Source organism: Centruroides sculpturatus, unplaced genomic scaffold, assembly GCF_000671375.1.
Source record: "Centruroides sculpturatus isolate CEXI.00-Female unplaced genomic scaffold, Cexi_2.0 scaffold683, whole genome shotgun sequence".
Classification (NCBI taxonomy): Eukaryota; Metazoa; Arthropoda; class Arachnida; order Scorpiones; family Buthidae; genus Centruroides; species Centruroides sculpturatus.
This window is the reverse complement of record NW_019384858.1, coordinates 149331-293509: the sequence shown is the minus strand read 5'-3', so window position 1 is coordinate 293509 and position 144179 is coordinate 149331. Positions and strand designations below refer to the sequence as shown.

At 42.2% G+C, this 144179-nt stretch overlaps 3 protein-coding genes across 16 annotated transcripts; all 3 read left to right on the top strand.

Annotated features, from left to right (window-relative positions):
- The first annotated feature begins 9450 nt into the window (after positions 1 to 9450).
- On the top strand, positions 9451 to 18866 carry LOC111630616. Of its 2 annotated transcripts, XM_023374748.1 has the most exons (6): positions 9451 to 9675; positions 12050 to 12095; positions 13596 to 13702; positions 18333 to 18418; positions 18491 to 18555; positions 18639 to 18866. In XM_023374748.1, exons 1-6 carry the CDS (start codon positions 9508 to 9510, stop codon positions 18791 to 18793), a joined length of 627 nt encoding a protein of 208 aa, XP_023230516.1. In that variant the 5' UTR covers positions 9451 to 9507; the 3' UTR covers positions 18794 to 18866. The 2 variants fall into 2 exon arrangements, with proteins under 2 accessions (XP_023230516.1, XP_023230515.1); XM_023374747.1 differs by lacking the exon at positions 12050 to 12095 and having other exon boundaries at positions 13484 to 13702; positions 18639 to 18862.
- Positions 18867 to 29850: 10984 nt separating this feature from the next.
- On the top strand, positions 29851 to 43488 carry LOC111630603. The gene is made up of 7 exons (XM_023374723.1): positions 29851 to 29873; positions 29994 to 30113; positions 30186 to 30250; positions 30334 to 30442; positions 37985 to 38040; positions 39082 to 39197; positions 41875 to 43488. The coding sequence occupies exons 1-7, from the start codon at positions 29851 to 29853 to the stop codon at positions 42058 to 42060; spliced, it is 675 nt and encodes a 224-aa protein (XP_023230491.1). The 3' UTR covers positions 42061 to 43488.
- Positions 43489 to 44097: 609 nt separating this feature from the next.
- LOC111630606 (RNA-binding protein Musashi homolog Rbp6-like) lies at positions 44098 to 132295 on the top strand. Of its 13 annotated transcripts, none has more exons than XM_023374729.1 (18): positions 78864 to 80061; positions 80157 to 80197; positions 80328 to 80409; positions 80728 to 80812; positions 80936 to 80977; positions 87713 to 87805; positions 98714 to 98762; positions 108086 to 108168; positions 108443 to 108527; positions 109765 to 109797; positions 109995 to 110066; positions 112791 to 112994; positions 113089 to 113151; positions 114567 to 114620; positions 115288 to 115460; positions 128118 to 128184; positions 128260 to 128317; positions 129252 to 132295. In XM_023374729.1, the coding sequence occupies exons 1-16, from the start codon at positions 80000 to 80002 to the stop codon at positions 128157 to 128159; spliced, it is 1263 nt and encodes a 420-aa protein (XP_023230497.1). In that variant the 5' UTR covers positions 78864 to 79999; the 3' UTR covers positions 128160 to 128184; positions 128260 to 128317; positions 129252 to 132295. The 13 variants fall into 13 exon arrangements, with proteins under 13 accessions (XP_023230506.1, XP_023230498.1, XP_023230501.1 ...); XM_023374726.1 differs by having other exon boundaries at positions 115288 to 115469; XM_023374730.1 differs by lacking the exons at positions 78864 to 80061; positions 128260 to 128317 and adding an exon at positions 44255 to 44348 and having other exon boundaries at positions 115288 to 115469.
- Positions 132296 to 144179: the final 11884 nt, after the last annotated feature.

Genomic DNA, 144179 nt, shown 5'->3' with positions numbered 1-144179 from the left:
CCTCGGTCTCCGTAAGCGGCAACTGTTTAGTCCAGTCTTTCCCAACGTGGGGCCCATGCCTCACAGGGGGCAATTCGATTGTTAAGGGGAGCAATTCGAAAATGGACTCGTCCAGGGTTTAAGTTAACCGTATAGCCTCTGTATATGTTAGGGGGGCATAAGAATTTTAGAAAGGCTTAGGTGGGGTATAGCACAAAAAAGATTGGGAAACACTGGTCTAGTCCCAAAAGATGCGATAAATTCCCAATTTCTGCCGTAAACGACTCCGTGTCTGGGTTTCCGTTTGGCACCAAACGGAGTAACCGTGATGCCACGGGACATTCTCATTAATATTAATAAACCTAGCGGGTATTCGGCTTTATTCGTTTATAATTCCGACGGAATAGCCCAAACCGGAAATTGTATAAAACGAATAAAGAATAATTATAAAATCGGATAAAAAATATCGAATTATATAATTAGGCAGGAGGTACGTAAGTGGCGGCAATAAAGGACGTAATTAACGGTATATTGGTTTCGATCCGGTTGGAAATTGTTTAAGGCTAACCCAATACAATTGGTTTTTCGAAGGGGAAACGGTACCGGACTCCGTCTTTCTGGCATAAAATTACCAAGGAAACGTCTCGGTAATCCTTCCGTTACCTACCCGGGTCTACGAGTGCCCGATGCTTTTATACCGCTACCGTACCGAGGTGGTGTGGTGCCGAGAATAGACTAGGTCTTCCGGGTTTACCAATCCTCCAAATCTTACACCACCATTACCGCCGACGATTTCGGGGACCCGTAAAGCCCGTTTGGAGGTAGGTAGAGGTAAGTGCCGTCCCTTTCGTCCGAATTTCGTCAAACCTTAAACTGGGCGGGACGGTCGGTCCCGGGCCAGAATTTGGCCGAAAGTTTGATTCGGTAAATACAAATGTGGAATTTCGTTTGGAAAACCCGGTCTGCCAGTCTTAATGCGTAAGTGACAAGTATGGGGAACTCCCGGATCGGCTAATTGTCCGTTTGCCTCCGAGATTTTCGAACGGGTTCGAACTTTTCGCTTTTCTTCTGTCGGAAGGAAACGGCGAAGCGGTCGTCCTTCCCATCTTAATTAAGTTAATTTTTTCGGATTTCCGGAAGGGAGCCATTAATTCGACGGGAAGCCGATTAACGGAGATTGGCGTTTAAGATGGTCTTCTCTGTTTATAACGGCCAAAACCCCAGCGCCACGTATTTATTATTCGACTCGGATTCGATAATCCAACGTTTGGCTTTTTAGGCCACTTTACTCGGGTGTCGGACTCGAGTAGCAAACGACAAACCGATAATATTCCGTTGTTTTATATTCGGAAACTTACGTGATTGTTTGGCCCGGCAATTAAATGTCACGGAAAAAGTAATAAGGTGCACTACCGAAGGGGACCGAATTATAAATTTGTAAATAGAAAATTGATTATTACCGTCGATTAAGGTCGCTTCCGTATAAATTTCGGTTTCGGCCGTCTTCCCCGATTCGTCGGGAACTTTTCGTTCGATCGGAAGCCGGAGCCGTTCAACGGCCGTGAGGAGCGCGGGTTCGGTTCCGGAGAGACAGGGAGAACCGGGGGGGAGGAAAGAGAGCAGGAACGGGGTCGACCGCGGCAGCCGTTGGGAAGGTTCCAGAAAGTCCCGCGGCGGGGGAAATTTCCGATATCGGGTTCCCTGTTGATCCGCGAGGTGAACGAACCCTGCCCGGGGCTTACCTGCATTCCCGCCCGGTCGATTTCTTCCTTCCCTCTTTCTTTCCTTCCGGTTTTCTCCGTCCTTTTCCCTCTTCCCTTCCGCCGGTCACCTCCGGAAGACTTCCGGTTTTCCACGCCGCTCTTTCCATACAAAAGTTCCTTTTCAAGTAGTCTTCACGCGTCGACGCCCTTCTTGTCTTCTTCGGAGTGCGCCAAACAAAAAACTCGGCTGGTGTCGGTGGAAAGTGGCAGACGTCCTCCGTTATATTTCTTCCAGTTTAAAAATTAATTAACTCGGAAATTTCAAAACTTTTTAACGATTTTGTCGACGAGACAAGTATTTCTGGTATTTTTTTTTTTATTTTGTGGCATTTGTTGGCGGTTAAAAATTTCGCTAATCGATTGCATTGGAGACAACTCGAGTCTTTTGATAATTTAGCAAAATTATATTTGAAAACGGTAAATGGGCAATTTAATGGCACCTCGGATAATTGATAAAGAGTTATGGCCGGGTTTAGCCCAGAAGACAAAGTCGCGGCGTGCCAATTGGAAAACGATTTCCGAAACACTTGGACTATTTTAAAACGTGTTAAATATCTCGGAAAGTATTTTTTTTTAATCGTTATAAATTTAATTTTAGAAATTTTACGCAAAAATTATAGATTTAACAATCTTTTTTTCTTCTGGCGGAGAAAGTTTGCTCGGCGTTGGCAAATAATTATTGTCTTAATGGAAAAATGGCAATTTTGTGGGAAAAATGGCCATCCGGAGGGGAGGGAAGAAAAGAAAGGACCCGGTTCATTTCGGTGTAAGAAACTTACTTAATTAAAGAAGGGAATAGATTTTTAAACGAATCAAAATTCGGTGGAAGGTCCGTTAGAAAACGGTAAGCGAATTGGTTCGCTAATTAACGCTAACGTCGCTCGTTCCTTAATCGAAACAATTTTCTTCATCTGTCGGCGCCGAGGACGAAGGAAAAAAAAAGCACAGAAATTACAAATTTCTGCCGACAATTGTGTTATTTAAGTCAAATTATAATTTTACCTCGACCGGAAAAAGTAAAAAATCATCCAACGGTTTACAAAGGAATGGAAAAAATCTGGGAAAAACTTGCCATTTGAATGCCGGTTATTTTACTAAAGAGTTTCGAATTGCCGAAATAATCGCCTCGTTAATACGTCGGAATTAAATACGCCATCCTTAACGATCCCCGACTTTAATATTGTTTCGGCCACCGAAAAAAGGATCCGGAACTCAAACCTAGGCGCTTCCGCCGTTAATTATCCGGACGGCGGCAAGGGGAGGGAAGAAAATCGCCTCGGATCCGACACACTATTGTAAATACGCCCACGTTCAAACCCTAAATATCGTTAAGTAGAATGGAGAAGATCCTCCGCGCCAATAAAAAATACGGTTATTTTTAATCTATCGACAGCGTTACACGAGTTTTCTCCGCGGCCCATAGTTCTTACCTCAGCGTTTTCTCGGGCGGGCAAGCGGCCAACTTCTTCTCCTCTCCTTTAATTGTGTGTAATGCCTACGAGTACGCACGCACGCACTCACGCATCGAATCTCCCGCCCACAAAAGGAGGTGGAACCGAGCGCTCTATAAGTTGGGGATTCTCTTTCCGGGCAAATATTTCCAGGTTAAGAAGAGGAGGAGGGGGACGAGAGCGCATTAGCTTTTGTAAGGGAACGGTCGTCGTTTGGGAAACAATGAGGAAAGAAATTAAGCTTATCTCGATTCGAACGGGGCATAATAACATTATCGGGTATATTAAGCGATAGGGACGAACCGAGTCAGGCCAATCGATGGTCGAGCGAAAAAAGAAAAAGTGGATCGGTACTCGTCACAAAAGAGACTAAACCATCAACGGGATGATATTTGATGTGCTTTAGCGATACCGGACCCCGGAATTCCATTCGCCTCTTTCCAGTTACTCCCTAATATTCCTCCTTTTCTCCTATTTATTAAATCGATTAAATCAATTCTCCGATGGCAAATACGACTCTTCCCACAAATCCCCTCCGTTCAAACCGGTGTATCGGCTCAGAAATTAACTAAACACTAACTTCGCCTCCATTTATTCCCGTTTCGTTCTCCGCGCGGGCGCCCAATTAAATAAAATTATATTTTATTCCGACATCGGGCCTGGTCGGGCCCGAATTTCAACAATGGAAACGACGTATGCACGCTATCGGCTTAAACGTGTCGCGGGGTTTGGGAAAAGAGAAAAACACGGAAGACATTTTGTATTTAAAGAGGGGAAAAAAATGATTAGGAACACGCGAAAATTTAATTGGGCGAAAAATATTAGGTAAAGCCGAAAGTGGTAAATAATTAAATAAAAATATAAATTTTGATTAGTTCTTTTTCGCACGGAAGATGTTCTCGTCGTTAAAACGAAATAAAAGAAGAAGAAGAAAAAAAAAAAGTAAAGTCGCATTCTTGTTATTTTATTTGTTTTTATTCGAAAATAAAGATAAATTTTTGTAGAGCGAAATAATTTTTCTTACTCATTCCATCGATTTTTCTCTCGGTTTGCTTTTATTATTGGCAAATTTTTAAAAGGTTAAACTTAATTTAAATGCGTTTATTAAATAAATTTATTGTTTAAAGGTAAAATTAATAGTAACGATCGAAGGGTTGCTAGCCGATTTGTTTTTCCGTAAAACGTTACTAATAATGGTTTATAATTAAATATATAAATTTTCGGTTTCTTTAGGGGAAAGTGACAATTGATTCCCTTTTATTTTTAAGAGTCTCCATTTATTTTTTGATCGCTTCTTTTTGTTTGTTTTGCCCTTCTATAAAACGCTAATACGACGTAAGCCCGAGTCTTTGGTAGTTTGAATTAGTTTAATAATTAGGATATTAAAGTAGCGAAGGTCCGAGTGTTGCGGGATTTATAACTTTAATTAAAAATCTGTTTAAGTCTTTTTAAGTTTAATTACGGTGTCGAAAAGATACCAGGAGATTTCCCTCAACGATCTTCCGTCAAGAGATTTTCCCTTCGGATTCTTCTTCTTTATTTCCGACTCTTTTTTTTTAAAGTCGAATCTTAAAATTTCGCCTATGAACTAAGATTCGATTCGTATCTTTTAAATCTTATCTTCGACTGGGAGAAAACAAGAAAAAAAAAATATTATTATTAATTTGGAATAATGAGACGAATTAATTTAATTTTTATTACGTTGGGTTTTGCCGACTCCAAAAATTATTATTGGGAATCTATTATTATTATTGTAATTTGACGGATAATTAATTAGTGGGGTGGAAAATTCATTTTTAGTGGGAAGCTAACGGATGAGAAATTAAGCAATAGGCCTGTCCAAAACAGAGAACAAAAGTAGGTAAGTTATAATTAAGCGTGATATATCGATACGCGAGGATTAAAAATCGCAGGATTTAAAAGTCTGTGGAGAAGACAGAGAAAACAATACGAATTCATTAGTTTGTTTGTTGGAAGTGGAAATTATTTCTATAAAATTCGACTGGATATTATTCGATAAACATTTCTGGAAATGTGATAAGGAGACGGGCAAAAGAACGAAGCGTAAAACAATTACTCGTAACTTTCCGGAGATTTTTTCTACACTCGTATTATTTAAAGAGAAAAAAATAAACGAATTTCCGGTCGGTATTTTATTCTTTTGATTTATTCTCGGAGATTTTAACGGGAATGTAAGATAATCGCTGGTACTTCAATGGTAGTCTTTGTAAATTAAGCGAGTTGTTGGATGAATCTCGTAAATTTTTGCCTACCAAAATTAAAGTGTAAAATTTACAAAGTGTATTGAATTTGACGGCGATGACGAGAAGATAAGAGGAATTAATTCGGCCGTATATCGATTAATGCGAGAGGAGAAACGAAAGGAAAATGTGACCGATCTTAAAATGTCCGGATTGCAATGAGTCTGTCCGAGAGCAAGAAGTCCTTTTCGGATCTTTATAAAAATAAAACGATAAAGCAAGAATATCGGCAAACATGAAATTGAATCCGTCGTAGTCCAAGAAAAAAAATTTTTTTTTTTAACTACGATCGTCAGAAATTCTGTAGAAGAAAATCAATTCCGTCTAAAATGGTTCCTAAAATATTGTTTCTGTCGAAATTGTTGTAGCCGAAACAATTCTAGTTGCTTTCTAAATTTAATGTTTTTCCTCGGAAAAATAAAACGTTTTAGTTTATAGAGATATTCAGAATCAAACAAGTCTCGAAAAATCCAAAATGTTTTTGCAAAATGAAAACCATAACAGTTTTGACCTTCGCCAGTTCAAAGAAAGAATTGCTTCTGTTTTAATCTAAAATTTTCTAGTTAGTTTGTTCGAGAAACAAACAATTCTTCTTATGTCGAGCATTCTTCTTCTTTCTTTTTTTCCTCTTTTTTTCCCCCTCTTTTCTTTCTGTTAAGCTATCCAATTTAAACAAACAATTAAAACTTGTTATCCTTTAACGTGTTTAACAACACTTAGCAAACACTCGTCATTCATTCATTTACATATTTATTTATTTACAGTAATAAGTGGCAATCTTCTTCCTTTCTATTTGTTTATCCGCCGAAAATTTTTAAAAACTACGTTAATAAAAGTTAGTTTTCGAATGTAAAATTATTTTTACCCATTATAATTACCGTTAAAAATATATTTTGATACGTTTATGTCGGTATAGAGATTACGTTTCGTGGCACCGAAGTGAATTTCGTCACGGTTATTAATTAATTTGGAGATTTTTCCAGCTTAAAATTTAAAAATACGAAAGAAACTTTTGCGGGAATCGCGGTATCAAATATTAAAATTCGAATTAAAACGGAAGAAGGGGGACTTAGACCAATTTCGATTTATAAATATCAATTGGTCACCGTGTCGGCGGAACGAGGATAGTCGTCGTTTCTTCCTTCGTTCCTCCACCAGATTTTTATTTCGGTTTAAATACGTCTTTTCCTAGCTTATTCGTCATCCAATCGAACGTGTGACGAAATCATTTCACGCCACAAAATTTACTTTCACGTGTAAAATTTTCATAACAGTTAATGTCGTATCGATCGATTTTACACTCCAAAGAAGAGCTCTTCTTTCGAGCCTTTTGCCAAATACATTTATTTATATTCGTGTATTTTCTTATCCAAAAATAACAATACGCTTATTAAACTCTATTAAAAGAATACAAGTAAATATTATTTATGCCTTTGCCTAATTATATTCCTATAAAAAAAAAAGGCGGTGGAAGACACATATCTAGAGTCGAAGGCTTTCTTACCTTTAAAATATTCTTTCTTATAGAAATCCATTTATCGATTTTATAGCAGAATGTTTCTTTTATCGATTACGTACATAGCGTATAAGTTACAAAAGACAACGATTTATAAACAAAAATAATTTCCACGCGATTACAGAGTAAATAATTTGGCCATTATTAGGCCCGAGTAAGGCGATAATATTAGGAAAGAAAGACAGAACTTTTGCATTATTACGAGCGACGAAGATGCCATCGGAGATTTATCGATTATTAGGTAAACCGCCGGAAAAGTCGAAAGAGAAACGAAAATAATATTTCAAAGTAGGAGGAGGTTTTTTTATATCTTAAAAATGTTAACAATCCGCTTATCGATTATTAATACGATCTGGTCCAAATGTTTTATTTATCATTAAAAGTCGATTCTTCACTACCGAGTCGGACAGAAAAATTAAATCATTTATAAATAAAAAGAGATGGCTTTTTCTCGACAAAACGAAGTGGAGAGAATCGAATAATTATAAATGATACAATTAAATGTCGCAATCGTGCAGACGGAACATCTCCTCGCCAACGTTTCGCGTTAAGTGGAAATAGGGACGATCGGTTATTAGGGAATATTAGGAAGGGCGTAGGGTGATAAAGACGTTTACATATTAATTCCACGTTAGAAACAATTATAAATCGGAAGGAAGAAAAGTATGTTAAGTGTACAATACTTACGTATTGCGTAGACGGGTCGAAGGAGATCGAGGGGGTTAAAAACGGATAATTTAGCAATTGGACTGCGGGAATTGTTACGAAACGAGGAAAAGGGGCGAGATTATTAAACAAAGACTAAGCAAATAAGTAATAAGATTAGGAGACAATTAACTGCCGTCTTACTAATTGAGTAGTCGGACGGCAGCGATTACCTGGCGCGTGCGGTGGCCGATAGTAATCGAGCCCAAGACTCGATTAAATCGCTCGAGTAATTACGTTGGACGTGAAATATTTGCCGGCCGCTCCTTGCCAACGCCACGAATTCGGATTCTTTTTTTCCCCTTTTTATTATTGTTTTGCTCTTTATTTTACCACGGCGAGAATTTTAAAAAATTGCAGAAACGGGGCGCTAATGACCCCGACACGCGCCTCCCGTCCCGGTTTAATTAATACCCGAGCGTAATGCGACTCTCTCTTTAAATTTATTATTAAAAAACCGGAATTTGTTGTTTTAATAAAGATCCTTTAAAATTTATTTCCTCTTCGACTTACTTATATTCGACACCGTGTAATATCCATTTTAACAATGTTTTATAGATGTTATAATTTATAAAGAATGGCCGAGTTGGGATTTTCGGAAAGCCGAGAGGCCATTATTTCGTCTCTATCTACGTATCGGCAAGATAAATGTTAAAGATGTGAATAATTCGAAATCGATACACCGTAATTTTTTCCTTTATATTTTATCGACGTTAACCTTGTTTAGTTTTTAAATTTATTTTATACTTTCTTATTGCGGGCGGCAACCGAATCTTCCGGAATTTACAAACTCCTTCGCCGCAGCCCGCCCTCTTAAAGTGTTATTATCTAAGGGGTCAATTGGCGAAAATTGTTCCCCGCCTGCGACCAGAAGCGATTCGGAACTTTCTTCGGTAAATATGCGCCGGTTAAAAGATATTAATTAAATGTAATCGGTGCTCGGACGGTAATTTAATGAAGAAAATAAGCTCTAGTGTCAAAATGTTTATTTTCGCCGACTGAATATGCTAATCTGTACCAATACCCGCGAGAGCTCGGCCAGAGAGTACCTTAATTATACGCCAAATCCGGATAAAAATTAAACCTATATTTTTTAATTTAATTTTATCCGATTTGTATAATTAGATTTGATTTATTTCTTTTATTTACACGCGCTCAGTTCCGATTTTAATAATGGACGGACTACCGAAAAAGTTCTGGCCGCCCATATCCGTTGGTTTTAAAAGAATTATCGATAACGCTATATTATTACGGGGAGGAAACCGGAGAATAAACCAAACCAAACCGATAAACTTTCCGGTAACTTTGACTTTGGTGAAAGTTATAAAATGGATTATAATAGAATTACAAAGTAGAATTCCATCGGTAACCGGCGAGAAAGATTAACCCAACGGGGGCCGTAATTTTGGCGAAATCGTCGGATTTAAAAAGACCCGATTGGAAATCTTTTTGGAGAATGTAAAAAGTAACATTTCCCAAATTTTATTTTAATTTTTATTGACAATTTACGTGTGGTAAAACGATAAATAAAGTGTCTTGAAATATTGTTCCTTTTTCGACCGAGGAGAAAAGACAGTTTTTACCGATACTTAAAAGTTTTTCTGGCGGTAGCTTCCGTTACGAATTCGGATATAAACGTCTAAACAAAATGTTTTCGTATTAATTATTATTTTTAATTATTTTCCGAAATTTGTAATTAATACGATTAATAACGCGAAATGGACTACGCACCAGATTACGGTCGATTAGAATATAGCCGTTTCGGATTAGAAGAGGGCGCCGTCATCGGCGAAGAGAAGAGAGACGTCTCGGCTCGAAATACAAAATAGGCCATGTGTCTTTTCGTTCCGAGTTTGACCGATATTTTCCGTTACGTACCGTATTTATGGTTAGCCTGTCTACCGTTGTGCGGTACAATATGGGGAATTCGGCAGGCAGCGGGGCAATCGATTTTAATGTTAGTCTTTGTCGTCGTCTCTAGTCTGATTCCCGGGAATTGGGTAGGCATCGGCCATTTTGACGTTTCGTCTCTACCGTAAACCGTTCTTTTATTTGTTAGTTGGGGATTAATATCGTCCACGACAAACTATCCGAAGGTGGTCGTTAACCGTCGGCGAGCGCAATCGAAACCCCCCCTCCCGCTCGTCGTCGGGGGTGTTTAATGGAAAGACGTGGTTTCATTTACGTAAATATGGCCGGAGCGCGGCAAAGTACACGTGTTGGGTTGGAGAAATTTTAATCGATTCACGTAGAAATTAAGAGCGGAAGGTGGCATTAAATAACCGAGAGTCGGAAAAGGTAAAGGTAAAAATTCCCTTCCGACCGGTTACCTTCGTCGATTCGCCTTATTTTGTTGGATCTTTGGCTGCTCCGAATTACAATTTTGTAAGGTCGTTGGAATAGATGAAACCCGCGATGGTTTCTTAATCGATGGCGAAATTTTTCGCCGCACTTTACCATAGAGCAAACGTAATATTTCCAAATGCCCTATCGATAATATACTAACGACGATTATAAATAATACACCGGGCAGATTATAATTATTTAAATAGATTCCGAATTTTTTCTCTCGTCGGGGTGATGCTAACGATCCCGTTTAAATATATCGTCGTTTCGATTTTACACCCTTAGCAGAAATTTATCCGATAAAAACGTGAAATAGTCATTTAAGTTAATTATTTCTGTTCAAAATATTTGATGGGCAAAGTTTTTACCGTCGATTCAATTAATTTCGCGTTTCCGACTAATAGACCGAAATGGCCGAATTAACCTGGCACGAAATTTTCTTCCGTATTTTACATTTAAGAAACCGATGAAAATATTTACGTAGGCCATTGACCAAATGCTATGTTTATTAAATAACGTTAAAAGCAATATATCTAATAATAATAATAATAAAAACCTTTTTCTATGTAATGTGTCCTTTCAAAAGTAACAGGCGATAAGTTTTCTATGGGAATAATTATGATCGATTCGATTGCCTACAGAGATTTTGCCATTAGACTTCTAATTTTGGAAATTAAAAGGAATGCATTATTTAAGTATGATTAAAATCAGAAAGACGTTTAATATTTTTCGACAATTAAACTTTACCATTTAATTTTCTTTTCATAATTGAATCGTTAGTTTAAAATATACTTTTTACCACATTAATTTTTTAACTCGTGAAACAAATCTTTGTAGAAAATATGCTGCCGTTGATATAAAATTTAAATTATTTTAAAAGAATATATTTATAACCTGTTACAAATTTACCATTTAGTTGATCTTTTTCTCTTCAAATTTATTTATCATTTTTTAAAGTAAATACAACAGATAAACATTGATATTGTCACTTTCCCTTCCCTAGAGTAACATTGCAAAAGAGACTCCTATTAAAATCCATATTTTTAAAATAATGGTTATCTTAATTTTCAAATAGTATTTTCTTTTTATTTCCAATGAAAAAAATCGGATGCGTATTAAAATCTCAGAAAATTCAAACTATTAAGGCCAGTTAAATATAACAAAGTATATATAGCACTTAAAATGATATGTAAAAACTTTTCTGGACTTGTACAAAATTTTTGTTTTTTAGATTTGTTGATATTAATTTAAAAAGAAATTAAAAAGATAGAATCTTATTAATATAACAATGCACATTGCAAAGATCATTTTGAATAATTGTCTAATACTGTATCTACCTGAAATTATCTGTATACTGTAGTTATATTTCTAAACTTCTTACTAGAGTCCTAGAATTGCTTAAGATGCCCGTCGACAAACCGCACGATTACGTCCGAGAAATACGGACGCGATTATTTTTCTGGTAGAACTAAATGAATACGAGCGTTATTAATTGTACCAAACTACCCTTATCTGTGTATAGTAGTTGACATTTACATCTGTAAATGTGTTTGCAAATGGCTAACTCTTGTAATTTCTTATTTTAGGCTTCTCGCCCTGCATCCAAAATCTTGCGTGTTGTCTCCCACTGGTGGATATGTAAATAACTGGCTTGTTGGTCTATATTTGGCACGTGTTGATAGTATTTTTTTATTTAGAATAGTCTTTCCAAAAGAAAATTTTCAGTAGATACATTTGATAAACAAAAATCTTATATATATATATGGTGTTTCCTTCATCATATTTTGGGAATATATCATATAATGCAATTTTACTTCTAAAATAACAATTTCCACAGTTTTACTTTTTAACTTAATAATTATTTAACATTAATATTTGGTAAACAAATGATAGAAAATAAATAACAATTGATTTCTTAAGACTTAATAGAATTTCACTTTGAAATGAAATCAATTAGACTTAAAATATTGTATTTGTATTGATACTGTCATTAATATAAATACAATATACTTTATACTTTTCTCTCAGAAATGTAACTGTTCAGAATCAATTTCATATCATTTATTATTTGAAAGTAAGTTTAAATGATGATTTTATAATATTTTCATTAAATTTGATTTAGTCAAAAGTAGAATATAGTGATTATGTTTGTTTCTGACTCATTTTTATATTGCTACAGAAGAATGTAGTATATATGTTCTTTCTTCTTCTTTTGTTTGATAACTATTTTCTTTATTTTTTTTCTTACGCTCACGGTTGATTATCTTCCAGACTTTTTGTTTTTATAAGTTTTTTATATGACCTTTTGCGGCAGTGTTTATTTTAATTTTCCAACAGAGATATATTTTCGTACTTAATGCTATATTAATACATTTGAACCATTGATTGATCTGTTTTATGATTTTCAAACAGGCAATTTTGTTTTTAAAACAATGGTTTTATGAAAATTGTTGATAAATTTTTAAATTGATGTGAATAAAATGCTTGTAATTTTTGTATTATGATGAATTTAATAACAATCATTTTTTCATATAAACTAATCTTTATTAATATAATAAATAAATTTCTCAGATTTTTATTTAGAATTATTCTTTTAAATTAAATCTGTATTCAAATTAAATTTAATATTGAGTGAAATAAAAAAAAAATATTTAAGAGATGATTATTAGAATGTATTTTATAATTATAACACAATATTTATTTAACCGAGGAAAGTTCATTGATTAGTTTGTCAGCAAACAAAAAATTTAACTTTAGATACCAGAAATTTTTTAATATTTATTGATTAATTTTAATTATTTATCGTGATACTTAATATATCTGATGGCACTGTTTTGCATTAAATATTCAGAATTGCAATTAAATAATAAATGAATGAAAAAGGTATTAATAATGTGTTAGAACAATAACTGCAATGGAGTGATTAGAAAGGTGGTGGATTTTGGATTAGGAGATGCGGAGCAGATCTTCAAAAGAATAGAAATATAGCTTTAATGGTGTGTAGAGAATTACTGTACTAAAAGGATATAAACCTTATTTTTCTGAACCATCTGAATGTTCACAAAATGGCAATTAATTTTAGTCTACTTTAAGACTTTTTTGGTCTTCAATAATATATCTTTGTTAATAATAAATATTTACCTATTCTTGAATAAAGTACTGTAGATGAGTTCGACTCGTCATATATTTTTCTAAACTTTTTAAAGGGAGACCTAAACTGATTTATAATCGAACATTTTCCATTCAGACTATTGTATGGAACAATTGTTAGAATTGAAGACTGTTATTTGGAGGTTCTTAAATTATAAAAACAATCTTTATATTGTAATAGATATATATTTATTATGTTACCTATAATAAGAATCTTTAATTATTTAATTTTATTACAAAAAGAAGTCCTGTAATTTANACATAGTTGTAATTTAATATATATATATATATATATTTTTTTTTTGTTTACAGAAAACCTGGATTTCATTTTTAGATTTTTTAATATTTCTTTGTTTATTGTCATTCCCTTATACCATTGTGCCTTCCATCTTAATATGGATTTATTATTATTCAATGATTGCAGTAGAACCTTTACTTCTTGCTATTGAATCCTACCAAGCTGTATATTTTATTACTGCTATTGGTCAAGAGTTAGCAAATTTGGTAGAAGAGAGGCCATTCCATGGAAAGGTAATTTATATTTTGTAAGTCCTTAACAATTATTTAAAGTTAAAAGGACTCCATTTAACTATTTTTTAAACAAGATATGTTTGTAATAAGATTTTCTTTTTTATTAATAATATAATTTAAGTAATTAACTATTAATAAGACTGTTTGACAATAATAATCACTACATTTATATATTTTAATATATACACTTAATATTTTTAATAAATTACATTGAAATTTCTTGTAATTAAAAGTATGAAAATTAGATATAACAGGAACATTGTTATGGGAAATATCTTAATTTCATAATGTGATATTGATCAGTGGAGACTGATTGCCAGTTCTTGGCAAAAGTCAATTATTACTGAAAATTATATGTCATTCAATATGTGATAAATATATCTTTCTAAATGTCACAATGATTTTCTAACAGTAAATTACAAATTCTAATCCCATGAACTATTACGGATGAATATAAACAAATTCTACCAATATTGATTGAGAAACTAAATAAATTAAAAGTTTGTGCATAATTTATATATGTATATATAATGTATATAATGAAATATATATAAATCACAAACAGAATTTTTAAGTTCTTTAAGACCTTAACAAACATTGTTGACATAAATATAAATTCCCACTGTCTGTCTGTCTTTCCTTAATCTCGAGAACGGAGTTAGACAGGTGAAAGACGAGACCAGATATGGAAAGATTAGGGGCGGGAGGTCCCAATTAACTATGTGTGAACTTCCAATATAAACTGGAAGTCGAGTTATTTCAATTCAAAAGTTTTTCCCCTGAAAGCAGTTAATAGATGACTGGCACGACTCTATTGTTAAAGGTAAAGTGTGATGTACAGGGGTAAGACACTACAGTACTAATTTGAGTTATGATTTTTAAATGAAATAAATTGAAAATATGATAAAAAAAAATTGCAGCCCGGCAGTGTGACGATGTCACAATAAATAATTGTTCGTATATATTTATAAATAAATAAATATATGTATATATTCTTTTTTCAGCTAGTTTCAATGTAGTTAGATGCATTTAATTGGATTGACATAGATGAAAAAAGACAGTTAAAATTAGCATTTGTCCAATCTGTCTTCATTAACTGTTTTTATGAAAACATTTCTGTGTTTTCTATTTAAATAATTTTTGTTTAAGATTTTATTGGTAATCAAGCTCATGATATAGTTTTCTAAATGTTTATATTACGTTCAATTGTTCTAAAACACTGTATATATATAATATACCCTATTTGTTGCCATTAAGTTTATAATATATCAAAACGAATTCAAATCAATTTGAATATCTCAAAAAGAAAATTATACTTTTATCAAATTGAAGCGATTCTTTTGTACAAAGACAATTTTACAGGACAGAAAGAAAAAAACATGAGAATAAAAAATAAGATTGTATAAATAATTATATGAGATGCAGTTTGAAAGTAGCAGTTTTAATCACTTGGAACTGAAGTTAGCGAGTGCACAGCTGGTCAAAGTCGATCTATTCCTTGTGAGATTGGGGGAAAATGTAATTGTGTTTGATCAGAAAGAGAAAGTTTTCGGGCTGGTATTTATATTGTCTCGCTCAGCCTAATTACAACCAGCAGAAGTTACCATATGGCAAGGTGTTTACATGTACCCCCTTTTCACTCTTACCGAGTCAGTTGGGAGTCATAAAAAGTCCACATCCGTTTTGCATATTTAACGTCTTTTCCTTCATATTATGCATACTTCTAGCTAAAACCACGTGGTTAGCCACGTGTTTTGTTTTAATAGCGCAGCAGATTGTTTTATGTTTCTCTACTCTTCCCTTCCATCTCCAATAATGACTTTGATTGAAAGCGTGGAAGGTTGTAAACTTTATTGTGGGTCATAACAGATTTGTTTACAGCTGTTGCGTAGCTTCCGTTTCTTAAAGCATCTCTGTCCAGTACGCTATTGGTGGCCTCATCATTTCAATTAATCTCCAAAAACAATTTCACCGATACTCATTATATTTCGTATCATGTAATACATGCGCGCGCTCACACACCTAAACACATCCCCCACACACATATATATAGGCCTATATATATATATATATATGCGCGCACGCGTCCGTGTGTACAGTACATACATAGATTATATGACACGAAATTAAAGAGCATATCTTTTTCTACTATAGAATTAAATAATGTACGATGTTGTATAATGTGTTACGATATAATATGACGAGATGGTAGGAAATCCTTCCTATTATATAAAATTAAAACGTAGACATAAATTTATGTTCTTCGAAGCTAATCAATCTATTAACTATAACCTGTAAAATGTATTTAAAATAAATATTTTAGTATTTTCTATAGGAAGAATATAACTCAAAAGATTTTAAAATGACTTATCATTCTTTAAACTCCTATTAAGAAATGATGTGTTTAGGATTTTTCATTTATTTTTCAGAAGTTCTATATTAATAGGTCTAAATATAGTTAATAGTTTATTAGAAAAGATAGATTCGTGCTTTCTGTATTTAGTTGTAGCCTACCTATACTAATACTAGAATTTTGCGTGTCGTTTATTCTGTTCAATAGATAATTGTATTGTTCAATTTTTATAATAAATATATCCATAATTACTAGGATTATTATAAAAATTGTAATAAGTTATTATACGTACTTGAATAATATTAAATAAACATTATTGTATTACCGAAATATGTACATTGTGTAGGTTAAAATAACCCTCACATAATACTGTTTACAATAGTAGTAACGAAGTAGGTCTTTACAATTAATATGTGAACTTAGATTTGTATTGTATGCTGAGTTAGAGATGAAAGAGATTGGTTTTAATTACTGTAAATTATGTTTGATCTGATTTCATTGGTTTTATTATTGTCACGTCGGTATTCTAAAGATATTAAGATTATCGCTATTACGTCATATTTCATTAGTAATTCCTGTATTGGTCACGGGTGGTTACCAGAATAGAGTAACACAGAGATTTCGTAATAACGAGGGAGTTGCAGGCCGAAAAATTCGATCCTTTAGTAATGAAAATTGGATAGTTTTCTGGAATAAAGGGGATGCGAGCGTGATGACGTATTTTGCCGTCAGATGGCGCATCGAGCGTATCGTTAAAGCGCGATTATCGATCACGTAGGGTGGACAAGTCTCTCGGTATCGGTCACAAAAACACGAGGAATAAAGAAAATCCGAGAGTCACGCAATAATTAAGAAGAAACATTGGGAGGTTCGATAGAAGTCACGTGCAGGTGACCGAAATGATTAGGGGGATGGCGCATGTCGCCATATCCGTCCTTTCCATCTCTGTCGCGTTGCCATGGGAACTAGAATAAGAAAGGGGGGAACTCGGGTTGCTCATCTGTCATACACCATCAATGCAGATCGTAGCCGTAGGGGGAGAGCTTCGTATATCTGGATCGCATTCGCCATTCTGAGAGTACTTTTAGCGAGATTGTATAGGCCAGCAGACAAAATTTGTACCCGGACCGTTATACGTCGGAAGCCGATCGTAAAGGGGCGTAAAGGGAATGGTTCATTCCACTTTCGCTATCGTCGTGTTGCCGACCGAATGACCAGAGCGTTGCGAAAATCATTCTAATGGGATTTCTGTTAACTCCGTTACACTTCCATCCGTCAGCGCCAGATGTCAGTCTCTATTCTCTCATCCTCTTTCATTTCCTCTTCCCTCCTTTTTAAAAATTCCGATCGTTTAAAAATCTCGGTGTAACAAAGAAACTTCCCACAACTATGAAGTGGGTTATATTTAGAGCGTTCGCGATATGACTCAGGCGAAAGCGATAAGAAGCGCGTTCTACACATCTGGTCGCTTCACAGAGATACGACCGGGGAGAACTTGGACCCTTTTTTTATTCTCCGACATTTTTCTTACTTCTCTAGGTTAATATTTCGGGATGAATCTGCGATAAATTTTCATTCACCTCCGTCCCCGAATTACAAAGGAGTAACGATAAAAGACGATCAAAATAAGGGGTAAAATCACTTAACAAGGAATAAAAACTGAAGCGATATGTTAATTGGATAAAAATTATCAGTGGTCTACACTCTACGGTGTATTTTGTCCGAGAAGCCCTACAACAACGACAAAAATAATTTAAAATGAAATCAAAAGACGATTCAAAGTCTATTACAAATAAATTTAGTGTAAATAAAATTGGAATCTGTAATAATAACTGATCTTCGTGATTATATATAATACTATATTCTGTAAATATATATATGTATAATTTTCTACAGTAATGTAATTTTTCTATAGTATATATAGCCTAAATATATCTTACGTAGGTTAAATATAATTACACGGCCGAAAAATCAACGTCCACGTACAGTACATATAAGTTACAGATATGCATATTATATATGTGGGTAGAAAATTATATATCTATTTATTTTATACGTAGGATGTTATATATGTTTATAATTATTTGCAGAATATACGATAATGTATAATTACGAAGACCAGTTGTTATTATATATGCGACGATTGTATTCCCTTTCAATTTTATTTACATTAAATTTATTTGTAATAAAGATCGAATCGAGCGTACTAACGCATTTTTAATTTCATTTGAAATTATGCGAAAGACTAAGAACACCAAATATTTGTTTACGTTGCAGGGATTGACGCTCGTCGTTTCCGGTTTGGCTTATTTTCTGACGATTTCAGTGGCGGTTTCACCATTCGTTTCCTCTTTTCCCGTTTGGTAAGTTCTTTTTTTTCTGTTCAGTCCGTTTTCGTATGAATTTCGACTTTGTAAGAATTAAACTTCTTTCAGGGTTCGTTGGACTTTGGCCGTTTGCTCTTTGGTTTCGATCTGCGTCACCATCCACAACGACTACGGTGGGTGGAAGCATTTGCACCCGTCCGAGGAAAAGACCCGGTGTTTACAATTCCATTTTTTATCCGTTACGTTTTTTTTGCAGGTATCATCAGCGATTGCGCCTCCGTCTCTTTACTTTCTTGGCTGGTGCTGTGTGATGGCCCGGGGGAAACTTACGCCGGATCCCGGTTTACCGACGAACAGTTTAAAGAGTACGTCTTCCTCTATTTTACCTGGCCCAAAAAACGATTTGCCTAACGCCAAAGGTGCGCCCGAAAATAGAAACGAAACGACTTTCGTCGGCGGATGTCGCTTTCCGAAGGAGGCGACGAGCGTCGTCACCGTCGACGGTGACGTGCGGTAAAAAGTAGCGGAAGCTAACGGGCGAAGGGAAGGTGGAAGGGGCGGTCGGGGAAAGCGGGGGTTTGGCGCCGACGAAAATTGGAAGAAAAAGAGGTTCCGCCAACGATAAGGTCGATTCGGGTAGAAAGGTCACGCGTCGGATGCGTCGCGCGCGACCTTATCTGTCGAGGGCCATTGCCGGTGGCGCCGTCTTTGGCGGATTAGTTAGGTGGACTGCGCTCTCTTAATACGACATTTTCGTCCGTTTCTGATTTGTTTACAATGACGTGATGGATGGTCGAGTGGAAATCTCTCCGCGCCAGGTTAATAGCCGGCGGAAAATCTCGAGCATTTGTCATCATTAAGATCGCGTTGGACGAGATCCGCCGATTATTCGCCGTCTTATCTACCGGCCGGGAAAAAGACGCCGGCCCGAGTATTAAGCTCCAATTAGACCCGTAACCCTTCCTTCCCCGCCCGACTTCCGCTCGGTGGCGCGCGGAAGTCGGGCGGGTTTTGGTGGGAGATGCCCGTTCGCGCGCGCGGCGGCGGAGGACGAATGCCGGAAATTCGGAATTCCGATAAATCGCGAGATAATCACCGGCCCTGCCTTTTCCTTGTTTCGCTACTCTCTTCCCTCCCCCTTCGTGTACCGGCTTTAATCTTCGTTCCCTTCGGATTAACATAATACACGCGCGGGAGCCGGGAGCCGATTTTTTCCTTTCTCCGTGGCGGTCGGAAAAAAATCATTCTCTGCTTAACGAAAATGACGTCCCGAAAATTTGTCTGGTTCTCGTCGGCCGATTATCGTAACCGCGGTAGAAACGTCTCGGAATACACCTCTTCCGCCAAAACCGAAAAAATCGCTCCGGATGGAAAACGAAAATAGTCGGAAAGAGCCGAGATCGGACGTCGATATTTAAATGGAAAGGTGGTTCCGTGTGACGTCAGATATGGTAATACGTCGGGCGAGAGGAGGAGAGGAGGTCCTCCCGGCTATCTGTCCTGGAAACGCTTTAATTAGGACTACAAGGAATTTGTGGGAATCGGACGGTCTTCCCCTCTCCTCCTTCCTCCCGGTCCTCGTCCGGATGACGTGTTCCTTGATTTATTATTATTTTGCCGTACTTCGCGTCCCTCCGAGACACCGACTTTCTCTCGCCGCCGCATAATTGTTCTCGTTATTATTATCATTTTCCCGCGTATCCTCTTTTCCCGAAAAGGAATTTTACGAAATTCGTCTTTCGCCTCAAAGACGAATTTCGTAAAATCCCGCTCACCGCCCGGAAAATCGCGGAAATTCGTGGATTCTCTTCCGAGTTTTTCCACGTTTTTGCCTCGTTGAATTTAAATATTCTCCGTTATTTAGCATTAATTTGAGCGATTGAATTGATCCACTTCAGTTAAAGATCGATCATAAAGGAGGTGGTCGAATTTAATGACGATTTTACACGTTTAAATTTTTTTATAAAACCAATCCCGCTCTGAAAATTACGCTTTTTGCCATTTTATAATAGTTAAAAATATAAAAAGTTTTAAAAATAAATATCGTAACAGTTGCCGGGAAAGTTAAGCAACTGGTATTTCGGGTTGCCGTCGTTTGTCGCCTAATTCGTTCTTTTAATCGCTTTCTTTTTATACGAAGAAAGTTGCGGTAGGAAAATGTCTTTCTCGTAATTTCTGTGATTAAAAAAACCGAGATTCTCGGGCAAAGTATAAATAAGGATTTAGGCAAAAAGTGGTGTTTGTCCATACAATTTATATATTTACTCTTTTTAAGAAATTATATCCGGAGGGTGAAATATCGACTTATTGCACTTATTTAATAAAAGCCTACTAGGATATTTTTATATCAACTTAAGAAGTACTTGATTCTATCAAGTGTATCCATTAGGGCTTAATAAATGTATTGGGAAAAATGGGAATCTGATTTCCTTCATAAATCACGGAGCAAAGAAATAAAGTTTCCAGCTGCTATTACGTCCGGTGGCATTCCCTCAAGGCTCTGTGTGTGTGTGTACGTCGACCCTCTCGGGGACGCTTTTTAAGTCGACTAAGCCGTAAATATTCCTTATTTTAAATACGGAATGCGTTAATGCTGCGAGAAATTTGTGGATTTCTGAGCGTTGCGATAAAATGATCTGGCTTAAAGTGTGCGCAAACAGTAAGGCGATTATAAAGTGTTAATCGTAATCTCGTGTCGATAATTACTTTCGACTATTTGGAGTTTTATCGGAGTGGCGAAGGTGGCTTTAAGAAGAGTGACAATCGCTATACAAACTGAGAAGCAGGTATCGAGAGTGATTGATCGAAGAGCATTCGATGTAAGACTTTCGTCTCCACTACAAACAAATAAAGCAGCAAACAAAACGTCTGTTCGTCTCCTCGGGTTTTTCTAACACCCATCTACTCATTTCCTGATCTCGTCAACTTTTCTTTCCTCCGTTCGCTCTGCTGCACTACTTCCGTCCGAGACGCACTTGGAAATGTTCAACCACCGAACGGAATAAGCACACAATTAGGAGATTCGGCGGAAAGAAAAGCATCTCCTTTCTAAACAAAAAAGAAAATACGGAACGAGCGGGAACGTCCCCAAATTTTTCTCGTCGTCCGCCACAAAAACTGCCTTTGATGGATTGACGTTACGTAACACACCAGACAGACGGAATCGACTTAAGTCTAACGAAGTGTATAAATTTCTTGGGTTTCTTCAATTGCCGACAGCCTTTCTACAAATATTCTCTCGATACCGTTTCTCCCCGCGCTGTCATCTACTATGAATTATTTAACCCTAGCTGCTATCCTAGTAATTTACCTATAATGAGGACGGTGTATTTTTAATTAAAGTAATTAACTAGACAGCTGACGACGATCGAGAGGAGACTCTCACCCCTGACGGGGACGAGACGAACTGCTGCGGCCGGTGACGTCAGCAATCCGCTAGCCGCAACACCGAATCGTTTGTCCCCTTTTTCTGTCTCGTTCGTTCGCTTTTCTTGCTCTTTTTTCCTTTCTTTTCTCCGGCTTCTTTCGTTTCGCGTGCGCGTGTGCTTCGCTTTCACTACTTTTAATTAAGCGACACTATCCAAAAGAGGTGGAGACTTCGAACAGCAGGAAAGTTAGAAGACGAGCGTTGATTGGATCTTAACCCGACACGATTGTAAATGGAAGCGACCTGTCATTTTCTACCCTCCCTTGTCTCTCAACTCTTGGTTTCCTAAAGTTTTTCTCTTTGTTTTTTTCCCTCGGAATGTTTTAATTTTCTCTCTCCGCGCTCGAATTTCGCGCCAATAACGGTCGGCGCATCTCGACTGTCATTTCCACGTGCTAACCGTGATATATGAATGAAAGCATCGATGTCCAATTTGCATGCGAATTGCTCGGTCCTTTAGCACCTTGGCTGGCATTTTTCGTCCCCGCTCCCATTAGCCTTTGATCGAGGAGTTATATTTTCTAACTGCTTCTCGGCTTTTATGTCTTAGCCGTGAGTCGTTCGAACTCTGAATACATTGTTTATTTTTGTTTTTCCCTTTTTCGCCGCTTCGACTAACTGTCGCTGGAATCGCTCCGCTAGAAAATGTTTACCTCGGGATTATTTGTAAATCCTAAATAAACAAATCTGCAACAGTGAATTGAACGTTGCAAAGCCGAAAGCAATCCCGGGGATTCAAAGCTATTTACGTCGAATAAAGAAGGGAGAAAAAAAGGCCAGCAAGAAAAAAATATATATCAAATGCAGGCAGAATATCGAATGTTGGCGAGTCGTGTTACAAAGCCCGAATCATCAGTCTTAAGAATAAATTGGAAAAACGATGCTTTCAGCCGGGCGATAAGAATTGTGCGAGTGCGTATTAAGGATTACAATCCAGATAGGAATTGCTAGGCGATATCAAATTATTCCACACCCAGACGGCAGCCAAATTAGGTCTAACGAGTGATGCAGTTCCTAGCAAAACTGAGCTACGACTTCTTTCCTTTAATTAATCCTTCGGTCGGAAGGATAACTGTCACAGTCTAACTCATCTGTCATCTTTCTGCATCTCGGCAGAAATTTTCCTCACTCCTTATCTCCTTTTAACGGTGAATTTAGTCTATAAGGTTACATACATCGGGATAGGCAAGCTTCCAGAATCGATGTAGCAAATTGCAAATCCAATATTTTCAGCCAAGACGTTGGGTGAAGGTTTATCAGAAGCGGTGAACGATTCCGCTCTTTATGTAAACCGACAGTCTTTCACCAGATGGGGGCATACATAAAAGTCCTTGTTATCGCTTCCTTGCTCGCGCCGCTTCGGACCAAATGCTTCTATATATCTCATTCATAACGGTTCTTTGCCGCGATGTGTGCAAGAATTCCTATACGACTTGCATATTTATAAGAAGTGCCACCGATCTTTAATCTAAGTGAAACCCTCCACCTTTGTTATAAACTATATTCCATCGATCGTTACCAATTTTAATACTGTTGAATTTTCCCTCCTCTAAAACAATTCCCATTCCGTCCACACATTTCAAATCTTTACTTCTTAATTTCCGACTTCGTTTTTGTTAATTTTCCACGACGGAAACGACGTAATGCTCGACGTAACATATGTTTAAATCTGCATTAATGTTTCGTTTGTGTACGACGTGCATACAACGAAAAGATTACGTATCCGAATAAAAAACGAAGAGAATTCGAATGGTTAAGCTTCTTTAAAATTGATTTATCCTTATTTTTTGGAAAATTGGATTTTATAAGGTATTTGATTTTCTAAAGGCTTGTTCATAAATTTCAAGGGGATATACTGCCGACTCTACAGATATCTACCAGATTCAGTTTGGGAAAATGTTAGGATATGACAAGATTGGGGTTGTTTTTCAATAAGTTTAATTGAGATGACAAAGGTTATAAATCTCTTCGACTAGAAAAAAAATATATATTTAGGCCAAAGAGGAATTTTATTGGATATCGATATTAAAATTTCTAAAGAATAATGGAGAATGCGGTTCGTACGAAAGACGGAAGCAGAGTTCTCCTTTGAAAAAATCGTGTATGTGGACGTATTTACACTCGTCCTCGAATGGGATTGGGTGTATTCGTTTTTTTTACGCGGTTGGAAACAGCTGACTTGTATCCACCGATACAAAAACAAAGTACGTTTGTAAACATATTTATATTAATGTCGCCTATAAAAATTGATCTTTAATTAATTATTTTTTAACACGCCGATCGCTATTAATCTTTCACCTTTTGAGTTTCGATGGAAACCGTTCGCTGCCATTTAAGAACTTCGATTAACTCCATATTTTAAGAAAGTATTTTCTAACATGCAAGGTGTACTCTGACGTAATACACGCATATTCGACGGTTTATTTACTTTTATCTTATTTAAATGTGCGAGAACTTTTTAATTTTCTTATTTTAAAAGTTTTACTTTATGTACTGCGATTTTATATCTACCCGACTAGCGTTACCGCAGACATAAATAGGAAAATTNAAACAAATCTTTGTAGAAAATATGCTGCTGTTGATATAAAATTTAAATTATTTTAAAAGAATATATTTATAACCTGTTACAAATTTACCATTTAGTTGATCTTTTTCTCTTCAAATTTATTTATCATTTTTTAAAGTAAATACAACAGATAAACATTGATATTGTCACTTTCCCTTCCCTAGATTAACATTGCAAAAGAGACTCCTATTAAAATCCATATTTTTAAAATAATGGTTATCTTAATTTTCAAATAGTATTTTCTTTTTATTTCCAATGAAAAAAATCGGATGCGTATTAAAATCTCAGAAAATTCAAACTATTAAGGCCAGTTAAATATAACAAAGTATATATAGCACTTAAAATGATATGTAAAAACTTTTCTGGACTTGTACAAAATTTTTGTTTTTTAGATTTGTTGATATTAATTTAAAAAGAAATTAAAAAGATAGAATCTTATTAATATAACAATGCACATTGCAAAGATCATTTTGAATAATTGTCTAATACTGTATCTACCTGAAATTATCTGTATACTGTAGTTATATTTCTAAACTTCTTACTAGAGTCCTAGAATTGCTTAAGATGCCCGTCGACAAACCGCACGATTACGTCCGAGAAATACGGACGCGATTATTTTTCTGGTAGAACTAAATGAATACGAGCGTTATTAATTGTACCAAACTACCCTTATCTGTGTATAGTAGTTGACATTTACATCTGTAAATGTGTTTGCAAATGGCTAACTCTTGTAATTTCTTATTTTAGGCTTCTCGCCCTGCATCCAAAATCTTGCGTGTTGTCTCCCACTGGTGGATATGTAAATAACTGGCTTGTTGGTCTATATTTGGCACGTGTTGATAGTATTTTTTTATTTAGAATAGTCTTTCCAAAAGAAAATTTTCAGTAGATACATTTGATAAACAAAAATCTTATATATATATGGTGTTTCCTTCATCATATTTTGGGAATATATCATATAATGCAATTTTACTTCTAAAATAACAATTTCCACAGTTTTACTTTTTAACTTAATAATTATTTAACATTAATATTTGGTAAACAAATGATAGAAAATAAATAACAATTGATTTCTTAAGACTTAATAGAATTTCACTTTGAAATGAAATCAATTAGACTTAAAATATTGTATTTGTATTGATACTGTCATTAATATAAATACAATATACTTTATACTTTTCTCTCAGAAATGTAACTGTTCAGAATCAATTTCATATCATTTATTATTTGAAAGTAAGTTTAAATGATGATTTTATAATATTTTCATTAAATTTGATTTAGTCAAAAGTAGAATATAGTGATTATGTTTGTTTCTGACTCATTTTTATATTGCTACAGAAGAATGTAGTATATATGTTCTTTCTTCTTCTTTTGTTTGATAACTATTTTCTTTATTTTTTTTCTTACGCTCACGGTTGATTATCTTCCAGACTTTTTGTTTTTATAAGTTTTTTATATGACCTTTTGCGGCAGTGTTTATTTTAATTTTCCAACAGAGATATATTTTCGTACTTAATGCTATATTAATACATTTGAACCATTGATTGATCTGTTTTATGATTTTCAAACAGGCAATTTTGTTTTTAAAACAATGGTTTTATGAAAATTGTTGATAAATTTTTAAATTGATGTGAATAAAATGCTTGTAATTTTTGTATTATGATGAATTTAATAACAATCATTTTTTCATATAAACTAATCTTTATTAATATAATAAATAAATTTCTCAGATTTTTATTTAGAATTATTCTTTTAAATTAAATCTGTATTCAAATTAAATTTAATATTGAGTGAAATAAAAAAAAAATATTTAAGAGATGATTATTAGAATGTATTTTATAATTATAACACAATATTTATTTAACCGAGGANCTACAGTACTAATTTGAGTTATGATTTTTAAATGAAATAAATTGAAAATATGATAAAAAAAAATTGCAGCCCGGCAGTGTGACGATGTCACAATAAATAATTGTTCGTATATATTTATAAATAAATAAATATATGTATATATTCTTTTTTCAGCTAGTTTCAATGTAGTTAGATGCATTTAATTGGATTGACATAGATGAAAAAAGACAGTTAAAATTAGCATTTGTCCAATCTGTCTTCATTAACTGTTTTTATGAAAACATTTCTGTGTTTTCTATTTAAATAATTTTTGTTTAAGATTTTATTGGTAATCAAGCTCATGATATAGTTTTCTAAATGTTTATATTACGTTCAATTGTTCTAAAACACTGTATATATATAATATACCCTATTTGTTGCCATTAAGTTTATAATATATCAAAACGAATTCAAATCAATTTGAATATCTCAAAAAGAAAATTATACTTTTATCAAATTGAAGCGATTCTTTTGTACAAAGACAATTTTACAGGACAGAAAGAAAAAAACATGAGAATAAAAAATAAGATTGTATAAATAATTATATGAGATGCAGTTTGAAAGTAGCAGTTTTAATCACTTGGAACTGAAGTTAGCGAGTGCACAGCTGGTCAAAGTCGATCTATTCCTTGTGAGATTGGGGGAAAATGTAATTGTGTTTGATCAGAAAGAGAAAGTTTTCGGGCTGGTATTTATATTGTCTCGCTCAGCCTAATTACAACCAGCAGAAGTTACCATATGGCAAGGTGTTTACATGTACCCCCTTTTCACTCTTACCGAGTCAGTTGGGAGTCATAAAAAGTCCACATCCGTTTTGCATATTTAACGTCTTTTCCTTCATATTATGCATACTTCTAGCTAAAACCACGTGGTTAGCCACGTGTTTTGTTTTAATAGCGCAGCAGATTGTTTTATGTTTCTCTACTCTTCCCTTCCATCTCCAATAATGACTTTGATTGAAAGCGTGGAAGGTTGTAAACTTTATTGTGGGTCATAACAGATTTGTTTACAGCTGTTGCGTAGCTTCCGTTTCTTAAAGCATCTCTGTCCAGTACGCTATTGGTGGCCTCATCATTTCAATTAATCTCCAAAAACAATTTCACCGATACTCATTATATTTCGTATCATGTAATACATGCGCGCGCTCACACACCTAAACACATCCCCCACACACATATATATAGGCCTATATATATATATATATATGCGCGCACGCGTCCGTGTGTACAGTACATACATAGATTATATGACACGAAATTAAAGAGCATATCTTTTTCTACTATAGAATTAAATAATGTACGATGTTGTATAATGTGTTACGATATAATATGACGAGATGGTAGGAAATCCTTCCTATTATATAAAATTAAAACGTAGACATAAATTTATGTTCTTCGAAGCTAATCAATCTATTAACTATAACCTGTAAAATGTATTTAAAATAAATATTTTAGTATTTTCTATAGGAAGAATATAACTCAAAAGATTTTAAAATGACTTATCATTCTTTAAACTCCTATTAAGAAATGATGTGTTTAGGATTTTTCATTTATTTTTCAGAAGTTCTATATTAATAGGTCTAAATATAGTTAATAGTTTATTAGAAAAGATAGATTCGTGCTTTCTGTATTTAGTTGTAGCCTACCTATACTAATACTAGAATTTTGCGTGTCGTTTATTCTGTTCAATAGATAATTGTATTGTTCAATTTTTATAATAAATATATCCATAATTACTAGGATTATTATAAAAATTGTAATAAGTTATTATACGTACTTGAATAATATTAAATAAACATTATTGTATTACCGAAATATGTACATTGTGTAGGTTAAAATAACCCTCACATAATACTGTTTACAATAGTAGTAACGAAGTAGGTCTTTACAATTAATATGTGAACTTAGATTTGTATTGTATGCTGAGTTAGAGATGAAAGAGATTGGTTTTAATTACTGTAAATTATGTTTGATCTGATTTCATTGGTTTTATTATTGTCACGTCGGTATTCTAAAGATATTAAGATTATCGCTATTACGTCATATTTCATTAGTAATTCCTGTATTGGTCACGGGTGGTTACCAGAATAGAGTAACACAGAGATTTCGTAATAACGAGGGAGTTGCAGGCCGAAAAATTCGATCCTTTAGTAATGAAAATTGGATAGTTTTCTGGAATAAAGGGGATGCGAGCGTGATGACGTATTTTGCCGTCAGATGGCGCATCGAGCGTATCGTTAAAGCGCGATTATCGATCACGTAGGGTGGACAAGTCTCTCGGTATCGGTCACAAAAACACGAGGAATAAAGAAAATCCGAGAGTCACGCAATAATTAAGAAGAAACATTGGGAGGTTCGATAGAAGTCACGTGCAGGTGACCGAAATGATTAGGGGGATGGCGCATGTCGCCATATCCGTCCTTTCCATCTCTGTCGCGTTGCCATGGGAACTAGAATAAGAAAGGGGGGAACTCGGGTTGCTCATCTGTCATACACCATCAATGCAGATCGTAGCCGTAGGGGGAGAGCTTCGTATATCTGGATCGCATTCGCCATTCTGAGAGTACTTTTAGCGAGATTGTATAGGCCAGCAGACAAAATTTGTACCCGGACCGTTATACGTCGGAAGCCGATCGTAAAGGGGCGTAAAGGGAATGGTTCATTCCACTTTCGCTATCGTCGTGTTGCCGACCGAATGACCAGAGCGTTGCGAAAATCATTCTAATGGGATTTCTGTTAACTCCGTTACACTTCCATCCGTCAGCGCCAGATGTCAGTCTCTATTCTCTCATCCTCTTTCATTTCCTCTTCCCTCCTTTTTAAAAATTCCGATCGTTTAAAAATCTCGGTGTAACAAAGAAACTTCCCACAACTATGAAGTGGGTTATATTTAGAGCGTTCGCGATATGACTCAGGCGAAAGCGATAAGAAGCGCGTTCTACACATCTGGTCGCTTCACAGAGATACGACCGGGGAGAACTTGGACCCTTTTTTTATTCTCCGACATTTTTCTTACTTCTCTAGGTTAATATTTCGGGATGAATCTGCGATAAATTTTCATTCACCTCCGTCCCCGAATTACAAAGGAGTAACGATAAAAGACGATCAAAATAAGGGGTAAAATCACTTAACAAGGAATAAAAACTGAAGCGATATGTTAATTGGATAAAAATTATCAGTGGTCTACACTCTACGGTGTATTTTGTCCGAGAAGCCCTACAACAACGACAAAAATAATTTAAAATGAAATCAAAAGACGATTCAAAGTCTATTACAAATAAATTTAGTGTAAATAAAATTGGAATCTGTAATAATAACTGATCTTCGTGATTATATATAATACTATATTCTGTAAATATATATATGTATAATTTTCTACAGTAATGTAATTTTTCTATAGTATATATAGCCTAAATATATCTTACGTAGGTTAAATATAATTACACGGCCGAAAAATCAACGTCCACGTACAGTACATATAAGTTACAGATATGCATATTATATATGTGGGTAGAAAATTATATATCTATTTATTTTATACGTAGGATGTTATATATGTTTATAATTATTTGCAGAATATACGATAATGTATAATTACGAAGACCAGTTGTTATTATATATGCGACGATTGTATTCCCTTTCAATTTTATTTACATTAAATTTATTTGTAATAAAGATCGAATCGAGCGTACTAACGCATTTTTAATTTCATTTGAAATTATGAGAAAGACTTAAGAACACCAAATATTTGTTTACGTTGCAGGGATTGACGCTCGTCGTTTCCGGTTTGGCTTATTTTCTGACGATTTCAGTGGCGGTTTCACCATTCGTTTCCTCTTTTCCCGTTTGGTAAGTTCTTTTTTTTCTATTCAGTCCGTTTTCGTATGAATTTCGACTTTGTAAGAATTAAACTTCTTTCAGGGTTCGTTGGACTTTGGCCGTTTGCTCTTTGGTTTCGATCTGCGTCACCATCCACAACGACTACGGTGGGTGGAAGCATTTGCACCCGTCCGAGGAAAAGACCCGGTGTTTACAATTCCATTTTTTATCCGTTACGTTTTTTTTGCAGGTATCATCAGCGATTGTGCCTCCGTCTCTTTACTTTCTTGGCTGGTGCTGTGTGATGGCCCGGGGGAAACTTACGCCGGATCCCGGTTTACCGACGAACAGTTTAAAGAGTACGTCTTCCTCTATTTTACCTGGCCCAAAAAACGATTTGCCTAACGCCAAAGGTGCGCCCGAAAATAGAAACGAAACGACTTTCGTCGGCGGATGTCGCTTTCCGAAGGAGGCGACGAGCGTCGTCACCGTCGACGGTGACGTGCGGTAAAAAGTAGCGGAAGCTAACGGGCGAAGGGAAGGTGGAAGGGGCGGTCGGGGAAAGCGGGGGTTTGGCGCCGACGAAAATTGGAAGAAAAAGAGGTTCCGCCAACGATAAGGTCGATTCGGGTAGAAAGGTCACGCGTCGGATGCGTCGCGCGCGACCTTATCTGTCGAGGGCCATTGCCGGTGGCGCCGTCTTTGGCGGATTAGTTAGGTGGACTGCGCTCTCTTAATACGACATTTTCGTCCGTTTCTGATTTGTTTACAATGACGTGATGGATGGTCGAGTGGAAATCTCTCCGCGCCAGGTTAATAGCCGGCGGAAAATCTCGAGCATTTGTCATCATTAAGATCGCGTTGGACGAGATCCGCCGATTATTCGCCGTCTTATCTACCGGCCGGGAAAAAGACGCCGGCCCGAGTATTAAGCTCCAATTAGACCCGTAACCCTTCCTTCCCCGCCCGACTTCCGCTCGGTGGCGCGCGGAAGTCGGGCGGGTTTTGGTGGGAGATGCCCGTTCGCGCGCGCGGCGGCGGAGGACGAATGCCGGAAATTCGGAATTCCGATAAATCGCGAGATAATCACCGGCCCTGCCTTTTCCTTGTTTCGCTACTCTCTTCCCTCCCCCTTCGTGTACCGGCTTTAATCTTCGTTCCCTTCGGATTAACATAATACACGCGCGGGAGCCGGGAGCCGATTTTTTCCTTTCTCCGTGGCGGTCGGAAAAAAATCATTCTCTGCTTAACGAAAATGACGTCCCGAAAATTTGTCTGGTTCTCGTCGGCCGATTATCGTAACCGCGGTAGAAACGTCTCGGAATACACCTCTTCCGCCAAAACCGAAAAAATCGCTCCGGATGGAAAACGAAAATAGTCGGAAAGAGCCGAGATCGGACGTCGATATTTAAATGGAAAGGTGGTTCCGTGTGACGTCAGATATGGTAATACGTCGGGCGAGAGGAGGAGAGGAGGTCCTCCCGGCTATCTGTCCTGGAAACGCTTTAATTAGGACTACAAGGAATTTGTGGGAATCGGACGGTCTTCCCCTCTCCTCCTTCCTCCCGGTCCTCGTCCGGATGACGTGTTCCTTGATTTATTATTATTTTGCCGTACTTCGCGTCCCTCCGAGACACCGACTTTCTCTCGCCGCCGCATAATTGTTCTCGTTATTATTATCATTTTCCCGCGTATCCTCTTTTCCCGAAAAGGAATTTTACGAAATTCGTCTTTCGCCTCAAAGACGAATTTCGTAAAATCCCGCTCACCGCCCGGAAAATCGCGGAAATTCGTGGATTCTCTTCCGAGTTTTTCCACGTTTTTGCCTCGTTGAATTTAAATATTCTCCGTTATTTAGCATTAATTTGAGCGATTGAATTGATCCACTTCAGTTAAAGATCGATCATAAAGGAGGTGGTCGAATTTAATGACGATTTTACACGTTTAAATTTTTTTATAAAACCAATCCCGCTCTGAAAATTACGCTTTTTGCCATTTTATAATAGTTAAAAATATAAAAAGTTTTAAAAATAAATATCGTAACAGTTGCCGGGAAAGTTAAGCAACTGGTATTTCGGGTTGCCGTCGTTTGTCGCCTAATTCGTTCTTTTAATCGCTTTCTTTTTATACGAAGAAAGTTGCGGTAGGAAAATGTCTTTCTCGTAATTTCTGTGATTAAAAAAACCGAGATTCTCGGGCAAAGTATAAATAAGGATTTAGGCAAAAAGTGGTGTTTGTCCATACAATTTATATATTTACTCTTTTTAAGAAATTATATCCGGAGGGTGAAATATCGACTTATTGCACTTATTTAATAAAAGCCTACTAGGATATTTTTATATCAACTTAAGAAGTACTTGATTCTATCAAGTGTATCCATTAGGGCTTAATAAATGTATTGGGAAAAATGGGAATCTGATTTCCTTCATAAATCACGGAGCAAAGAAATAAAGTTTCCAGCTGCTATTACGTCCGGTGGCATTCCCTCAAGGCTCTGTGTGTGTGTGTACGTCGACCCTCTCGGGGACGCTTTTTAAGTCGACTAAGCCGTAAATATTCCTTATTTTAAATACGGAATGCGTTAATGCTGCGAGAAATTTGTGGATTTCTGAGCGTTGCGATAAAATGATCTGGCTTAAAGTGTGCGCAAACAGTAAGGCGATTATAAAGTGTTAATCGTAATCTCGTGTCGATAATTACTTTCGACTATTTGGAGTTTTATCGGAGTGGCGAAGGTGGCTTTAAGAAGAGTGACAATCGCTATACAAACTGAGAAGCAGGTATCGAGAGTGATTGATCGAAGAGCATTCGATGTAAGACTTTCGTCTCCACTACAAACAAATAAAGCAGCAAACAAAACGTCTGTTCGTCTCCTCGGGTTTTTCTAACACCCATCTACTCATTTCCTGATCTCGTCAACTTTTCTTTCCTCCGTTCGCTCTGCTGCACTACTTCCGTCCGAGACGCACTTGGAAATGTTCAACCACCGAACGGAATAAGCACACAATTAGGAGATTCGGCGGAAAGAAAAGCATCTCCTTTCTAAACAAAAAAGAAAATACGGAACGAGCGGGAACGTCCCCAAATTTTTCTCGTCGTCCGCCACAAAAACTGCCTTTGATGGATTGACGTTACGTAACACACCAGACAGACGGAATCGACTTAAGTCTAACGAAGTGTATAAATTTCTTGGGTTTCTTCAATTGCCGACAGCCTTTCTACAAATATTCTCTCGATACCGTTTCTCCCCGCGCTGTCATCTACTATGAATTATTTAACCCTAGCTGCTATCCTAGTAATTTACCTATAATGAGGACGGTGTATTTTTAATTAAAGTAATTAACTAGACAGCTGACGACGATCGAGAGGAGACTCTCACCCCTGACGGGGACGAGACGAACTGCTGCGGCCGGTGACGTCAGCAATCCGCTAGCCGCAACACCGAATCGTTTGTCCCCTTTTTCTGTCTCGTTCGTTCGCTTTTCTTGCTCTTTTTTCCTTTCTTTTCTCCGGCTTCTTTCGTTTCGCGTGCGCGTGTGCTTCGCTTTCACTACTTTTAATTAAGCGACACTATCCAAAAGAGGTGGAGACTTCGAACAGCAGGAAAGTTAGAAGACGAGCGTTGATTGGATCTTAACCCGACACGATTGTAAATGGAAGCGACCTGTCATTTTCTACCCTCCCTTGTCTCTCAACTCTTGGTTTCCTAAAGTTTTTCTCTTTGTTTTTTTCCCTCGGAATGTTTTAATTTTCTCTCTCCGCGCTCGAATTTCGCGCCAATAACGGTCGGCGCATCTCGACTGTCATTTCCACGTGCTAACCGTGATATATGAATGAAAGCATCGATGTCCAATTTGCATGCGAATTGCTCGGTCCTTTAGCACCTTGGCTGGCATTTTTCGTCCCCGCTCCCATTAGCCTTTGATCGAGGAGTTATATTTTCTAACTGCTTCTCGGCTTTTATGTCTTAGCCGTGAGTCGTTCGAACTCTGAATACATTGTTTATTTTTGTTTTTCCCTTTTTCGCCGCTTCGACTAACTGTCGCTGGAATCGCTCCGCTAGAAAATGTTTACCTCGGGATTATTTGTAAATCCTAAATAAACAAATCTGCAACAGTGAATTGAACGTTGCAAAGCCGAAAGCAATCCCGGGGATTCAAAGCTATTTACGTCGAATAAAGAAGGGAGAAAAAAAGGCCAGCAAGAAAAAAATATATATCAAATGCAGGCAGAATATCGAATGTTGGCGAGTCGTGTTACAAAGCCCGAATCATCAGTCTTAAGAATAAATTGGAAAAACGATGCTTTCAGCCGGGCGATAAGAATTGTGCGAGTGCGTATTAAGGATTACAATCCAGATAGGAATTGCTAGGCGATATCAAATTATTCCACACCCAGACGGCAGCCAAATTAGGTCTAACGAGTGATGCAGTTCCTAGCAAAACTGAGCTACGACTTCTTTCCTTTAATTAATCCTTCGGTCGGAAGGATAACTGTCACAGTCTAACTCATCTGTCATCTTTCTGCATCTCGGCAGAAATTTTCCTCACTCCTTATCTCCTTTTAACGGTGAATTTAGTCTATAAGGTTACATACATCGGGATAGGCAAGCTTCCAGAATCGATGTAGCAAATTGCAAATCCAATATTTTCAGCCAAGACGTTGGGTGAAGGTTTATCAGAAGCGGTGAACGATTCCGCTCTTTATGTAAACCGACAGTCTTTCACCAGATGGGGGCATACATAAAAGTCCTTGTTATCGCTTCCTTGCTCGCGCCGCTTCGGACCAAATGCTTCTATATATCTCATTCATAACGGTTCTTTGCCGCGATGTGTGCAAGAATTCCTATACGACTTGCATATTTATAAGAAGTGCCACCGATCTTTAATCTAAGTGAAACCCTCCACCTTTGTTATAAACTATATTCCATCGATCGTTACCAATTTTAATACTGTTGAATTTTCCCTCCTCTAAAACAATTCCCATTCCGTCCACACATTTCAAATCTTTACTTCTTAATTTCCGACTTCGTTTTTGTTAATTTTCCACGACGGAAACGACGTAATGCTCGACGTAACATATGTTTAAATCTGCATTAATGTTTCGTTTGTGTACGACGTGCATACAACGAAAAGATTACGTATCCGAATAAAAAACGAAGAGAATTCGAATGGTTAAGCTTCTTTAAAATTGATTTATCCTTATTTTTTGGAAAATTGGATTTTATAAGGTATTTGATTTTCTAAAGGCTTGTTCATAAATTTCAAGGGGATATACTGCCGACTCTACAGATATCTACCAGATTCAGTTTGGGAAAATGTTAGGATATGACAAGATTGGGGTTGTTTTTCAATAAGTTTAATTGAGATGACAAAGGTTATAAATCTCTTCGACTAGAAAAAAAATATATATTTAGGCCAAAGAGGAATTTTATTGGATATCGATATTAAAATTTCTAAAGAATAATGGAGAATGCGGTTCGTACGAAAGACGGAAGCAGAGTTCTCCTTTGAAAAAATCGTGTATGTGGACGTATTTACACTCGTCCTCGAATGGGATTGGGTGTATTCGTTTTTTTTACGCGGTTGGAAACAGCTGACTTGTATCCACCGATACAAAAACAAAGTACGTTTGTAAACATATTTATATTAATGTCGCCTATAAAAATTGATCTTTAATTAATTATTTTTTAACACGCCGATCGCTATTAATCTTTCACCTTTTGAGTTTCGATGGAAACCGTTCGCTGCCATTTAAGAACTTCGATTAACTCCATATTTTAAGAAAGTATTTTCTAACATGCAAGGTGTACTCTGACGTAATACACGCATATTCGACGGTTTATTTACTTTTATCTTATTTAAATGTGCGAGAACTTTTTAATTTTCTTATTTTAAAAGTTTTACTTTATGTACTGCGATTTTATATCTACCCGACTAGCGTTACCGCAGACATAAATAGGAAAATTACAGTTTTTATTCTTTAAAAAATTTCTGAATATATTTTATAAATTAATCAAATTACTCCAGATTGTGGAATAGAGAAAAACGAATTTAACGCTGTATGCGGAGGTGTTTAATACGCTCCACACCGAGCGACCGAAAGTAAAAAGTACGAGCTAATAAACCCACCGACACGTAATAATTTCAATAAATACGGTAGAAAGATATATTCGTTTTAGCGCCAGTCAAATATATCGAAAGACTTTAAAATGTCTGTCGAGAATTGGTGCGATTGATTCCTCTCTTTCCATTTCCGAAGTGTGGCCGTGGCGCAGAAAATGGTGAATTTGACACGTTCAAACGGACGTATGCACAAAATAAGCAAACCCGTCCGACATGTCAAACACAGGTAGATGCTTTTTCCTAGAACATTTTTATAGGAAGGGAGAAAAACGTTTCGTGCGAGTGTGAATCAAAATGTAAAAGTACGAGTATAGATATAGTAATATTATCGACAGACAGGCCAAACCTTTGGAAATCTCTATTTTTGTGTAGTAACGCGCTTTTACTTTCCCCTTTCTGTTATATATAATAGAGGAAAAATATGACCATCGGTCAAAAAAATGATCCTCCCAAGATTTTTAGTTTTGGACTAGGAACCTTCGAACGTCGAGAAATGCAAAAATCGGGGTTTTTTTTTCTGTATGAATGGGGGCACGATTTTGTTCATCCCGTTTGAAGCTTAATAACTCCCGTGTTTTTTGTGGAAAGTTTCTGAAATTTTGCCTAGAGGTTTGTTTATTAGGGAGATCGATACTGTTAAATTTTGGTGATTAAAGTTCGAGAGGATGGAAAGATAAAGGGGGTCGCGTGTATCTTTAGTACGGTCGGATTTAATGACGATTTTCCTCGTTATTATCATTTACAATTTTTAATAAACCCGTCCCTACCCTCAAAGTAAAACTTTTTGCCATTTTATAATAGTTAAATATATAAAAAGTTTTTATTTTATTAAAATATGGTAACAGATGGCGCCACCAAAATTTTAAACGTTGCCGATAAAGTTAAACAACTTAGTTTGTTGGATTTCTTATTAGATGGCTTAATTTATTCGCTTAAAGCCGAGTCGAAATACCCTATTTTTGTAATCGCTACTTATTATTTTTAAAGAGTTAATACACGTACTGTACTGTACATATTGTAAACTTATATAAGAATAATACAGTCGACCCCCCTATATCACTGTTGATAATTCCGTTTTATATGAATTCCATGTTGTACGAGTCACTTAGATTTTACAAATATGTGTGCCGGGCTGTGAACGGCTCACGGATTTGTAAAATCTAAGTGACTCGTACAACATAGAATTCATATAAAACGGAATTATCAACAGTGTTATAGGGGGGGTCGACTTGTATCTGTAAGCTTGTCGAGGAAAACTTTCGGATAATAACTCGGAAAAGATGCACGTATTCTTACGTTTGTGAATGGAGAATAAAAGAAACGTCACATTCAATTGGCGTTTTAAGAGAGAGGTAAAATAAAGAAGAAAATGGTCCCCTTAAAAATCACTTTTCACTTACGTCGCGCTCGCTTACTCGTAATTTAGAACGTAGAAAAGATTAAGTGCCGAAAAGGAAACTCGCTACCGTAATTAATATTAAGTTAATTTGATTTTTAAAAATCGTACTATATTACTCCTAATACCGATAATTAAATTTGTTTTAATCATAATTAATTTTAGTCCGTGCATATAAATATCGAAAGTATTTTATCGTCTGGTCTTGTGCGGCATAAAATTAAATTTTCTCATTAATGCGCGGAATAACCACCCAAGGTAGTAGATAATTTGGTCGGTGTGGGGAAAAATTGCGTAGAAAATAAATTTCGTTTGTAAAGTTACTTGGCGGTTTCTTAAGATTAAAGATGGAAAAATATACGAATTCTTTCCGTTTGCAGATGGTCGGAGAAGTCGTACTTGCAGCAATTATTGGAGCTTCCGAACATGACAACAGGTAGGTAGCCGGACGAAAATCGAATGTCTTTGGGATTCGTACACGATCGGGGAGGAGATTCCTCCTAATACGGTTCGTTCATCTAGGTTGGGCCAGCTGTGCCTGGCATTGATGGAGATTGGCCGAGCCGGAGTGGTCCATCTAGCGCATATCTCATCGTCCTTTGCATTACCAACATAACCAGACGCATTTAAAATGCCGGCTGCGGTGACGACGTCTGCCCGCATAGAGAGACTCGACGGTAGTAAAAGCCGTGTTTCGAACCATTCGACACTCGTAGATCTGTCCCGGTAGTCGGCAGATGACACCGACGACCAATAGGCAACACCTGTTCGTGACAGAAGCGCTAGCCGGTGGCTGGCTGCAGCCATTGCCTGTAATTAATAAATAAGAAAAAGTAACAGGATCTATCGCGTCGTCCGGCAGCTGCTGCTACGTCTTTCACATTTCTATAATCCGCTTCGTTCCCACCGTAAATATACGACGACCGGCAACGATAAACTTCCACCGGCTCCTCCGGATTCAGCTCTTAAAAAATACGACTGAAAACACCTTCTACTTCATTTGTGGCCCGGAAAATTCGGTTTATAGTCGGCAGCCCGTCTAACACCACCTTTATTTAAATTTCGTCGAGTTTTGTTATACACACAAGTGTCAATAAGTTAGGGTATTTTTGTAGAACTGTTTGGCAAGATCGTTTCGGTGACTGGGCGGTTCAATTAAGGATAAATAGGTGGAAAATATTACGGCGTTAGTAATACAGAATAATTTAACGCCACACGAATTAAGTAGCTTCGGAGGCATAGAAGGCGATTTGTCTACCTTGCCTACGAGTTAAGTAGCTTTTGTAAAGACGTGGCTGGGAGTTTCGAAAAATCAAATAAATCGTTATTATTGAACTTTGACCGTCGATGTCTAATTGTAATTAATCTGGAATTGGTGTCGATTTCTGGAAAAAAATTCCAGCGTGATAACAGGGTAAATTATTTCTTTGTTTTAGTTGGACCGCGAAAACAACTACTTAATCTTTGTCTTTTACAGCCTACGACAGTAAATATTTACGGTTGATGAGAGAACACTACTCGTTGGAAGTGTGGATCTTCTTGGGGTCGAGAATATTTTTGGTGGTGACTTTTCTACGGAAATATTTATCTCAGGTAAGGCTTTTTCGGAAAATACGAGGCGCGAAAATCCTTTTACGTCACGGCGGCCTCGACTATTAGTCGTGGTGACGGGCTACAGGAGAATGCTTCCAACAATCTGCAATATGTACATCCTTACCTTAAATGTTGTATGGCGACGGGACGTGTGGGAACAAGGCAGTTCCCATAGCAACCGAAGCGCCGGGTTCCGGGGAATCCGTGGCCACGGCCCGAGCAGGTGTGCGCGCGGTCGAAGGATGGATATGGAATTTCTCTTTAGATTTAACCGCGCCGAGTGGACTTAATCGCGGAACAAAGGCTCTGCTAACAATGGCTCTCTGTGACTAGTCGAGCGAAAGGACATGCCGTATCAGCATTTGTCGGACGCCGCGCGTGGACTATCGCGCTCTCATCGAAGTCTTTTCGAGTGGTTCCGGTCTTTCGCCTGGCGTCACGCGCTCGTTTGTGGTTGCGGAACGTTGTCGGTCGCCTTCGATGGGACGATACGCGATCCTCCCGTGCACTTTCGGGCACGAGAACATTTTTAAATCGCCCGGAAAATAAGTACGTCTTCCATCCGCACGTCTGCTTTTTCCCCGAGCCATTGATAATTATTCTGTGAAAACGGATAAATATTCCTTTTGGCTCCGATTTAATTGACGACTCGTCTCTATTAAACTCGCTTATCCGGGTTTTGGGCGAATTTTCCACGGATAATTGCATTATTCTTTGGGATTTTCCGCCCGACGATTAATACCGTACGCGCACCGGCAGAAACGTGTGCTGTTTTTCGTCGGGTTACGCCGACAAATGGTGACGGATGGTCCCAATGAGGTTGACAGACAGTCGGAGCGTAACAACTTATCCCGACAGACACTGGTTTCTGACAAATCGTTTGCATCATCCGGATCGACTTATGTAAATGGTCACCAGATTTGGACGGTTTCCAGATAATAAGAATACCTGAAAGGTCGATCGCGCTTATAAAACACAATAGATGTCTCGAAAAACCATGTCGTGTGTAGGAATTAAGTCTCTCTTGTCCTCTTCGTCTCCTCTTGTCTCTATAATGTGTACGAGGCGGATGACGAGGTGCTGCATACGAGACTATCAGTCACGCCATGTTGCCGTCAATATACCATTACGAGTCCCTCTGAGGGTCCGGGGATGACCCCAGGGTACCAATCCCTCATCCATCATAACCGCTACACTAGGGATCGTGCATTTACTTCGCATCCCCGGAGTTAAACAGAAAAGTTTTTCCCTATTTCCCTCGTGACCAATTTGCGACACTTTAAAAACAGTTTTTTCTCCGACTTTCGTTAGGGTTTTTTGCCGACGAATTTATCCCTGCTCCGAAATAAGCGAATTCGTCTTTACCGACGTTTTTCTCGTCTCCATCTTTCGCAATCTTAATTAAAACAAAAGGAATTGATATGGCTGCAGTCGATAAACAAGTCCCTGTTACCTTCGAAATCAACTTCTCTGGCAAATTTAAGAATATTTAAATAGATCATTAAGTGTCACTTTTAAATTACAGTCTTCTTCTCGGACAATTATGGACAAATGTTACTCCCAGGTAATTTCCTTCGACAATGATCCTTAATTGAGAATTGAAAAGTAGTTATTAATCTAGTCGTGTGCTTTTCTGTCTCTTTTTTTGTTGTCATTAGCTCGGTTCGGGGACGACTTGGTTGGGTGGAGTGACGGAGACTCCTCTTCTTTCTTCCTTCTTCCCTTTTTTTTTATTTTGTTTCGCTCGTGCTGATGGATTTTTCTTCTCTAATATCTCAGTTACAGGAATTGAATTTTCTTTCCGAGTATTGTTTTATCAGTTTAGAAAATCAAAAATTACAATTTAATCACTCTCGAAATGTTCGTTAATCATATACTTTGTTGGATTAATAATTTTACATTATTTGTTCGTCAATTAATCTTGACGCTGGGGAAATTTCGAGATAATCAATTGTGTATTACGAGACTTTTTCACTCGAAAGATGCCATGGCGATCGTTAGTTGCGAGTTTCCGCAATATTTTCTAATCCGAAGAGTTCGCAGCCGCACTTTATTACGAAAGACACTTATCCGTCCACGGTCTCGTAATCCAGTTACAGATTCGTTATTGCTCAGACATTGAAGGATCTTCTCTCCCGGGCCCATCTAAAACCCTCGCTTCGTCGTCCATTGATTGGTGGCAAGTGTCCTTTGTCAATTAATTACCTCGTACTCTTTACCGTGTCAGTAACATGGGCAGCGCCGGGCACGGAGTATAGGTCGACTTCTAATGACTTGGAAACTTGGCAGAATCGTTCTGCTTGTCGTCACACGTATTATAAATTTTCGTACCGACGTTCATAAATTTTGTCTTAACCGAAAACTAAAATACCCCGCAGGAAAAGCTTTAAAAATGTCCAGATGGAATCCCAGTTAATTTCAATGGATATATTAGGCGAGAACCGAGTAGACGAGTATACTTTTATTTAGGAAATTTTAACTTTTCAATCTCTCTACGTCATCTGTTTAAGTCATCGATAGCAGTTATTATAATTTGGTTAATTTATTACACCATCGCTCGATAATTTATAATTCGCCGGGTTATAAATTATAACAATGTCCGTTTCCCGACGTTAATTTAATTTCGAATGCGTATTTGATAAACAAGATTGTAAAACAGAACGTACTAACTTTGCAGGAAGAAGACGACAACGTTTCTGCCGTCGTGCTCAAAGTGGCCGCAGTCTATCTCTACACACAAGCGGTGGTTAAAAGACTCTGGGGACATCCCTCCTATCTGGCAATGGGACGTTTGCTTCAAGCTGTCGGTCTCGACATTCTCTACGTCGTCTCGCTTCTGTCTCGAGAAGACGTCTGGGAGTGACTGCCGTTCCCATGCCACACGCTCGCTCGACAAGACCGGCTTACGTAAGAAACGACGTTCAGAGATTTTTCCCTATTAAAAATTTTTTCTTTACGAAAGTAACGGCTTCCAACCGTCTGGCTTACTTTATCTCCTCACCACGCCGAATAATGCCTTTAAAGTTCGATCCCGGACGACAGATTAACGGCGCAAAAAGGCTCTTCCGACCGCGTTAAGCGGGCAACAATTTTAACCGTATGCAAGAACGTGACATTTTTCATCCAACTAACCCATCCTGACGCAGCACATAACCCCTAATGTTACGGCACACGTCGGTCATAGGTTTCTCTCGACTCCCGACTAAGTAAGTAGAGGATATGAATGTCCATGCTTTGCTTTACAAAGGCTGCACACTCACGTACAATGCGACACCTGACGCAGCAGTTTCTCGTCGGCTCGAGCCATTTACTTTTACATCTTTGCTTCGTGACATTCACCTTGATGGGATTCGACTACAGTATCATCCGCTTTATTCTTATATGGATGGTGGAAATTCTTTATGCCGGATACATTTTTACGAAAAATGTGCGCCGCTGTCTTAAGATATTTTTGTCGATCGTTCGTAAGAAGGAAATAAATAAATAAAAAGATTGGCGTCCGAGCCACAAACTTGTCGACAAAATGCTGTTGAGTGGCGTCGAATTACTAATTCCGAAAAACTCTTGTAAAAAGCGAAAAATAGCGGATAAATTTCCTGCTTTATAGGCTAAGAAAACCAAAGGTGGGATTTTCCATCCTTAAACATAATCGAATCCCGAACCGTGTATAGAAACCATCGGTCGAGTGAGATGATCTATGAGTTCCATCGTCTTCTATTCCACACACATGCTATTGACTAGTCTTTGCACGATCTCATTCTTCATTCCACACATGAATCCTAACACTACCTGGTATATATCCCGTTTTCCGTCAACCAATCGGAATCTCTTTCTGCTTACGGCCTGAAAATAACCCGACATTTGTACTTACTTCCCCCATTTTAACACGCACCGCTTGCAATTTAAATGTAGTTAATGGGTAGCATTTATAACTTCAGTATCTTAACGAGCCTTACATCTGTGAAATGAAACGTTCCCGACGTATTACGTGTAACGTTTGTATTCCGTAACACACTAGTTTTTTTTTTCAAACTCGAACATCCGAGAGAATTATTTTCAATCCTACAATGAAGTCATTTATATCAACTTACACCAAAGTTAAAAAAAAAAAACTTTACGACTTTTTTCGGTTGTATAGTAGCGCCAAGGAAAACAGTAGAGACTTTTATGAAAGTGAGCATCTCTCTCTTTCCACGTCACCTATCAACTTTTTTGTCGTTTTATGAAGTCCTTTTCTGTAGCAACGATGGCTCCGTCCCATTATGTAAGGCAGCAAAACATGGCAAATGTCTTCACTTAGAACAGTTATTCGGCACGGCCGCTTTAATAGTGTCCTCCAGTCATTGTGAGGTTGGCTCTTATACGGTAGTTTTTCACGCTACCGTCACGTTTGTACTTCACATCACGTTTTCTCTCACGCAGAATATATGCGATACGTGCGCTCTCCCCTTTTTAACAACAGTTTGGGGTATAATTAAACACGGATATAAAAACCATCCATCCCCATTAGATATTCTGCACCGCGCAATAAAAATAACAATACAGTGTCTCGAAGGAGGGACGTTATTAAATTCCTTAGTAAGTCAATGAGGATTAATAATGATTTAATCAAGCGGCCATTTTTTTAAACGGTCAAATTTTAATTAAATAAATTATCGAACGGTATACTAAATTAATAAACAATAAAAGCGGCTAATTACGTGGCTTTATTTGTTTATTTTTATTCTTTTGGTCGTCGATCGTAGACAATAATCGGGCGACCGCGTTATTGGATACAACAGATTTAGTTTAAGCGCCGGCAATAAACTTATCTGGCAATTCGATCGTCGACCGTCCACCAATCAACAGCATTCGATTGCGAAGTAAAGCGGGTCGAATGCGGATATCCTGGCATTTCGCACGGTATTTCTTTCGTCGCTCGTCTTGTCTGTTCCGTCGCCAGACCCTCCAATATATTTAGCAACTTCTCTCGATCGGGAAGAGAAGAAAGAAAGATCGTTTCCCGCACTTACGTCATCACTGGCGTCATACCTCCGCTCGGCTGGGTTTGGATGGTTCAGTCGCGGCGAAGATAAACGCAAGAAGGACCGAACGACAGATGGAAATGACCGAAAAGGTTGCCGAAGAGTGTCTCCAAGACATTTCCGACTTGTAAGTACCGACCTGCCCTTTCTTCTTATCCTCCGGCCGCGATGTCCGCCCGTGACGTCACCACTCCATCTTGTTTTTTTTTTTTAGCGGTTACAGGTCGCAAAGTTTTTAAGACTATTTTCGCCCGGCCGAATAGAATTGATCAATTCCGCGGTTTCTTCGGACGACGCCTAATAATTAACTTTAAAAGTAACCGGAAGTGGGGGGTTTTTCCTCCTCTGATGGGTTATTAAAGCGCGTTGGCTCGCAAATTGTCTCTGGGTTATCTTGCCGTGTTGCGTCTTTTAATTTCGTTCGCCGCTCGTCCCTGCACAATGTCAATTTATCAACTCTCTTTAGTTTCGGCAACGATCTGATTTATTATAAACTTTGCTCGAGTCGTATATCTTTTCCTCGCACTTCCGCATTGTTATCTCGCCCGATTCCGGTGGCGGACATCACATTTTTCTCTTCCCTAATTTAAATAACTTTTTAAAATACACTTTACCTTCGGACCCGCACTGGAATTAGAAGGGGACGAAAGGAAAAAAAACAACATTTTTTTTAATGCGGGGAGAAAGGGGGACTAAAGCGGGGGTTGTGTCCGGCCCGTAAAAATAACGAAAATTTAAATATTAAGAATTAAATTTCGTGGCCGGCTTCCTCTTTCCTTCGTCCGCCGTTAAATCGGCGATTTAAAAAAAATATATATAATAATAAGTCTCTCTTTCGGGATATATTTAGGGATTTCCGTGTCTCGCGCCATTTCCAGTCGTGTAGTGTAACGTTAGCCGTCGGAAGCTCGGTTGTTTTTTCGGAAACGTCCGGGTGGTGTCGCGATGCCGCGTTATCAGGTGCGCGGTAGACGTCACCCCCCCCCCGACCGGGAGAGAAGAGGGGGATGAAAGCTCGTCTGTTGAATTTTTAAACCGTTTCGGTAATTTCGGAAGGAACGCTTTCCTATCTGCGAAAACGTCAATCTCTCTTTCGACATTCGGACGTTGGCTTTTCCCTCGACGAGTGAAAAGTTTCGGGAATTTCTCGAGTCAACGTCTCGATTCGTCGTTTATAAACATTACTTTCGTGGGGTTTTTTTTGTCGCCCTCCTCCCGACTATTTATTAAATTCGACCAGAATACTTTTTAAACTTTTCCGACGCAATTAACTGTGTTCGTATAGACGGGGAGAGGGAGAGGACGTTTCCCACTTTACCTTTCGGTTATTTTTAAATTCGGACTAATATAGATTTTCCTACAATAATACGTTATTCTAAGAAAATCATAAATATGTATATAGGTCTATATGTTACTATAGACGCGTATAAATATGTATGTACTCGGGTCTACCAATTTAGAATGCTATTGGGGAATCTATGACTACTTCGTGTGTGCGCGTATATGTATATATATATATGTAATAAAAGCAATATAACTGATAGACTTTATGGAAAATGTAGTAATAATACGAATTCTATTTTATTACGTATAATATAATACGCAATTTCTAAAATAAATAAATATTCGAATTTAAGAACGGTCGTTCGTCGCTCTTCGAATTAGACTAAAAATTATCGTCGGAGCACTATAAATAATGTCGTAGATAAGTGTGCCTACTTAATTATAGTTTACCGTTAACGGATAATGTATGGTGAGATAAAAAAGTGCAGTAATTTATTGTATCGTAAATTATTTTCTTCGAATGCCTTATCTGTATATTTACCGTACACGGTAGCAGGCATTCTACGTCTTTATAGAAAATTCTGTCGTAAACGGCGTAGAATAACTCCTATTCGTTTTTTCCCTCCCCTCTTCGACTTAAAAGGGACTTTAAATTTTATGTAAAGAATTCGGTGAAAGTCTTCGTGTCATTTTTCCTTTGTGGAATTGTTTTGGAAATGTCCCGACCATAATATTTCCAGACGGATATAATTCCCGAAAACGTATTTAATTTAATTTGTTAATTATCTTTCCTTACTTTAAAACTGCCTAATTACTATGGAAAAAGTCGAATATTTCCTCTCGCCATTTTATTTTCGAAAAATAGCTTTTATTTTGATGCAGGAATGTCGGCGGTTTTCTATTCCGAATTGTATTTAATTACCATTTATAAAAATTGAAAATTTCGCACTGGAAAGTAACTTTCACTCATTAAACATCGTCAAAATGATATTTATTACCAAAGTAAACGAACGTGGACAAAGTCATAATTTCTAGGAATTTTGTTTATTAAAAACCTTACTCAATTAACATAACAAACAATATGGTACGGACGGGGTTTTATTCCGACGTCTTAGGCCAATTTTCTTCGAGTTTTTCCGATTCTATCCGCTTTATTTAAGAAGAACTACACTAGTTTTAGTCAGCGCGAGAGGACGTAGGACCGATAGAAATCCTCCGGCCGAATGCCGGAAGACACCTTTCCAACCGGACCGAGATAGCGGCCATTATCTGGAAAGGCAACGCATTGTTACGCGCTTTTTTTTTCGTGTTGTTTACCGTAATGAATACCTCTCGTCTATTTACCGCATTAACTTATCGTCGGTTGCCTTTTCCTTCCTTTTACGCGCGGCGCATCCTCGAGTGAAAATGTCATTTTGCCTCCATAAATTTTATTTCGTATTTAACTAAAGAAAGGAACATTCATTTGGTACGTTACTTCCTCTTTTTTGACACGTTCTACGTTCTTTGCGTAAAGATACAAAACATTTTTACTCCTTTAATTGCCTATTTGATCGAAACGTTCTTTCCTTGGACTAAATAAAAATATGAAAAGCGACGTGACTTTTTATAGTCACAAGGAATAAACTTTTATTTAAGTGTCGATCTAGCTTAGATTATAGGAGACTTCGGTTTCTTTTCTTTTTTTTTTTTTATAATTTGATCCTATTTAATTTCGTGCGTTAAAGCGGTGGAAATATAAGAAAAGAGACTCGAGTACGTTCTGTAGCATTTTATGGCAAATGCTACGTTACTGGCAGGAAAAATATATTCCTAGATGGATTGGAGCAGCCCGTCGGAGACGGTTACGTAAGAAAAGCCAGAGACTTTGTATAGTGCAGCGGTGCATAGAAACAATGGGCTGCCTTCTTTCGCAAAATACACTCGACGGTAGAGTTTTTGATGTGTTCGGAGAAACAAGAATAGGTCTGTAAAGCCGTTTTTCTTCGCTGGTTATTCGATGGAGTCAACTTTTCCGAAATGTTTCTGTTAGTCGTTAATTGTGACGACGATTGGTAGGCCACTGCGCCATTCGACCGGAAGTTTCCCCCGGCAAAAAGTGGAAATTTCTTTTACGTCCGGACCGGCAAAGGAGGAAAAGGCGTTTTGTTTAAGTAAATTTTATGGGACGGATCTCGGTTTATCGAAGTTCGCGCCCGACTGAACTAACTCGGATAAACCCGCGATGTATTTCTTGGCCGGTGGTCCGTCAATATTGCGAAAATAGACAAATATTTGTTTCGGCCCCTGTCGTAAGGGAATAAAAACGCGTCGGTCTTCGTCTTTTCCTTCTCCCCGCCGTGATCGAATGCTCCGTATTTCTTTCGAAAATCACCCCAGAAAAATTCTCAAAGTACACACAACGTGGAAAATTACAACGCCATTTTACCTAACAAAATCGCCCGGTTTGTAACTTCTTCTTTTTTTTATTTATTTATATACTTAAACCGTATTATTATATTACATATTTTATTATTTCTTCGCATTTAAACTGTTATTAATTTTTATTTGTCGTTAAATATTTCAGAATGTTTTTATTTGGCTAAATAATAAATTGTAAGCTGAAAAAGTAAAAAAGATCGTCTCGGCTTTTGAACGTTTCGCCGAATATCCCCTCCTCCGTTGATTTTTCATTCTTTTTTTTTTTTTCTTTTCGTTCTGTTGATCTTCATTGTGGTCGACTATCCATTTAGTAAGAATAGTGTTGCGTAGTGTTGCATTTTTATTCTCTTATCCTCTACCGATTTTCTTCTCCGTTGACAAAAGCAGGCTCTTCATTTATAGTCTCTTTTTAAGGCAAAAAAATAAAAGAATTATTTTTAAAAAGCTAGTCGGAGGCGAGTGCTTTTTAATTGTTGGAAGTTGGTCTTCTGTTGCTTCTCTTCGCTATGGCAACGGCCTTCTTCTTTCTGTTTCTTTCCCGACTTTCCTCCACGCGATCATATTTCAACTACTTTCCGAAAAACAGGATTTTCGTTTTTTTATTTTTGCCCGCTTTTTATTCTCTGTATCGAGACGGGAAATTGGAACTTATTCGCTGGCACTTTTTAAAAGAAAACTTATATTTTTCCCGGCAATAAACAATATTTTCGTCTTTTCGTTTCGCCCGATGCTTGGTAACGCCGTAAGAATGGTAAGACGATGTTTGTTATTAGTTTTATAAAAGTAATTAAATACACTTAAAAGTAAAAATTTAGATAAAATTTTCCATTTTCTACCGAATACATAAAAGCGTATGTTAATTCTTTCTACTGTAAAACTTTGAAAAATTAATCGATTCGTCGTATGAAACTTAAAAGTAAAAATTTACATAAAATTTTCCATTTTCTACCGAATACATAAAAGCGTATGTTAATTCTTTCTACTGTAAAACTTTGAAAAATTAATCGATTCGTCGTATGAAAATTCTGTACGTAGCAAAGTCATTACTGGGAATTCTTCCGGATTTTATTCCTATCGTTGTGTTCTTATTATCATAAAAGTCTTTGTATTCTTTGTTGGCATTTTCGTCCTTTAATGTCACTTTCTACCCGTCTCGTCTTTTCAATTTCGAAAACTTTTCCCCGTTACCTACTGGCTACATCAAAGAGGATTCTTTTGCATTTACAACGCTTCCTTCCACATTTTAATCTAATTCTATCGGTTATAATTAGAAAGATTTTCGATCAGACGTCTCGATAGACCATAGGTAAAAATGGGTCGAATCGATATTTCGCTGGCTTTTCCACCCGCCCGCGTATTTAGGAAAAGTCAGAGCCTGGCGTTTTTATATTGTCGGACCAAATGCGTGTTTGGAATGCAAATAGTATCCGCGCTCTTCTCGATTTACGCAAGATTTTCGTTTTTAAACGCCCGCCGCTTCAATATTTATCCGAGTTAAGCGGTAATATCAACTTAAAATCGACCGGTTTTTATTCTTCTTTTGTCTTAATCGACTCGGTGGCCCTTAATCTTTATAACGTTAAAGAATCGTCCGACAACTTTCCGAGGAATTCTCTGTCCGGCAATAATTCCCGGGAAGATTTTCTTAAGGAAAATGTCTTTCTTTTTTTTTCTTCGGGTGGGGTGGAAATGCCTAATAACCAAATGCCGGGAAGAAGAAAGTAGCTACATTGTGGAATCTCTCTTTCCTTTCCACATTCATCCCGACCAATCTCCTCCTCGGTATAGTTAAATTAAATCCTCGTCGTTAAACGCCGGGCAGTAATCCCTTCTACTAGTATTCTACATCCCGACGTAATTTAACGGAGCGTCTTTTTTATAACTCCGAGTAATTAATTACCGTAATTAATACTCTGATCGATAGCTTACAAGAATTTTTACTTTCTAATCAGATTTGCCAAAGCGAAATTTTTATTTGCCATTTTTTTTCCACCGCCCTTTTGTCGGAGAGCGCCCAGCCGAGTGATCCGAGATTGCAGTTTTATATGTATATATACGAGTGAGGTCGGTACGTATAATTAGGCCGAGGGGAGAGAGACGGACGGTAAAATCGAAAGCTTTCCCGTACTTCGATCGTCGGAAGCGGGAGGCAGAGTCGAAATTACACCGTCGGAAAGCGGGCGGCGCATCTTCATTAAGTCACAATGAAAATGGAAGTTTACAAGACGAGCGGCCATTGTGGGCCCGGGCTCTAATCGCGCTCTGATATATCGAGGGACATTTAGCGGGCGGAGATAAGAGGGCCGACATTGTGTCTTGCCCGCTCCGATAATGCGTTATCCCATCAACGCGCCCGTTTACCGAGGCGGTGCTTCTTCCAATCAATTGTAATGGAGGCGTCGTTTCCGATATCTGCGGAGAGCCCGCCGCTCGGGCGCACACCGTCGCGCGGCCACCTTATCTCTTATCCCGGGCGATATTTTTCTCGCCCGCAGGCGACGAGGTCGACCCGTCGACCGGAGGGAGGTAAATCACGCCAAGCAGCGGACTTAATTAGCGACGTCGTCCGGTTACGTCACAAAACCCTTCGACCGGGCCCGTCCGCCGGACCATCTAAAGGAGGGGTGTCCTCGACGCCGACGTAATGCTAGTGGAGCGTGGTACAGTACACCGGCTTCCGTATTAACTCGGTCGGAAACCAATTACGTCGTCTAGAAAGGAAAGTTTGAACACGGCTCGCGTGTTGTTTTACACAGTTCTAAATGCTACGTAACACGGTTTGAATCACGCGATTGGTAAATCCCCCGGGCTAAACCGTATACCTTGGTCGGTAATCGTCGGCGACGGCAGAATGGAAATATTCCCCGTATTTTTCCCAACCCGACGTAATTGTTTCTGCAGGAAAGGAAACGTCACTTAATTCTTTTTCCGCCGCGTGATCGGCCGGGCGACGCGTCGGCCGCGCCGGAGAGCGGTTGCCAAGTTTAGATTAAAGCGAAATTTTCATTTCATTATATTTAAATGCCTGGAAGCATCTCGGTCGAAAGATAAATTTAGTAACCGGCTAAGATTCCTATTTATGAATTCGGTCTTACTAAATTTAGTTAATCTTCGCCTAGCGTATTTATCTGTAGATCTACACCAGACTCCAAAATTACACCGGGTGTCGAAGGATAACCCGGCGACCGATTTAATTGGGGAAAATGTGAATAGTTGCAGCGCGGGGAACGGAACGTCGGGCCGTTTGACCGGACGGGGTGGACCGAGTCCGACTGCGGTCGATGGAAGTAATCCGACTCTCCTCCCCGTCCGGATAGAGAGGGATTATCTCTGGTCTTTTCCGCCGCCGCTACTAATTACGAAAGACTCGGATACTTTTAGCCCGTCGAGGTAAATTCCACTCGCTGTCACCTTTGGCTTCGAGGATCGTCCCGGGCCGCGCGGGTGGTAATTTTACGCCGGTCGAGTCGTAACAATTTACTCGGTTAATCGGTAATAATTGCTTTAGATTTACGTCCGAGTAAAATGCCCAACCGTCCGATTGGTTATCGTCTCGACTCGATCATATTTCATCTATTAATTACAAATTATACCAATTTTCTAATAGACGAGTTGCCCAACCGATAGTAATAAAGCTCGTTAATCATATTTTCGCCGCCGTCGGTTTGCCCAACCTTCCGTCTTCATTTATATTTGTTAATATTCATTTGTCGTCCTCCACTTTCGTCCCCCACCCCAAAACTTCCGTCGGAATCCTCGCTTACCGATCGTTTCTTTAATTAAAGCGGTAAAAATTCACCTTTTTCGTCCGGTCCCTTAGGCTCGGGGGGGGAATTGCCATGGAAAAAGGCGGAGAAGCCCGATTTCGTATTTAAATGGCCGCGCGGCGCGTGAGAAAAACATCCGCCGTGGACGTGGGGGAGGGAACGGTCGGGCCGGTGAGAAAGGGGAAAGCGGGCCTCCCACGTGGCGCCCGGCCCGGGTGGAAGGAGGTGTGTAAAAGTCGTTTCCTCGCGGCACCCCTCTAACCTTAATGCGTCTTTGGTTACGTCGTTTGCCTTTTCTGCTTTCTGCTTCCATCTTCGTCGTTCTTCTCCACCCCTTCGTCTCCGGAATATTTTATAACTTTATACGATACTCGACTCTTTCTCCCACCGAAAATACGTATAAATAACCGGAAGATGTTCCCGTCGAAAAAATCGTCGTAATATTTTATTGAAATTTGTTATTCAATATACCTTAAAATATTCTTTTTCCTTGGCTCTACTGCTACTGATTAAAAATTACCGGAGCGTAGAATTTAAATTTCTGTTTTGATTGTATAATAATAACATCGATGCGTTATTAATAAGGTATTTTAATTCTTTTTTATTTTCCCCTCTTTCTTGAAGTTCGAGTATCTGATGGGGGATTGTTGACGCTCGACAATTTAATGTTGCAGCCATTGGGTCGTATTTAAAAAATGTGTACGAAATGAATTCGAATTTCGTTTTTGTTTTTCCCGTCGTGACGACAATTGTGCAAACAACACAGTTAAACAGCTAACCTGTTAACCTATAAATGCTTATTGTTAATGAAAAAGTATTAAAAATTTATCATAATAATTCAATTGTAGGCCCTCGACATTCGGGGGTCAAGATCTTAAGCCCTATTAATCCACCTCTGATTGTAGATGATGATAATTTGACTTATTAAAAACATTTCTTACAAGTCGTCTACTTTTCCTATATATTTCTACCTTCAAAATCCTCCAACGTATTTTCCTATTTATTTTTTTATTTTATGGCCATCGTCTTTTAGATTTTCTGTTAGATTATATTAAATTTTTTAAAAACTTTTATTTAATCTTAGGGTACGCGAGTAAAAAATATACTCGAATTTATATATATAAAAAAAAGGAAAGTACAAGTACAATTCTGTTTAAGCTACCTAAACATATAAACAAATCATGACACTCCATTATCTTGCAAGCTTTTTTTTTCTGTTTTCATTTTTTGTTCTTTCATTGTTCTATTATCTCTGTACGCAGAGACATGTAGAATGATCGCTTTATTCTATAAGATAATTAAGAGCATTAGATCTTCTGATAGAAGTAAATGTCCTTAAAGATAACCGGGAGGAAGGGGGGGGGGAAAGTGAATTTTTAAAAGAAATTTAAGAAGGAAGACTTTAAGAGAAAATTTAAGAGGTTAAAAATTTATTAACATTATAAATTCTCCCGATTTCATATTCTCCAAAGAAAAGACATTCTATAAAAAAAGGAATTCAAAAAAACGTAACTATATAGAATATTTATCAAGCGGGTTATTTCTTTAAAATCTTTTTGGAATATGAAACTTTATGGTGATCTGTAAACTCGTAAGTTTATTCTTAACAATAAAATAGCTTAACTGTAAAATTATATTTTTGGATAAAAAGTGCAGTTACGTCCGAGCTTAGTTGCCTGTATATAAGCACGCACGCATACACAACACATATATATACATACGTATATGTATGTGTATGTATTTATGTATGTAATAGGATTTTGGCATTGTTATCTGGCGAATTATAGTTTTAAAATATAAAATAGAGTATATTGTTCTTTAGTCTTTTTATTTTTGGGTTCTTATCTAGTAAAGGCACTGTTAAACAAGATTGCTTACGACCAAAAAGGAGAAAGTTTTAGAAAAGATACTGGGAGTCGATTTATAAAGGAGGAAAGAGACAGAGAGCGAACGTGGAAAAGTCTAAACAACTGCTGACAAGGCAATCAGCGACAGATGAGCATATTTGCTGAGTCGTCAGAATATGGGTATGGAGTGCAAGGAAGCCAGAAGAGTCGTCCCAAATAAGTAAAGATTCAATCACATCAATTGGTTATGTGTAATAAGGAAGTAACCGCGTGTGACCGGTCGGAGAAAAAGGGGACAAATCGGGCCAAGGGAAGATTGGGGAAATAGTAAGGACATTTTGGCCGGCGTGTGGCGCTGTCCGCTAATGAAGCGTGAAAAAGTACGTCTCCCGCCATGTCTGCAGTTTATGGCATTAATGATGGGTACCGAAATAGACTGCGCGTGATCAATACTATCGCATCCAGGATCTTTCTGCAGACTACACCCTCGCACTATCACTTAGTTGCGACGGGAGATAAATGTGTGAATTCTCTGTCAGGAAGTTGAAGAGATAAAGCAAGGAATTCTCCAGCGATACATACAAACCGAGCCAAAGGAAAACCTACCGAGAGTTAAAGCCGATCGGAATTAAATCTTCATTATACAATCGAATATCTTTCGTTTTATAAGACGAAATCCTCTTATTATCTTTGCTCGTAATTCCACCGACCAAACCAAACAATTAATAAAAGAAAAGTAATTTTTTTAATTCCGTCTTTCCTATAAACAGTTTATTAATTAGAGTTTATCGTGCCTTTTTTATTTGAAAATGATTTTATTAATTCATTTTTCTTTTAACTTAGGATTAGTTCCAAAGAATACTTAACGTTATTAAAGTCGGATGTTCGCTTCTCTTCTACGACGGTTGTTAACTGGAATGTTCGACATTTTCTAATTTTGTTAATTAAGGAGAATGGTATTTTAAATATACTTTGGCGAAAAACAATTTAATTGATAACACAGAGATTTGTAGTTAGTTAGATGGAGATCGGACTCTCAAAAATCTTATTAAATCGCATTCTTTTCTTCCTCACACGTATCGATTCCATTTATAGAATCGGTTTGGAAGCATTATGAAACGAACTTAATGTTTGCATAACGTTAGAAAAAAGCCGAAAGAAATAAAAGTAAAATCGATCTTCAGACTTCCACAAACTTCCATCTGTTTCTACGACAAATGATCTAGCGAAAGACGAATCTAAAGGAAAAAAATTATATATATAAAAACAAAAATTCTTTTCTTCTTTAAATCGATCCCTGATATGTAGCACGGAAGACTACACTATGCACACTTCAGTCGAACTGCAGCCTGTAAGCAGAAAGCCATCTCTATCCCCTTCGTCGAATCTACCTTGCACTCCACCCTTCTGCCTTATTAATTGGATGGTTCCGAATCGAATCATATTCCTTCCTGCTACTGATAAAAACTATTTCTTCTCGCATATCGCTTTAGTATTAATAAATACGTTAATGCACATTGTCGTCGTTATCTCCTTCTTAAATGGCCCGTGCAATATAAATCAAAATACTGTTAATTAAAATCGCCCATTTTTCCATTTGTTAGCCACATCCCATCTTGGTCTATTGGTTTTAAATCTTCGTATTTTCTCCATCGAGTGCCAGGCATAAAATAATATACAGACGTCCCCTGTTAACGCAAGTTTTGGGTTACACAATTGCATTACCCTCAGAGCCTAGATCTCGATTAGGCAATACAGGCAATCGCGGTTCTTTCATTAATTCGTCGTAACCCTCCTTTCGCTAACGATGGTAACTTCATCCCCTCCCGCATTGCGCGACGTCATAACGAGTTAGCGTGACGTCATAACGAGTTAGCGTGACGTCAATCTCACGTGATATCAAAGTTTCGTAAGAAGTTGGGGAGACGTAATGAATGAACGGTGCGAGTTGATTAATCCCCAGTCTTCCTCATCCCTAATTACCCGACCGCTATCCATTGTCGGGCTAGGAGAATGGGAGACTATCCATTGAACTAGTACACGACAAATTTACATCCTGCAATCAAGACGAGCAAAGTTCTTTTCACGCCGGCCTTATTCACCGGGCTATTTGCGGCATTCATCTTTTTTTTTTTATTTTCCTCTTCCCTCTTTTTTGTATGGAAGAGTGATGTAGTAATTGAATTGTTGATATTTAATCGCTACCGAGATTTTCAATGGAACCGATACAAATGGCTATTGATGGATGCTGACTTACTATCGGTTGCCATAGAAGGCGCCGGTGCAGATACCTGCACTATCTCCCCCTTTCCCCGCTTCCGTTCTCTATTAGCTTGGCTATCCATCTTAGTTGACCCATCTCCACTGCATTGCTTTGTTATCGTGCTGAAAAGCCACCATTGCAGGGGCAGGAGATTCCAGGGTCGTTCAATAATGCCTTGCTCGGCTTCCTACATGACAGTCAGTAAGGCGATTTAATTTTCCACACATCCTTATCGACAGTGTCCGAGTTGAAAGGATACCGGAAAGATCTCATTCAGCTATCCGAACAAATGAAATACGGTAACTGATGCCAGTCTAGGAAATTAGTAAGCCGTGTGTGTATATATATATGTCTTTTCTCTATTTCTTTCTCCTCCGGGTCCACGTCATTCGGGTCACGTGGTATGGAGAGAATTCGTGAAACTGATCAGCGTCAGCTGGCTTATGAGTTGCTGACTCTGTATAGTTTATTGTTTTGCTTTCTGTTGCTCATAACCGTTGGCAGCGGCCTTCCCGGCCTTAAAAGAACATATCGATTGCTACTCTATCTTTGATCAATAACGTTTCATTGGAATATTTAGTGTCAATTTTTACAAGTGTATTTATTTCTAAAATTGCTACGTTTCTATTGAAAGAGTCGGTTCGTAATAGATCGTGTGGCGAGTTTAATAAATATAGGAAATTTCTGATATTTATGTTTGTGTAGGCATTCCACAGAAGGAAACTTTTTATAGACGAATGAAATTAGTACAGTAAATGTGGCACATTTTTCGATTGCCGTAAAGACACCGTGTCCACCGTCGATGATCGTCATTAGCGGGAGAAGTAGGAATAAGCTTGTGGTACCCGACACCCACCAATCTGCCATTATTAATGTTGTTACCGTCGTCTTGTCCCGCCGTGTCTCTCGAGCTGTTCCGGTACGAAAGATAAGGTCGAAAACTGTAAATTATTATTATTATTATTATTTTCTTGGCTGTGTAAATCGAATTTTAGTTGGGTTTCGACCAAAGCAACAATTGCAGCCGTCGTAAACGTAACGAATGACGTACGCGAATATAAATATAACGCAAATAGATAGGAATAAATCGTGCAGCCAACTTTATAATTAAAAATACTTGATGTCACAATGCTGGTATTTTAACAATTCGCTTTCTTTTTATAGAGTAGCGTATGACATTTTTATATTATTTGGCAAACAATCTTGTTTAACTTAATTACCAAAGTTAAATTTTTAAATATAAATGCAGACAATCCGGCAAGGGACGAAAGTGAAATTCTTTAAAGAAGGAGAAAAAAAATTCTGTTTGACGGAAGCCAGAAATGATGTGTGCTGACATTTAAAGGCTATTTTCTTCTGGAGACACCCCTTCTTAGTAGTAAGCTGTGTTTCTAAGAATAGTAGAGACTGCGTCTGAGAATAGTCCTCCGCTCGAGAAGGAATCTTAGAATGAAGCAATTCTAATTGGCAATTGGGACCAAATTGTTTATTCCGAAATCTTGCTTCCTCGCGGACCACTTTATCGTCCTCCCGGGTGTCGAGGATAGAGGCAAAAAAATGTTATGATTTTGTCGTTTCGTGCTATATATACCGTTATATTTTTCTGTTGTGACAAATGCTCCGTCATCTTTTAGTTTCTCTCCACGTGAAGCTGTAAAAGAAAAAGAAAACGAATCGACTAAAAAAAGATCTCGTTGCTATATGTGGGTCATGTTAGTTTTTTTCCTTTTCCTTTCTCGAACGTATTGAGGCGAGTCACCCTCGCCAGACATTCCATTCGGATCACAACTCGGTGCTCGAGCCAAGTCTTTTCATTCGTTACCTGTTCACTCGAGTTTGTTGAGACTCTCTCGGCCTACTTGATAATTGTTAATATCAACAAAGAAATTTTCACGCTAATTTCTAGTCTTTACGGCTTCTTTGTAAGTCGGTGCGTAATTGCCACAGTAGTCGTAATTCCCTCTCTCGTCACAGTCTAGCTTTTTCCGTAATAACGCTCGACGGTGCAACGTTTTTAAAACAATCACCGAGTAAATCGTAACAATTACGTCGACGATCGAAAAAACAAAATATAAAATAACCACGTTCATCTCTTCAAAAACGACAATGCCCTTTAAAATAACTTTTGTTTACAGTTTTAAAACAATACAAGTAGACCCCCCTATAACACCGTTTTATATGAATTCCATGTTGTACGAGTCACTTAGATTGTACAAATACGTGTGCCGGGCTGTAAACGTCTCACGTGTTTGTAAAATCTAAGTGACTCGTACAACATGGAATTCATATAAAACAGAATTATCAACAGTGTTATAGGGGGGTCTACTTGTACACAAAAATACCCGACGTGTTGTATGCAATATATTAATATAACAATATTTTTAAAATTACATTCTATACGTATACTACTACGAAACTGTTTGTATAGGATAATATTTACTTAATAAATATTTAATGGGTGTAGAAAGTAGTTTGCTAGCGACTCTAATTTGTTAAGGAACACTTAATACGTCGAATTGCGACTAATTACGGCAATATTCTTATGTTTAAAAATTCGAAAAATATCGTTTCGGTGCAAACTATTTTTACTCGGCCTTTTACTAGATAAATTTCATTACATAATCTGGAATATTTTTGGCTCGGGATGATCGCGTATTGCCGGAAAGCAACTCGTGAAAACACGGAAACAAGTGACAGGCTACTTCGCAGCCGCGATTTAAAAAAATAATAATAATAATAATGAAAATAAAAAGAAATTTAAGGGGGATTAAAATCCGGAAACAAGTGTAATTTATGACTTACTTCGAGATTTATTATCTGTTGAAAAAAAACGAGTTGTTTTAATTATTGTAAAGTGGAAAAGATGGGCGAGACTTTTCCGTAGCTAATGTTATTTATAAATGTTGACAGCTATTCAAAACAGCTTTATGAAAATGCCAGTTTGGTTTAATATCATTTAAACAAATAAACACAAAGTAAAGTACTTTAATAAAAGTTTTTTTTCTTCTCTTTAATATTAATGTGGCGACGATGGATATGTACGATTGGGTTTGTACAACGACCGACTTAAGTAAAAAAAGGGAATAAAAATAAAAGATTTTAAGGCTTTCTTGTCTCCGGATAGATCTTCTGACTTTTTGGCACGTTTTATCGCATCGATTTTTCTCGTATTAACATCTCGAGAGAATCCTACGGACGGATCTCTCGAACTGGCCGAACGATTAACAGTTTAGAAAGAAAGCGACGGGAGGAAGGGCGAAACGTGTGAATGGAAATCGGATATTTTCTATGATTAATGAATATTTCTCACATTTCATTTATCGTCCGTCGTATTTATCCGGATTCCTTGGCCAAACTCGGAGTCGAAGACCGTGGAAATTTCGTTTCTTGTTAATTGGGTTGTAAATTTTGGAGTTGCAAAGAGGGTCTTCGGAATTCGAACCGGTTTCGATCGATTAAAACCCAAAGGAGGATTAGGGAGGGCCGCAAATAGTTACGTATGAATATTCCCGTTGTTTTGTGCTTGTAGTGTATAGAGAAATGTTTCCGAATCTCTTTCGAATAAAGTTACAAATTTATGTACTGCATTGGGAGGGAGAGGAGCCGTTTATACGTATAAAAATGTTGGGTGGGCGCAGAAATTTAAATCGGTAGTTGGTAGAGGTTATTGCTCTCTCGGCGTATTCGAACTATAATTCTTTAATAAAACTGCAGTATACATAGATATATATTTATCTAGGAAAGTTTATTAGTATCATATATTACCTCGGGGCCAACTGTTTATTGCTTTATTGATTTTCATAAAGTTTTAAGAGCGTTTCTAAACTTTATCGAAATGGAATTAATATCAATCGAATTCGATACACATGTGGATAAAAGTGGGTAAAATCTGGTGGAAATCGCGCATTATTTGGTGCGCGCTTTTGGAAATCCGCAACGATCAATTCTTCGAGATTCGGTCGTAAAGACGAGTTATACATAAAGAGCACACGACCGAACCGAATAGATACACTCGCTAGCGACTAGTCGTGCAATCCAATGACGAAAGACCATCCATTACTCTCGGTCGGCCGTCGAGCAATCCCTTTACTGCATTCGCCACTATCTTACCTAACGTTCATAAAAGCTTGCAACGGCCCGAAGCTAAACTAAGCGAAAATCATCGTAAGGACAGCGACGCAGTTGTGAAAGCGAACTATGCAATCCCATCAGGTAGTTTATGAGATACAATTTGTCAAGAGGCAGTCCCACCCTCTCCCTTGAGTTCTGACATTCCAACGACCCGGATCAATATGCGAAGACCGCACGTCGCTAACGGTCTGTGCCACTAAGAATAATTCCGTCGAGTAGATCGAACGAGGTTTGGACTTTTTCGAAAGAGTTTGGGTCCTCCGACTCGTCTCTTGCCGGCCCAGAAAAATAAATAAAAAGGCCATTTGCATACAGGAAATATCCTCATTTATTATTATCTGGGAGTTATTTTTAGTCGATCTTTGATCGGAGCCTTAAGTACCTTTAGAAGCGTAGATAAAAATTCGAGACTTCATTTCCCACTTGGGCAAAACGCCCATTAAGAAAATTGACGTTACCACCGGAACGGGTGTAGGTCGGCAAATGTCTAAGAAACGACCGCCACCTTCAAAGAATTTTAAAGAAACGGGCATTAACTTCAAAAATGGTCGCCCATTTATATCTTCGCAATCCGACAAGGTATGCCCGGACAGACTTTTGGCACCCACTAAAATATGAAAAAGACCGCGGCCGGCCACTTAATTTCCTCCCATAAGTCTCCTCCGTCTGATGGAGTAGTTTCAGACTTAAAGAGATCCATTCTTGTACACTTAGCTTGGAGGAGAGGCCATTCGACGACGCGCCAGAAAACAGTAGCCAGACTTTAAAAGACAATTTATATTTACGGCCCGTAATAAGTACCCGGTGACCGGCATCCGGACATAAAGTCTATCGGTCGAGGCATACCGGTTGATATCGTGCTTTACGTTCGACCGCGGATATCCGTCGTCGGATATCTAATGTATTTTACGATAGACCGACGTTCAACAACGCGATTATCGCGCTCCGTCGAACCGCCTCTCGCTTATCCGGCCATCCGTAAGCGTCATTAACGGACTTTATGAATTTACACCGTTCCCCCTACCTATATTTATATTCCGCTCGGGGAGATTAACCCATCGACGATTTGCTACGTGCTGCGGTGGGCCCATCGACTATTTAACAACCTTCTTAAAGGTTATTTATGGGGGCGGCGGCGCGATGTTCCGCCACGCGGACGATATTGTCTTTAATTTACACCGCGTTGTTTTCGTCCACCTCTCTTCTAATCTCGTCACTAATACGGCGCTGAAAATTGTAAGACCGAAACTTTTCTAGATTTAGTTCCTTGGGAATAGCGCGGGGATTACAATATCGTAAATTTATAGCCGGAGTGGCAGAAATATGTTCTCATTAAAATGTTTTCTCATTGGGAGCGCGACTTAACTACTGAGAAAAGAGTTTCTAATTTAACCCGCAGAAAGAGATCTTTTCCTATTTATAAAGACTGATAAATTTACGTCCGGATCCTTCGATCCAGCCCAAACTTTCTTAAACAATCATTATTCATACAAACAAACAAACATAACTTATACATGTGTACACGCGCCCGTATAATAAGGCCGTCCGCTAATAGAGATAATGCATCTCTTACCTAGGGAAATCTATTTTTAATAAATGGAAAAAATTGTATATTCAAAAAAATAAATCAAAAAAATGATTTATTGTTTCAAAAAGTCGCTTTCAGGGTGGGTCTACGTAAGAAGAAAATGATACATCGATTATAATTTGTCCCGGCCAACCTTAATATTTATTATCGATCACCGAGTGGATACCGCTACTTTCCCAAATACGACAAATCCCTTCCTCCTGATACTCGATAGTTTATCGCTTCCGACCGCATTCGAACCCGAATCTACCGAGTCGGCGCCTTAACGACACTCCGGACTCTGTTTAATTTAAAGGAGATTAAAATGTCACCGGCGCGTGTAAAATATTGTCTCGGCCTACTTAAATCGTCGAATTACTTAAGAATTAATGAATTAAATCGTATCGAGTCTCGATTAATTTCTAAAAGGGACAAATTTGCTTTTTTTCTCCGGCGCATTTCATCGATTTTGCTAAATAAGGTTTTTATTTTCGGCATTAAACGGCGCTCTCGGTTTTACTTAACTGGCCACGGCCTTTTATCGTCCGATTCTACGCAAATAAAAGCCCTCTTCTCTTAACTAAGTTTACGACCTTCTCAGGATTTTTCTTTGGCTTTAAACGTTTCCATATTTATATATAAATAAAATAGTTATTTTTAAAAGATCGGAGAAACATTTACGTAAGAAAATCTAAATAAAAATGGAAAGGCGTCGCGGGAAAACTCCTTGTTTTTTTCCTTTCGTCGGGAGGTACAGATTTTTAAATAGAAAACTTTGTCGGTGGTCACCGTATACAAATGCGGCGCGCGCAGTACACGTGTGTAAATTCGGTTGATGTATGCAAACCGGTCGTTAGGAAATCGGATGCGCCATTTCTAGGTAACGCGCCGCGACCGGCAGAAGAAAACGGAGGAGGAAAAAAAAAAACTCGCTTCCTTCCCCGGTTTTAGTTCCACCCGATAGTAAATTTACTTTGCTAGCCGCTTAAATTCCAGCGACCTTCTTCTTAATCTAAAAGTCTAGTACGTAAAGACAATAATGGATTTCCTTTGCAAGAACGGAGAGGTCGAGAGCGTCGTAAAAATCAACGTCGTTCTTTCCGCCCCACTACATTCGGATTTAAAGAGAAGACGGACGAAAGCCCGAGATTTCGAAAATTTCTTCGAATTCCAATCTTTGATTGTTTATATTCCGTAATATTTTTGGGAATAATCTGGCAAATTCGGCGGGAGAGACAATCGGCTCTCTTCCGACATTAAATAAAGATTCTCTTAAAAATGCAAAGCGGTAACCGTTTGGCTCCGGAAACCAATCCCATACAGAGAACCGATAAATCCAAAAAGAAGCGAATAAAAATCTGTAGAAAAACAAGGCAGACTTTATTTTTTGCCACGTGTTTCTGGAATATTTATCGTCCCCGAGACCGATAATTTAGGCGATACGGAAGTTTCACTGGGTTTTAAACAATAGTCGGCCGGAGGGGAAGTTTTGCGGAAAGACCCGGACGTTAACAAATATCTAATACCACCCGGCCGGCCCCGTAACGAACTGTCTAAAAGAGGCCCTCTTAGTGCCCACGGGGCGGAAAGAGTTAATTCCTTCGATCGGGGTGAAATTAGATAATCCGCATCGGAGGAATATTAATTAAGAAAAAAAGCCCAGAACCGTAAATCTCTTCTTAATTAAACCGGGCGTTTGAGCGGGTTCGAACGTTGCCCCGCGTCATTTTTCGATGACGTTACGAGGGCGAAGGACGACCACCTCACATCGTGTCCGCCGTAAAAAAAAGTCCGGGGTTCTGCCCGGGGGGGAAGAAAAGGCCGCTCAGCGGGAACGTTTTTCTTCCGTAATTAATTAGCGCGGAGTTTTGGCCCCGAGCGCGGGACGAGAGGAAACGGCGTCGTTAGGATGCGGACTTTACGCCGGTAAGTGCGTAAATTTGGCGTAAGTGCGGAATATCGATAAAGAAGTAATTGGCCGGCCGCGGCCGTTTATCTACGGTAAATAGACCCACTCGGAGCCTAACGACTTTTATCTCCTTCGGCAGTAAATCGAGAAAATATTATTTGCGCCGGCGCCCGTCGTTTCCTATTCGGGCCACCCGACCCGGCGTTATTTCCCGCTTTCGTCTATCGGCGGGCGGCGCCCCCTTCTCCTTATCGTCCGTCGTTTCGCCTCCTCCCACCGTCCTCCACTTTTTTCTCCTTCTCCCCCGATTTTTCTAACCGCCGCGGCCGGCGCTCTTTACCGCGGAAGAGACGGCCGACCCGAGCGGAAGTACGTAACGCGGTAAACGGGAAATGAGATTCCGATAGAAAGACGAAGTAACTCTTTCCCCTTAATGTGCCGACGTAAGTAATTCCGGACGAAAACCAGTAACGACCTTCTAAAACGACGCCCGTAATAATAATAATATCAATTCCGGGACGAAGAACGAAAATAGAAATTTATACGCAAATGACATAAACTCGAATACTTTGACGTAGTCTGCTCTCCGCGTGCTGCGGAGAGCAGACTACGCGGGGGCATGACGAACGCCGCCACCCCTATCGGTCGGCCCCCGAAAAAGAATCGGACCGGTTTAATTTACCCCCACCCGCCGTAATTGTTGCCATGATTGGAAAGCGACGGCGCTAGTTTATCGGCCGTTATTTCGCTATTCAAACCACTACCGTTAACGGTGGAGGCACCAATTCCCGCTCCGTCGTCTCCGGACCCGTAACAGTACAATTCTTCTGTCCTTTCCAAAGGGAAGTAGGAAAAGAGAAGCGCCATTTCTACGTCTACCAGTCCGAAGAACAAATCGTTACCACAACGGGACTGACGACCGGGAGTAAATTACCGGCTCCCGCTCTCTAATTACGTAACCGGAAAAAAGAACGATACGAACTTGTCTTTCCGCCGAATTTGCCGAAACCAGAAGAAAGGGAATTTTCCCACGAAATTTCCTCCCGTTGCTCAGCGTCCTTTGTTACGTAGTCGTAAGAACCGTAAACGGCATCGTTCCTCCCGAAACCACCGACCGAAAATTTCTTTCCCGGTCTGGGGCTTCCACCGTCAACGAAAAGGGAAAATATGGAAACGGTATGGTTTTCCTGGAAATTTAGCCGGGAGCCGCCGGAAAGAGATAAGTTCCCGGAAGACCCAAACGTTTTTTGGCTATTTCCGCACCCGTTTTGGAGGAGTTGGCCCGGTCCCCCTTTCCGAAAACTGTCGATCGTCTTAAGACCGATGAGCAATGGACGAGAATAACAGAAGGCGTGGGCTGGCTTTCCTCTTATTTCCCTCTCCCCGTTGGATGGTGTTATTTACAAAATGGTTTTAAAAGGAGAATTGGCGAATTTACCTCTTATAAAAGTCCGTTGCTCTTAATAGTAATACGGAATTTGTACTTGGTCCTTTCTCCTTTCGTTTCGTGTATTTGTGCCCTATATTTATACGGACGGTTGGGAAAGACCAGTGACGCCAGGGTCCGTTAAGACGGGTTAAGCGAACCGATAAAAAATTAAAGACCATTCCCCAATATATTTTGCACCTCTGTGCAAATTACACTTAATGTTTCCGACATTTTCCGTCATAGGTACTCCGATAATACTATACAGTATGCGCCTTCCGGTCATTTCGTATAATGCCGTGGAAAGGGAAACCTACTTTCTACGACGTTTATCGAAGAACTTTGCGTAAATAACGTCCCGTTGTAAAGCGGAGAGATTAGACCAATCGGGCAATTGGCACATTTTGTACCTAAAACCGCGAAAGTAGATCTTACGCGATTAAACCTTTGTCCGCAACTGGAGTTTCGCTGCGTAAGGCCTTTCCAGAAAACCCGGGGAAAAGTTACAACCCCGGTCTGTCGCCCGAGAGGCGCCCGCCTTTGTCTGGCAGGGAACTGCGGGACTGAGAGGGAAAATGTTCAATGTTCTTTTACTTTTGTTACTAGTGGACGGAGAAGAAGGCCGGTATACGTCGCCCCAAACAAATTTGCTGCGGTATTCCCTTCTGTTTTCTACTGGCGCCAATACGAACCGCCCTTAGCTCCACCGTTCCTAGCTCAATATACCGAAAGGCGCGAATTTTAAAATTCTGAGAATAATTTTTCTCACTTTGTCTTCGCTTCTTTTCCATAACCGATTTGGGCGAATTTTCTTTTTTCTCGCCGTTGGCCGAAAGCGTTTGGAAGACAGGAAGGTTCTCGGTTTCGAATAATTCCCAACTAAAGAACGGATGGGCAAAGAGGAAGTTAGTAACCGAACGGCTCCACCCCGGGTTCGAAGCGTCTCCCGAAAGTATCGTTCTGACAAAAGAGAAAAATCCACCCGAGTTACGAAGTACGAAATTTCACGAAGAGGGAAAGGAAAACGTTAAAATTAAACGTGAAAATTTCGGCACCAACCGGGGAACCGCGTTACCAGAATGAAAAGCCAAACGTACCCAGTTTTTCTCCCGGGATCCCTGATTCACCAAAGTATCGTCGGTTACAACGTGGTATTTTTGCCACGTCGTTAAATACCACAAATTTACGACGTATCGTAACTGCAATTCGCTAAGCCGGTCGTAACCCGATTTACTATTAACCACAAAATATCGGCCATCCGATTTCGAGATTATACCGAGGTCTATAAACGCAGGGTCGGAACACCAATGTTCCTTATGCAGCCGCCATATTGGTTCCTTAGTTCCGAGTCACGGTATAGATCTCGTGCAGTAAATCGTACTGTACTGTACGTTCCTCCGAATTTGAGCCACGGAATTCGTTTTATAATTTCAAATATAGTATCTTTTCATTCAGAGGTTACTCTGATATATAATTAAAGGCTTTAATTTTATATATAAAGTAGATCTTCAAAAGTGTTTGCCAGAAATAATAAGGAAGTTCCTAACTTTAAATTAAAAACTAAAAGTTCTTTGGTTGAAACTTACAACATACAATACAAAGACACTACATTGTATTTCTAAATTGAAAAAGTCAATGATATTAGTCATTGCAGTATAGAGATAGATTTTATTTAAAAATTCATAATCTGAAACTTCTTTGTTGGAGATAAACAGTTACAGTACAGAGATATATTCTATTTACTAGATAAAAAACTGCATTTAGTAAATACAATATCTAGTTATCGAGTGCAGTTTTTCATTCTTTCTATCACTTTTTTTAGTGATTATTTTGGATATTAAGGAACTGTTGTATGTACTGTACGTGGCTAGATTTTTCTTACAAACCGGGAAGCGAATACATCATCCGTTTTACTGTTCAGGCTTTATCCACAAATTTAAAATTTACTAAATATTATAACTAGAAATATAATTTAAAACAAAGGGATGACATATCAATATCTATTTACAATAATTTACACATTAATTTTTACCATCGGCAGCAATAACTTTCTCTGGTCTACTCTTTTAACTTCAAATTGTCACTCCTCAAAATGTATTTAAAATATTCGGTACGTTATTTTATTCGTTACAAAAGTTATTGCAAACGCTTTGTAAATTTATATTTTTCACGTTATTTTATTCGCTAACCTCGTACCGTTTCGTACTGGAATTATCGGTTATATCGAAGTCATTTAGCTCTCCCGGTTTTGTTAGCGAGAAAAACGCCTTTTGCCAACGAAATTTTACAATTCGTTACCTAACACCAAACCGTTTAAAACAAAAATAGATAAGATATCCTTTTAATTAATCGAAATGGAAAAAAAAACGGATTCAAATTCGTTTTACAAACACCGTATACGTTATCACAAGGGAACCAATATGGCGACTGCCGCAATGCATGGCGGTATCGTGTCCTGACCTTTGAGTATACCGTTTTCTCCAATAGGATTATAATCCGAAAACTTTCAAATTGCGCCAGTTGTCTCCGACACCAGTTTCGGTGATAAAATGGAAGAGAAGAAACACTTCCAAAATACGGGGGTTAATAGATGAAGTCGAATAAAACATAATAATACGAGGAAGGTAGATCCAACTGTTACTTTTCGCGAAAAACGTAATTTGCGAAGTGAATAGTGTTAGTAATGTATGTACTATACTGTACGTAGAAGAGTAAATGGAATGATTATGAAGGCATTTCGTAGAAAAATGACTAAAAGGGTGAATTTTCTATATAATTGATTACAATAGTTGTCTTTTTAATTTTGACAAGATGAAGAGAATAATATGCCTTTCGAAAGGAGGTTTCGGTTGCTCAATTAAAGTAAAAGTCGATAGAATGGAATTAATTGGTTAAGATGTCTTCGATCGACAGACGAGGGAAACGACCAAATACTCTTCGACCGTCTCCACTTCCGACCACCCACTCTACGTCGTACATAACGACGCCCGTTTACGACATTTTCGGTTACGACGAGTCGTCGATACACGACCCGGGTTTTAAAGGACGATTTCGTTCGGTCACCCACTTCTTAGAAGGTAATCGCGACGCTTTCGGCCGACGGACGGAAAGTCCCGGAACCGGAAAAGGACGCGCTTTCCGGGAGCGGTGGACAAATTTTCGCGTAATTTAACCGACTAATTAGCGGAAGCCGCGTCAGAAACAGGCGCCCGCCTCAAATTGATGGGTGGTGCCGGGACGGGGAAGAGGGGACGAACTTTAATCGTCCTACGGAAAGTTCCGCCCCACGCGGCGTCGACGGACGATTTTCTTTTTCTCGGACCGGGTCTTTGCGAAATTCGGACAGGCGAAGAAGACCCAACACCGTCCCCCAATTAAGGGACGTTTTTTCCCGGAAACAGCTCTCTTCCGGGCTAATTTCCGTTTCCGTCCGGTGGTGTCGCTTTTTGCTTTCGACTCCGGCTTTAAAAAAAATCCTTACCCCGGTAAGAAACGTTCTTACTCCCGTCCGTGGCCCCACCTGCTTCGTCCAGTTTTCGCAGGTGGCCGGCAACCGTTGGCCTAAGGAGAAGACTCCTCTCGCTCCTTTTTTGAGCGTTAGCCATTAGCGCCGCCAACCCCCGTCGTCGCGGCGTCGCCCTGCCAACGATTACACAAAAGGAGAAAAGTTTCCATCCCAGCGACGCCTGCCAAGAGTGGCGATTCGCGGCTCCCGGGGAAAAACGTAAAAATTCGGGTCTGTCCGTAACGCCGTTAAGTCTCTCGAGCGTCTTCCCTCCCGCCGACGACGGCCGCCGTTAACGACGCGTCGACTTCCCGCCGCTTTCGCCTCCCCGACGCGACCAGAAACGACAGATTCTCTTCGTCGATTTCTCGTCCGACCGAGACTCCCACCGAGAGCAAAAAGTCCCCTCGGCCGTCTTGGGTGGAAGGAGGGCCCTTAATGGCGGCTTTCCGACGTCTGACTCACGCCTTGACTCACCCGTTGCCAAAAAGACGAAATTTAATTGATTTTCTGCGGAAAAAATGCGCGTTAGGTGGCGACCGCAATTATTCTTTGGCGCGGGGGAGGAGAAGAATTCCGGGAAACGAAGGTCGGACGGGGAAGTAATATCGGGTATTAATCGAACGGCGAATATAGTTAGGGTTGGGTAGAATTCGAACGCATTAGCCGAGTAAGTGGTCCGTGTTGGAAAAATTATGTCCGTGCAATTAGATGCGTACGCCATCAATCAAAAGCCGCGCTATTGACGTGGCAGCCAATTAATCCCCCTTCCCTTCCTTCCTTCGCGTTCCGTAGCGCGCCACGCGCGGGGCGCTCCACCGGACGTTCTTAGTCGCCCGCGGTCCGAAAATAACGTCGCTTCCGGTTTTACGGGTTTCTACTTTGGTCGGGCGGAAACCCCGCCAAACCCTATACGAAAGTATTTCGATTCGGTCTTTTTCGTGCGCGAAATACGGTTGGACTGAGTGGACGTCATTTCCGTCGGTCGTTATGGGAAAGGTATTCGTCCGCGCCGAAATACCCTTTCTTCTTTGGGGGCAAAATCGTAGCCGAAATATCGCCAGGTCCGTAACATTTAGTAATTGGTAATGGGACATTCGGTTTTGTCGCAATTTCTTTATTTGCCCGAAGCTTTAATTTCTGTTCGGAAGTTACGTTCCGAAATCGGGCAATGGCCGGTCGTTTCCGTATCCATTTTTTAATGCTTTCGGCATCTTAAATTTCGTTTCTTTCTCCCACGATGGAGGGGAAGGAAATGCCCGTCGGTCGGTTTTGCCAGTGGTCACGAAAAAGTCCTAATTGGACGGAAATATTAAACTTTTCGGTCGTTGCCGAACGAAAATAAACTGGAACCCGGCCGAATTTTTCGTCTTCCGGCGAGGATTTCGGATCTTTGGCAACTGCGGATCTTCCGCCCCGTTAAACGAGCCTTGGAATTTTTTTGTGTCCGACGCTAAAACCGGCGCCGGTTCCCCGCGGAAACCGGAAAGTTCCAGGTATTTCCGCACAGAAACCGTAAAGTTTTCGGAAAAGTGTCCGGCTCACAAATCGGTACGTCCGTCGGAAATTTCGGAATTTCGGTCGACGGTGGAAAAAACCTAGCCGAAATTCCGCGCGGTTGCGAAAAGGTGAAGGAAATAATCAAATTCAAAGGGAATTTTCGGGTGATGCCGGCCGGAGAAGGGAAAGGTGGTGGATTAAGGTGGGATGGAGCGTCTTGTTTAGACGACACTATTCGATTTTAACGAAATCTCCGTCCAGAATCTTTCACATTTTCAAACAAAAGTAGCCATTTCGTTCGTTCCCCACCTAAAAGTTTCGCCATTGACCACGACATTGATGGCTCTTTATTATTTTGCGGAAGTCGAATGTTACCTGGTGCCAGATTGCACGGGAAAATCCGGCCACGCCTTAATAAACCAAAATACGAAACGTGTTTCCGAGAAAGAAGTTTCGTTTTCTTTCTTTCCGGGTCAGTGTCTCTATGACGGAAGGTCCAAGGGCAGAGACTACCTAATAAAACGTCGATGGCAGCTTAGCCAAATGCGGTTCGGCGGCCATCTTCCGTTCCAGTTAACTACCGAGGAATTCGGAAGGCAGAGGAGGCATTTACAGTTTTGGCCGGAAGCTGTTAAGAGTACGAATACGTTTAATATCCGACGACACGATGGGGACGACCGAAGAAAAGACGAAATTTGAGTCTCGGGCTCACCGGGCGCGCGACGAATTTCTGGCATTCGGTAATTACGCGATTTGGAAAATAATCAAACGGTCGAGCGGAGGAAAGTATTAATAGTCGGCATTTATCCGGATGACCAGGATGATAAAATAAAGGAAGAGGAAGGAAAAAGGAAAGATCGGTCCCGGAATGAGAAATCTATTCCGCGGAATCCGCTTCGACGTCCTCCGGTAATTCGAGACCCGCGAATTTAAGGACGGAGACGGAAACCCCTGTACCGAAAGGTTTTTCGCGGGTGATGCTGCCGGAAGGAAAAATCGTCTCCCGTCTCCCGTCGGAAACGGACTAAGGCAGCGCGCGCGCCGGCAATTATTTCTGGCGCGTTGCCTAATCAGATAAAGTCGTAATCTCCTCCGCCACTTAATTTACGTCGAAAAAGACGCGGCGCCGTATTAATTACAAAAATTAATTGTTACCACCTCGGCCACCGGTTACGTACGGCCGTCGGCTCCCTCCCACGCCGGGGGACGGCTTTAACGGGGATGGAAGGCTCTTTCTTTCGGGGGGGAGAAGTGGCCATTGGGAATTTGGCAGAGACGAGGAGGGAGGTGGACGTCTTCCGGATTTCGAACCGGAGGGAGAGACGGAGCGGGCGTTCGGTCGGTGGGCTCAAAAGAAAAAAAAAGAATTGATTGGAATTTGAAGAGCGCGGCGGCACTGGCTTCCTTTGGCGGAAATTCGGACACTCGTCGGACAAAGTGTCCGGAATAAGCCCGATTAATTCAATGGGTGTAAGTTGCATTTACGGCGATAATCGGAACCTGGACGCGTTGCCGGAGCTATTTACCTTCGACCGGGATTAAGTAGTTTAAAATTAGACGCTTCTGGCTTTAACACAAAGAAGGCGCGAAAAGTACATTACAAAAATAGGAAGATGCGGCTTGTAACCCGTCTGGCGCCATTAAGCGGGAAATTTCTTTATTGGCTAAATTCGGTTTTCCGTTTCCGTTGGTCGAATGCCTTAACGCCGCGCAAAACGTTCCGGCCGAAAGGTCTGGAAATGCGGCTATTATTTACGATCCGGGAACCCTCTTAGTCTATTCGTTAGCCGTCGACTTCTTTTTCCTTTCCTTCCCACACCGGTGACGTGGTTACGACGTCGTAATGACGCCCGGGAAAGAGAAAGACGTGGCCGATGACGTTAGTAGCCAAAGAGTTGCCAAAAATATCCCAGGCGGGTACGAAACGGGCGCAAAGAGGTCGGTTAAAAAGTCGGAAGGAAGAAGGAAGATTTCGTCGTCGGTCCCTCTCCGCGCCGCTTATTATCGATCGTGGATTTCCGTTCCGGCGGGGGCGGATGCCACCTGGTAGCACCGGAAGTAACGTAATCCGCGTCGTCGGCCGGAACCGTAGTAAAAGTCGGAGTCGTCGAACGGCGAGAAAGGAGAGCGCGTTCTTTCACTAACAAATAAGCGGGCGTATGAATGGCGACTATTATTGGACGCGAAACGGTGGGTCGCGTTATTTTTAAATCTCCCGACTGGCAAAGCCCAGACGATTCATTTACCGTTCTTTTTTTATTCCGGGTTCCTTTACAAAGAATCTCTCGTCCCGTTTCGATTCTTAACGGCGGAGGACGAAGGAGGGTTTCGTCCGACCCGACTGGCGACTTTCCTCGGCGGTGGGGAGAGAGGCGAAAGTTTTCGGGAAGGGAGTAAATCCCGCGGAAGTGGCCCGATGCGAGCGGAAAGGAAAGTCGATCCCCAATTTGCAGTCGACGAAAACAAAGGCCGGCGCAGAAGAGAGGCGGAGAAGGAGAGACAAGAGTGGTTTCCGCCGAACGAAAAATAACGTCGGAAGTTCCCCGTCCAGAAAGTGTACATTTGTCAAACATCGTCGCTGGGGAAATGTCACGGCGACGTCCCGTTATTGGAGTGTACGTAATGATATATTGTGACTTACGCCGGGTGACAGAAGCGCCGCGGGCCGGTTCCCACGTCCCTTCGTCTCGCGACGTATTAACATCGCGCACAATCGATACCGTCTCCTACATTAAGTATTCTTTAGAACAGATTCGGAAAAATCGGAAGACGCCGTGCCTTTAGGAGATTTTAAGGAATTCTGACACGTCAATTTTTAAAGAAAATAGAAAAGCTCTTTCTCGTCTCCTCCGCTTTCCTTTTTTTCTTTCTACGTCCGGTGGAGAGAGGGGGTGCGACGGACGACCCGCGATTACTCCCACCCCGCCGAATTAAAGGTCCGGCGATTCTCTGTTCTCCCCTCCAAATCCCGGCGGGCTCCGGATCGGAAATTCTTAAAGGCGCTAAACTCGGGGGTAAAATCCGGCTGATTTTTCCAAAACGGTGGCCATACGAGATTAAACCGCCGGCCACGGAAGGGAGGAAGATTCTGGCTCCTTCCGGTTAACCGGAAAGGAAACTCGGAACCTTCCCGTATGGACGGAAACCGTAAATGGGGAGACGGAAAGAAATAAGTAAATTTTCCACCGTTCCCCTTTCGTCCCGACGTATCGGGAAACGGCGGCATCTTTTTTTTTCTTATTGTTTACCCAGCTATATTTCTCTGTTTTCTGCACTGTTATAGCAACGTTTTTCCCATATTTGCTGCCGTTTCATAAAACGTGGTCTTGTAAATATCCGACAATATCTTTCCGAGTATATTTCCCGGCCGGCGTTTACCCGTACCCGCCTCTATATATAACTTCATGCACGGACGTGTTTCTTTATTTCCGTGCCGAGTGGACGGAAAGGAGTTTTATTTCGCGCGTAATTAAACTTTTCCGGCGGGGACGAAAGAGCGTTTCGGGGACTGAAAATTTCCGGACGGGAGGAGATTCTCCGACTACTACCGAATTTTCCGAAAGTGGTAGTTTGGTCCCCCGCGGGCTCCAGCCTCTATCCGGGCCGAGAAGCGTCCGAGGGTGTTCTTCTTTCTTCCGACTTCCGCGGAGGTTAAAGTGGGGTCTTCCCGCACGGTTTGGGGTCGAGTCTGTACTCGAGCGATAGACGAAGAGCGCCAGTAGAAAATAGACGGGGGCGTAAGAAGGGTGGCGGTCCGCGGCCCGCCGTTACCCCACCGGTTTAACCCTATTTTACGCGTCCGGGAGATCTAAAATGGGGGAGAGCCCGGCCCGGCCGTAGTAGCCGCGACGTGGACATCATTAATCACTATTACCACCGGTATAAAAATCGACGGGAGGAGTAAAAACAATAAACATTTTAGAAAATCCATTTATTTTAATTATAAAGTTGATATAAAATTTAGAAACCAATTTCTTACCGGAAATGGCTCGAGAAAAATCGAATTTCTAAAGTTATAAAGAAAGGAAAGCGTTTCGCGCGTTTACCGTAAAATTACAGAAAAGGGGAGGTTTCGATTACTTCTGCGCAGATGACAGTCGATCCGCGCGATTAAAAACGTCGTCTCTAACTTTTAAAGCGATGAGATATCGACTGGCGTCACCCGTGACAAAGCGTTTCGCCTCTCCCGTCCGGCGTCCACTTTCCGACTAATTCGCTAAACACTTCGATTTTCTTCCTCCTTTCTAATTGCGCAGCGCCGACGACAAGTTCGTCCGACTTACGAAGAAGGTGGGTGGCCAGGGTCCACCGACGCCAAAACTGCCCGTTAAAGGCAAGATGCTCCGAGAAAAGTAGCCTTTTCCCCGATGTTTCCATCTTTAACCCGCGCCCACCCTCTCTTTCTCGACCGTCCCTTTCTCCATCCCGCCGCTTTTCCTCTTCCTCCTACCCCTCCGCCCGGAAGCTACCGGACGGCCGTCAATTTCGCGCTTTTATTAGTTACTACCCGGTTGGGCGGCACCCACCCGGGTGTCCGAGTTACTTTACTCCGGGACGTGTCCGGTCGGAGAGGCCTCGTCTCCTAAATCCCGACTTATTAATTACGGAAAATACCAGCCCAGGGGATTATCCTTTCCTCTCCACGCGAGGCGCTTTCTCTCTCCCCCGTCGTTTTCCGTCGGGGTCGGGAATTTCCCCGAAATAACGGCCAGTAAGTCGACGGTAAAGCGGCCCACCCTTCTTGGCGGTGTGACGGGGGAACCTGCGTTTCTCAGCTGAAGATGCGCGGGATCCAACTTGGGGGCCGTCGTCCAATTCTTTTATCTTCCTCGGTCGTACCAACCCGACTTTAAATTTACTCCACCCTTTCTATTATCCCCGGCTGCTGCCAGACCTAACTCGGGGAAAGGGACCACCATCGTTACCCCCTCATTTTTGCGTTTTTCGGATTCGGAAGATCTCGAAACGTCGTGAAGCGCGAAAAGTTGGGAGGTTTTTCTGCGCGTGCGGATGTCTGTCCGGGACGCGATTTCGCTCACCCACTTTCCGGTTTAATAAGTACGACTGCCTTCTCTTAACGGGACTCGTGCACCGCTGGCAAAAACCGGAGATTTTATTATTGTTTTGGATTAAAGAAGGTTTATTTAAAGACGGGGGTGACGCGTGTTGTCTCCGGTGGAGTGGTACTCGACGATTTTATTCGTCTCTCTATAAAACCGGTCTTCGTCCTGGAAATTAAGCCTTTGTAGTTTTGTAATAATTAATAACAAAGAGTTTTTAAAATAAAATGCCGTAAGAGATGGCGCCACGCGCAATCTTAGCGTTGTCGGCCGGGAAAGTTAGGCAACTGGCTGTCCGATGTTTCTCATCTCCTACGGATTTGTTTCGAGACGGGGCGGAGGACGGAAAGCGATTTCCGTCGGCGTAGATTACTTGGCGCCGTCCGCCGGAGAGGGAGACAAATTCCGCACCCGGAAAAGGGGAATGGAAAAACCCGCGCGCTCTGGGTGTCCGCTTTCTCGGTATTTTCGTTTAAAGAAAAGAACGCGTCCGATGCAATTTCGTCAGAAAATTCCGCGCCGCGGTCTCGGGCCGACTCCCCGGTTATTACGAATGTAAACGGAACGAAATCGAATCGGAGCGGGAAAAGAAACAGGAATAAAATTACGGTAACGACGTTTCCTTTCTTCCTTCAGTTTTGCCGTCGACGAAATTTGTCTAAAAATAACTCGGAAGCCAACCGTCGCTCCCGTCGGATCCGACCGGCGCGTAAATACGCGGAGGGGTAATTGCGTAAGGCGGCGGTTGCCTCCTAAATTACGTTTATTCTGTAATAAGAAGGGAAAGGAGCGCCGTGGACGAACGTTATATCGAGTTATAGCGGGCTTTAAAAGGGCCGGACCGAGGTCTACGATTAATCGAGCGTTTATCGACCGCACAAAACTCGTCTTTGTTTCCGACGGTTATTAATTCCGGCCGCCGGTGAATGATGCTCTGTGTTTTCCTCTCGGCTCTACTTCCTTATTCGGTAGGGACTCCGTTAATTCCTTCTTTGGTTTTCTATTCTCGGACACAAAACTTGCGCACGTATGCCCGTGTCTATTTGTATATATATATGAACGTGCCTGTAGCCACCGTTCCGTCCTCTCCATTTTGCATTTTCGCTCCGAAGTTTAAAAGCCGCCGTTTTAAATAGTAATTGTGCGAAAATTCGACCGGGGTAAGTGTTTCCTCCTTCGCTCTCGTCTCGTCGAAACCTTTCTTTCTGCCTCGCGTGCCTTAATTTTCTGTGGCCGAACCGGCTACGTAATCGGTGGCCCTTCCGGACAGACCACGCCGCAACCCTTCGTCCGCCACCCACGGCCGCGTTCCCATTCCCCCGGCGGTTTCGTCCGTCGGACCGTCGCGTGCCTAAGTCCGCGGCGCGGCGCGTGCACGTTTAGCCTAAGTCCGCGACGTTAACTGGACGACGGCGGGGGCGGCCGATAGCCTGATGCTAAGAGAATTACTTCCGATCGGAAGTAAAAGTGGTATTTTAGAAGACGGAGCTGGGTCCACCACTAGAAGCGCCCGGCTCTTTCCTCTCTCGCGCTTTCTTTTTACCCACCGCTTACGGAATCAACGCTTTCTACGTCGTCCGCCATTGATACTTCTCGATCTTTACCTTTTCTCCGCCTTCTTGGGAAGAGCCCAGAAAGACATTTTACTCTCCAAATTACGCCTGGGTAAATATTAACGGACGTACCGTACCTCACCCGGCGCCAAAATATTACGCGCCGCGACCCGGTTCTATCTCTAACCTTACTCGTTACGTCCGGTGTGGGCGCGGGTGACAACCCCAGGAAGACAAATTTCCAGAGGAAAGTTTTTCCGCGCGAAAAACGAAATCGCTGGCTGGGGCCGCGACTATCTGGCATTTTTTTTCTGGTAAAATCGGGCCCCCGTCGTCGCCCGCTGGCTTCGAAAATTGCCACCTTCCTCCCCTCCCACCTACCAATTAACGGAGCTTTTAAACTCGGTCGAGATTTACTCCAATACCGCCAAAGTCGTTACCTTCTTTCCGTTGCGGTAAAGGACGAATAGTGACTTTGGTCACCCTGGTAGTCGGCCCGCTTTCCCACAGATTAGAACGTTATTCCTCCCCGGCCGAAAAATATTCTCCTTTCGAGCCCGCGCTTCCGCTTAAAACACGCGCCAGTTATCTTCCGGAAGCGGGTGACGGCGGATACTCGAAGAACTTTCGTCTTTTCTGTCCTCCGGGACGGATTAAGAGCCGACCGGTGCCAGTATCGATTTTGCGGTCGTTCCAATTTAATTGATTACGTCATGCGCGGGACACGTTCTTGTCACGATATTGCTTGTCTATTCTTAGAAGTTGATGGATAGCTTTATGGGTTTTTCGACGCGATCCCCGTCCACTTTACTCTATTTTTCGTCCCCTTTTTCCCTCGTACGTCGTCGGGTTAAGGGTTAATTAAAACTAATCCTCCGACCGCGGCTCTGGGCAAAAGTAAAACTTCCGGATGCCGGGTGGCGAGTAAATATATGGCCCGTCAAAATTACGGAATTTTGGTGTTTTTATTCTTTATCGCTTCGACAGATGGCGCCGGGGATAAGAGGCGGCAAGTTTGAAAATATAATTTCCCTCCCGTCCGGAAGGGTAGAGAGATTCGGCCGACGTTTTCGCCCGTCGCTCCCTCGATACCTCGTGCTATTTTAAACTAGAATTGGAGGTAAAAAGTTTGTTCGCGCCACAAATGCGAGAAAAAATAAAAACGGAGCGATTCATAAAGGCCGTGCTAGACGGATTGATATAAATAGTTGGCAGATGCTTGGAAGATTGTCGAGTGGAAAGCTTAGCAGATATTCCGTCTCGAACAATCTGGCTCTTCTATATTTGTTTGGTAGACTTGGGTTACCGTGTGCAAGCGCGCGAGTGACTCATCCGGCACCTCCCACACCCGGCCGTTCGACGACCATTATCTCCTCTACCTCCGCCAAATCGCCGACGTCGACTTTTTCCCGGCATTCGTAACTATAAGCCGATACTCCCCCCCCCGGTCCGCATCCGCCACCGCTTCGAAAATAACCCACGTGGGGAACGGCAAATTAAAGAAATCGATCCGCGCTGACACTTCCGTCCCTTTCGCGCCCCCTTTAGTGCGGACGAAGCGTTAATTCGTCCCGAATTTAAATGGGGAGCGAAAGCGGTGTGGGTAGGAAATCTTCGGAGTTTGTCACAATCAAAAGTTTTCCAACAGAAGGATAAAGAAATTGGCGGACAGGCGGGGGAGATTAGATCCTACACCAGACGATAGATGGCGCTGACGAAAAGTGTGAAAAGCGTAAGCGGTGCCAGTAAAACGGTCCGACGCAATCGAACGATGGATCCGCTTTATAAATGTCCGTTGATCGATTTTATTCGCTACCCGGTACGGTGCCCTCCCCACTCCGCCATACTTTGATCGCGGCGATCGATACCTTTCTACAGAAATCGAAATCCCCCTCCGACCGGTTAGATATTTAATCGGGACAATAAGGACTGTTTAGATCGACAGACTTTAATTAAATTTATATTAATTCCGTACGCGCATAAATGTTTATTAAAATTAAAGACCGCGGCTAACTACCGGATAATTATCTTGACGGTACAAACTCTTCCCCCTTAAACGTCGACTTTTTTACCCTTCTTTATCCGGTCGACGGTGTTCGCCTCACCCACTCGCTTCGATTAACCGTAATTGTTTATTATTACCTCGGTCTGATGCGCAATTTATTTGTCCGATTTTCCCCTGGGTGGGCGCGGAACGGAAAGTTGACGGAAGACAAAAGAAGGTTCGTTATTTTTAAGTCTGGAAAGTGTTGGGCGAAAGAAAGGAACGGACTCGGCCCGGCTGCAAATTACGGCTCGTAGGTGGGACGAAAAATGGACTACCTGTTTGGTTGGGGCGGCGGGTCCATTCTATAAATTACCCCCGGCTCCACCTGGACTCTACCGTGCAAAATTAGACCGAGGTAAATACGCCGAGCGGATATCGTGACTTTTCCTCCGTTGACGCCGTTTAAGTGGCTTCGTTAAGTCGTTCCTCTCCCTGGTGTCGGACGCGCCTCCCCCTCGCCAATTTACAGCTTTCGACTGTTAATTAATTACGGCCGCGGAAGGAAATATTTTGTCGTCGAATTACGACTAGGGGACCCGGGTAACAAAAGCGTCTTTCGCCGTCGGAGGGAAGAAAAATTCTAACTTCGGACGTAACGCAACACCCGGCCGCGCGGAATGCGCCGATGCAAATCTGCACACTCGTCGAATTTCGATGCGCCGTTCGAGCGTGCCGTAGAAAGTGCCCGCCACGCTTGGGCTCGTCGCCGCTTTTCCTTTTTATTGCGGGCAAAAAACATTTACACCTTTATTAAACGACGGAGGAGTCTCTCTCTCTCTCTCTCTCGCCAGAGGGCGCTTCCTCCCGAAAGTCCCCTCCACCCAGACGGGAGGAAAGAAAATTCGGCCCGGGTTTTAAATTCCGGCGCGTAAAGAGGCCGAGGTCGCCCGGCTGGAAATGGCCGGTCGGGCGCGTTTTGACCCCTTCCGTAAAGGGCCCGGTCCCTTCTGTGGGAAAGCCGCGCGTAAAGTACGGGAGAAAGTTTCTGGCCGGAAGGTCGAGACGGTCGCCGCGCGCACCTAGGATGGGAGGAGGAAGTGACGTGACGAGGCAACCGGAAGTGGCCGCGCCGCGTGGCGCCGCGCGCGGCGTGGGACGGCGGTAGAAAGGGCTCACCTCTGCGGGTCCTGGAGCGCGGCCGAGGAGAGAGTCGGAGGCCGAAACCGGACGGGACGCCGGACCCCCGTTTGTAAGTTTCCCGCGGCCGGGGCCAGACGGCATCGCGCGGAGGCGTGACCGGTCCGGGTCCGACCGACTACGTCACAGAAGAGGCGCCGGGAGCGCCTGCGCGGTGGGGACGTCCAATGGGAGCGGCGCGGGCGGCTGCCAATCGCGGCGCCGTGCCTTTTGGCCCGACGTGTTCGTCGTACCTACTCACAATGGTCCAATAGTCTTAGGCTGCAGTTTTAGTGTTATTCGGAAGCCACGTGCAGGGCTCTTACGTCGCCGTTCCCTAGTCGTAGTTGGTAGTGACTAAGTCGTATTTTGTAGTATTACTATGGAACCGGAGAACCAACAGAATAGCATCCCGAGTCCGAACGATATCTCGCACGATCCCGGGTAGGTTGACGCCGTGGTGCGGTCGGTGCGCGTCGTGCGCCGACGCCGCGTGTGGAAGGAGAAGGCTAACGTTTGTATCCGCTTGTCTCTTGCAGGAAGATGTTCGTAGGAGGTCTCAGTTGGCAGACCGCACCAGGTGAGTGGCCTCGTTTTAATTATCGGCGGCAGCGCGACCCATCCGGGTTACCGGTATCGCCCGCGGGTGTCGGTCGTCGGACGAACGGGTAAGGCCAGCCAAACCCAGTTTCCATTGTCTTCTCTTGCAGAGGGCCTCAGAGACTACTTTAGCAAATTCGGCGACATCACGGAAGTCATGGTGATGAAGGACCCCACCACCAGACGATCAAGGTAGGTGGACGGGCGGCGGCGGCCAGCCGGGGCTGCACACGAGTCGGCCGGGTAGGCATCGATCCCTCCGTCCGCCAACTTCCGCACGCCAAGGAATCGACTCTCTCTCTCCCGTCGGCATCTCCGCCCCCTCCCCCGCTTCCTCCCTCCCTACCTCCTTCCCCTTCGCCTCGTCTCGGGTTTAAGAGCCAACGACGTTTCCTCGGGCTCGTAGTCCGTGCCCGGCCGCCTCCGCGTAGTCCCGGCTTTGCAGCGTACGGCCCGCTCGCAAACGCAGAGGCGGGTCATGTTTACCTACGCTTCGCTCTATCCTTGCAGGGGATTCGGATTCGTCACCTTCGCCGAACCTTCTAGCGTAGACAAGGTCTTGGCCAACGGACCGCACGAGCTGGACGGAAAGAAGGTAAGACCGTCCTCTCTACACCTTTACCTTTCGTCTCGGCCCGCCGCGCGACCCGCGACGCGCCGGTGCTCGCGTCGCCGCCTTTTGTTTTTCCTGCTGATTCTCTTTCTTTCTTTCACGCAGATCGATCCGAAAGTGGCTTTTCCGAAGCGGGCACACCCAAAGGTAAGGTCGACTCTCGTCGTCGGGGGCGGGGCGCGGCTCTCTCCCCGCGCCGTTCGGCGACGGCCGGCTCCGCGCCGCGCCTCGGTCTCCGTTGCCGCGGCCGTCGGCGGTCCCGTCTCCCGGTCTCCGGCGCCCGTCCTCGCTCAGTTCCCGTTCCTTTCCGTTATTCCGGCGGAAGTCCTTCCACCACGGCCTCCGTCCGGGGAAGCGCGGTGCGGCGCCGAGTTCCCGTCGGGCTTTCGCCACGCGCGCAACGGAAGTCGGTTCGTCTTCCGGTGGGCCCGGGGACGGGATAGGAACGGAGGGACTGCGGGAGGGGGAGAGGAGCGCCGTCGCCGTCCAGAGAAAGACCCGGACGGGTGGGGCAGAAGGAAGTCCGACCAAGGTCGAAAGCGGGGACGTCCGTGGACGGAACAAAGGATTTTCCGCAGGATCTGGTCACCTTTCGTCTTTTCGTCGCTTCGACCCCATCTCGTCATCGATTCGGGGTGGGTCTCGGCCGCGATCGCTTTCCCGTCTTCGTATGCGGACGCGCGCATCTCACCTTTCTCTTTTCTGTTTTTCTCGTCGATTTGGACAAAAGGACTAGGACAGGCGGCTCCTTTCATCCACGTTACCGTCCCGTCCACAGTTCCACGTGGATGTCCGGAGGGCTAGGGTTCTTTCTCTCGTCCGGTGGACCGGGCCGAAGTTTCCCGGTGCAGTGGGTTAAATTCCGCCAACCGAAAGGGTCGAATTTCGTCCGGCGACGGAGTAACCACGTCAGAAACGAACGGAGGCGGGTTGTCGATGGCCGATCCGTCAGTCGTTCGACCCCGCGTGGACGTTTCCGTCCACTTCCACTCACCCCCGCGCGTGGGTTTTGGGATCCCGATTCAGGGGTTTAGCGGTTTCCCAACGACGACTCGGCTCGGTCACGATTACCCGGGCGGCGGAGGAACGTCAATTTCGCTTTCTCTCGTCCCGCGACGGGATCGGTCGGAAGAATTCCATGGCGTCCGAGAGCGACGAAATTCGTTTTCGTCCGGCCTGGGGCCCGAACTCGGACTCTCTCTCCGCCGACTTCCGGGCTTTCCTTCGCCAAGAATTTCGGCTTTTCGTCGGACTGGACGGACAAAAGATGCGGGGGGAAAGGAAGGATCGGAGCCGTAAGCGGAGGAAGGATCGGGCCGGAAACCGAAAGTTTCCGGCCCGATCCTTCCTCCGCTTACGTCTATTTCCGCGTCGAACCTAACGGCAATAGACCCGTCTACCGCCACAAAAGTCTACTTATTATTGGGGCCGAAAAGCAAATTCGGTGTAACCGGCGTTCCTTAATAATTCGCTTGTTTCCTTTGTTTCGGTAATAGCCCGAGCGTTAACGGCACTGTCGGAGAAAGTTTCCCCCAGCGAAAGGCCCACCTCCGTTAGCGGCGACGGATCGACTGCGTATTTTTACCCGACGATTATGCTGCGGGTTCTAATCGTATTGTTGTACGAATTTGTCAGACGCAATTTCGGTCAACTTTGTTAAGTAACCATCTGGCTCAGGACTTGGGGAAAGAGTCCCACCGAATGCGGCTATATTTTGTCGGTTTCTCTTTTAATCCGAAGTTTAGACTATAAAGAATGGGACCGTCCCCGACACTTTGTTATCCCGTCCCTTTATTTACGGGCGGTGGCCGAGCGTCTAGGCCTGGTTCGGTCAGAAAAACCATTTTTTTGGCCAAACCTCGGCCGCCTTTAAAATAGGCCCTTTTGGAGCGGAATTTAGCGCTTTTCTCGCCTACCCAGGACGTGGGGGAGGCGGTCGAGCGGGTGCCGAGTCTAAATAATAGTTTACGCCGAGAAACAATTTCCGTTGTGCCAAATAGGCGAAATTGCTGCCGGGCCGAGAAAAAGCCCTTAAGTTTTAAAATAAAAAGCCCGAAATTCCGCCGACGTGTTTGGTGTAGACCCTTTTCCGTTCCTCGCACTCTTAACTGCGTCCCCGGAGAAGGGAAAGCCCGTCATACCGGGTTACTTCCGCCTTCTTTTCGACCCGGGAGGGGAGTCGACGGGGCTTTAAATTCCGTCCGGATAGTCGGTTACGTCACAGCCGTCTTTTGTTTACGTTTGAGAGGCTTCTTTACGCCTCCGTCGGCGGCCGGGCTTTTTATCGATCGCCGCAATTACCGAGCGGCGGTAAGAGGCGCCGGCCCATTAATTATCCGGCGTCCGAACCGACTCGGTCGACGGAATTCCCCCGTCGGCCCAAAAGGCGGGAGGAACGGACCGTTTGGACGAAAAATTCACATTGGTCCATCGGCACTCGGCTCGGACCCTTCGTCCCGACGCAAAACCGCCGACCGTTTCCGGTCGTAAGAGGAATTTTTTCGTTTACACCAGCGGAAACGACCCGTACCCCGGCATCCTGTTTCGTCCGCTCGTCCCGCTCGAATTATCTCGACCCCGAGCCACCGGTTTACACAATGGATAACGACCGCCAGGGGAACCGGGGGGTGAACGCGGGCGGAGCCGTCGGGGAACGTAAAGGGCCCGTCGGAGCGCAGAACGTAGTCGGGAGGTCTTTTTACTCTCTCGGTTAGAGAAAGGGCCTGGCCCTTTCTCCGGTCGAATCCGTCGGTCCCCCTTTTACGGCGGGCACCTCCCCTCACGGACCCGGGCGAATTTCTCCCCAGTCGGCCCTCCCGGGAATGCCGAGGAGGAATTAAAACTGGCTGCGGTAGGGAAGAAGGCCCGGGTGCGAATCCCGCCACCTGGACGTTACGGATCGTTCGCCCACACCTGTCTCTTTCCCCGTTTCGCGCCTCCGTAATTACCACCGCCGCGCAAAAAACTCGCTTTTCTTCCGAGCCGTCGCGACGGGCGTCTTTTTTTACCTCTCCCTTTTCCGTCCCTTACCGTTTCCAAGGCCACGCTTCCTCGTCCACCCCCGCCGTCGGGCCGCGGACGGAATATTCCCACTCGGCTTTTCTTAACCGGAAGACAGAGGTGTTAATCCGGCCAATTCCGGCCGCTAGTCTTCCGGTCCGATGGGAAGAAGGGGCGAGTGGGACCGGGGAGCGAGAAATGGGGAAAGAACGGGTTTTACCGGGTGGCCTTTGGGTTTCGACTTTCTTTTCGTCTGGCCGAACTGGTTTAAACGGAAAGAAAAAAACGGAGGCGGAACTTTGGCCGTTTGTTTAAAAAGTGTCGGGGGCGGTCGATATCTTCGATCGCTTACGTCGAAATCCAGAAACCGTTCGTCCTCTTTCCTCTCCGTTCCGTCTTTACGTTTCTACTCCATTAACCGCGCTTTCTTTCTCTCGTCCGACAAAATCCTCCCGCCGGACTAGCGGGTCCTTCTCCACCTTTAACTAACCCCTTCCTCCCCATCGAAGACGGAATTTTCATCCGGAAAAGCGGGAATTGAAATCTTCCTTCCTTCCCTGGGTGGGAAAATGGCGGGACGGTCTGCCACCTGCCTTCTGCCAGAAACTACATTTGCCCGAGGACGACTTTTAATTTTTCTTCCGTTCTGCACGTCGGATTACCGCCTTTTTTGTCGGGGTTACGGAGGAGCGCCCCCGCCTTTCTGCCTTTAATTGGCGGGAGTTTTTTCGGGAGGAAAAGGAAAAATCGAAAATAAGTTTAATTAATCCGCTATAATTAGTCGAGACTTTGGCTTTCCTCGGGGGAATTCTTTTCTTTTCTAAATCGCTCGATAAAATATTTTCCGATTTACCAGGATAAAATTTAGTCAATAAGCGGATTAGATACGACCCTGGTCTTTCTTATTTCCCTCTCCGACGGGGCCGCTACTTCGCCCCTTTCTTTCGAAGGGCCCCGTCATCGCCTGGAAATGCCCGCAATTAAGACTTTTCCCTAAACGGATACGTCGGGGAGCAAAAAGTCCGCCGTCGGCGCATTTTTCCCTATTTCGGACGAGTGACCGCTGCCGACTCTCCTCTTTCCCACTTAACACAGGAATATTGTTTGGGCGGAAAGTCGTCGGACTCTCTCCTCCGTTGTTGGCGCTGACCGAATCCACCGCTTTCGAAAAATAAACCAAAGTATTTCTCAGTGTCGGTCGGCCACCGACCGGAGGATCGATCCGTTCCGATTATAACCGGGAGAAAAATCGCGCGAAATCTTAAGTGCCGTTTTCGTCGTCTTCCGCTTCCCGTCGTTTTTCCGGGTGGCTCCAGTCTGGGAAAAATTCGGAAGGGAGAAGGGATTTCTTCCGGGTGGACGGACTGCGGACGACCGACTTCCCACCTCCCCTTTGGCGGAGTGGGTCTCTTCCCGAGTTGTACTCGGTGGAATAACCGGAAGCCAGACCGACGCGTCCTTCCTCCGCTCGTCACTTTCGGCTTCTTCCTCTTCCCGGACGTAATCCTCACGTTAACGGTCGTCTTTTGTACGGGAATGCCGAAAGCCTCCATCTCGGTCTCCATCTTTTTTTGCCATTGTGTAAAACCCGAAAGGTTGGTCCTATTCTTCTTCTCTGTCCGACCACGACCCTCGGCCAGAGTTTACGGACCGCCGCTCCTCCCCGCCCACACCGCGCCGCGACGCTTCGTTACCGGTTGCTTCGGTGGCGCGTGACGGGTTCTTTTTTTCGCCGGAGTCCTCTTTTGGGTTGGCCATTCGAATGGGAGGCGGAGACGATCGCCCCCTTCGCACCTCCCTCCGGCCCGGGAAGGGCCGAGGCGCCCTTTACCGGAGCCGGGGAGAAGCCACTTTTCGCACCGCCGCCTTTCCTCGCCTCTACCTTCCCTCTCGCCCTTCCTCTTCTCGCTTTTTCCTTTAGACGCGTCGTCTGCCGGTGCTTCCGAGCGTATCTCTCGCGCGCCTCCCTTCCGCTCGTTAACTCGACGCTTCTTTTCGTTCCGCGATGGGGTCGTCGACCCGCTTCGCCCTTCGCCTTTCTTGGAAATTTTTCTTCCCTCGGACGCCCGAAACCAACGCGTCACTAAAGTTCTCTCGGCCGGGGAAGCGGCGGGAATCCACCGGCCTCGTCCCGTTGTCTTCCCAACGGAGCCGCGCGCCGTCGCGGCCGACGGCCTTTCTCCGCGGCGCTCCGTGTTTCCGTTCCCCGGACGAAGCCGAGTTTCCCGGAGTTCGTCGGTCCCCGTCCCCCGAAGAACGGGGATCCGAAGTGTCGCGGCTTCTCCCCGCCAAACGGGTCGATGGTTCTTTTCCGACCGGAAGCGGAAGCGCCTCGAGTTTCGTCACGCGCCCGCGGGAAGAACGTAGAGAGACGAGAAGAGTTCTTCCGACGGTCGACCGAAGGACAGGCGTCCGACGCGTTCCGTCGGTCCGGTAAGTCCCGGAAGACGTAAGGATCCGGCGGAAACGGAAGGAGAAGAGGGCGAAGAAGGACGGAGGTCGCCGGTCGAGAGTCGTCTCGGAGAGCCTCCGAGTTCTCCTTGGAGAGGATATTTCTGCCGCGGACGGAGAGGACAACGGGAAGGTCCACAGGGTCCCGGCGACCGGAAGGGGATTTCAGCAGTTAAGAGAAGAGGGGAGGGCCGTTCTTCTCGTCTCTTTTCGGTGCGAGAAATGCCGTTCGCCTTCCGTCTCTTCCCGACGGATTATGTAGCGCCATTTAGTTACGGGACTCCTCCACTCCTGTACTGTACTCGTCTTCCTTCCCTTCTCTTTACTTTGTGTAGGACGGGAGGACGGGGCGAAAGAAGCGCCCCTCCGGTTAAACGGGAGGAAAACGCGACCTAGCCTGGGTTTGTGGGCTGGAACGCCATTCCCCCACCTCTCCCTTTTTTCTTCCGTCTTTTCTCCGCCTTTGTCGGAGGGACTATCCCGCCGGGGCGCTTCTTCTTGGGGATTTTCTCCGAAACTTCTCCGGACGTATTGTTAAGGGAAATTTCCCGTTTTTTCCCCATCTGGCAGAAAAGTTCGAAAGGGTCTGGTGTTGAGTGAATCCGTCTTTTGTTTCGTCATACGCCAGCCAACGAGCTTCGACGCCTGCCTTTCGACTGCCATCGATCCGGATTGGTAGCGGCTTTTTTCCGTCGGGAGGGTCGGGCTTTGGCTCCGGAGCCCGACCGCTTAATTCGGCGGAAGGCGGCGCATCCTTTGTTTCTTTGCCACGTTGGGTGGGAAGGAAAGGAACCGGTCACCTAGAAGGGGGCCCCGCGCTTTGGCCTAAGTTTCCGGGAAGGAAGGAATTTTTCTACACGCGCTTGGAGGGGCGGCGATTAGAAATTCCGTGTTTCTCGGCGCCGGAGAAGAGAGGAAGAAACCGCCGCGTCGTTAGCCGGGGGGCGCCACCGGGGTAGAGGTTCGGCCTTGGTCCAAACGGGAAATATCCCTTTAATTCGACCGGTTTTACAAAGCCTTTTCCTTTTTCCCTGCCCGACGTCCGAAATTGCCACGTTTCCCGGAACTCTATCTTGGACTCGCAAAGTTTCCGACGTCCGTAATTTAGCGGAGAAGAGGGGTCGAAACGCGAATTACAAACGGTTAGGACGCGCGAAAAACGCCTGGGAGCTCCCGCGATGGACCGACTTTCGTGGCCAGATCGGGCGATTAATCCGCACCCGAAAGCTAATTATTTTTATGCCGTGTTCCCCGCCCCGTCTCTTCCGGAAATCGGACGGAAGAGAACGTAACCTGCCACCCGGGCCTTTTTCGTTGCCGGAAAGAAAGGGCCCGGAACGCGATAATTACGCCAGCGTGGGGGCGGTAAATACGGACCGTCCCCGTATATAGCGAATACTACAGGATGTTAATGAGGGTGATTGGTTGCAGATGGTAACCAGGACAAAGAAGGTGTTCGTCGGAGGATTATCCGCTCCCACTACGCTCGACGACGTCAAGAACTACTTCCAACAGTTCGGCCGGGTGAGTAAGGCTTTTCCATCTTTAACTAGCCTTAAGGCGTTACCTTCGAAAGTGGTCGGCCCAATCTCGGCCAGTTGTCCGAGATTGGGCCGACCACTTTTGTCCCGGTCTTCGGCCACCCACCCCCGCGCCAGACTCCAAAGGCCGGATTAGGCGCGCCCTATCCCGTTTTCGGACGTTGGCCTCCGTCCGTCCTTTACTCGTTTTCATCGTCGTCCCCCCCACCCGGTGTTTTCGGGGGGAGAAACACTTAAGCTTGGTAAGAGGGAATTGTCTGCTACGGGACGATCGGTGGGCGTAAAATATTTAAAAGACCGACGGCGCGAGCGGAAAACGTATTTATAATAATTTATAGAGGAGGGGGAGGCGTTTTTGTCTTCTCGTCCGCTTCCGTCGGCGCTTAATACATCACCGTCCTATGATTTATGTAAAGTCGAACGGGAGGCGAATTCTTGTGTAAAAAAGTGGAGTTACGACGGACTCTTCTCCGTCCGGGATAAAGAATGCCGTCGGGGAAACAAACGGATAAAATTTAAGTATGAATGCGCCGCCTGCCCGGGTTTTAAACGTTGCCGAGCGATTTCTGTTTCTTGCCGCGTTACCCAGTCCATCAGTTATTAGTGACACGTAATTCTCCCCCGAGTGGCGCGCGCGGGCCCGACTCCGCTGCCGGCCAAGTAACGTATCGATTTTCTCCGCGCTACTTCCTTTCTCGCATTTATAAATCTTAAACTCGGACCGTTACGTCGGCCGCCGGCTTGGGGGACGTATAATTCCCGCCGTACAACAGAAACTAAATCCGTTACCGTTCCCTCCCGGGGAATTTATAATTGGCCCGTTTTTTAAAACGCTGGAAATTCCTACGGTTAAATCGGATCGCCCGTGTCTTTTCGGTCCGTAAAAGTCGCCCCGTCACCGCCCCTCTTCCCCTTTCGCTTGTATTCCATCTGTATTTCTACCAATGAGTCGAACGAAGCATTTCGAGGAGAGGGTCACGGGAACCGGAATTAAAGTTATCCGTTTTTTTAGAACAGGAGGTTTCTTGGTCCGTTTAATCGGACAACCCCTCCGCTTCTGCCTCGTCTTTCTTCCGGGTTGGAACGGAAAGCGAAGAAGTCGCGAGAAATCGGGAGTACTTCGGAATTAGTTGTTTCTACACCTGCTAGGATCTTTCTTTTCTCCTCCCCTCGACTTTTTTTTTAGAAAACCGGCAGAAAACCAATTAGAGAAGAGAAAAGACGTCGAAGGGGGTAAGAGTGCTACAAAAATGTCACCATCCATCTCACTTAGGGTGACGGGCAGTAAACATTAGGAAAAGTGTTGAATGGCGTACATTTGGAAGTTCTCCAGATGGACATCAATAATTACGCAGTTTTCGGATCCACTCTCCCAATAACCCGACTCATCATTCACTCGGTCGGAGGAAAGACGGCAAATTTATTCTACAATCATATCGTACTTTTTTCCTTTCTCTTACTGTATCTCTCTCTCTCCAATCCGGAACCCGGGCAGTACGGGCACCGACGGCCAAAGACCAGTTTTAAAGAGATTTTCGGGACCCTTCGTCTTCCCCACCACTCGCCATCACGTGACGTCCTCTTCCCCTTTTTCCCCGCTCTTTCCTTCCCTTTCGTCCGCTACCTTTCCGATACGTACCCCCCGCCGTCTACCAATAATGGCCAACTTTTCCCCCGTTTTCCTCTCTTCCCTCCGCCTTTTCCCCTTCGTCACTTCCCCGATTTTATTTAAAAGACGAAAATCAGCGGTTAGAAGATTACAAAATACGGTTTTAAAACGTTTTCCTTCCTTCAATTAACCGACCTTGGCTTTATTTACTTTCTGTTTGCCGCAAACGGACTGTCCCCTCTCCCACAATTATCCCCCTGGCCGTAAACGAAATTCGCCACCGGCGTAGCCAGGTAGAAGAAAGCTCTGGGTGTATTTTTTGCCTGGCGCCGGGGGGGGGGTTGCGGGTTAAGCTCGACGTCTGCCGGGATGATCGACGTCCCCTCGGAGGTGGGAGGTGTCGACCTTTCCGGAGGACGGCGAGATGGCGATAACGAATTGTTGTCGCGACGTTGTATTTTCTATAGATAATTCGATAAAGGACTTTAGTAAGATTTATAATCATCTTTTTCTCGTTTTTTCGTCGTACGCCATTTAAGACGTCGCTTTGTTCCTTTTTCTCGTCGACATTTTCCTAAGTGGAATCGTAAAGTTGCGCGTGAGTACGCGACTCAAAGTGTCTTTGCAGTCGTTAGGTACGACCAAGTCCGTCGAGTGTTCCTTTAGCGGGCCCACGCCCCGTTTGGGCGTTACTAAAGGCCGCTTTTTCTTCCGTTAGATGGGTGGACAATAGAAGGGAGCACCTTCGATAGAAAAGTAACGGCCGCGGTTTTATGGTCTATAAACTATCAATGAAGATAATATTGCGGCGGTCGGGCTAGAAAACTCCTTTGTCTGCGGTAGAAAGAGATTTTCTCGCTCTAACCCATAACGGTGGTTTCGTCCCTACCTTTACGTAAATTAGGTCTGAAGGTTTATCTTATCGGGCGTTGCAATTAGTCCAAGTTTTCGTCGTTTTCGCCCGGTGGGTAAAAGGCACTTCCGGTTCTTCCGTTCTGGGTTTCGACCTGGGCAAAAGGCAGAAATTACCGGCCGATGGGAGGGAGGGTCGACCTCCCCCCCACGCCGCCAAGGTTTCTCGACTAGGAACCGCACATCGTCCGTCCGTTAGAGGGCGACGATAATTCCCGGTATCCATGGAAACCAGGTGTGCGGAAAGGTTGGGGCGGCGGAGGAATCAGCCACTGGCCTTCCGATAAGAACCGGCTTTGGACGGAGACGAAGAGGGACTAATTGGGTGGAAGCGCGGTTGATAATCGCTTTATTTAGACGAATAAACGGACTGGCGGACCGGAATTTTTCCGCCGGAAAAGAAGAAATGCCAGCTGATTAACTGCCGCTCTTCCGTAACTAGCGCGTTAAATTTCCTCCGAAAAGAAGCGCCGGGCGTTGGGCCCAGGGGAGGACTTTCTCGGACCGAGACGGGGCAATTTTATTAATCGCCGTCGTCGGTATTCCTTCTTTCGAACGCCATTCGACGCCATTAACCCAGACGTCCCCGTCGTAAATCACGGGAAATCTGGAATTTTTCTCCTCTTTCCGTTTCCCTTCGCCACTGTCCCACTCAAACTGGAAATTCGTTTCTCCTTTAGGATTTCCTTCCCCCTTCCTCCCCGTCACTCCGGGGAAAACTCGGCCGGTCCGAAACCCAGTCGTTTCGGCCACACCGAAGACGATTTTCGTCCGCGCATCTCGGCTCCCCCCCGCCCTTAATCGATATTCTTTAATTTCCGGCGCCGAGAAAGCGCTCTCTGTCGGCCGTCGGAATCGACCGTTCCGTCCGCGAAAATCTCTCCCCCGGGGCCACCGGGACCGGCGCCCTCCTTTCTCTACCGCGGGAGCACCGTTCGGGCGGCGCCGCGGAGGGGTCGACCCGGGCGGAGAGGTACGAGACGTCGACCGGAAGCCGGTTTGCGTTTTAATCCGGCGGACGGCGGGCGCCTGCGCCGGAAATAGGTCGACCACTCGCCGGGGGAGAGAGGGAAGATTTTCGTCCCGGGTGCGCGCGCCGAAAGCGAGGAGAGGCGAGTCGACGGTAAATCGATCGAAAGAAGTAAATCCGAAAATTGAAGGAGGACGACGTCGTCGTCTTCGCCCGTTTCGTCGGTCTCGACCCCGCAAGGGTCGTAAAAGTAGGAGGAAACCTCGTCCGTCCCGCCGTCCTCTTTCCTTACTGCCCTGTCGAGAATTGTCTCCGACGATTAAAGAAATAATCCCGGCCTGGGCCGCACTCCTTTCGCCCACCTTCCGAAGTTTACGGAGAAGATTCTCCACTTCTTTCCCCTCCGTTCGCTCCCCAATTTGCAAAAAGCGCTCCGTTCGAAAGAACGCGCCGGGGAATTTTCCGGTTCCCCCGTCGGTCTGGGAAACTACGGACGATGGCACGCGCTCCTCCGACGTAATCGGCCCATCGATTTCCGGAGAGGAGAAAAGAAATCGGTTTCGAAGGTACTCGATCCCTGTCCACCCCGCCGATCTTCGGCCCGGCCCGAGAGAAATCCGGTCCGAAAGGCGGGCGCGAAGCGAATGTAACGCCCCAGAACGGGAGGTTTAGGACGAATACAATTGGGGAAAGGCGGAAGCTGCCGAGGAAAAGTCTTCCCGGCCGGACGGAGAGGAAGCGAACCAGGGGGCGACGTGAAACCGTCACCTCCGATACTTAAACCGTCTTTCCCCGGGCGGCCGTCGGACTAGGCCAAACGTATCCGACAGGGGCCGAAATAACCCGGACGGGAAGAAGTACGAATCTCTTCTCTTCCCGGTCGTTTTAATTTACCGGTGGAGGTAGCCGTTCTCCGACCGATAACTCGGTTTCGGTACGGAAGGACTTTTCGGCGAGTCCTACTCTAATACCGTTTTTTTTTGCCGCCGAACGTAAAGTACGGAAATCCCCCGGACGTATTTACTTTAACCCCCGACGTTTTGCACCTCTCGGAGACACCTTCCGCCTTGCCGCGGAGTCGAATGACCCATTTCTGTCTTCGGTCTATAAATAGCCCGGTTCTAAAGACGCTTCCCGTCGGCTCTCCCCTCTCCGGAAGCGCGTCGTCTGCGGCCTCTCCCCGAGAAACCCAGACGGAATCGGTTCGGCGCGCCCACTTTATCCATTATTCTTCCACCCCGCAACGAATTTTTCCCTCCGGTGGCGTCGGTGGGCTGGAAAATTTCTTTACGTAACAACTGGGGGACGTGTTCTTTCGCCGTCTTATTCCTACGGTTTGACTTCCCCCGAGAGTTAAGCCCGCGGCCCGCTCGTTTTATACTTTTTGCTCTGCCGTTTCGGCCCGTCCGATCGAGGTGAAAGGGGAATGGGCCGCGCCCGGTTTCGCTCCCTCTGTTTCGTTTCCGCCCTGAGAAGTGGCGGGGTGTTTTACGGAGTGTCGAGCGCCGGGGAAAGCGCGTTTGGCGGGCACCAGCCTAACCACCGACAATTTTGGCGGAGGGCTAAAAATAGAAACGTTTAAAAGGTTAATTAGGAAGGGAGACTCGAATCGCTGTCTTCACGCCGTTTGGCATCTGTCTCCGTCTCGCCGCGCTTCCCCCTCCGAAGGTCGCGTTACTTCTTCCTCCCCCCGTTCCGGCTATTTCGAGATGGCGGAAAGACGATCCCCCGCAAATAAACAAACAAAAAAAAAAGTCCTCCTTCCGATTTTCGACGAATTTTCTCTCTCGACTCTCCCGGAAATCGTTCCTAGAAGTGGAGTTATTTTCGCGCCCCGGGCCAAGATTACCTTCCGGCCGCTCCCCCTGCGTTGTCGGCCGGGCCATTCCCCTCCTTCCCTTCGCCCCGGCTAATTATTCTCCGGGTGTAAATGGCCAGGCAAACTGCGCGCGCTGGCTTGTGCTCGGACGATCGAAGGAGAAATGCCAAATCGAAAGAAGTCGGGAGTCCGTCAGGTGTCGCCACCGAAGTAGGGAGGGAGAGGAAAAAGAAGAGAAGATGGCGACGCGGAGGGAGGAAAGGCGTCGGGCGCGCGGTGGCAGAAAGATTTCGAAAGACGCGATCGGTCCCTTGGCGGGGAGGAAAGAAAGTTGCCGGGGCGGGCGAAGGGAGCAGGAGACCGGCCGTCTTTGCGTCCGAGTGTGACCGGTGGAAAGGAGGACGTTTCTCGCCGTCTTCGATCGGCCGCGTCATAAATCACGTTTACGACGCGTCCGTCAAGCGACGGGACGAGCGTCTGCGTAAGCGTCGGTGGAGCCGACCGGACTGTCTCTCTTCGACCTTTTACCGCCCGACCACCTTTCCACCTAGCGGCTCCATCGGAAATCGTTTCTTCCTCCGCCGCGCCGAATTTCGGCGCGCCTCCCCCTCACCGACTCTCCGCCTCTTTCCTCCCCACGGGGGTCGTCTTTCGTCCCGATCGAATCTCTCCGGCCGACGACGGCCATTCTTCCCGGACGGACTCGGGGGTGGAAACGTGCGCTTTTCCTCCGCGGAATTTATAAAACTCCGGGACCGTCCCGGGAGCGGGAAATTTGCTTCCAACGGTACATTTGGCCGTTTATTACTCGACCGCCCGGGATTCCGCCCCGGGGATAGACGGCGGCGGCCAATTGGAGCGCGGTGAGGCCGCTGCAGAACCGCGTACACTTCCGGCGGGGGAGGCGTAAACCGGTCGAACCGGAAACCTATGGTTTGGCCGGCGTTTAGCCACCGCGGCGGAGGGATTCCGCCGCGGTTTTCCGTCCGGACGGGGAGGTCTTCTCCCTCTCCGGCCCGGGTTCGAACCTGGTCTTCCTGTGTGGCTGACAGGCGGAGAAAAGAGAGTTACGACTGTGACGACGATAGAACCCCGGTCTTCTCGGCCGGCATTCGTCCAGTTCGACCGAAACCGGTCTGGGTTCCTATTGGCCGAAATCTACGGTCCGAGCTGGGTATGGAAGCGAATAAAATGGCCGATAGGATAAAGACGGCGAAGCGGGGGGTCTTATTCTAGCCTTTCTAGCCTTAAGAGTAGGGCCGGACGCTCTTTCTTCGTCTTTCCCGTTAACCGCGACGAAAGCCTTTCGTCTCCCTCCGCCACGCCGACATTTCGATCTAGACCGACGACGCTCTATTGCGGAACGTAAAAATTATGGACCCGCCCGCTTCTACGTCGTTGGGTGGTTCGTCGTCCTTTGTTCGTCAGTAGGGTTTCCTAGCCGGAGGAAGTTCTTGTGGAAAAGGGGAAAGTGGCCAAAACCCATGGCCGAAAGGCCAACCGGTAAAAGTTAAGGTGTTCGGGCGAAAACTTGGCCTTACTTCTACGCCATTGCCCACAAACGTAGGCAATTTATGGTCTAAGTATAAAGGCCGGCCGGTTACCGTATTAAAACCGCCCGTAATTATCCGCCGCCAATCTCACTGGCTTTTTGTAAACTCTTCGGGCACTAAGTGGGCCTTTTAAGGCCGTGCCCCACTTACCCCTACGGACCACTCCCCGAAAAATCGCCGAAATTTTTCCGCCCGCCGGAACGGATCCGGGCAACCCCGGAGCGGTGGGCCGTGTCCTTGACCGCTCGACCTCCCGGCCGTCGACTTAACCCGGTTACTAATGTAAAGAAGATACGGTACGTTCGTCGCACGAGATACTTTGACCGATGGAGTGACTTTCGGCCGTTTAGCCGAAAAATCTTAAATCGATGTCGCCTTTCCCACCAGCGACGAAAACTATGGATGGCTGGAACCCGTCGTGGCCCTAATTTCCAGCTTTGAAAATCCATTCTCCAAATTTCAAATGTTTAAACGTCGTTCTAGGATCCCGTCTTTCTAAAAATATTCCCGGGGATTAGCGTAGACTGGGTTTAATAAATCTAAATAAAGATCTTCGGCAGGGGAATGGAAGATTGTCGGCCATCTTGGTTTTCGTCCCATCTACCGCGTAGACTTTAACACACGGAGCGGATGGGAAGTGTCCTTTCGGCAATCGTTCGGCAATTCGTTGGGAGTGCGGAATATATCGACTTTTGGTACTAATTCCCGTGTTCGGATTAGCGTTGGTTTCGTGGGTGGACCGCGCAAACCCAGCTTTAAATCGGCCAAGCCCTTTCTTTCTCAACCTTTACCATTTCTTTATCGGAAGGAATAACTTCCGCTTTCGAATAGGACGGACGAACGGAAGAATATCGGCGGAACTGGTATTCGGTCCGGCCCCTCCTTTCCCCCGCTACACCCGGGGATTACCTTGGCGATTTTAAGGTGACGGACGGAAAGGATGCGAAAATCTCTTTTCCACTTCCAATCTGTCCATCCGCCTAACCCTCGACTCCCGGAAGACTTCGTGCCGGAAACCGGGCCCTTTTAGGTGTTAGAGGTGGGAAGAAAACTTGGAGAATTCGCGCCGTCGGCCGGAGACCGAGCCTCGGTCGGGCGGGGTGGTCGACCGGCGGAGAAAGAAAGAATAAAAATTGGCGGGATTTAAAAAAAAAAAACGGCGCTTTTAAACTCGGCGGAGTGTAGAAAAGACACGCGTAACTGACCAGGCGTGGTCGGAAAAAAATTTCGAACGTCGATGTCCCGGTCATTCCGACCCCGGGGCGCAATACCGTTTCGGAGGCCGACGGGCCGAAACGTCCGACCGGGATAAAAATACCGCCCAACACTCCCGGCCGCGGGAACTTTCCGTAATTAGCGCCGAGGTACCGGCGGGGGGGGGGAGGAAACGGCCGGTGGAATACCGCCATTACCTTTTCTTACCTTTCGGCGTGTACCGGAATACGGAAATTACGGTCGAAACGCGCGCCATCTGCCGGTCGTAAATATAAACGGCGAAAAATGGCGCCGGCCGGGACGATGGGTGGCGTGGATTAACACGAGAAATATCCCGGAAGGTGTCCGAAATTCGAATTAAACCGCGCGCGCTATTTCGTTTAACCTTTAAACTTCTTCCCCCGCTGTAGAAATACAAAAACCTCTTTTTTGATAAACTTACCGAACAAAAATACGGCGGACGAAACGAATTTCCGTGGCCGTAGACTTATACTTTTAATGCCGGCGGTTACACTTTCTTCCGTATTACCTCCGCCGTCGTTCCGTTTTTAGTAATTGTCCGCAAATACCCCTGAAGATCCCATCCCGTTACGGAGAAACTGTTCTTACCACCCGGCCTATAATTAATTTCGTATTAAAAGTTATTTTGAAAATTGTAATATTGTTGTGGGGAGTCGATCGCCGTCTTCCAAATAAAAACAGAAATTACTTTATTTTCCACGTCGGTAGCTTTTTTTAAACGGCGCTGGTGGCCAGAAAATCGGCTAATTTAGCGACTAACCGTAAAAGTACCGATTTATTATTAAATGCGTTGTCTATTCTTACACCTTTCTTTCCGTAAACCCACACCAGCCATTTACCGGCCAATCCTAAGGCATCCCACCGGTTTTTCCCCCGTTTCGTCCATTTTAACTGGGTTTTTCCCTCCTCCAAGCAAATCTTCTGGACGGGGTTACGACCACCAGTCAACCGGGTAAAAGGGCTTTCTTAGTATTGGGCTCCGTCGGCCGGAAAGACCCTAATCCCTACGACTATTTCCTGCCCGTGCCCGACGTCACCCGGTTACGTCGGCGCGTGGAGTAAGGCGGAAGGAGAGGCTACTCGGGGAAGGGGAGACGGTGACGAAGGACCGAGGTCGACCCTTCTTTGACTTCCAACCCCGGACCGCGGGTCGGGCTTACGGCCTTGGGAGTAATGATTACCACACCTTCCGACCGTTCTTTCGCCTTTTTCCTTCCGGGTCCTTCCACTTCCGGTATACCCGAGGTACCCTTCCTTAACGACGACGAGGATAAAAGGACGGAAGCCCGCCGTTCCCATCCGTTTCTCTGGCTAAGATGGTTTATTGACGATGGTTCGGTCCGGGTTGCTCGGAAGCCCTCCCGCGCGCTAATCGGGCGCGTGTGACGGCAAATTTGTCAAAGTCACGAAAGTGTGTCCTGGCCAGCGCCGGACGTAAAATTTTACGTTGGGCGAACGTTTAGCCAATGGCGATAATTTATGGGTGAGAGCGATTCCGCCGACGGCCGTTAATCGATCTCGCGCTTCTTTGCGCGGGCGAGAATCGCTCTATCGATCGGCCTTCTCGGAATCGCGTCGAGCGCGCGCGCGTGTTTGTGTGTATTCCGGCGGAGAAGAAACGTAAGAAGGGACGAGATTAATTTTTTCGGCCGCGACGAAAGGGGGCGGTAAACATTACGGATCGGACCAATTAGCGCCCGGGTCGATTTCTGTTTAACGCTTCCGGTTTTGCTCTTTATTACTCGGCTTTGGCCGACGGATCGATATTACTTCGTTACGTTTAATACACTTTTCGGGGGACCGGCGCCTCTCGCGCTTCGCCGGTAAATATTTACTTTCCCCGGTGGCCCGCCACTTTCTAACCGGTGGGCCTTCCCCGGAAAGAGGGTCCCGTTATCGGCCCTTGGGAAAGGGACGGACACCCGACCGATTTGTTCCGCCGCCCGCGCGGTTCTTCTCCTAGGCGGAAGACGGGGGACCGTCCCGCGCCCTCAGGTTTCTTCCCAGACTTCCGGTTCCGGTTCTCGGAAGACGACCGCAGAAGCTATCAATATACAGTTCGACGGAGGTGACTCGTTTATCCTCTCCGGCGGGCGCTACTACGGGGGCGCCATTCGGAGGGTAAAAGTTTTTTAAATTGGTCTATTTTCCGGTTATTTTCCAAATAGCCCACCGACTTCGTCCGCTAATATCTATAGTGCCCGGTTTTCTATATTCATATCCTTACCCGGCAGAGTAGGACCTCCTAAAGAGGGGCCCGAAACGGTCACCGTACTTTCGGCTCTCCGGGGCTCCGGCCGAAGGACGGTTTCGTCCCCCGTCCACTTAACCCTTTTTCGGCGCTTTCGGCTCCCCTAAACTACTCGATGCTTTAATAAACCAGGTGGATCGACGTATGTACCTCATCTCCGGAAGAAAATGTCGACTACTTATTCCCCATTCCCCGGATGTCGGCACCCACCCCGTTGGAGTTCTATTAGTAATAGCGTAAAAGCTATAAATACACTTTGTAAATTTCACGGAGGTTTCAATTCTCATACGAAGGAAAGCGGTTAAACGAGAGGTTCTTTTCTCCGCTACTCGTTCTGTCTACTTTGTATTGTATTGTCAGATCGCTCGCGCTATCCGGCAAACGAACGTAACTCGGCGGGTCGCGAATAGGGACGGGACGGAGAGACACGCGGGAGAAAACGTAACGAATGCACGCGCTTGTACGTCTTCCGTGATTTACTCACGAATAACTTTGACGTTTAACGCGGGTCGATTTCAACTTTTGTTTTTTTCGTTTTCAGATAGAAGACGCCATGTTGATGTTCGACAAGCAGACGAACAGGCATAGAGGTGAGAGCGAAACCTTTTCCTTTTCTCGCGCTAAACAGAAGACTTTCTGGGGAAAGACCGAGGAAAAATTATTTCCGGAGTGCGGACGTAAATATGGGACGTAAAATCGACGTAAATAAAGTACGTTCTTGTAGAAACAGACGTAATCGAGGGGAGAAATTGTGGAAATGCCTAAATTCGTCCTTCTTTGTCCCGGTGCGTAAATTCTTATCCGGTTCGGTCCGTTTGGCTTTCTCTTTCCGGAAGAGAGGGGACGGTTCTTCTGGCCGAGTGGTGGAAACTCCTTCCGTTAAATTATTACGGAGAGGCAATCGATTACGTCCACGTCCGGAGATAATTTTTTATTCCGACGAATCCGAAAGAGGTCCCACCGGGTTAAGCCAAACGGGCGGAGTACGTAGAATCCTCCCGTTTGGCTTAACCCGGAGGGAAGTTAACGTCGCGGCCAAGATGGAATTTTACCTCCTCTTCTCGTTCTCCTTACGTAAGCGCGTAAATTACGTTTTGCGCGCGGGCGGATAGACCGGAGACCGCCGATGGGCGACCCGGCGCTTCTGTTTCCAGGGAGGGTCGGGCCTCGCGGTTAAGGGTCCACCCGCCGGCGGCCGAAAAACGGACCACCCGGCCCGTCGGGTCCGGCGGTTTTCTTCCTCCCCCGCGCCACTCGGCGGCTCCGGTTTACGAAGGAAGGCGGGAGACGGCCGGGGTGATCGATGGTCCAATCGATATCGACGTCGAAGGCGACCTTCTTCTCCCCTCCGCCCGTCGCCATCTTTAAAGAGGCAGAGAATTAGTCGAGTCCTCGGCCAAACTTTTCCGGATTACCGCGACGGCGGTTTTATCCGAAACGAATATTCTTTATCGGGAGGAAGCGGAAGACGTTTCGGGCACTTACGAAAATCCTTCCGGACAATTACCCGTTCCCGGACCGAATCTTTTTTAGTTCTTTAGAATTTCTAAGGAGCAATTACCTCCCGTCATTTCCAGGGCTTTTCCTAAATATTGCGCCGACCCCGTCTAACCTTTCCTACGAATCCCATCTAATTTCCTTCCGCCGATGAGTTTACTTAACCCACGTTTACCCCCGGTGAGGAGCGACGGAGTCCACCGTGCTCGAACCCACTTATTATGATATAATTTCGACGGTACATAGTAAATAACCGGGGAGGAACACCTTAATTCTCTAACGAATTCTACGTAATTTTTTTTTTTGCGGTTTCCAACGTCAAATAACGTTTCTTAGGGAGTGGGACGAACCTCGTAAGTAAAGCCTATACGGGGTTAATCAATTTTACGTTAGAACGGCCGTAGTAAAGGTAACCGCGTTGTTTTGTTAAAACTGGTTTACCCACATTTGAGTAAGTTAGAAAAGGATTGGATTATTTCTCAACCGGAAGGGAAAATAAGGGAAAGGGACTTTAGTTTTTCCGGAAAACGGGTTTAACCAGACTTAACTTTAACCCAGTTTCTTCCTTTTTTTAAACTTTACCCCGCTTTAGGGGAAAACCCGGAATTCCGCAGTTGCCGGGTTTACCTTCGGCCGAACTGGACATTGTCCGTGAGAGGCGACGGGAGGAGGACAAATCGTCGGGACCGTCCGTGTCTTTTGCCGGACGGAAACGGGCGCCGCTTAATATCCTCGGTGGGCGGATCGATCTCCGCGCCCGAGGTCGTTACCTATTGCCGGGTTTTGGGAGGTAAGTCCTTGCAGCGCGCGCGTAGTCGACTTGGGAGAAGAGGAGGACCCGGAGAAAGAAGACGGCGGCCATTCTTTTATTCTTCGATCGGTCGGATATAAGTTCTTTCCGTCTGTTTCCCCACCGACTTCTGTAAACAGGTGCCGTTCTCGGAACAAACTGCAATATCCGGCCTTCTTCTTTTTTCTCTCTTTCGTAACAATCGATTCTTTCCACGCTAACTTCTCTCGCCTCTTCTCCCCTCGAATTAATTTTTTTTTTTATTATTATCGTCGTTAGTAACGAACAAAGCCAATTTTCCCCTTTTCCACTTCTCTCCCGGATCCTTCCAGCACCAAAAATTTCGCTTATCTCACGAAACCGCTCCTTTTTAACGCGGGTTTTTTAAAATACGCCGAAAGAGGGGACGTTTCGGCTATTTATTCCCGTTTCCTCGTCTTAAGCGGGGACGAGCCAGCTCGCCTGCGCTTTCGCCCCCTCAGTGGTCCCTTACCCCGAACACGTAACTGGAAAAAAATTGCCATTTTGGAAATTTACGGACGGGTAATCGTTTTACTCGCATTCACGCCCTCTTTTCCTGCTATCGGGTGGACTTTCGCTCGATTTTCTCGTCGGGCCTTGTATTCATAATTTATAATTACAAAGATCGGCACACGTATTGTACAGTACACAGCTATTCGTTCGAAAATCCTCGCACATCCGAGGGACCGACTCTGCCTATCCTTCCTTTTAAGCGCTCGTCTTCGCTCTTCCCTTTCTCTTTCCTCTATCGCTCTAGTCCACGTATGCCTACGCATACATCATAATACGCCCTCACGATACTTTCGATTCGTCACTTTTCCGTCGTAGATTTCCCATTTTACAATTACGTGACTCGTAGCTCTTGTCTGAACTGTAGCGATTGGCGAAGCGTAGTGACAGCGGGCCACTACAGAGCGGGGTCCTCGCCATAATGCGGTTTGCGCGCCAATTTTTGTACGTGCGTTAATCGAGCCGAATAGTTTAGCCGAATATTCGGTATTCGGCCTGGGGCCGAATATAATATTCGTTGCAACGCTAATAAATATGCGTCTATTCCGTCTTGGAACTCGTTTATCCGACGGCCACTTCCCGCCCGTCGGAGTAGTCGAAATTCTCGGAGTTTTATCAATTAAATTTGACGGAAGCGGAAGCGGAAAGAATCCGTTACGTGTCTAGAAGCGGACGCTCTTCTACCACGGCCGTCCATCGATCCGTCGATAAATAAAACTCTCCGTACCAATTTATTTCTGGGTTAAATCGGGGGCAAAATTCCTTACCGCTCTTCCCCCTTGTCCCCAATTATCAAGATTCCCTTTGTTAATCTCCGATTTTAATTCCGAATTACCCCGTCCCGCCCGCCGCTCCGTTTCTTCTTCCGGATCCAAATGCGGGAATTGGCGACCTTTTCCCCTTTCCGCCGGAAGTCGGACTCCCATTTCAGACTTTTCCCCGGCGTTGTGTTTGGCGGTTTTACCGTCGATCGCCCGTCCGTGCCAACAGCCAAACTCACGCCTCCCTTAACCCATGCCGCGCACCTTCCGAAAACCAAGTCGAGTCCGTACGTCATTGCCCTTTCGACCGAAGAAACGTGCCGCCGATCTAACCCCGGGGTCTTTGCGGGGTCGACCGTTCTTTTTTCCCGGGGTTCCCCCTTCCCCTCCTCTCTGGCGCGAAATAGCAGGCCTCCGCCCGGCCGAATCTCTGTCTCACTTCGACACCCTCCGACCCAGAACGGACTGGTATCGGCCACGTGGACCAGAGGGAGCATCGACGTTACTCGTTATTCGAAGTCGGGCGCGGCCTCCTTTTCTCCTTAATTTTCTCGCCCGCCGCCGCGGGCGTAACCCAAGGAACGGGCGGCCACGCGGGAGGCCCGGCCTTTTTCCCACATGCCGAATCGAAGAGCCTCCCCGGCCACCGGTTGCCTCCGTCGGAGCGGGAACGAAATGAATTTCTTCGGCCGAATTTTTGGTCCGGGGGGCCTCACACTCTATTCTTTTTCGTAAAGCGGAAAGGTCGGGGAGTCGGCCCCGCTCTTCCCGTCGGCGGGCGGACGTCGGGGTCGAGCCGTGGGAATTTCCTTAATTAGGGGCATCCGCGGCGCGGAGTGGCGCGGGGAGGGAGGTTTTCCTCCTCTCTTTTAATCCGGCCTCCGTCCACTACGTCTCTCGGCGCCCGCCCGGACTCCGCTCTTCCGTTCCTCTTCCTCTCGTGGGTAAATTCTCCGAAAGGGGAAAGAAGTATTTTACGTTCCGTCCCTTTCGTTACTTTCGAGGAGGTGGAGGGCCGGAGTTACGGTTAAACGGCCCGTCTCTCGGTGGGAAGTACGGGAGTACCAGAGCGTTGGAAAAATTCCCGGACGACGTCATTTCTTTCGTCCGCTAGTTTAATAATTGGGCTGGGCGAGAAGTGGAAAGGAACGTTTATCGCCACCCGGAGACCGATGGGGGTAGGGCGGGAGACTTGGCTATTTTTCGAAGAAAAGAAAACGCGTGGAACTTTTCCTGGCGGAGAAAAATGCTCTTAAAAGCGTTCTTTTCCGGTAGCAAAAATAACGTTGATCTACGGAAACCGTTTCGGCCGGGAAAAATCCCTAGTTTCTTCCCCGTGGCTGAGACGGGATCGACAATTAAGCAAATTAAGTATTTATCCCGCGCGAAAGCCGCAATTCTCCTCCGCGGATAGAAACGCAATTAATTACGGTGACGACACTTCTTTGCGGAAGGCGGGCGAAAGTTCGGCGTTTTACTTTACTGGGATTTCGTCCGTACCCGAGATATTCGTTCGGTCACCCCCGCGGATAAATTGGCCCGTCATCGGGAGGGGTATCGGAAGCACCGGGCGGGGGAGCGGCCTGTTCTCCCGGAAGACCGACGGCGCCGGTCTTCCGGGAGAGTTGGTCGATTTTTCCCCACTGCCGGGGAAAGTCCTCCCGGAAGGAAAGTGGGTTCTTTTCGTCGGATTCGACGGGTCTATTCGGATTTCGGACTGGCCCTTCGCCACTTACCGTCTTTCGTCCCGGGCCTTTCCGCCCCTAATTGCCGGCGGAAAATCCGGAGTGGTCGCGCGTGGTTTTGGACGGGATCCTGTAACGTCTTCGATATTCATCCTCCTACGTTCTCCAACCGGGACTCGAAGGGACCCGACCGCCCTTCTTTCCCTTCGAATCCGGGGTAGGAGTTGGTCTCCGTACTTTCGGGGATACGTCCGGAAATTTGTCGTTTCGTCCGACGAAATCGAGAAAGGGAAGAGCCTTTCCGCGGAAGAAGCCGGTGTCGGGTCCCCAGCCGTAGACGGGACGAGGGGAGGTGGGTTAATCTTTCCGAGAAGGAGAGACCCGCCGGCGGAAAGGTGCCGGTTTTGGCCGAAAAGAGGGGAAGAGCGGCCGGAGTCTGCGCGACGTCCCCGAGTCCGAATCGATAGCCGGGCGGACCGGAGCGGAGGCGGCGATATAGATACTCCCGGGGTTTTCAATAATCCCGGCCGCGTGCAATCTACCGTGTAACAGATGTCGGAAAGCTCGGACATTTTCCGGCCGCGCCGTACTTCCTCCCTCCTCCGACCCGCGGAATCCGGTTAGAGCGCCTTCCACCGCCGCAATATTCGACACCGGTCGTATTTTATGTCTATTCCTATCCTCTTCCCGCTTCCCCCTTCTGGGACCTTTCGATCGGGTGCGGTTTAGCCCGGTCGGAAAGAAATCCCCGGCCGCCCTCTTTTCCGCTTTCTTTCCCAACCCGGCTTCTATTCCCTCTCCTCGATACTTTTACTTTTTGCCTGTGGTTCCGCGCCCTGATCTTCCCGCGCCAGTTCTCCCTGGGGATTGAAGAACCCGATTTACCCGTCCCGGGTGTCGATCGACGGACGTCCAAACGCCGATTTCGGCTTGTGCCGGTGGCGGAGCCACCGGGTAGCCGAAACCTTGGAAAGGCGACATCGATTAATTTATGTGGCCAAAAATGCGCCCAATTCTCTTACGGTCGAGCGCAGAATTTAGTAAACAAAATTTATATTTTTACAGAAAAGTTATAACGGAAAAGTAAGAAATAAGTCATTTTTACTTTATAAATGATATTAATTACATTTATTAAGGTACTGTACATTAAAATTGGTGACAATTTGAATCCCCATTCCTCTTGGATTTCTCGCTCTCCTCTGTTCGGGAGGTTCTTTGGCCGGCAGCATTGCCGGGTCTTACGTTTTTTCGTACGTTTTAAGGCTTACTTTTTTCTTTTTCCCTCGAGACGATTTCTTCGGTTTTTTTCCTCCGGCATTTGAAAGTGGCAGAGTATGGTAATTACGAGTAGAATGTTGTAGTTTTGAAAATGCCGTCCATATATATTAAACTGCGAGAAATTTGTTAACCTCGATTAGCTGCGTGGGGATTTTTGTCAGTGCGGGAATGTTTTATTAGTGTTTAAATTATCCGGGCACCCGTGTCGATAAACGGCTGTATTTTTTTTTATAAAGTTTGTGTTCCGATCGTAAATAAAGTCGTAGGATTTTTACCGAATATTACGTAACGCGTAAGTTGGCGTAAACGATGTTCTACGCCAAGTAATAAAACGTTTGATCTGTGGTAGTATATGTATTTTTATCTTTATAACCCGATCTTGGATTCGGACTTTATCTTTTTAGTCAGAAACGTCCTATAAGTGGTGATTATAGGATCCGAAGAGGTCAAAAGTCGAGTCCGGATCTTCTTCCCCCGAAAATTCCGTCCGGAATCGGGGAGGCCCGCCGAGAGAGATGCGGAGCGAATATCCGGAAGACGGGCTTGGACAGCCTGTATTTTCCGTCCCGAGAGTGGGTGGAAAGAGCTTTGGTGCCTCTCCCCTAATTAGCCGTTACTTCGGCAGATAGCCTCCCGCCGTTCTTCCCCGGGTCGGGCTTCCGTTTCCATTAATTACCACCCGGTTAATTCGAGATTGTTCTTCCCATCGATTTTCGTTTTCGGACGCTCCTTTCTTTCTTTCCCCCATTCCAACGCCCGTTAATCTCTCCGGCTCCTTACCCGAGTCCATTGTTTGTCCTTTTCTTCCTTTCGTCGTCCGGAAGAAGGCCCAGACGTTTTCCGGGCATTTTCCAGGCTCAGGTAAGGAATTTTCCGCAAGAGACGGCGCTTTACCGGGGAGAGAGGCGAGTTTAGACGGGAGGAAATTCGGCCGGCGGCCATTAAATGGCACGGGCCGTCGGCTGTGTCCCGGGCCCGAAACGCGCCGGTTGCCTTTATTTACCCATCGTCGTCCGGATAAATCGGTCGACCGACGAATTATTAGCGTATTAAACCGTAACGACGATTACCGACGGTTACGGCGACTCCGTGCGGAAATAAAAGCCGCTTTACTTCCATTATCCTAATTGCCGCTACCCTTTTTAATATTTTCGTCCACTTAACCGCCCGACGTGCATACGTTCGTGCGCCGCGCCGATATTTACTCGCCCGCTTTTATTTACGATGGAAAATAACCGTTTGTCGCGGACGTCGTCTTCGGCTTTGTTTTCCCGTAAATATCGTGGCGTTTCATAAAAACGATTAGGGAAATGACAAAAAAAAAAATCTTTAAAAAGTAGGGAAATTATTACGTCCGAGTTTTTTCCCTCGGACACCGGTCGGTGGTTACTTCCCCCGTTCCCGGACCACCCCACGCAGCGGTCGTTACGAAATTTGTGCCTTTTCCCGGTGTAATTTTAACCGTAGAAAAAGCCCTTTCTTCAGCGGAAGTGCTTTTTGAAATCTTTCTTCCGGATTCCGGAACGCGTAATTCTTATCAATTGGAAACTTCCGGGATTGTCTCCGGTTACGGTTTTCCCTCAATCCGGTGTTTTCTCTCTATCTTTCTCCTCCCCTCCCGTCTTCCCGACCGTAAAAAAGGGCAAAAAGTAAGAGCTGGCCCGTCCCCACGCGCCTACCTTTGGTTGGTGTGAAAAAATACGGCCACCCCCCTAAAACGTGGCCCTCATCCGTCGTGGGTTTCCCATTATTATGGGCGGAAATAGCCTTATTTACTTTAGAAAGCGCGTAGAACCGAATACAATTCTTGTAATTCTTTAAACAATTTCTTTTTTAAAATAAATATAAATTTCTTAAGCATTTTGAGAGGTTTTAAAGGCAGTAAATAACCGAGAAGTTATTTAAAGGATTAAGACGTTTTTCTTTTTAAAATCTAATTTTGTGGAGATGGCAACAAATTTACATAATTACGTCTTTTAAAAATTGATTAAAATATAATTTGATAATTGGTTTAATTTCGTATAATTTATTATTGTAATTTATTAATTTTAATTTAATCATTACCGTAATCTTTCGGATCGTTCCCGTGGCAAAATAATTAATTTTACGTACTTAAATGGTAGGAAATTAATTTCGTTTGGCCGTGAGGAACCGGAGCTCGAGATAATCCGCGGCGGAGGATACGAGCGCGCGCGTACGCGTGTGCGCGCCTATTGGCCAAAACCAAATACTTCCGGGCCGTTTTCTTGTGTTTCTATGGCCGAGCGTAATCCCAACTTTCTTTAAAGGCATTGTTTGGGACGGTAGAGGCTCCCTCCGTCAACGGAGGTTTCTTTTTTCCTCTCTCACGGGGCCGAAAACCTGGATAAAAGCCGGCGGAAGAGACTCGGCGGAGTTTTCCGTCTTTATCCCGCGTAAAAGGCTAATAATGCGGGGGGAGGAGTTATAGGTCCGAGTCGGTAATTACTCGGATGGCATCTGTTAATATCGGTGCGGATTTTAATAGACGGACGGCGGGTTGGCGGCGGCCAGATATAACCCACCTTATTAGAAAGAGTAATTTATTTCTTTTCCGTAACGGTACGACGAATACATTCTTCGGGCGCAACGTCATTATCATCGCCATGGAAACCGCGTTATGCCTCATTTCTCTTCTCGTCATCGCACCGTCCAACGAGAAAGTCGAATTTGAAACTACACCCTGTGTAATTACAACTTTAACCGTACGATAATGGCGTCGTCGAGTGGAAAGGAAAATGGCATTTTCTTAATTAAGACCGAAACCGGCGGATACGCGGGACGGGCTAATCAAAACTTGATTTGTCTACCTTGTTAGAGACCAACGAATTTATTCTCGTCACCGCCGACAAATTACCTTTCGGTCACTTTTTCTCTTCCGCCCGGTAAAAGTAGGGGGTCGAGTTTACCCGAAATACGAGATGGGCGTGTTCCGTCCTTTCACCTCGCGCGCTTGGACTTACGCCATCCTTCCGGATCCGGAACTTCGTCTCCCACCTGTCACCCAACACCTTCGCTTTGTCTTCCGGAAACTGACGACGGAATACTCGCGCGCCCATCGGTGTCACGAGCGACGGGTTGGGAACTTCCGGCAGAGAGGAATGGATCGATAGTTTTTCTCCGCCAACGGTCCAGATGTTTAAGTAAATAAAGTTATATATTGGGTAATTGTAACGTAGACTTAAAAGTCGATTGGACGGCGGTAAGTTTCGAAGGTGGCCCGAAGCCTCCACCCAACTTACGTTGCTTTGTTCTTAAAAAAACATTACTAAATTTATTACGCGAGATTTCTTAGTAATTAGAAACGGTTTATTACGTATTGCATTTTATAAATATGCGTTATTATTTTAAAGGGTTTGGGTTCGTCACATTCGAAAACGAAGACGTAGTCGACAAAGTCTGCGAAATTCACTTTCACGAAATCAATAATAAAATGGTAAGTCGTTTCTTTTCTCGCCATTAAAAACTATTGGTTTTTTTTACAATTTGCCGATTTGTCTCCTTTCGCGGAAATCGGTAAAGGGGCGCTCGCCCTTCCCCCCCCGAGCCTCCATTATTAAAGCCGAAATTGCTATTAACTCGAAAAGTAACGAATAAATTCGGCCACTTTTTAAATCTCGGTAAATGGGCGCTTTAACGATAAACGTTGAAGGACTCGGGCCTTACCGTGGCCCCGACGTTAAATATAATTAGGCCTTTGCCTCTTTCAGGTGGAATGCAAGAAAGCCCAACCCAAGGAGGTGATGATGCCCAACAACGTTGCACGTGGCAGAGGAGCGGGAAGGGGGACGTACGGTAAGTTCTTTCCGGAATTTGGTTGGGACGGGGTCAAAGGAGTAATTAAATCGAGAGCTAAAATATTTTATTAATTTATCGCCTTATTTTGAATTGGAGAATATTTATCGGTCGAACCGCAGAGCTTTTTTTGTTATTTGCCTTTTGTAAAATACGTCCCGGCCTTAAGAGTTAACAAAGAGGTCTTTTACGGAAGGGGCATGGATTTACGTGCTCCGGACGGATAGATGGATTGCCCGCTTATTTGCGAATTTTACTCTATTTTCTATTGGATTAAAAAGAAGCGTCTGAATGTGGAACCGTCGAGTGTTCGGGACAGCTGTGTAAGTCATCCATATTGTATGAAGTACGATATTGAATCTGACAAGAATTGTGCCATAAAATTTGACCCAAAGGAAGTTGTTGTATGGCATTCTCTAACAAAAGATAATGACAAAAGTGGAATTGCAATTTTATATCAATCGATTTAGCGGAGGACAGGTAGTCGCTTCACTTGTTTATTAAAGTTTATTTGGTTGGTAGTTTAGTTCTTTCCTTTTTTTTTCGTGTTTCTTACATAATTTATTGTCTGAGAAAATTCTTTCCAAAACTTCGGTAACGTAACGGTCTTTACGATTTTTCCTTCCAGGCATCCGATGCCTCCGCCATTATTTGCCGTCGAAACTTACTTAAAACACCATTTTCCCCACATTCTATCCCATTTCGTCGTTCCGGATGTTTTAATTTCGGTTCGTAATAAAAATTGCTCTCTGTCTATCCGAGTACAGTCGTTTCCTGCCCGCTTCTAGACCCTTTGACCCATCCGCAGCAAACTTTTCACGCGAAAATCGGATAACCCGCCCCTCCCATTTCTTCCCCTTAACCTTTTTTGACCGTAATTGAAGTTTAATACATTATTATATAAGTAAACGTTGCTTAATAATTAACGAAGACCGTATCCTTAAGAACCTACGTGTCTGTCCTTATTACTCCTTTGTAAAGCCGGGAATTTTACTTGTATGAACATATTTATATATAATATTTATTTAGGTTGTATATAAAGGTGACAAGTTTTAAGTTTCTCACACAAAAGTTAATAGGAGACGAATATCGACGTGATTATAATTTTCTTTTTTTAACAAATAACTTAATTAATTTTTCATAAAATGAATGCTTTTATATAGGTTATTTTAAATTAATTAACTGACGAATTGGTACGAAATATTATTATATTTTTAATATAAATTTTTATCTTTAGATTTAGTCTGGCCGTTGGGAGCATTGACGGATGGTACGTGTTTGTTTACGATATTGTTTCTAATTATGAAAAGTAATCTATTGGAATTTGTCTTTAATGATAATAAAATGAATTAAATACGTGGACGAAAACGAAAGATTTCGTTTGTTGGTTAAAAGCGGTTTAATTAATGATTTGTTATAGATTAACTGGAGCCGCCAGGTATGTAAAAATTGTTTCTATATCTTTAGCAGGATTCGCAGCCTACGGATACGGAAGAGGAGGCTATCCGGGTTATCCAGGCTTTGGCTATCCTTTTGCAGGTATGAACTTTAACATGCAACAGATCTGCATTCCATATCCTTTGGAACATTTGAATGTCTACAACCTGCATGCCATGCAGATCTGAGAACGTCTACCGCATTCGTTCAGTCGCATGACGTCAGGTACACTGGTATTCAACCATAGTGCCCGATGACTATTGACCACGGTATCGGAACTTTGCCGTTTCGGTACGACGGCGTTTCGGAGGAAACTCGAACGTCGGAAGATGCGATGTTTTGGTTTCGCTGACAGGATTTTCTGCCTTATTCCGGTCAGGTCGGCAATATCGGAGTGAAACGAAACATTTCGGACGAAAGAATATCTTTATATTTATATACAATCTCAGGAAGTTAATGCTCAACACACAGTAATCATCCACTGACGTAAGACTGATAATAAGGGTTTAAAAATCGAATGGTCGATTTCATTCCCAATGGTCAGTGATGAAACCAGTACCGTATGCACGTGTGCAAATGTGCTCTTTCTTCTTATTTTGCTTTCGTGCAAAAAGTGACTAGTCGTTTCGCAAATTTTACATTCTAATTTGTGGAGTGTGACGCTATAAAAAAAACGGCGGGTGTCTTACAGTACAATAAACGACGAAGTATACGGTTCTAGCCGACACCAGAAACCATCTACATTTCCTATGCAGATCATATCATATATATATTTAAAATTAAACATATTTATCAAGTATAGAATATCAGTGATGTTAATCGTAGTGCCATAAATGGTAAAATTAAGCATAGCAGTTTCCTGGATATACGCAATTGGGAGATGACGTATTCCATCTGCCCATCATTCTGTATGTGATATTAATCGTGTAAGTTCATCGGTATTGAAAACTGTATACTGGCGGCAGTGTGGAGTGATTTGGCATGTTCTGATATGTTTGCACATCAAAAGAAACTTTTATACTGTAAGTTTAATTTTATTGACCATAGAAATTGGTCAAAGATGGATATGTTTTACAGTTATAATAAATGACTTTTAAAGAAATTGATCGGGATGTTATCAGTCACTGTAACAGTTTCGGTCACAATGACACGAAAACTTTACCGCATCGCGCCGCATCTTTAGACACTTGACTAGGACACAGCTCGTCTTTCCTATTATTAAGATCGTTTCGGAATTATTTCCAAACGGATTCGATCTTTGAAGAAAGTCACTGGCATTTCTATCGACCACGGCCACGGTTTGCCTAACTTTCCATCAACTTTATTGTCGTCCAACTACACTAAATAACCAAGAAAAGTGACGTGAGTCAAAAAAGATGTCAATCTCTAAAATTTTTCTCTGGAATAAAACGAAAATTGGTCCAAGTATTTTATTACCAATCTGTTTTCCTATTATTTTACGCCCGAGACTTGTTGTGTATAAGTTAATTACATATTAAAAGTTTTCTCTGTTTGTAATATATTTTGTAGTTGTTATGTATGATTGTTAGAAGCCTTCTACTCTTTTAGGTGTGCGTAGTAAAATTAACAAAATCTAGTATTAGATCTTAATGTTTCTGTAAATTTATTAACGTAGAAATAGATAGACGACGAGTGAGAAGTGTGTGACTGTCTTGTTGTAATAGATCTTCACCTTTAGTGACAGCTTCCGTCCTATTAACTGTAGTTATAACCTGACAGCATGTCACTTAAACACGTGACCAGTTATAATAGAATCCTTACTCACTAATTACGGTTTTGCAGTGATATTACCCGAATGAATGTGTGAAGTGGTGCCAAATCCTCCCACCGTAGATTTTTTACAAAACTGATTGTCCATTCTAACTGCTATGCTTAGTTATACCTGTGCCTGGTGACATACCTGATAGTTTGTAGAAATACGTAGGATTTTATTAGTGCTTGTATGATTAAAAACATACGATAGTAACTAGAATAGTATTAGAAATAGTCAAATTTTTTTATCTCAACTTTCAATGTGTAAGAAATAATTGATGATAATGTTTCTTAATCTAATATTTTGAATTTTAGAATTAAAATGTTTAATTATTAACTTAGAAAAAGTTATACATTGTTGATGTTTTTTATTACTTTAATCTTTAAACTGTCTTTAATCACCACACCGTTAGGAGAATTTATTATAACAGTAGCATGTTATTGCATGATTTATAATTGATAAATTAATATTCTGCTTCAGCTTGTTTCTTTTTTCCGTATTGTCACTTTATTTTTGATTTTATTTTGCATCTGATACTTAATTTCCACTCAGTCCTCCTTACTACTTAACATAATTTGTGGAGATGATGATGACCAGATGGCCAGAAGAAAGAATGTCAAACATCTGTGAGTAAAATATCTTTAATTCGAAGATTTTCTGTTATGTGCATGTTGTCTTTGTTCATTCTGCTTCTTTCTATCCTCTCATTTATTGCCATGGAAAGTTGAGAAGTTGTGGGGAGGCAACTGTCCTGCAATCACATTTCTTTTTTAATTAACTTGCTACTTATGTTTAGCTACAAATTTTTTAATTAGTTTATTATTTGCTGTGGAAAATGATTCCGCTCTTTTAGTATAAAGTATTTAGACAAGATATATTATTTTATTGCATTTATGTTTTTGCACTTTTCATGGTATTAAGTTGATCGTTAGACAGATAAGACAGTGAACAAATCTACAAATATCATAAGTGTTTATGTACGTCATAGCAGTGTAGTTATTTAGAAATATCAATAATAGTCAATAAATCCCCACTCCCCACACTTTCTTCAGGCTTTCCTGGCTACAGCTACTTCCCTTCTCCTACTACGGCCGACCATCAGGCCACCGCTTTCTATGCCGACGCTTACACTGCAGCACCAGCACCTCCTGCTGCTATTGCTAGCCACGTTACTAATGTGACTCGTAGCGAGCCCTCCCCAGTGCCTCTAACTAACCCTCCCGTCAAGAGGGATCACTATCCTCACCATCACACAGGTAAGGGACAAATTTAACTGTCAAATGGGCCTGACTTTTTCATCCTCCTCAATAGCAATTTATAATGTCTTATATCTGGCCTTCTGATTAAAAGGTGAGAATCATGCTCTAGATAGAGCCTCTATTGTTAACAGTATTCAACCACTTGTTTGCCTTCGTAAGTTCATTTTTTAATGACTTAAAAATATGTTAAATTTTAGTAGTACTGTAATCACCAGCACGCTAGTTCTATAATAGGCTTCTTTTTATCTTCTATCACTATCTGTTTTTGCACTAAATTTTACTTTAAACTTAAACTATCCAGTATGTTTCTATTCGTAGAATTTATATCAAACGCTGCTTTTATATAGAGTAGGACTAGTTACTTAATTATAATCATATTTTATATATAAACTTTAACAGTATTTAAATTATAAGAGGTAAGTTGGATATTAACAGTAACTTTTACGCTTAATCTTAAATGAAATGTTGCATTTTGTATCACTTCCTATACAAAATGCAATGTGTCCGAATTAATTACGCGCCGAGTTGCCTGCGGATGAGACGGCGGCATTTGTTCCTTAATTTGCCAAAAATTCCCTATAATATATCCGTCCACCCCCGGGTAACTCGCCGCATTTATTCTTTAAGTTCCACTTTATTTATTATTATACGTAAAATATATTAATTCTTTTATCCTGAAAAATATAATGTAAATAAAAACACGCAGATCGGTACCGAAATTGCAACAAAATCGTTTTTATTTGCATTATAAATACAAGTATTCGTTTATTATTTAAACCTTTCAAATGATAATCTTATAATTATATATATATATTAATATTAATTTTACATTAAGATTATTTCAAAAATTTTTATTTCTCAATGATATTATTCCAACGGATCCGTGCATTTTTGTGTAAAAATATTTATATTTAGGAAAATAATAATCATTTTAATTAACTACTGTCTGTAGACAATTGTTACAATTATTACTCTTGTCTGGTTTCAAACATGTCGGATGCTTTAATGAAAAAAAATCCTCCGTCCGCTCGTCGTCATCCCTTTCATTGTCAAATGGTTTCGGGGTCGATGTAGGGCCTAATAGCGATCGTCGTCGCTCGTCAACTTCGGTCCTTTTACGTTGTATAAATAGCGTTTATAAGACATTTTTGGAATAATAGAAAACGATAGAAAACGTAAATAACACACACTACGTTACTTATTAAAAACGACTTTTACGGATATTTTCGGTAAAAGTCGTTTCTTACTGCCGAAGACCCCTTTTTTTCCTAGATTAATTTTCCTGTTAAGGAAGTGTTTCAAAAATGCATGGGGACAAAAAAGGTGTTGGATACAGGAAATATCATTGAGTAAAATATTAAAGATAATACCTGGGGTGTGATTACGTTATATATACCGTATATTATTTATAGGTATTACGGTTACGCGTTTTAAACGGTAAAAACGGGCGATTTATTTGTTACATGTTGTTGTGAAATTGTTAAATGTTTATTTGTTATTGGCACTTGCATGCTACGCAGCCAAAGAAGTTTGCATCGTGTCGTCTTAATGTCGTGTCTCTATTTCCAGTGGAACTAAACGGACAGCAGACATCACCACCGCTACTAACCCAGGCTCTCTCAGGTAGAAAGCACTCCGTCTTACGTTACCTAATCCAACTGCGTGTTTCGCACCGTTTTCTTCTTCTTTCCGTCTTTTCATTCCAATCTCCAATGCCCGTTTATTTCCGATTTATTTGCAAAACGCCGAAAACTGCGGTTCGTTAAAACAATAAGTCCATTTCTTCGTCTTGGACTAGAAACAGAAATAACAAATGATCCGAACCCAGTTCGGGAAAGGCGCGGCGGGGGGTAGAATCTACACCCGCCGAGACTTTCATTGAATGGTACCGGGTCTTTCATTGAATGGTAATTAAACTACGCCCACGCGCGCGCGTGGAAATGTCCCGGTTCGAACCTTCGACGGGCCTTTTTCTATCTCTTCGTAAGTGTTCCTTCCCTTTCTGTTTTACTTCGCCCGTCTTTTATCGTGGCCGAACGCGCCTAATCCGACCGGCGCGACGGAAAACGTTCCTTAATTATACTAATTTATCGGTGTAAAAACGAACGACAAAAGAATCGCTACGTCGGCGATTACGAGAGGACGATAATTGACGTGGTGAATACGTCTTTTAATGTGTGTTTTGTTTTGTTTACGTCTTTCGTGTCCGTCGGAAGTCGCGAATTATCGGTAAACGGCATTTGACATTTTTGAACGGAGTGTAACGAATGCTTTTATTTTTCGTCGACAGTAATCAATAACTACGGACCTCAAGGATTCGCAGCACCCACGTCCCCGGCCAACAGCCGCGGTTTCCCCGCAACCAACAGTCCCGGTCCCATAGACCTGTACAGCTCCAGTCAAGACAGCGTGGGCTACGTTCAAGCTACGAGTCCTCAACCCAGCGGATTCCCTCCTATCGCTGTAAGCAGGGTAAGCTTTTAACCAGCGCAATTTCGGGCCCGGCTAATTTTTCTACCGGCGACAGTAAAAGAAAGTGGCGGATTTCGGTCTCAGCTCAGTCTATAAATAACGCGCGTAACACCGAAGGACTGTCGTAATTCGAAAGTAAAACTCTCGAATAGACGAAGCGATGGAGACGAATTTTCCGTCTTTCGTAGGGTCATACCCATCTGCTTTTCCGTTTGTCACTTGCACCAATAAGTACTTGCGAATAAGCTTTGTCGTTTGCTTAGTTTCTTCGGCGACGGCGTTGCTACCTCGGATTAGAACGTATTCACTCGTAGAAACATAGAATTATACAAATTGAAAGAATGGAAGAACCCGTCAGCATTGAGAATTCGCATTACTTCGCGGCCGGACGATAATTCTCGCAATTGCTTTTGTAATTAATCTTCAGGCTCGGTATTATTCATTGTCACCAAAGTGCTTTTTTAAATCTTGTAATCTTGGTTCTCCTTCTGAAGTGTATTTTGTGATGTAAGATACAATAGCATACTCTGAGGCACTCGCTTGACAGTAGTATTAGCACGCGACGTAGTATTAGTCGCTGTAGCGACAAATCGGTTGTACAGTACGTATTGAGTTCTTCATTTCGTTTAGGAATGTATTACACAAAATTTCCATCGTCACCTGTAGGCAGTTTGGATTCCGCAATTGTTTCGATGAGATAACCAAACCGGCACAGTTTTACTTTTCCGAACAGTTTTAGAACAACGGCAAGAATTCACTAAATAGTAAATTCTTGCCTTATGCGGTGAAAATTGGCTTTAATTTAGCACCCCTAATGATCTAACTCGAGTTCTCAAGCTATCCCTGCGCTACAGTTGGGAGGAAGTTCTCGTAGCTGTTGTATATAGATTTAGTGGAGATAATTAAACAAAAAAGGTCTTATTAACATGTCTCCAATACTGAGAGGGATAGGATAATTAGAATGTTCGCAGAGGCGAATTCTCTGGGCTTGTTTGGCATTAGCTTTGCGCCGCGTGCTTAAGAGAAAGTTTAGATTGCAAATATACTATTTATATGAGAACAAAATGCCAATAATAATTTATTCCAATGTATAAATTCTTTTATCATTTGTGTTTCCTTTTACATTGGCAGCTAGCGGCTAGCCGTTTTAAGTCAGTACGATGCTTGCGGGAACTCGATCGCTCGCTCGTGTGGAGGTTTTTCGCAGCAAACAAGTGCGCGCGTGACGTCATTCGAAGCATCTTACACGGCCAGATTGTATCGAAAGCTTGCGGTACCCAGTCAGCGTACATGTATTGTGTACAGGGGCGGATCAACATAGGGACTAATAGGGTTTAAGCCTTGTGTCCCCAGTGTCAAGGGCCCACAAAAGTTGAATTATTATCATAAATTTTAAATACTTTTTCGTTATAATATATTTCATGTGTAGATATAATGGGCTTTATAATAGTCCATACTTTTTTATTCACACCAAATAACGTTTCTGTCTATTGTTTAGTGATAGAGATAGGCCTATTATTCTTATTATAACTTTCAGCATGCCCAACAATTTTGGTCAGGATTCGTCCCTAAATGCTCGAAAGTGGAATTCTTATCGGAAAACTTTCCAAAGAGTTAGTAGAAATGCAGTGTTATTGAACAACGGACTCAGAAAGACAAGCGTACCAAAAGATTGGGCACGATCTCCCGGAGACACCAGAACGTACTATACGTCTAAAAACTGTTGGATAGCTTTGTATAAGAGAGGGGTAGGTAAAATCCTATTACCATCTCCTCGTGATGCCCACTGGAAACAACAACCTTCGGGAAGTTTGTTAACGATGAAGGTATCCAACGGCATTTGGAGCGACGTGCCGACTGGAGTATTATTGGTCGCATCCATTAGTGACGTCTTCTCGAAATTTAGATAATGCTAGGGAATTTCCCTAGGCGATGCGCGCCATTCTTGTCCAAGCGATGCGAGAATATGTATGGGCTAATCGCCCTTAGACGAGGCAGGTTAAAGAAGCAGGTCCACTAAGGCCTACGAGTCACAACCATCAACATTGACACAATGACTGGACGAAGCCGGAATGCTGAAAACTCACCGCATTGATATTGCGTGTGTCCAAGAAACAAAATGGAGGGAGAGCGAAGGCACGAGAGATTGGCAAAGTATACAAGCCTTACTACAATGGTGAAAACAGTGTTCAGAATGGCATGGGAATAGTAATCTGTGAGAAATATAGGAATTACATAGTCGAGATACACCGAATGTCACATCGACTCATGGCGCCATCTAAATTGAATCTGGCGCAACCATTCTCCAAGTTGTTACATGTTAAATCCCTAAACAGAATGCCCTGCGGACGAAAAGGACAAATTCTGAGAGGGACTGGATGCTTACCTGCAAACTGTCAGCCCTGAAGAACACTTGATATTGGAAGGTGACCTCAACGATCATGTCGGATCATCGAGAGATGGATACAACCAGTATCATGGAGGAAATGGTTTCGGCAATCGTAACGATGATGGAAATCGTATCTTGGACTGCATCGAAGTACATGAACTTGTCATGGCCAACACGTTTCTCAAGAAAAGATCAACTCGCCTCATCGCTTATGCCAGCGGTGTTCACACTACCAAAGCGACTCCGAATCACTACAGCAGGGCGAATAAAATGGTGTCGCTTACTGGAATGCAAAGTCCAGCTCATGGACGCCCTTATTCCTGTACATGTGGCCATGGATAGTCCAGTATCAGCCATTTGGGATGATCTGGTTTGGAAGGGTCACACTGCGGCAACTACCAACCTTGAAAAGACCGCCAAGGAAACGAACCATTGACAAGCAAACGTTGTGGTGGAATGAGGAAGTACAGTACAAACAGCTATAAAGGAGAAGAAGAAAACGCTGAAACAGTGGTTCCAGACAAAGGCAAATGCCAATCTTAAATTTTACAGGGTGCTAAAATTAGCAGTCAAACGTACAGTTGCAGCAACTAAAGTTGCATGTCTATAAAGAATTGACCATATTAACCATGTAAGACCATGTCTACAAAGAATTGGATAAGTCTATGGAGGAAAAAATTAACCGCTTGGCCAATGTATACATCAAACCATCTAGAACATTGACCATGTCAAGCATGTGAAAGATGAACATCATCAGCTCCTACGAGATCCAAGCGCTATCCTTCATCTTTGGAGCAACTACTTTTTCAAAGTCATTAATAAAGAATTTAACCACCTAAAATTCAAAGTGCTGACCCAGTTTCCGTTCCTGTAATCACCATTCAGGAGGTTGAGAAGGGGGTGAGGGAGATGAAAAATAGCAGGGCAACTGGACCTGATGTTGTCCCCGGTGAAAGCATGGAAGGCCCTCGGCCATCGGGATTGCAATCTTCACTGGCCATTTCAAACGGATTATCAATGAAGGAATTGCATGCATCACCAGCTTGGGCAACCAGCACCACTGTGCGATCTATAATGGTAAGGGAGATGCAACTGAATACATGAACTACGACCAATTCGACTCCTGTGTTATGCCATGAAAATATTTGAAAGAGTTATTGATGTCAGGCTGTGCAACATTGCCACAATCACCCTGAATCTATGTGGTTTTGTTAAAGGGACTGAAACAATGGATGCCATACATGCCGTCAGCCCCGTTTGGAGAAGCACCATGAGAAAGCCAAGCGTGTTCACAAGGCGTTTCTTGATATGAAAAAGACCTTTGATCTCATCCCAAATTTATCTGGCATTCTCTGAGATCCCATAGTGTCCCAGAGATATATGTTTAGAGTGGATTCAACTATTTTATCACGTCACCAGTGTGGTTGTCTGTGCACTGGAAATATCATCTCTACTTTGCCATCAATGTTGGAGAAGATCAAGGAACAGTTTTTTTCACAACTTTTCTTCATCATATGTACGGACATTGTGACAACCGATTTCCAGGCACCCCAACCTTAGACATTGTTCTATGCTGATGATGTCTTTCTGGGGATGAGAGGCATCATAAACTGCAGGAAAAAACGGCTTTGTGAATTTGGACTTTTTTAAAAACTCTTTTTGCCCTGTGGGCACTAAGAGGGCCTCTTTTAGCAAGTGTATTATGGGTTCGGCCAGGCCCACAATGGGGCGGCCGGGTGGTGAGAGACGAGGCCCGACATATTCAGATGGACCACACCCCCGAAAAATTCCTGGGGATTTTCTATCCGTCTGGATTCGATTCCGGGTTCCCCAGAGCGGTAGGCTGCCAGCTTGACCGCTCGGACATCCGGCCGCTTGTGAATTTGGGCTCCGACCGGACATCAAGAAGACGGGGTACTTGAAATGTGGGCGCAGATTGATCAACCATCAGTATCTGTGGAGAAGACCTGAAGGCGTTTCAGATATCGCGGTTCCCTCATTTGCAGTAATGGAAACAGCATTCCAGATGCTCGTGCTCGGGTTAATGCTACATGGATGAAATGGGACCACGTTACTGGAGTTCTGTGTGACCGTCGAATACCACTGTGTCTCAAGTCAGAGGTGTACAGATGGAGACAGTGGTATGGTTGATCGGTCGCCATCTACGGATGGAAGTGCTGGACAGTGACAGAAAAACACGAGCAAACCTTACATGGAATGGAAATACGAATGCTCGCTGTGATGGTGCCTCGATTCGACCATACTACAAATGAGGACGTCCGTCAACGTTTTGAGATTTCGCCAATTGCGGCAAAAATGCGTGAAGGACGACTTAGATGTTAGGAACATGTGCGTAACCAGAATCTTCGATAGCATGATCAGCCATGCCCTGGGAGCAAACGACCTCGTGGCATGCTTAAGAAACGATGGATGGATTGAATAAAGGACATGCAACACACGAATGCGGCCGCCAGGAATGATTTGGATGGAGACGGATGTGCCGGAAGAACAAGTTTTATATAAAAGAGCATCATTTATGGTGCACGGTTATGATGGTTCGAGCAATTGGCAATGCATTTATTTTTTCTTTTAAGTTGGATTACGATATTAAGTTTCAAAACTATTTTTATTCTTAATTTCGATCCACTGACAATCGGAACAGATTGGACAATCAAATGGATTGATTTTAGTTTTAGCAATGAGACTCTTTCAGTTTGGAACAAGTGATCGATCTAGTGGGCGTATGATTACTGATTTGTTCCTAGAATTATGTCGAGGAGTTTGGAAACGATACTTAAGTCGGATCCAGACGGAGTCCTCATCTTTTGTTGGAAATGCACCGTACTCTGTTCCCGTTCACAGATTTTGATGGGATTGATACGTATCCGGTTTAGATTTGAGAGACTTCAGATTATATCTTCTTCACATCTTTTCCAAACTAACGAGGAATAATTGTTTACAGTTTTAAAGTTCGTTTATGATCATCTACAATCATAAACAAAATTTAATGAAAATGACAATGAAAAAACAATAGTTTTGAAGCCATTTTACGTATGACGTTTATAATTTTTGTTTCTGTTAATTTTAACAGAATTTCTAGTAGTTTTATATACAGTATATTCTTGTTTTACGCGGGGGTTGCGTACTGCTTAAAGCTAAATTTCCGTTAATTTGTTCTCAACCCCAAGTATTGCCAAACAGATTATTGCCTAGACACTTATACGACCACTTAAAACCAACGTTAAAAACGTCAAAAGTGCTTAAAACTTTTTACGTATATCCTTACAATTATGAATAGCATTTTAGTCCGACTTTTCTGAAAATTTTATTAACTGTATCGAATAAACACACTATTAAATACTATGTGAGAAAAATGTGCTCGAGCCAGATATTTACCACAGTGTGTAATTAGTTCTCGTGTTCGGAATTTCAGAAACTAAACGATAATCTTCGGTTTGAGACATTTTATAAGCGTTATATGGGCCTATATTTAAAGTTTTATCACATTATAAAAATTAGTTATTACGTTTTATACATTTATAGTATTAGTAATCAACACAAATGTGCACGAAAGTGGACGAAGCTGGTCACATTTCCCACCAAGAAACGAACATAATTACTGCTAAATACTAAATATCTTCTGTTCTCACAAAAGCAAGCTATACAAAAATGTCTTACTTTGCCTTCGAATTAGAGTTTTGGAAGAAATACCAAGAGCTAGTACGAGCCCTACAAGGGAGTATTTTTATTTTAACGAAAAAGAACGGCCATACACAAAGTGTTTAGCCAGCGGGAAAAAGGGGCGGAAAGGGGGTAGGAATGAAGGAGAGATAGAAAGAAGAGAAAGGAAGGATTCCTCTGAACGGTGTATGTTAATATTAATGTTGGAGTACAGGTTTTAGGCTGCAAAGCCGTGGGTCTAAAAGAAAACCTGAATTATAGTATACACCAATAAGTAGTTAGCTACATAAAACCTAGACAGTAAAGTTTAATGCTTAAAACTAAAGTAAAGGCTTCGAACTAATACTAAAATAATACAGAAATTAAGGTAGCAAGCTTTGTAAGAAGCAGAATAACCTAACTGAAACACTATGAGAAACGGTGAATATACTGGTGACTTAAGTTAACTCACTTAAAATTAACTTACAGTTATCTTAAATCTAATTTATTACTAACTTAAAACTAATTATACTAACTTAAAGTTACCTTATTACTATACAAGAAAACTGGATAATAACCATACTAAAGCATGCAATGATAAAAGACCTACGAGCAAGACACCATTTTTAAAAATTGTTTTTTATTATTATATGTAAGAAGACTAAAGACGACATGAAGATAGACAAATACAAGAGAGTATTAAAATCCCTTCTTAGCTAATAAATCAGCACTTACATTTCCAACTATTCCGTCGTGTTCTAGCATCCACAAGAGAAAGACTTTATTACGGGCAGCCAGTTTATTGAGACTCCCAGACAAGTATCAAGTGCTTTCAAAACAGCTTAACTGTCAGAAGCAATTCAGATAACCTCATTAAGAGAACATTATGTAACAACGCATCAAATATCTAGCAGCGTAGCTTGAAACACAGTAGAGAACTTGTCCAGTGGGACAAAGCAGCCCATTTCTAAACATCCTCCTTTAAGTGCCATCCTCGTGTCACTATTGGTTTTGGATTCATCTGTAAGCGAGACCAAATCTCGAGGATGAAAGGTCACCCCTACCTAAAAGCAACTAGGAAAGGATACCAAATAACATCTATAAAACGTAAACTGCGGTAACAGTCTGTAAGAATTTCGTCAAACGGAATGTTTTCTTTCAACAAGTTTCTCAGCAAAGACAAATGCCAAAAGAACATGATCTAAGAATAACCTAGTCATTACACTTGATCTATAGAGGACCCTCATTGTCTCAGTCCGAATAAACAGGTCAAGAAGAGAAAGATCAACGGAATGCCAAGAAAACTATCGGACCTCCAGTAGTAGCAAAGTGTAGTATGCTGAAAACTCTACTACTTTATCTAACAGACCTTGCGAAGCAATCTAGGCTACTAAATTAAGGCAGAATAAACAATTTTAGGTCGATCTAGTACAGTATAAATTCGAAGTAGGACACAATGTTGCTCAATCAAAATTTGCCAAAAGTACTTTTACGTAGTAATGTAACTAGCCACTTACAACATTGACACATGCACAGGATGAAGAAGGGACCCTGAAATACGGTATAAAAATGACCAGTATATATTTTTATTTTCACGTTTTAAATTTTATTCGCCGTGAAGACCAGTTTCATAACGATTTTGGTTGAAGTTAAAAAATAACTGACCATTTTTATGGTAATTGTTTTTTCTTTTTTTACTAATTCTTTCCAAAAGAAGGGAGCCAACAATGAATACGTAAGGAATATGAAAAACTTTGTTGTACCACTACTACACAATCGGAAAATACATCTGCTCAAGATGCAAAACCCATAAGAGTGTAGTAAAATTGCAAAATATTGTTACTTACCGGAAGAAGAAAACTGTACCCTTTTTCCACAAAAAAAGAAGCTCAGGAAATCCCTTCAATACTTTCTTTCAAGTGAAATGAAGATTTGAATAATTATAGTTTTGTCGAGAACAATGGTGCAGATGTACAGTACTGCACAGCTTTGCGCACGAGTTAGACCTGAATTTTGGACTCTCCGTCCTGCGATCACTGTGGCGGTGCTTTTTCATACTCATTGTGGGTTCAATGTCAACCAGGTCAAAATGGAGTGGCCTGGTGGTGACGGACTGGTGGAGGACCCAACATATCCGAGATGGACCACACTTCCAAAAATTCCTAGAATTTTTGGATTTGCCTGGAATTCGATCCAGGATCCGTCATAGCGGTAGCTGATATCTTAATCATCTCAGCCATCTTGGCTAGCTTCTTCGGAGAAGTTTTGACTGAGTGCCGAGAAATTTCCTAACACAAAGCTGAACAATATCGTCTTCGTATCCCCGGGTATACAGTTCAGAAGGAGCGTTGAAGTCGAATGAAACTTTATTACTGATGATGAGTGATTACAATGTCAACAAACGGACAGTTTCCTGTGAAACAATGATATAATTTAAAGAAACCTTTAGAACCTTATAGGATTTTCTCTTGCGTGTATACATGCGGCGATACAGTCGGACATCGAGATATAGAGGCAACGTTTGCCTTTCTGACTTAGATTTGCCCACAGATATTACAACTACCGCTCCAGATACCTCACGCTTTTAGAACCTGAAGCTGGTGTCCCATCTGGTTTTACAAATGCTGGATGAGCAATACATCCAGAGATCTGGCAGAAGGAGTGACAACGTGGTAGAAACATTCTTGGAAAATCCTGGTTGTGTACAGCCGATCACCATCTTGCTGGAAAATGGCTGTTTTCGGCCCTGCCACGAAAGGCAACATATCTACTGTGTCGCCAATGTCCCTCGTGCCTCTACAAGGTGTGACTGACTGTCATACGAGATGCTCTTTAGTGGAGAACCATCTTGTATGTCAGTCAGTCACGTCCTGCATCTCGTCATCAATAGTGAGAATGATGACAGTAAAGACAAGATTGAAATGTCACCAGTGGTCCTCCACACTAACACATGATCGTTCGTTCCTAAACAGAACCGAGATTTCCGAATCCACGATGAATATGATTTAAGAAAGCTATCATACTGGCCACAAGGCAGAGAGAGAAAAATGAAAAAAGAGAAAAAAAATTGACAGGATGCGTAAAGGTCGCTGTGTGTGAAAATTCCTTTCTGCTAATTGCCTCCAATGGTGTGGGATAAAAGATAACTCTAACGAAGCTTCCACTTGTCTCTGGATGATGGACAAAGGTTCCATAATGATCATCTCTCTGGGTCCAGTGTATGTCTCTACTGCCCCCAATATCTCTTCACAACCAGTCAGAAAGACCTAGATGGCGGGCAACTCGGCGAAATGGCCATTCTGCTTCTCTGGACCCGAAGATGCATCTTTGTCAGCTAGGCGTAACGTCTGACTGCCTCGTTCAAGCATGCTTAGAGTTCGAAGACCTTCGAGCAACAATATACCAAAAATTGTGAACACAGAGAACCTCTGGGAACGTTTTTACTGGAGTAGCGATTTTAATGAGCTTTGATGGAATGCAATCGGAATACAACTGCGAAACTGCGATCGTTTGCACACTTATCTAAGGCAGCTGTATGCCGAGTTTTGCGGTAATCGGGCAATTTCTTCTGGGCGCGTAACGTCGTCGTCATCGAGTGTACAGTACAGTACAATGGATCGTCGTCCGATACCCCAAAGTCATCAGACGATGCCCAATTTGTGGCATTCATTACGTCGCCCGGGTATCTTAGAGAAGCATTGGCGATCGTCAAAAAATGATCCCCGAAGATTTTTACATTTTTGGACTCGGGGGAACTCGAAACGATTTTGTTCACTCTCTTTGAAGCTTAATAAGTCCCGTGCTCTTTGTGGAAAATTTCTGAAATCCTAAAGTATAAATTCGCACCTTTCTATAATTGAATGATCGATATGAAACGTTCTTTATTTATTATAGAGTCTGGCCATTTCCTCTGGCGGAGAGACCCGTTTAGTGTTTGAAATTGAAAATTGACTTCACAGTGTATCCCGTGCAAAAATTGTTATAAAATCTCTTCCGTTTGTCAAGTGCAAAAATTAGCGTTTTTCACTCAATTTTTTAAATGGCTAATAAATTTAATGGCGAAATTCTAAGTAAAGGAGTCAGTTCGTCGACTTCATCCTTTCTATAAGAATAATCTGACCGAAAATTTTGTTAAACAAATACTTAAAGAAAGCGCAATTGACAAAAACACTTAAGACACTTAGTCGACAGAAAATACCGGTAACACGTATCCGGTTTTATCGCACTTTTACTCGTAACGCCGTATTTGCCCATTCGCCCGTTATATTAATAAAAGCCCGCACTTTTCTCGGATGATTCCACCGCGGACTTTCTGTGTTTCTTCCACGTAAGCCAGTCACCGTCCGTCGACGTCTTTTTTGTAGAAATTCTTTCCCGTTTCCTGGTAATTTCCGGGGAGGAATCTAGGTTGTTGCGTGCCCAACTCGTCACATTAATTTGCGATTGGTCGGCCGCACCCTCTTCGTTTCGGCAGTTTGGAAATTCGTACGTTTGGGTTCTGCAGTTTTTCCAGTGTGGAAGACGATTTACTCGAAGATTCTGTTTTTCTTGCATTCAATGCAGAATGCCGAACCTCCATACCGCGACGCTTCCAGAAACTCGGTGGTTAGATTAAGACACTCGGGAGGAAAGGATTCGGATCGCTCGATTTTGTTGCTTCCCATGAAAATCTCAAATTCTTCTTTACGGTTCCACTCTTTCTGCACCCATTTTCATCTTTTCTCACTTTAGTCGGTTTTTCGTAGCTCGAAAAGAAAAATCACACGGCCACATTGTCGTATCGCGCTATTATTTTACCTTCTAAAAGGCTTCTGCAAACGTCTTCGACCGGTCTCTTTAGTTACTCGCTTATTAGCGACTGCCTTTTGCTCAAAGGCCGTCCATGCCGCTTTTCTTTGACAATTTCTGCGCCAGAATTCTCCATGGTCCGTAAATTTGTAGGTCGGAAGCTATTTGACGTAAGGACTATTTCTGTTTTTGCCAAAGACGACAATTACTTCTGTAATATCGTGGCTTAACGCTTTTCCGAGTGCCATTTGTTTTACTAATTAACACTAAATCAAAAGTTTCCCAACTTATTTTTATCACGGAACCCCTTTCACCTTAATTAAACACCGTTTAAAAGTTATTTTTAAATTTACGTTATTTGTGTGCAGTAATAACAGAACATATTGCTTTTACTATATATACACATTTAACGATTGTATTTATATTTATATGTTGGTTCCTCTTTTTAAGGTTATGATTTTTTGAATGATTTTTTAGCTTTAGTTTGTGTTTTACTGTTTTTATGGTTTCCATTACCTCCTCAAAGGTTATGTGACGATTTCGGTTCGTTCCGTTACCGATAAATCGGTTCTCACTGTTTATAAAGCTATAAATAATTTTAGCACGTGTATAGACTCCTTGTATGACGATACCCGAGACTATAACAATCACACCTCACGTCCTAAATCTGCATTGGAACATTCATACATCACTTGACTCGACAGATTTTATTGTGGAATCCCAAATTTTTATTGTGATTTCGCAATAAAAATTCGCTCGACGAATTTAGTGCGGGGGTTCTACAAGTTGGGAACCTCTACACTATAAATGAATGACGAAATAATTGCGCAAATTATAACCGACAATATTTAATTAAATAGAAACGTTTGGCTTTTAGTAGGGTCAGGGGGTTTTTCTGTCTACGTCGGAGTTTTCGTCACTGTAATTTCTTTAATAACTTAGGCGAGCATTTGAACATTTATTTGTGTTACGGTTTAACGGAGAATAAGTGTTGTAATCTCCTCTTGTTTTCTGTTTTGTATTTCGCTATCTTTAAAGTTAAACGTCGTTAATGATCGACAGTACTTTTTCTTCGGGTTGTCTCGGATATTTTGCGAATAAATAGTGACAAAACTGATCAAGCTTGTGGTTTATAAGGTACAAACGAGAACAATATGCATTCCCTTGTCCCTATAAATAGAATACTTGCGGTGTAAAATAAAGAATGAATAATTAAATTTTTCTATTTATAGGAAAGAGGTAATAAATTAGAAAAGAATGTCAAAAACCCGATAGGACGGGTGTATTAACGACGAAACAAAAATAGATCTTTGTGCAGATCCGTAGACTTAACGATGGAGAAAGATATTAAACGAAATTGTGATGCATGCGCCTTATTTATTTAATGAAGTTTTTTGTTACTCGCTTCTCTCGTTTATAATAATTTACTATGTAATTGCCGATCGTTTTCTTCGTCTACAAAAAACATAATTTACATTTGAATTATTGGCGATTTTTTCAAATTTTAAGTAAAGCTATTAATGCATTTTTTCGCAACGATAATTACCTGTTATTCCTTAATAGTTATTTAAGTATTGTCGACTTTTTCTTCCTTTCCAAACGTAACGATTAATTCCTTCGGGACGATCGTAAGAAAACTCATTTTTAATCATTTTTACGGACTAAAAGTGGAAAATGTGCGCGTTATACGCGGTGGCTTTGGAAAGCGACGTTTAAATTGTAACCGCGGATGTCTTTCTCGGTGCTTTATGGATTTTTATAAGAATTTATAATCAATGTTATACGACTAATTGGCAATTTGTTGTCTGCAGGGACCTTTGATTGCTGCAGCTTTTACTAACGGATACCATTGAGCACCCGCTAACTGTGGACGGCAAGGTAATGATTATTTGACAATACACGCGACACCTAAACTGTCAACAAATTTAAAGAGTTTTTCTACATTTTTTTTAGGAATAGGAGCAAAATAATTTTAAACCGGATTTCGATCGTCAACGAAATGTCCGCAATGGTAATAACTCGATCGTGGTCGAACGTTTATGTCGCTTTACCGATATTACATTCTACGGGATAGCAATATTTACTTTAGTCGACAAACGTAGCAAATATTAACAATCGAATGCCATGATTTTCCGTAGAAAGAGTTTTCTTTTTTTTCTAAAAAGTCAGTGGCGCGTTATCCTATGGGCAAAAAAGGGCAATTGCCTGGGACCCCAAACCAATCTTTTATTATATAATATTTCTCCGAAGAATAATGTCTGAAGTCAACACTGTACACGGGGGCCTCCAATTCAAATTTGCCCGGGCCCCGTCAAGCTATAACGCGCCACTGCAAAAAGTACAATACATGGCACCTAAATTCGTCGAAGGAAATAAAAGAAAGAAACGTGTTTTCGGATGTATTAGTATTTACTGCAAGAGTTTTTAGTTATTGCAATACATTTTGCTTTACGACGAAAAGATTTAATTGTAAAAAGTTCTGCTCTAATTTTTTCCCCTTGTAAGGTTCGGATATTTTTATTTTCTACCGTCTTGCAATGGCAGATTTGGACATAGCTATCCGTATTCCGTGTGAAATATTATTTTGTAATACTACATTTTTTTTTCTATTGTTTAAAAACATAAACTGATATTTAAAGTTTCTTCTCGTCAATTTAAGTTTAACTTGGACAAAATCGATTGCTTAAATACGCAGAAATCCGTGTCCCGCTTATTATATCTCTTTCGTAATGACGTCAGTGGTGATAAAATGTAATAAATCACTCCGACTACAACAATGAAAGGAATGTTATCATTTCGAATTAAAAAAAAAAATGATAAAAATATTTAGTAGATTTTTCCGAACTTAACGTTTTAATTAATACACGTTTATTATATTTGCTTTTCTATTTCTTATATATGATATTTTAAAAGAAATGCTATAATAAAGAATTTTGTTTTTGCAGATGACATTTGGTGTTTCCACTCAGGGAGGCTGCTCTGAGTATAACCTTCCTTCTGCACCGTATTTCACTGCTGCGTTCGGTTACTCCTCCGAGTGGAGTGCGGCTCCCGAACACCCACCATGGCAACACCAAACACCTTGCAACCACAGGCCTTAGACAGCACTTGTTATGTGAAGGACGAGCCGCGACTGCCACCGACGGTGAGGCCCCTGGTGGTGATCTTCGCTTGTCTCGCGTACACGTGAATAGAAAAGGATGACCAGTGCGTTTCATACCTGTGTTGTGTTCCGTGTTGATATTCGAACACTTGGATGCATTATTCACTCATCGGTCTGTTCCGAATCGTAACCGGTTTACATCATAATCTATGCTACCGTCATCACCATGTTAATCCATATACTGTCATTTTTTGTTGACATTGTTATATGTGTGATTCCCGAGCCCATTTCGTTTCTATGATATTGTTGCTATTGTTGTGAAAAATTTTATCTCCTATAGCTCAGTGTATTCGGAGTGGCCCTACTTTTTAAATGTTTTAAAAGGGGATAAATAATCTCCAACATTTGGGATGCCAAGCAACGGGGCAAACGTCTTCTCAGTCTTACCATTAGAAGCTTTTAGTCGTCGGATTTCTGTGAATGTTATAGTAGTATCTCGTTCGTTCCAGAGTAGAAACCTTTGTATCGTATCTTGTAAATTTCCATGGCAAGACTCACGAGCCATGTTGATCAATTATATTACTCGACAAATGGCCAGGCTGTTATTCTGTGGGACTTTATTTTGCCTGGTGTTCTACTTGTGATTGTCTATGTATTATAAAGACGGAGGCCAAACGGCGGGCTACCTCTTAGAGTTTTGCCTAGGTCTGGTTCCTTTTGTGAATGTCCAAAAAAAACAAAAAAAAAAAAAAACTGGCAGTGATGCACAGTTGGATGGCACGAATGAGAAAGTAAGACAAATAACACAATAAGCAATATCACCATCCAGACGTAACTTAGTGATCGGAGCCAGTTTCCCCACGAACCCATCAGTTCCTGTCTTATCGTGACGTAACCCTTCGTGTTTTCCCGTTTCGGGAACGGGAATGGCCTACCCGTAGCATCTGTCCACTGGTTCCTAATAAGATACTCCCGGAAAAGTGGAGTTTTATTGTATCTGTATACGGACCCCTTTATGCATGTATTCTATGTCAAAGTGATGCACTAGATGTGGTTAGTGTATCAACTGGATGTGGTTTTCCACAAAACAAAGCAATAGTAACCATTGTTGTTTCATGTATGCCGACATGTACAGTTGTTACAAGGCAAGAGACCTATAAAATATTTCATACTTTGATATTATTTTTTGCTTTCAGTAGTAGTCTGCCGGAACCCACGTAGCCCCAAGATTCGAGGGTTCGCGGCAATCCCGATCCCGTCTCGACAGGATTTTTGTAACGGCAATTAGATAGCACGTATAGTTATTCTTATCTTACCAGCATAAGTTTAAAAAAAGTACATAAATGAATAATCAACGAGTGATGGTATCACAGAAGCCGAAATGAAAGCAATATTAAAAACACTTTGGTGTCATTTGTGAGGCCTTTCAGGACAAACAAATATTTCTCCGATGCCTAGAATTCAATTTAGCTGCTATTTAGTCACAATGTAATCTCTTGTCGACCATACATAGGAGCATTAGTTGTGTGTTGGTAGAGACCACCTTTTGCTTTCGGATATCGTGCCCACGACAAACAGAAGCGAGGTACGTACGTGTATGTGAAATTATTCATCCACCGTGACCATTAGTCCCGTAGACTTAGTATTAATTAGATATATTTGGAAATCATCATCATGTATCATTATGTGACTTCCCTCACCGTTCATGGTGTTGTGAAAGCAGCTTCGTATACATCTCAAATCCTAATTATAAATAATAATTTATTTTGTTAGATAATTTGCGCGGACGACCGCCCTCGGAAAGGGCAGGTTCGTCCCGCACGGAAATCGTGATATAAATAATTTCATCTGCCATGTATTTAAGAACAGTCGACCATTTTTAGCGACCGCATTTGTTTTTCTATTTTGTACGAAAAACATAGATTTGTTTTCTGTTTTTTTAGGTGTGGATTGTCGATATTTGCAGCGTGATTTTAGGCAAACATTGTACAGGCTTCGGTTAGAATAATTATTACAAACTATTTATAAAGAAAAAAAAGGAGCCATAGGTAGGGTCTTTTATATTTCTGTTTTAACAAAGATGTATAAAAGGCCTTCTTTTTGACATACCATGACTAATCACTGTATAGATAATCTAGACGTTTATTTAGCGATTCGACAGTCTAACGATGATGTACGATTAGTTAGAAGAAAAACTGTAACAGAGGATATATTTTCGATTATATCTAATTCATGGACAACAGTAGAATACGAAACAACGATCACTAGCTCTGAATTTGTATGTTTAGGTTTAAAAGAATATATATATATATATATAAAATATTAATAATAAAAGAAAAAAATTTTAAATAAAAAAAGGATGTGAAAAACTGGTGCTAGGTTAGCATTGTAATTTATTTTCAGAAATGTAAAAAATCTTGTGAAAGTTAGTTTAGATTTTGTCAACAAAATATATTTGACATCAGGGAAGCACCAGCGAAAACGAAAGTCACATTTCTACCAACACTTGTGTTTTCTGCTTTACATATCTGTCTGTGTGGTCAACACGTCCCGTTTCCGCTACCCTCTGTGTCGATGCATAAATAAAACCGATATAGGTCACTTGTCTCTTATTCTTATCATTTTCTCCACATTTTTACACTATATATTATATATATATATATAAAAGCAGGTGTCCGAAATTCCCGGGTATTTTATTTTTTATCCATTCCGTTTAATTTAATTCGAATTATTTTAACAGTTTGTGAACGATCGAATTACGTGCCGAAAAACGACAATAAAATAAATAAAAACCAACCGATTTGGTCTTTTTCTGGAATTTTACAAATATTAACTTTTATGCAGAACTCTGTAAACACGTTTTCAAATAAACGATTCATGTAAGAAGTTTCGTCCTCTGCTCCTTTTCTTCCGGCTCCAAACACTCGTTTAACCGGAACAAAGTAAAGACGTCGGCCACGTACAATTCGCCACCCCCTTTACGCCGACCTTTAACCTAAGTGCAGTCCTTTCCCGTGGGAGGAGGATGTTTTCTCTGGCGCCCGAAACATACGTAGTTGACGTCTGCCTTTTTACCGGCCCCCGTTGTCTCTCTCCTCCATACCCGACGGGAGGAGGAATCTTCTGTAAAACAAGAGAATTTTCGGCCGAAGAAGAACCTTGTAAAAATTAAAAGTCGAAACTGGGACTAAAAACGAATTTCGACTGTTTTTCTCCTAAAAATGGCCTTTGGCCGTTTGAAAACGGACGTCGCCGGCTCCTTTACTTCCGTCGTCCCCTTTTCCCACGTAATCTGTTGGAGAGAGAAATGGAACCGGAAGATGTCCGGCTTGGTTTCGTCTCCCGGAGAAAGGCGGAATTATCCGGAGTGACGGTGGACAGCGGGAGCCCGGTAAAGTCACCCACCGATCGCATTTACCGGAATCCGAGTTGGGGGGTCGACTTGGCCGCCCCTAAACTCCTAAAGGAGTTCCGAATATCTACCCGGAAAGAAACCAACTCTAGTTCTGTGGAACTACGTAGGTTTTTCCTTAAAGGAAAAGTGTCAAAATGGCCGAAAAAGGTGTATTTTGTTCTTCGTCTTTTCGTCCGGCACCGCTCTGATGTACTGTACAACGTTCGAATTTTAAAATTAAGCCTCTCTGGTTACGGGTGAGGGCCGGCCAAACTTCCGGGTCCCTAGGTAAAGGTTGGGGGTTCCCCCGTAGAGCTATTTCACTTTTACGGCTTAACTTCATGCCGGTAAGGATAAAGGTTGACGGAAACCAACGAATTTTATTCGGAATAAGAAAAGCTCAAATTTATCACAATTAATACTTTATAACGATTTTATTAAAGGGCGTTTCGGAAGCGTCGAGTGGGCGGTCGACCGAGGTCTCGGAGTAATACCACAATGGGAAACCAAAAACCGATTGAAACCCGGACAAAAACATCCGAAACGTAAAAGAATTTCCACAGTTCGGACCACGGTCCGATGTTCATTCGAGTGTAGAAAACGACAACAAGGGTAAAAGGGTGGTGGGTACCGCTTCCCGGCGCCATGTTTGTCTTTAGCCAAGAATAAACATCGGACTGTTGTTTCCGTTCGGATTATTATTTTTTCTGCGGCAATAAAACTGGATGGGACACGCGAAGAAACGGCCGTTTTCCAGTCTCCGACGACGGTTTTAAGGAGGAAAACGGAAAGGTCAGAAGGAAAAGACCGGCTTAAAATGAGTCCGGTTTGTAAGCGTAGAGCGGCAGTTGGACCTTCCGAAATTCACACGAAACTCTAAAAGAGGAAGCGCCACCTCTTGCCGAGTCCGGATCATTTCCCTTCCACCAATTTATTGGCGCATGGTAATCCGGTGAAAATAATTTTTCTTTCGTAGTCGAATACATTTGATCCGATGGGCAATCCCCGCGTAGTCGCTTCTACTCGCGTCGTAATATACGGGGTGTGTCGAAGAATTTTGGCCGCCCAGTCGCCTATGTACTGTACAGTTCAGGGTGATCCGCGTTAACGTCAATAAAATTACATTTTAGAATTTCTTTGGACGCACCCTCAAAACTGTTCCGAGTGACATAAAGTCGCGTGCCCGATAGAATAAGGGTGCTCCCGGCATCAAATGTTTGGTGCGAGGGATACTTCGTTCGGACACTCGGCGTGGCGCCGTCCGCATTGCTCTATTTCCGGAAGAAATACCGCTAAACACGGAAGTGAGGAAGGAAGAAACTTAATCCCCGGAACTGAAATACCTTCGTGTCCGAGGAGAAATGGGCCTATTCGCGTTGCCCACTCGCTACGTTCCCGCTGACGATGACGGAATATTTTTCCCACCGTACAAAAGAAAGAACTTGTAGGGAAAAAGTCGCTTTGGACGGTAATTCGACGAGTATGCCAGGAAATTTGACCGGGTGGAGGAAGATAAAGTTCCGAGCTCGTCGGCCTTCTCCCCTCTGCATACGCTGTTTTCCGGCAAGAAGAGAGGAAGAAGTTGCTATCTGTTCTTGACCAGCGTGAAATTAGTGACCATTATCTGGATACGTATGAAATGCTACGTTTAATGATTCCGTAAGCAAAAAAATCAAAAATGCCTAACTTTTAGCTAAACGACCGCGTTCACCACGGTAAAGTGGACAATGTCGAGCTTGCTTACATTCGCCTCTTTTTCATCTGAAAATTGGAATTTGTTCCTCTTGAAGTGAAATTCTCGTCCAAATTACTCACTATTTTTGCAGCAAAATGTCGCGTGTTGTTCTTACTTTTTCCAGAAATTGTTGTCGGAATAAAGTCATCCATGTTATGTTCGTTATCGAAAAAGCGTTATCGAACCGCATCTTCATCGATGAGATTCAAAGAGGAGTCATCTTTATAGGGAATATCTGGCTCTTCGCGTATTACACTCAGTTTTGTTCATAGCACGAGCTAGAGCTTCTTCGAGTTGTCTCTTCACCACAACGCCCGTAAAAACTCCGGACGATCCCTAAAAAAAAGCAAAAGTATAGTGCCTATAGATCAGCGAAAGATGTTTACAAATGTTCTGTAGGGTCGGTTTATAGCAAATTATAATATGCTACATCCACAAACCTTTGTTTCTTTGACCTTTTCTGGATCCAGCTTTTGTCAAGGAGCAGGTCTCTTCGGAAGTTATTGCGGTTCTTCATGTGCTAGACCAAATCTCTTGTTGAAGGACTTTTACGGTATTTGGCTCCCGAGATAATAGTGGTTTATTTGTTTGATGCACTTATGCCGGAGGAAACAAAACTGAAAACGGTCGAAACTATGAGATCCGCTGGTTTTGAGGAACAGTAGTAAGTAACAACAAATGAAAAGAATGTGAAGAAAGTATTGTCGGAAGATTTAACTCAATCTGTTACCTCTGAAACCGCAAATTTCTTTTCGAGATTTGAAGTTTCAGCTCAATTTTTGAATTTGGATCCAAATAAGTAAGGAACAGACACACACTTCTAAAAAAAAGACACTTAGCCCATTCCGACTTTACAGGTGATTAAAAACATCCAAACAGCACTTAAATCAAGAAAGGATTCTTTTATTCTTATACAATTATAATTAACCTATCAAATGCATTTCGCCAAAGTGACGACACTTTAATCTCTTCAATCATAGTACAATGCAATCAACGTGCAATGTATTTACAGTTTACAATTCGATTCCAACACTCATCGGCATTAATGCCTTTATTTCAGTAAATATTATTCATATTTTCTTTATTTATTATTGAAAAATGTTTTTTAAATTTTCTTTTAATATTATTCTTTTCTTTAAACAAAATGTTTATATTATTTGTACCGGTGTTCCGATTTGCTTCGGTACTGCACGCTGTACGGAAGCAAATCGTAACGCCAATACAATACCACAAAGGCGTCACAATACCTAATCTAATGCTCGACGTTTTTGCCCTTTTTTCGAGTAATCTCCGTTTCTCCTAAATAATATTTAGTTTGATTTTCACAAGCAGAAACTCCCTTGTAAACTGCTCCGGCCGTCTACTTTTTTTTCCTTTTTTCACGATACTCTGTTCTTTTGAGAAGGAGCCAACACTATGAAAAATTTATGAAATTCACTCTTATATTTTTCAAACAAAGCTTTTATATATGGAAAATGGAAATATCGAAGAGACTTTGGTTTTATTTTAACTTTAAATCTATCTGAATCGTACTTATCATATCATTTTTTAAGATTCTTAGGATATTCATTTAACAAATATTTATTAAATATTTTTTTCTATTTCATTTTCTTGATCTTTTTGATAACATTTTCTTTATTTCCTCGAGTGTTTGCAAACAATATTGATTTATAATTAATAGATTTTTTTAACGTTACGTAACTTTTCATACTTGCGAAATAACGTCGTCTGTGCCTTTATGAAAAAAAGAAGAAATTAGTGAAAGACAGTGTAAATAATAGCTAAGTGTCCCCGCGGTAGCGGAGACAATTCATTACTACAAATCGGAAGTCCGAAATTTTTATGAAATTTTAATTGATAGAATTTTTAAGTTGGATATTTTTTCTAGGGTTATAAACAAATGTTAAAAATCGCCAAGATAGATTCCAGAATATTTTTTTAATAAAATTACAGTCAAACCTCGGGTTTCGAACTTAATTCGTTCCTAAAAGTTGTTCGAAAACCGAATCAAATTTTCCCAAAAGAACCTTTTTTTACCTTTTACCTTACGAAACCTTTTTTTACCTTTCTAGTTATATTTCACGCATAAAAGTGCTTATAAACGCAATAAAATATTATTTCATATAGCCTATATATTCTATATCTATATATACTGTATGTTAAAAGCAGAATGATCCGCCGCCGCCACACACAAATAACGTAAATTTAAATTTAATTATTATTTTTAGTTTTAATTATCTGGATACTATTAAATGTTAATTGAAATTTGAAATTTTCTCTTGTGGTGATCGCGAGATCCGAACTCAATGAAATTAAAAATATTTAAATATTACTCTCCTCCCGACTATACTTTCTGACGTAATGCTCTCTGTACATTTTAAAATCCATACCGCGAGCGTCTTGGGCCTTTCTGTCAGTTGTCCTACGGACAGCAGTGCGGAAGATCCATGTATAAAACAGTTGTGTGTACTGTACATGCCACCTACATGCTGGCATGTAATGCCATGGTTATTTTTCAACGAACTATCTACCTGTATTATGTCCGAATACTCGAAATTTTGCCAAATGCAAAAGACATTAAAATATGCGAATCTACCCACGAAAAGACAGATAATCCACATCTCGAGTTTTCAATATTTATAATCCTCAAATCGTTTCCTCGACATTATTAAATTACTTTGATGTTGCGCCACGTAGATGGCATTTCTCCCTTGAATTTGTTTCAGTAAGTGCATTGCATATTTTGCCGTCCACATGGCAAAGATTAAATTGTGACTAACTTCCACTTGCCTGTTTTGAATTACCACATTGTGTTTTTTGAATGTTTCCTTTTTAAATTTGTTCATCTATTGTATTTTTCTCCGCAATGAATGCTTGGATCTCTCTTCTGAATATTATTTTTAAAGCGTGGTTTTAACGTGGCTTGTGCCATATAATTTTTTCTCCACGAACGAAGCGAAACGGTACAAGGCACGTAATAAAACCCACCAGATCACTTATTTCAGAGTGATAGAATGCTTGCTTGTACGAACTATGGCCCGAGAATCCATCAAAACCTCACTAAGATATCAAGCATACCTAGTTCGCTCGATAACGGTGGAACATATCATCGAATGTAGTCCAGCATAATGTTGTGGTCGAGCCAACAACAGTAGATAAACATTACACGAAACGTGTTACAACTAGCCTAAAAAATTCGTGGGTAGCGAAGAAAGTGGCAAAAACTAGCAGAAAAATAAACTTTCCTTTATCTCTATAATCAACATTTATTTCAGAAAACAAAAAATGAACAAGCGAACTACCGCGGGACAGAATTAATAAGATCAATGTTTATAAAATAATTTTTTCAATCGTAAAATTTTAACTCGACGTTTAAGCACTCTATTTTATGAATAATACAACCTGCACGAATGGTTTTAAATACAACTAAAATATAATTACAAACTCCAACCGGAAGATCTCGTAGAAAAAAAAAAAAACGTTTCAATCGTTCGAACGTTACGGCTCAAACACACCATAAAAACAAGTCGGAAAAATGACAATCGGAATTCGCTCTCTTTTCCTGGAAAAGGGCGGATTAGACGGTGGCAGACGAAGTATTTAACGGTTATATTTGACGATAAATAAAACTGGACGGCGCGTATCTTGAGATATTGCCTACATCACCTAACTAACCTACTTAGAGAGACTGCAGGTTTGTAGATACATATGACCAAACGATTTGCAAACATCGGTTTTGTACACTACTTATAGAGCCAGGATAGAGTCGAGAATAAATTATGATCCGAGTGTTCCGGATAAACAGCTTCCTTACGTAATCTGTGTCGTGCAAAATCGATATCCAGACGGGTATTATAAAATACTGTATATAGGCTATGTACGGGGTGTTCCGGACCGCCCGAACATCCATTTTAAAACCTAGCGACTTTTACCAAAGGTAAATCGGGTGCGCTCTATCCGACGGTTTTATCTTCGACGTCCCTTACTGACTAGAAACAGCTATCCCGACCGGAAGTCTAATTCTTACTTTCCCGACTCTGTTATATATAACATAGGAAAAGTATGGTCAAAGGTCAAAAAACGACTCCCGAAGATTTTTACAGTTTTGAACTCGGGGACCTTAAAACGTCCAGAAATGCAGAAGAATTCGGTTTTTTTTTCTATGTATGGATGTTTGTGTTTGTTTGTTTGTTTGTTTGTTTGTGTGTGTTTATGTTGAGGCACGATTTTTCCGTCCTCTTTGAAGCTTAATAACTCGTGCTTTTTGTCGAAACTTTCTAAAATTTTGCAGGAAGATTTGTGTATTAGAGGAAGTATTGCTATTAAAATTTTGGTGGTTAGAGAACGAGTAAGGTCGGACTTAATGACGATTTTACTCGTTATTGCATTTACAATTTTTTAACAAAATCCATCCCTACCTCAAAATTAAGCTTTCTGTCATTTTATAATATAAACACAAAAAGCTTTTTATTGAAATATCCTAACGAATGACGCAATTTTAAATGTTGCCGGGAAAGTTAAGCAACTCGTTACTGGATTTTTAAATAGAACGTGATATCTTTTATTTCGGATTAGTACGAAAGATTAAAAATCAAAACGTTTTGTAGCACATTTTAATTGAAAATGACTCCCCCACCGTGACGTAAGCAATATGAAAATACCTATTGTTTATTTCGCGGTTAGGGTGGCGGAAACCAAAACATGTCGCGTAGTGAAAACGTTTTTACTGTGAGTCAAAAAAATTCATTTGGTTACAAAAACGTTGTTTGGAAATAAATTGGGCACTAGCGACCGATTCTTTTGTTATTTATCTATATATATAATCGAGACGGGTTGATAATGATAATGATAATAATAATAAGCGCAGAGCCCAAACGGTTAGGAGTTGAAAGTTGAAATTTGGTACACAGGGTACGTCTCGAAAACGCACATTAAGAAGGGATTTTTCGAAATTCCCCCCGGAGGAGAGAGACGGGATTAAGGCTTAACACTTCCATCAACAATGGAAGTGTTACTTAACAATGGAAGTATTAATTAACAATGAAAGTGTCAACAATGGAAGTGTCAACAATGGACGTGTCAACAATGGAAGTGTTACGTAATAATGGAATTGTTAAGAGAAAGCGACGTGCAAAACCCAGATGCAGTTTTCTTTCGTTTTGCGGGTAATCGAACATATTTTTAGAACCATTTAAAAATTCTCTAATTAATTTGGAAATAGGGGGACCCAATTCTTGCATTCTGTGAAAACGGGTAAGGTTGACTATAACGTAATAATCTATATCTTAGTTATCGTTACTTTTGCCCGAGCAACGCCGGGTCTACCTGCTAGTTTATTAATAATACTATTGAATTTCATCTTAATTTTATAACCAATCATGCTTTAAAAAAGTAATTATAAATTTGTTATACTGTATTATTATATTCTTTATTATACTTTAAATTTTTTGGTGTTATTGCATCACTTTATGAAGTCCCTATATACGTAATTGCATCAGTTTTAGTACCTATTTAATTAATTTCAATCAGGACAGGAAATGATATGGATGTTTGTTTCTTTTAAACTATTTGATGAAAACGTTACATAAAATTGGAATTGCATAATTATCCGAAATTATTATTATATTTTTGACTGGAAATCACTGGATTTATGCAATTTTAGTTTAATTTATGTCGTATAAAACTGACTGCTCGTACAAGTTTGCTTAAAACACGCGACTCAAAAAACCCCAAAATGGCGGCTCAAGAAGTAGGTCGCGCGTGTCCTGACCTTCTTATATAGACCTTAGGTACGTCCAGAGACCGCCAGCGACCTCTGTCCAGTGAACACGTGCTGTTTACATAATGGCAGCGAGACGACTTGGTCGAATGCTTGCTATGGCAGATACGATAAGCATTAAAAACGGTAAATTTGAAAAGTAAATGTTATCACTAAGTAGATACACAACAAATATAAAGAACGTTCATAGAATACATTAAAAAAAAGTTTAATTTTTACAAAGTTGAATTTACAAAATTAAAAATTATTAAAGTATATACAACATATACACACAATTTTTTGTCATTCTGTTTTCATTCGTGTACAAAATCGGCCATTTTTATTTTTTGGAAGCGGTCATCAGGTGGTGGCCGCACGCTAAACGCGGTTACTCCAGACACGCACATGTGCTCTAACCAGTTTGTCCGCTCCGCTTGGAAGCGCGTTTACGCCTTCGGTTGCTGGACGTTGACACGTAAGTCGTTCCCTTACTGTGCTCGTTAGATTTGTACACAGACGTTGACATTGGGCGAATTCAAAATTTCAGCACTTCTGTTCAAACTCTCAGATAACTTCCGGTTGCTGCCAGCAAACTGCAAGCGTCCTTTTTCGGTGCTCGATACACCAGCAAACAAGATGGAAGGCACCACGAGTAATACTCGATATCGTCAGAAAGTCGACTAAAATATCGACTACGTCTGCGGATTTCAACCTGTTATCCTCGGACTCCCAGAGATCCGCGGACCACAGATTGCAGAGCAGAGGAAAATTTTTTTCGTTGGCTGGAAGCAGGGTCGGTGCGTGGGGTGAACCGGTCGCCTTAGGTGTCAGTTCCAAAAGAGCGGCATTTTTGGATAACACGTTATAATTTTTATTCATTAAAATGTACAATTCAGTAAATAATTTACTTAGTTGGCTTCTTTCATAATTTTTCAATGTAAGTACGTCAATTAGCGCTTTATTGTCTATATTCTGCACCGCGCCGGAACGTACCGGCACTTATATTTTTCAGGAAGTCAGAGAAATAAGTGCGATTTTATTCTAGTTCTCATTTGAACTCTGATTAAAGAGAATAATTATTCGCTATAATGTTGAAACTTAGACGACAACTTTGACGAATTATGTTAAAGAGGATAATCTGTTATTCAGTGATGTCTCACAATTGTTAGCTTTGAGAAAAAGGTCGGATTAAATATTTGCCCCAAACAACGGTAATTTTTTTTTAATCTTGGAATTATCATCAAAATTTGACCCTGTCACAAGCAAACATTTAACAAGATCGTCTGAGAATCCTATTTCTCTAATGGGACAAAAGGTTCGAAAAAAAAAAACCATTGTGTTATTAATGATTATAAATATTATAGTATAATTTTAGACTGTACTCCGGATATCAACACAATGAAGCGAAAATCTTTGGTTATTCTGGATCTTTACCCAAAGAATATTTTAGCGTGTTTTTGCGTGTGAAAGTAACTACTGCAGCTGGTTTGACTGAATTAATACTGCAAAAACTGGAATCGTTATACCTAAAAACTGAAAATATGCGTGGATAAGGCTATGATAATAGAGCAAATACGAAAAGTGTTCATTCAGACGGTCAAATACGAATGACCAATCAAAGTCCCAGAGCCTTTTTGTTCCCTACTCGTGTCACTTTTTGGATATTGTTGTCGGCGATGCAGCGGCAACTTCTGGAGAAATCCTTAGTTGTTTTTCACTGGTGCAAGCAATGTGTGTATTTTTTCCAGTACCACTAAGAGATAAAGTGTTTTTAAAAATATGTAGCATCCTTAGCCTGAAAAGAGTAAGTGATATGAGATGGAAAAGTCGCATTGATGCATTAAAACCATTCAGATATAATTTAAAACTGTATGATGCGCTAATAGAAATATATTTGGATGAACAGAGATAGCAATACTAAAACCAAAATTAACACAGCGTCAAAATTATTAAAAATATAACCTTATCAAAATGCAACAGAATTTTAAAAATGCCAGCAGCGAGTTTCGTAATTTTCCCGTCTGTTAATTTTATTTGAAAAATAACTTTTATATTATTAATAAATAAAATTGCACCATTTGCTATAAATTTTATTATAAAAAAGTTTATATTATTTATTGTTATTATATAGCAAAAAGTTTAATTTTAAGGCGAGTTTTATAAAAAAAACCAAAAAATTGCAGATGTTAATAACGAGTAAAATCTTCATTAAGTTCGACCTCTTTCGAGATTCGACACAGGGCATCCCCTTATCTCTCCTCCCTGCGGTCTTTAACTACCAAAACTTAATAGCATCAATGCTCCATATACACAAAATACCATGCCAAATTTCGTTTATTAATCCTTAACCCTCCTGATATTAAACGAAATAGACTCCAAAACATACACACACACATCCTGTAATAGATGACGTCACACAATTTATTAATAGTATGATTAATAATGTAAAAATTATTTAAATACAATCTTAACAACCGAGAAATTTACTCAACTCGTTGCTGGATTTTTTTACATTCTCGAGAATTCTGTTAATCCTTCCCGTGTTCGTCGTTAAATTAAGGGAGGAAAGTTTGACGTAACTAGCTGTAGCTGTATCGACTGAACAGAAATTTCAACAAATATAAATTACCACCATATTAGAAATCGATTTATGTAATGTTTGGCTTTTTAATAAATTCTTTAAAACTGCATTTATTAGGTATTTGTATTTATATGAAAATAGTTTTCGTTTTCTATCTGTAATAATTAATCGCACATAAAATATTACGAAAAGTTTCTATTGCCACGTGTCTATAAAAAGTGTTATTGCCTTCCCTTTACCAACTACGTAAAAAGGCGACATATACATACTTAGGCGACGATTTTTGTGGCGCAGGCCCTAGCTGGAAGGGCTAAATCTGCTGCAATCGTCGTTTGATGGTGATAATTGGGATCGCCATTGTTATTCGAGAATGCATAAACAGCATAATGACTGTTTTTAAATGTGATCATAAATTGCTGTTGTTGCTCGCTGTTTTAACTTCACGATTGCATTTCTTGCATCGCGCTCTCTTTCTATTAATCTTGGTAAAACGAACTAAACATTATTAGATATAGCGCGCCGAGCACTTGCACGATTCGATAATTTTTACTTTTCCGGCTGTGGGAAAGCGTAGCTCTCGCTCAAAAAATGGCCCCTTTCAAATTTTTTACATTTTTTGGACTCGGGACACCTTGAAATTTCGAGATATACAAAAGATTCGAGGTTTTTTTTTCTATATGTGTGGATGTTAGACTGTGTGTGCGGGGCATGATTTCGTTCACCCTGTTTGAAGCCTAATAATTTCTGAGGTCAGAGTGGTCGGAATCGGAATCGGATGGTTTAACACAGGAGTTAGTTATTAAGCGTCAAAGTGGTTGAACTAAATCGTGTTCCCATATACATTCTAACATCTTAACGGGTTTTACTGTACTATTATAAAATGACAAAAAAGCTTTCTTTGAGGGTAGAGACGAGTTTTATTTGGTTATTATTATTTTTTTAATTTTGAACGCTAATAACGAGTAAAATATTCATTAAGAGATATGACACGCGACCACTTTTATGTCTTCACCCTGTCGACCTTTAATTAAGAACCAAAATTTAATAGTATTAATGCCCCTTTATACGCGAGCTACAGTGCCACATTTCGTTTCTTAAACTTTACCCATGCTACCCAGAAAATAAAGAAATTAAACAAATTAGACGCCGACACACACTCTCGCGCGAATTTTTCCCCTTTTATTGACTTTTTTGAGGGGTTCAAGAGGTCTCGAAATTTGGAGGGTCAAATTTGACACGATTCCAATACTTTTCCGTTTTATATACATTACAAATTAAGAAGTAAAAAGGAGTCGGAGTCGG

Coding starts and splice junctions, on each gene's coding strand:
- LOC111630616 (XM_023374747.1), top strand. CDS start 9,508: ATGTGTCTTTTCGTTCCGAGTTTGACCGATATTTTCCGTTACGTACCG. Junction 9,676..13,483: donor GTCTGATTCCCGGGAATTGG/GTAGGCATCGGC, acceptor TTTTGTTTACAG/AAAACCTGGATTTCATTTTT. Junction 18,556..18,638: donor CACCATCCACAACGACTACG/GTGGGTGGAAGC, acceptor TTTTTTTTGCAG/GTATCATCAGCGATTGCGCC.
- LOC111630603 (XM_023374723.1), top strand. CDS start 29,851: ATGTATAATTACGAAGACCAGTT. Junction 30,443..37,984: donor ACCGACGAACAGTTTAAAGA/GTACGTCTTCCT, acceptor TTCCGTTTGCAG/ATGGTCGGAGAAGTCGTACT. Junction 38,041..39,081: donor GCTTCCGAACATGACAACAG/GTAGGTAGCCGG, acceptor TGTCTTTTACAG/CCTACGACAGTAAATATTTA.
- LOC111630606 (XM_023374726.1), top strand. CDS start 80,000: ATGGAACCGGAGAACCAACAGAATAGCATCCCGAGTCCGAACGATATC. Junction 98,763..108,085: donor GCAGACGAACAGGCATAGAG/GTGAGAGCGAAA, acceptor ATTATTTTAAAG/GGTTTGGGTTCGTCACATTC. Junction 109,798..109,994: donor GTTGGGAGCATTGACGGATG/GTACGTGTTTGT, acceptor CTATATCTTTAG/CAGGATTCGCAGCCTACGGA.